The 121896-nt window shown below is 35.7% G+C and overlaps 5 protein-coding genes and 1 long non-coding RNA gene across 8 annotated transcripts; all 6 read right to left on the bottom strand.

The window, feature by feature from the left end:
- Positions 1-4489: 4489 nt before the first annotated feature.
- On the bottom strand, positions 4490-15381 carry LOC115421897 (taste receptor type 1 member 2-like). Its single transcript, XM_030137897.1, has 6 exons — positions 15200-15381; positions 12753-13047; positions 10120-10845; positions 9357-9563; positions 8965-9085; positions 4490-5576 (listed from the first exon to the last, which is right to left on the bottom strand). Exons 1-6 carry the CDS (start codon positions 15379-15381, stop codon positions 4645-4647), a joined length of 2463 nt encoding a protein of 820 aa, XP_029993757.1. The 3' UTR covers positions 4490-4644.
- Positions 15382-21815: 6434 nt separating this feature from the next.
- Positions 21816-33267, bottom strand: LOC115422114 (taste receptor type 1 member 2-like). Its single transcript, XM_030138188.1, has 6 exons — positions 33086-33267; positions 30693-30987; positions 26957-27682; positions 25496-25702; positions 25096-25216; positions 21816-22747 (listed from the first exon to the last, which is right to left on the bottom strand). Exons 1-6 carry the CDS (start codon positions 33265-33267, stop codon positions 21816-21818), a joined length of 2463 nt encoding a protein of 820 aa, XP_029994048.1.
- Positions 33268-40936: 7669 nt separating this feature from the next.
- Positions 40937-52812, bottom strand: LOC115422113 (taste receptor type 1 member 2-like). Its single transcript, XM_030138187.1, has 6 exons — positions 52631-52812; positions 50001-50295; positions 47680-48405; positions 45720-45926; positions 45325-45445; positions 40937-41868 (listed from the first exon to the last, which is right to left on the bottom strand). Exons 1-6 carry the CDS (start codon positions 52810-52812, stop codon positions 40937-40939), a joined length of 2463 nt encoding a protein of 820 aa, XP_029994047.1.
- Positions 52813-53992: 1180 nt separating this feature from the next.
- Positions 53993-72255, bottom strand: LOC115422669 (uncharacterized). Its single transcript, XR_003935865.1, has 3 exons — positions 72243-72255; positions 69302-69308; positions 53993-54101 (listed from the first exon to the last, which is right to left on the bottom strand). It is a non-coding gene; the product is annotated as an uncharacterized LOC115422669 (long non-coding RNA).
- Positions 60755-69994, bottom strand: rer1 (retention in endoplasmic reticulum sorting receptor 1). 3 transcript variants are annotated; one of them, XR_003935864.1, is made up of 8 exons: positions 69903-69994; positions 67892-67973; positions 66791-66895; positions 65767-65863; positions 64836-64914; positions 63445-63580; positions 61956-63226; positions 60755-61916 (listed from the first exon to the last, which is right to left on the bottom strand). XR_003935864.1 is itself a non-coding variant. In XM_030139122.1 (8 exons), the coding sequence occupies exons 2-8, from the start codon at positions 67970-67972 to the stop codon at positions 61261-61263; spliced, it is 564 nt and encodes a 187-aa protein (XP_029994982.1). In that variant the 5' UTR covers position 67973; positions 69903-69994; the 3' UTR covers positions 60755-61260. The 3 variants fall into 3 exon arrangements, 2 of the variants coding, with proteins under 2 accessions (XP_029994982.1, XP_029994980.1); XM_030139122.1 differs by having other exon boundaries at positions 60755-61271; positions 63172-63226; XM_030139120.1 differs by having other exon boundaries at positions 60755-63226.
- A 1065-nt stretch (positions 72256-73320) lies between the features above and the next one.
- tp73 (tumor protein p73) lies at positions 73321-118554 on the bottom strand. The gene is made up of 12 exons (XM_030139119.1): positions 118247-118554; positions 114450-114698; positions 90272-90458; positions 89384-89499; positions 87570-87679; positions 87293-87435; positions 87023-87111; positions 84694-84821; positions 81894-82048; positions 81651-81783; positions 76103-76196; positions 73321-74746 (listed from the first exon to the last, which is right to left on the bottom strand). The coding sequence occupies exons 1-12, from the start codon at positions 118265-118267 to the stop codon at positions 74345-74347; spliced, it is 1827 nt and encodes a 608-aa protein (XP_029994979.1). The 5' UTR covers positions 118268-118554; the 3' UTR covers positions 73321-74344.
- Between the last annotated feature and the right edge of the window lie 3342 nt (positions 118555-121896).

The raw sequence follows: 121896 nt of genomic DNA, 5'->3' as shown, positions 1-121896 counted from the left end.
AAACGGCAGCTGTCTCTTAAGGTTTTAACTCAGTGTTTATTTTGTACTATGATAAACTTAGTGCAACTCGAATTCTGCCCGATCTCCGACTTTAACTTTGACTCTGTGTGACTGTTACTCGACAAAGCTACACTACATACAGTTGTGAAAAAAATTATTAGACCACCTTTGTTTTCTTCAATTTCTTGTTCATTTTAATGCCTGGTACAAGTAAAGGTACATTTGTTTGGACAAATATAATGATAACAACAAAAATAGCTCATAACAGTTTAATTTCAGAGCTTATATATACCCATTTTCCATGGTTTTCTTGATCATAATCAAAATCGCTTCAGTTCTTACATCACTATCTATGGCATTGTACTGACAAAAACAGTGCTTTTAGGCATTCCATGTTTTCTTTTCTGTCTGTTTTAGTCACATGATACACACAGGAGTTAGTACTTGATTGCATAATCATTGTTTTTGATGAGTTTTGATTGTCTAATAATTTTTTCCGCAACTGTATACACCTGCCCCCTTAATTTAATGTCAGCAAAACAAACAAAAAAAAGTAAAATATTACAATGGCTTTACCAGGTTTGTTTTTGATGACTTTTGATGGTCTAATAATTTTTTCTGTGACTGTATGCTAGAAACATTTACAGTGTCATTATGTGGTTTTTACCCGCAGCCCTCCAGGGTATTGTCATTGGTTCATTATCTGTATGTCCGTCTGTATGTGCAAAAACGTTGGCGTGCACTGAAGGGAAAGAGTTTTTAAGTGCGGGCATGTTATGTTTAGTTTGGTGTTGCTTTTACTTTGTATGACTGCATTGATAAACAGAATTAACACAGTGAAAATGAATCCCATCACTTTTCACCTGCTGGTATCACTAATGAAACAACCACCTTATTCTGCATCTTTCACATGTTAAATATTTATTTATTTATTTTTAATATTTTTAACTACACACTATTTATTCAGAGTTGCTGACACACTTTTGTCATGACCCACCTGAAGTTCTGTTGTGATAGCATGTGTTGGATCGACACTTTATGTTTGCCTTTAATTTATCTGTATATAATGAAATGGATAAATAATATACAGTTGCAGAGTTTCTGCCAGTATCAGCAAATCTAATTTAAATGTTTTTAATGCCCTTTTAATGCCACTTTAAACAAATTTAATGCCCATATCCAACTGCAGATACAGTTTTATATATAGTTTTATAACAGTTTACCGTCGACAGGCTTTAACCAGGTTCTGAATAGTTCCTCCTCCAATCACCCATTTTTCAGACATTTGCTAATTGTAGGAGCTATTTGTCTGTTTAGTTTTTTGTTTAAAGTTAACTTTTTTGTTTACTAATTTAGTTTTTTTTTTTTTTTGCTAATTGTTTATTTTGATTTGTTTGTTTTTTGTTTGTTTAATATTTCGAATATATATATTTTTTATTTTCATGGTTATTGCTTTCATTCTTTCGTATTTAGCACCTTTTGTTTTGTGTTTTCTTATTGGTTTAGACTGTGGGTACCTGGGTATAAATAGGCAGCACCAAGTTCGACCAGCATGCACCTGGGTAGGCCTATGGTTTTTTACCAGACAACCAGATAACCAGTCATTCACAGACAGACAGACAGGATGAGCAGGAGAGACAGCACAAAAGGCTTTGGTTGTTGTTTGCCTGCAAAATCCTAAAAATAAACGACTTGAAATATATCTATGGTATAGATATTGTATTTTTGACTGCGTAAACCACAAACCCATGGTGCATCTAGTGGTTATTTGAGTTATGTTAGAGTCTTAATTTCAGTCACCTTTAAATTGATTTAATTTTGATGACAATTAGCCACTACAACAGTAAAAAACCTGTCCTTGGACCTAAAGGCGGACTCAAGTGAAGACATTACATGTGGATCATTGATGATGCATGCACAGATTGCAGCATAAAGATTGTTTGATTCATCGCCTTTGTTCTTTGGATGCTGCCAGTAGAAGAGTTGCCTTGCCCACTACACACAGACACTTACCTTCCTCTTCGATGACAGTGATATGTAACACAAATGCTAATGCTGTAAAGGAAAACGGCCAAACGACTGGAGTTTGTTGATAGCAATCCGTGTTGCAAATGAAGCGGAGATTAATAAAAGGCTGGATTAATGAGTAGTACGTTTACTAGTGGATTTACCACGCAGCAAAGTGAGTAAAAATCAAATGGGTGTTGGATTACGATTGTTTCTGCTGCACAGTGCTTCCCTTTTTGTCTGTGGACCTTGTATTAAAAACATCAATGAGCTGTTTACAGTGTTTAAAATAAACAAACAAACAAACGCAAAAATGTCTGGAGTTTCAACATCTTAATCAGTCCCAGTTTCCACCAAACAAAGTCTTAAATTCACACCCAAAGGCCTGAGCTTTCACATAAAAACATGCCAAGAAAAAAGGAGTGCAAAATGCAAACAAGCAAAATGACTATTGGAGGATTTGAGCATTTTAATGCAATCAAATGACAAAACCAATTGTGTGAAATCCCTTCTCGCCACATTCATTCAATGTTATCAAAGCGCAAATGTTCTGCACAATGATTTCACAAAATTGTCGTCACCCCCAGATGAACTTAAAAGACAAAATAAATATTTTGCAAATAAAATGACTACTTTCTGTGGATTTTCTGATCATGTCAAATGCTGGTTATGTGACGTAAATCATCCTTATGTGCTGCCAAGCACAAACAATAATGAGGATCAAAATGTTGATGATATAAATCCAGAGGACAGTGTCTCAAATGTATTCATAGGGTTTGGAATCTTAGTTGTAAGGCCAATACGATATGCATCTCGATACAGCATCTCCGATCCAATATATTAAAGATACAGGTGTGGCATGTCACAAGGCGATGCAATACAATTCACAACCAAATCATGATACAGAGCGATTAAAGACATTCTGATTCAACACATTCATTCTGGTAAAAAAAAAAATATATGCAGCACAATTGAATGAGCTGATTATTTATTTATCAAATAAGACCATGACTTTTCCCAAAGTGTCTTTAGTTCAGTTTCAGAACACGTGCCTCTCATTCAGTCAGGTGAAAAAGTTAGGACTTTTTTTCCAAAGTCGTTTCTCTGCATGTTTCTAACACTCAACTTCTTGCTCCCTCACTGAATCCATTTGTAATGTATTGTATTTGTAATGTAGGTAAAACAGGAAAAGGTTTTGTCACTTTAAGAGACACCTGTGCAAGGTATTCGGGGATGCGCTGTTAGATATGTATGTGACTGTTTAAGGAAGTATCTGTGGTATGTACTGCAGTATTCAGTACAGCTGATCTAGTTAAAGTACCCGTTCATAAACTACATGTGGTCACCTCCTTCTATGTCTGTCACATTTACATACAGACATTACAGTATTCATCCGCAGCACTCGTGCCCAGTGCATGGGCGGAACTCAGACTGTCGTGTGCAGTGTACACATCCGTGAATCTGTGGCGCACGTTAACATGGGTCTGAAAGAAAAAAAAACTTTATTCGAATAAAGAGAAAGACTTTTAAATGCAAGTAAAAATATATTCAATTGAATGGATCGATTTTTATTGATACAAACATTCAATAAAAGATGCTTTGTGATATCATTCCAAACTTTTCATTCACTTGCAGTTTCTCCACCGGTGCACTCAGATCGTGCACGTACATGTCAGCATATCGATACGTATTGATTAATCCTCCCATCCCTGTGTGATGGTGTGAGGTACACCTCACACCATTAAAGTGGCAAGTGAATGCACATGCTGCCCATCTGCTTCAAGGAGTGATATGATGCGCAGTGCTCTTATTTATTTGAGATACTGCCACCTGCCTATCTGCTATATTTTTGTGCTGAACAACACACAGATACACTGATTGTACATCTTTATTGAAAACTTTTTACTATTGTTTAACATGTGAATTAGCGGAAGAAAAAAAAAACAGCAAATAACCCAATTGAAGGAACCTAAATGGAGTTTATTGATTAAAAAATCACTTCATAAGCATACAGTGATTTCCATAAATGTGTCACAGTTCTCTACAGAGTTGATATTTTACTGCATCTGTAAATGTATTTATATTTTACATCTACAATAATGCACTCAGCTTTTCTGAATACTTGCACATACATGGCATTTCATTACACACACATATATAGTTATAGTATATAAGTAATATAGTAGTTATAGATGAGGTGATTATTGTTATACTTCATTTGCTTTGGCCACTCATGCCATGTTTCCACTACATGGAACTGCCTCGACTCCACTCTGGTACCAGATACTATTCCTGGAGACCGTTTCCATTACAGGATACTACTGACTTTAGAGTACCTGGTCGTCATAGTGAAGGTAGAAATGGTCGAGAGATCAATGAGGGAATGGGTATGACTATCTTGATGACCCCACCACCACCACCACCACCACCACTATTACTACCTGATCAGACTGACCAGACAATTTGAAGTAGGGGCCAAAGGCACAACAGGCACACAAGGATGGCTTTTTCGAGGCTTAGGAGATTGTTGAGAGATCGGGCCACTTTTTTATCGCTCAATGGTCACCCAATAATCTCCGTGCAATGTAAAGGGGCCCTTAGAGTTTTAACTCTAAAAAAGCCTAATGATCTTTTTCGTTAATAGCTAATTGCTTTGGTATAACTCAGAATGAGGTCTTGAAAGTACTGCTGTGTATTTTTCTGAGGTTGGTAAATGATAATATAGACTTTTGGCATGAAATACCAGACCAGAAAGGAGTAGAGGCTGCAGAGCACTGCCAGAGCATTCAGAGTCTGGATGTGTTTTCCGCTGTAAACAAAGAAGATGGTGGCAAAAACGACCCAGGTGAGAATCAGCAGGAGCAGACAGAAGGTTATCGATTTGGCCTCATTGTAGTTTTTAGGAAGGTCTTTGCCCATGTAGGAGAAAATAAAGCAAAGTAAGCACAACAATGAAAGAAACAGAAGAGAAAAAGAGGACATCTTTAGACTCACATCACAGTCAAGCACGAGTTTATCAGAGTACCAGGATGTTATACTGTAAGCCTTTGGAGGTGCAAAAGAATACACAAAAACAATTAGAAGTAACTGAATAAGAAATACCGCAGTAATGAACAACCATTGTCCATTATATTTGATCCACAAACTGTGGATTCCAGGGTATTTGGCGGCTATTTTGAAGATGAAAACAATCTGAAAAGATCGCACAACAAAACAAGCCACGCAGACGGTGTAAAACAGAAGAAACGGCACATACCTCAAGACACAAAAAGAATCAGTTGGCTCACCAAAATAGAAGAACACACTAATGCTACACAGAATGAGGCAAGTTAAAATGAGGAAACACATCGGTCCTCCAGCTGATTTGACAACTGGTGTGTTGTAGTTGATGGCAAAGAGCACAGACACAGCTACTGTGAATCCAACGAAGGCCCAGGTCCCAATCATGACGAATATAGCTGCTGTTTCTGTGAAATGGACGTACTCCTCAACTTGACGATTACATTTTGTGCTTCCTTCTGAAGACCATTCTGTCTTATCGTTACATTTGATGCAAAGGTATGGATCCACTGTAATTCGCACACACACACACACACACACACATAGAAAGGTGGTGAAAAACAGTAACGATTAGGGATGGGAATCTTTTACTATCTCACAATTCGATTTGATTACAATTTTTGGGGCTACAAAACGATTTTCGATTCAAAACGATTTGATTCATAATGATTTCTGCTTCAATCTCTTGAGGACTTGCAGCTGACGTCACTGGTCTTGTGATTGTTGTTTACACCGCCATATTGGTAGGCACGCTATCTGGATCCAGAAAATCAGAACTGTTGCTTTATATCGTGTTTTCCTTTGGACTCGTGTTTGCGTGTTTTGTTATTTGCAAATATGTCTGCTTGTGATAAAGGCACCATAGATGAGTTTCAATGTTTACTAACAACAGTGATGCACGGGCAACTCAGAGACAAAAACACAAGTGCCAGCTACCAGCTGGCTCACATCAGCCACGTACACCTCCAGGCTCTCCCCCGGAACTCGTGAACGAGCCGATATGTTAGCTCTAAAATGGTCCATTAACTGTCTCTGTCCAAAAGCCGATCCCATCTTCTCTTTCATGGCCGCATAATTTGACTTGACCACATGGGGAAGGCTGTCCCATAGTAGAAAAGCAGACTTGCAAAGACGGGTGGGGAGTATTCCCACCAGCTCCCCACTGAACTCAGCGGTGTCTCCCGCTGTAGCTCCGACTGCCACTTCCAGCATAGGCATAGGGAGCAGGTAGATCCACAATCACTCTCTCTCTATAGGGTGATAGGCCAGGGGAAGCCCTCCTGGTTGGTTTAAAGGGGTCTTCATTACCGTACCACATGATGACAATTCTTTTTTTTCCACGCCGCTAAGCGTAACAGGCACGCAGGCTAACTATACTGAGAAGCTACACTAACCACGGTAATAACTACAAACAGCGGTTGGCAGAACAGAACCACCGCTGCCACCAATGGAACCAAGTGGTCTTTCTGCCTAACTTATATTTGGTGAAAGCTAAGTAATAAACGGCACACAGGAGTTTAGTAGGTCCATCATTTAACACGTACGATCCAAGGAAAGCTTGCCTACCAATATGACATCATACACAGAAAACCATGTGATCATGTGACGTTTGTGCGAAACCTCAATAGGTGTGCAAAGGATCTTCATGATCTACTCCAGTCTGATTTGCAAACAGAATGACAAATGCAGACATTAAAATGTATATTTCATATGTATTAAGTTTTAAACATTTATCCATGCTTGGCAGGGAGTTTGGTGAGGCACAGCAGTGTGCGTTGCTTTTCCGCTGGTGTCTGACTCTGCACCATGTCCTCAAACTCTGGGTGATGCAGCTGACAGACTGATCTCATGAAATCCTGTTGTATGTGACGCCAGTTTATTGCATGTAACGTGCTATACGTAAGCATTTTCATCTTACTTAACGCCATTTGATGGCGTGTCAGTGCGCTGGCCGCTAATTGCTAATGGCGCTGATTGCTAACCCTAACTGCTAATTGTGCTAATCGCTAACCGCTAACTGTACATCTTCCATTAGTTTCCTTTTTGTTTTGGTGCTTACCAAACCAGTTCCAGAACCGGCTGCGTGATGACGTCAGGACGTCCTGCGTACAAAATGGAGACTGACTGGCAGTGGATTTGTTTTATTTTTTTAAATGGATTTTGGGACATTTTAAATCGATTCTGAATCATAGTAAATGAGAATCGCGATTTGTATATGAATCGATTTTTAGGCACACCCCTAGTAACCATTTATAGCTTTAGATAAAATTTTGAATCCTTTTTGCACAAAACAAGGTGTATGTGGTTCCTTAACCCATAAAGACCCAGTGCTACTTTTGTGTCCCTTTCCAAGTTAATTTTTATCTATATGTAGCTTTTAAGTGAATTATTACCATTTATCATAATATTGTCCTCTGTATTTTGGATTTTTTTTTGTCATTGAAAATCAGGTATTTTTCTCAGAGATTACATTTCAGGGTTATTCCAAAAAAGAGAAAACTTGACAGAAAGGGACTTTTTCTGTATAATCTATCATTAACAGAACATAAACCCAGTGTCTCCATCCACTGTCATTGATCCAACTCCATGGATTTTACTGGTGAATCAATGTTGTAGAAGATGAAAGTGTTTCCACATTCACTACGAAGCCTCATAGAACAGCTAACTAGCACTTATGACGAAATCTTTTCTGTCTTAGGGACCAAGAATTGGTAATATTTTCTTACTTTTGGAAAAATGTTGTTTGTTATTAGCAAAATTTACTTAAAATATGAAAAAGTAATTAGTTACCATGAAGGAAAATGGTTTTTGACACCATTTTACTATTAAATTTTTTAGATAACCTTAGAGATTAAATGTGCTAAATCTTACATTCTTTAACCTTTGTATGGTGTTTGGGTCTGTGGGACCTGTTTAAATGTTTTAGTAAATGAAAAATGATGAGTAATTATTTTTAAATGACTTTTTTCCTCTCATATCTTGATTATATTACATTTTATTAAAAAAAACAAACTAAAAACGAGTAGCACCACTTTAATTCATAAATGCGATCTAGCAAAGGCAAAAGGCAAATATTAAACACATATGCTTTTAATGTTGCTTGTAATTGGGATGAAGTAAACATCTGTTGAGTATTTTAACATAAAATTGTTTGATTATGTTGAATTAAAAACCCACAAATGCAGCAGGACCACCACACCCACAAACACTGACTGAATAACAAAAATCTGAACACCACACAAGGTTTAAACAGATGAATTGGGGGAAAAATTAAAAAAGGGCTGGTAAACTGATGTTTTTTCAGTGTAGATAATAATATCTTATTACATACACAGTATATATATATATATATATATATATATATATATATATATATATATATATATGTACATTTATACAATAGATTTATAAATATTCCACTGGAAAGAACTTGAAGAGTGAGTGTTTTATAGACAGTGTTTTGAAGTAGAACTGTAGCTATGAGACAAACATTCCTTTTTCTCATTAATTCTCACAATTTCATATTTTGACCCATGACTGTATTTTGGAAACTACAGCCAACCAGCATTTTTGACTTAATTTTTTCTGTATTAGTGATTGAAACCTGTTAAAGTTTAACTCCTCCTTATTCTGGAGGCATTTTACTTGTAAACCAGAGTTATTACTGTTGCATTATACAGTTTGATTAGTTTTCCCCTGTAAGTCACTTTGGAAAAAAGCATCTGCCAAATGCATAAACATATGGGGTGTATTGTCATCTGGGAAGTAACTAAGTCTTTGTTTGGGTGGAATCTGCAACTTCTGTGACTAAATATCACACATAGAATATTCAGCCACTACCAAACAGGAATATGAAAATAGTCTGGTTGAGCTGGTTTTACTGGTTTTCTAATTTACCTGTGGTGTTGACATACGTTCCCTCTGGACAGATTTCACATTTGAAACAGCATTTATGGGGCCCATCTGTTTTTTTTTTGTATCCTTCATCACACGGTATAGAACACAGTGAAGATGGCGCCTGTGAAGGAAAACCATCCATTCGAAAATCAAATTCAAGAAAGATAAAACAGTGGAGAGTTGAGGCATAAATAGAAACTTTATTCGTAGGTTTTTGTGAAATAAATCTGAAAATACTATAACGAACCAGCACCTCTTTATTTCTTGCCTTTCAACTTTCCTAAACGCAAAGATGACTTAAAATACTCAGTATTAGACTTGGGAAAACAAGTAAAAGTAAAAGTCTTGATTTACTGCCACATTCTTTTAAATAAGCAAAAAAAAATACTTACAGGTTTATTTTCATACCACTGGATTTTGCTGTCGTTGACGAAGAAGTCGAACAGTGGATCAAATTTATAAAAGCCAACTTCCTCTGCATCACCACTTTGGTTCCAGAAAACAATTGAAAAATATCCGGATAGGGGGTCTCCGTTGTCATCAAACTGAATACTGTGGTTTAAAAGGGTGAATTTGGACTCCTTCAGTTCTTTCAGGATCTGATGCAGACACACAATATTCAGATTAGCATCATTTACTTGTTCACAGGATCAGGATCAACTTTATTGTCCCATACAGGAAATTTATATTGGACAACAGTGCTATTCACACTCGGACACATACAATAACAAAACGCATTGAGTCACAAAACCCTAAGGGAGTGATATTTAGCTTTTTTAAATGGAATTCTGCATGTTAAAACATTTCCCTGTGGTCTACATAAATTGTAAACACTAAGCTTGGGTCTGAATAAGATAATTTTCACTCGTTCCATTGGCAGATTTTTTTTTTTGCTGGAGTTAAGCAAGAAAAAAAATCTTGAATTCAGCAAAAAAAAATCTTCCAATGGAACAAGTGAAAATTATCCTGGTAAGATTTCTTGAAATAAGACTTTCAAGATCTATTGTCTAAAAATAAGTTCTTATTTTTCACTGAAAAGTTACTCTTTAGGTGATTATGTCTTATGTCTGGGCCGCATGTTTGAGACCCCTGGTTTACATTTGCTTTGGATTCAGACTCCAGTTTCACAAAGTCTTAAATCAGCTGCATACTCACCACATGTGGGTACGGTGTAATATTTCGATTACATTCGCCACTTCCACACTGCAGCGTGTTGTGCAGGGCGTGAGCGATGGCATAAATGGCCGAATAAACCGCAAAAGAGAAAGATGACTCCGCATTGGTGATGTTTTCTGGTCTGAGGCCGCTGCAGTTGCAAACCTGATTACAAAGCTTCTGTTGTTCCTCATTGTTGTTGTCACTTTGGCCTTTTGATGAATAGATAAAGTCCTTAAAACCAGGTATGGTTATTTTTGGTTCAGAAACCCCGAGTACAGTTCCTATATTTTTGATTCCTTTCAGCTTGGGAAGCCTCTTGTTTAAGGCCCAGGCGTCCACTGCTATCCACACCTTGTTTGTGACATTCTGTTCTATTGCTGACATGATGAGCGCCTCAGCCGTCCATTCAGGAGCATAAACAATAATGATATTTATCTGCTGCGTCTCTAACTGTTTGAAGATGGGGGTGTAATTCGTTTTTTCATCCAGCCCTCTGGTATATGCCAGGCAGATGTCTGTATCTTCAATCATCTCCATGAACACATCCCGGCCGTCGTTGCCATAATCATCATTAATGTTAAGGAAAGCAACCCATCGCCAGTTAAAGTGCACTAACATCTTATATATACTCTCTATGACGTCTTTATTGGGGTGCATCGTTCGTAGAAAAGAAGGGAAATTCTGTTTTCTTGAAAAAATAGAACTAGATGCTCCATAACTGACCTGTAAATAGAGATGATTAGATTTTTAGATTAGATTTCGTGATTTATTCTGAACATGAAATGAAATTTAACATACATGTGAACAAACAAAACATAAATAATACTACAAATATCAACAATCATAACAATCTTAGACAGAAGAACAGCACATTTACATGCTCGAAAAAAGCGGTGGGAAGAAATGCAATTTATTTAATCCCACCCCCTCTCCATAAAATATTATTAATAATATATATCTCCCTCTTCCTTTTTCTCTTTTATATTTACCTCCACTTGGAGGTATTGTGATCACTTTGCGTTGTGCGTTTGCGTGTTTGTTTGTTTGTTTGTTTGTTAGCAAGATAGCTCAAAAAGTTATGAACAGATGTTCATGAAATTTTCAGGAAATGTTGATACTGGCACAAGGAAGAAATTATTAAATTTTGGTGGTGATCGGGGAGGGGTCTTGGCGGAGGTCTGTGCTCTCAGAGGGCTTTTCTTGTTATATATCTATTCTATCGAAGCGATTAGCTACCATAATGTAAATTAAAATGCATTTGAAGAAATGCTTTTTCATTTTAAAAATATGGCTGTATTATTTGAGTCATAAATAAAATTATTAATAAATTTTCCAATCTGCATTCTTACATCAATATCTATGGTATTGTACTGCCAAAAACAGTGCTTTTAGGCATTCCTTGTTTTCTTTTCTGTCTGTTCTAGTCACATGATACATACAGGAGTTACTACTTGATTACATAACCATTGTTTTGATGACTTTTGATGGTCTAATATTTTTTTCCGTGATTGTAGATGGGAGTACAGAGACATAAATTCAACTTCCAGATTTCGGTTTGGGGAAGAACATCAAAGAGACCAGAGATGTCTCACACCTGTGGCCATAAATTTTACACAACAAAAGAACCTGAAAAGTGAATGTATTGTAATGTACAGACACTGTTTTGAGGTAGATCTGTAGCTCTAAGACAAATATTCCTTTAAAAAAACACATTCTCTCATTAAGTCTCAGATTTTCGTATTTTGACCCAGGACTGTATCTTAGAAATTGCAACAAACTAGCACTATTACTGACTCAAAATTGGCAAAGTTTAACTCCGTTTATTCTGGATCATTTTACTTGTAGAGCAGAGTAGTTCAAGGTCCCTTAAATGTGTGATATTTTGCTTTTTTAAAATGAAATTATGCATTTCAAAACATTTCCCTGTGGTCTACATAAACTGTACATGCTATTCTTGGGTCTGAATTCTTCATTAATGAAACCCTACAGGTCCATCAAATTAAGCAGGAATTAAAACAGGCTGTAAAATAGGTTGAACAGGTTGGAAAGAATAACCTTTCCTGTAAATTTGAAGATGGATTTTTTTGTGCAACACGGGGAGGGATGGGTGAAATATGTGAAGCCTTTGAGATCATAGTTTGCTGAGATGACTGCATGAATATGAACCCAAAATCCTCCGAAGGAAATATGTTTTCGTGTTTTTATTTACCTTTACATTGATTCTTTTCTTTGAGATCCTGTATGCCAAGACGATGATGTGAGCAACTGTAAATGTTTTTTTGTTTGTTTGTTTTTTTACGCCCACTCTCTGGATGTGTATAGTTTGTGCATTTGTCTGATTTTTCAATGTGTGAGAAAAATCTAAATTCTTTCAATAAAAAGAGAATTAAATAAATAAATAAATAAATCAGGTGTTAGAAATCCACTCAATTTTTGCCAAAATGAATATAAAGACAGCTTTGCAGCACCTGGAGGGTTCAAATTCAAACTTCATGAACTATTAGGGTCCAAATACTCAAATAAATGAACCAAAGACTAATAAAAGTGGGTTTAGCTAAATATGACCCCTTTAAATGAAAAGATGGTTTTTATATTTCTAAAAACAAACAAACAAAAAAAAGTAAATTTACCATGGGAATGAGATCCATCATGAATAGCGGCGCCACGGTCCGTGACCCTTGACTTGTGAAAGTACCAACCACTGCGATCACTTCAGACATTGTGGACAGATTGTCGTACGGTCGGACTGAGCTGTTGACTGAGATGAGGCTGAAAATACCCGGGAAACTGTGCGAGTCAGAGCAGTGGTCAAATATGTCGTAGCCAAGAGAAACATTTGGCAGGAGGTCGGTGGAGTTATTGATTTCCTCTACTGCGAATCTCATCACCTGAAACCTCCGATAACTCGACAGCAGAAATTCTTGGCTGTGAAAAAATAAAGGTCAGTAAGAGTGTATTTTTGTCATTTCTAGTCCAAATATCTCATCACATTTAAAATAAGACATAATCTTCTGAAGAGTAACTTTTCAGTGAGACATAAGAACTTATTTTTAGACCATAGATCGGTAACACTTTATAATAAGTACACACTATAAAACATTAGTTAAGCATTAATAAATACTGAATTTATCATTTATAAAGGATATTTCTGACATGAATAATCATCAGTATATGGTTTATAAGCACAGTTATAAATGTTTTACTCATCATTAATAAGTACATTAGTTAGGCATTAATAAATACTTAATTTATGATTTATAAAGCATATTTCTGACATGAATACTCAGTAGTATATGGTTTATAAGCCCAGTTATAAATGTTTTGCTCATCATTAATAAGCTCATCTACAATATGCTTATTGATTGTATTTCCATTCTTTATAAATTATGGATTCAGCATTTAAAAATTTAGTATTGCATCACTTACAAATCAGTTATGACACGCATTTATGCTTGCACATACAGTATTCAGACATGTACTAATGGTTAGTGAATATGTTTGTAGGTATTTTATGAGTTAGTATTTTATACTAACTCACACATTTCTTTTTCAATAGATGTCCTATAAACAGTTCTTAATACAGGAATCCATTATTTCAGGTAGTTATAAAGCACTTACTACTCATTAATTAAGTATATGGTGTGAGCTCATCTAAAGTGTGCACTATCTATGCCATCTAAAGCATTTACAAATGAGATTTAAAGGTTGGCAATGCCTAAAGACTCAAAAGTTTCAGTTATTCTAACAAAGGACATACACAGCACATGGGATGAAACGGCATTAATATTTATCATAACTTCTCATAAGGGTAAACATGGCTCAATAAAAACTCGCCAACACCAACAGCAGATCACAGAGGTTTCAAGTACTAAATACAAAAAGTACTAAGTAAATACTTAAAAAAAAATATTTTTCATTATCAAAAAATAAAGTCAGAAAATCTGTCAGTGTCATAATTCAATATAATTCTAAACCTCAATCGGACAAATATAATGATAACAAAAATAGCTCATAATAGTTGAATTTCAGAGCTGATATCTATCCATTTTCCATGGTTTTCTTGATAATATAGCATTGTACTGACAAAAACAGTGCTTTTAGGCATTCCATGTTTTCTTTTCTGTCTGTTTTAGTCACATGATACACACAGGAGTTACTACCTGATTACATAACCATTGTTTTGATGACTTTTGATGGTCTAATAATTTTTTCTGCGACTGTACTTCTATTAACCCTTTAACCCCTGATATGTCTGTGTCGAGCGTTCTGAACGTATGATTTATTTTACATACTCCTAAACATGCAACCATTAGTTCAATAGGACAAATTTGAAAACATGCTAAGAGGATAAACCTTGTTTTTTTATAGACATCTGAGCATGCTCAGTATACGCCCTGCTGCCTGTGGAATGGGGGGTAAAACACAGAGTAATGAGTGAGACTGACTCATTATAAAAATATAGATGGTTTGGGCTTTTTTTTTTTTTTTTTTTTTTTTTTTTTTTTTTACACCATTTTCCTTGTGGGTTTTTTTTTGTTTTTGTTTTTTGATTTTTTACTGTGTTTTAGTAAGTTTTGACCGTGTAACTGCTTATTGGAGTTCAACCAGGTGTCAAAAAGCAGCTGAACTAATTCAGAAAAAAAACAGCCCCTAAACAAAAACTACTGGGCTAAAATTCAAGTATTTGTTCTAGTTCAGTGTGTTCCAGTTCACACTTCATGTTCAACATCCTACATCTCTTACTGACGTACATTCTGAGGGCATTATTTAGTAAAAACCTGTCAAACTTCTATTCCTCTCTTTGTCTTTTTCTGTTATTCCACTCTATTTTGACCCTAAAACCCACAGTAAAACAAAACCACTGAAGAAAAGGAACATGAGCACATACTTACAGCAGCTTTTATGACACTGAAACAGATGCAGATTTACAGCAGTACGTACAATAATGTCTCAGGGGTTAAAGGTTAACTCCAAGTTTCAGTAGAATCAATGCTAAAAAATATAACCAATTCATCATTATTTGCTGTTTTTTTTTTTTTTTTTTTTTTTTTTTTTTTGTTAACCTAACTGTACTCACCTGGAGCATTCAATAGCTTCTGGTCTCCCATAAGAAACACGGTTACCATCATGATGAACATTAAAAAGTCCTCCCACCATATAATCTCCTTTCAGATGGAACTCAGAGGGCAGGACGGTGTATCCAGTCACTGTTTGCAAAAGACACTCCAGCAGACACAGGAGCGCCAGTGAACATTTCATTTTTGTTGTTTATGTCAACCAAGTCTAAAGTAAAAAGCTTCTGTCTGTAAAATTTGAAAAGACACATGAGACCAAGAACCCAGACATCCTTCCTTACAGCCTGAAGTGTCACAAATGCATCTGCGGCTGGATGGACATTTACAAATGAATATGCAAAACTGCTGCTGCACTGATACTTGGTGACGTATACACACGGTAAAAAAATCTAGTTAAGAGAATGGAAACAAAGTTCCATGTAGATTTTTAACTACACATACCTGTCCAACTTTAACATAATTTAATATACACACTTACATTTCACTATTAAATAAGTTCAAACATTTGACAAGATTTAGATAAGTACCTCTTTATTCAGGTTTTTAATTTACTAAAGCTTTAGGTTAACATTTTTTTTTAAAAACATTTTTATACATTGTAATTAGCTTTCCAATTTCATTCTCCTCCATAATAAGTGTTTTGCTTGTCTTTTATGTATTTGTGAATTTGCTCTCCACTGTCACAAAAATACAAATATTTTACATTAAATACAGTAAAAATAAGTACATTTTGTGTAAAAATATTTTTAAAGTGTATAAATGAATGTAATACACTGAAATGAAATTCCAAATTGAAATCGATTTTCTTTTCTTAAATAAAACCTATACTGATCAGAGTATCAGTAGAAGCTTATATTTATCAAATAGTTAAAACAAATGAGGTCAAATATAAATATAAATATAAATAATAATATAATAATATAATAATAATATAAATATAAATATTTCTTACTGTTTGATAATTAAAGTCTACATATTATTGTGGTTTTTCCTATTGTAATTGCCTAACGTTTAATCTATATATTATTTCAATGTTTACGTTGGCTAAATATTTGTTAAATCTTACCTTGTGATTTTTTGACAGTCAATTCAGATCAGTCTGACTTTTTACAGCTCAAAGAATGTGACAAATTAAAGGAAAAATGGGGGTAAATGAAGGAAAAAAAAAACAAAAAAAAATGTGCACTACATGGTGTGACTGAGTAAGAAACTGAGAGATCCAGTGACCTGGGTTCAAATAGTTTCAAACTGTGGCTGAAAGTGCATGTGATAACTGAGACGCTTGTGTATTGGTGTGATTTGTGAAGAAAAACACCTCAGTCCTCATCAGGTCAATAAGAATGTCAGCACAGAACTGATCAGATTTTTCATGATTATACTTAATTTCACTTCATTTATTTTGTTCATGTTTGTGCATTTCATCTGCAGACATTCAGTAATCATCAGGTGAACAAACATTTACACAGCCATGCTCAAAAAGGAGCAGTATGAAGAAAATCTTATATTTCCTGGCCCCTTCTAACTAATAATAACCTTAAATGTTTGCGACGCTCAAATAGCTATAAAGTCAGACAAACCAAATAAAATACATCCAATGATAATACAAAATTAATACAAAACCAAGTGCAAAACTATATGTCCAGGAATTACAAAAACAAACAAAGCATAGGTAAATGTATACCTGATGAAATGATGCAAAACAATTGCGATACCATATCACAAAAAGCAAATAAATATGTCACAAGATGCAAAACAAATATGAAACAAAATGTAAAAACTTAGAACTGTTCATATAATCTCACTGTTCTTTCTTTACACACTTTTTTCAGTTGGAATATGTTTTTACAGTCCTCCAGCTCATTAAAGAGAATTCCAGAGTTTAACTCCCACCGCTGATATATACATCTGCTTCAAAGTTGTCCGTGCACACTGGTGCTTGCTTGGTTTTATACAGAGGGATAGTGGAGAGAGAGAGCAAGCAGTATTTTTCATCTGTGGGGTCACATGAAATTTCTAGTAATTGATAAAAATAAAGAAAAAAACTTACTAATAAAAAAATATATGGTGAGTTGACAGAGACAATCCCAATCCATAAAAGACATGACAAACTCTGAAACTGAAGCACTGTAGTACTGTTTATCTGTCAAATGTTCATTGTGGTCAGTTTCAGATGCTGCAGCTCTTTCATAATTCATAGTTTGAATTATTGATTGTTCAGTATTAATTGCCAGCCTTGTAAATCCAAGCTGGACTGACTGTATATATCCTGACCAAGGAAAATAAAATCCTCACTTTGTGCAGTAATCTACACCTGGCTTTTCTGCCTCCGTCCATAATAATATACATTATATAGACTAAATATTGTCTAAAATTAACGCTTATTTGCAACATAGTATAGCAAACTATTACATGACAAAAAACAAATTAATTTTAGCAAAAAAAAAAGTCTGTTTTGAATGTCTGGGGTTGCCAGAAATTTGTGATGTTAAAATGGGGTCAAGGTTAAAAAAAAAAAAAAAGGTTGGAAACCACTGTTGTAGAGGAAGATACAACACAAACACACAGACAGTTTAATGGCACAGAAACCACAGCTACAGGTTTGCAGAGAACTGGATAAAACTGATGTGTTAGAGGTAGAACATGTTCTGAATGTACTTTCAATAATCCAGTACTTACCATAACATCATAATACTCTGTAATTGGTCTGAATTTGAAGGATGGATTCTATGTGTGATGATCCTGTGTAGTTCAGTAAACATTTGTTACTATTTGTTTATGACTTTACAACATTAAACCCAAGTCACGTTAACTTGATAAAGGTTCCCTCAGGCCGCAACCACCTTGTTCTGAAGAACAGTCCGCCAACTTATTTGCATGATTTTCTTTTGACTGGCGCCTGCCAGAGGACAACAACTGACAAATAGGATGGTACTCAGACTGTAAAAGCCTGGTTAGGAACAGATCCTACTTCTGCTGCGAAGCAAGGACATTGTTTTTTCAAATATACAGTCACGGAAAAGCGTGTTTTCTTCAATTTCTTGTTCATTTTAATGCCCCAACCTATTTTTGTTCATATAAAAATGGTCTACCAAGGAAAAAATGGCAGTTGTTTCTTGAGATTTCAACCCAGTGTTTATTTTGTACTATGATAAACCCTTAGTGCAACTCGATTTCTGCCTGATCTCCGACTTTAACTTTGACTCTGTGTGACTGTTATGAAAGCTCCACTACATACAGTTGTGGAAAAAAATATTAGACCACCCTTGTTTTCTTCAATTTCTTGTTCATTTTAATGCCTGGTACAACTAATGGTACATTTGTTTGGACAAATATAATGATGACAACCAGTGGCGGACCGTGCATTTGACACCTAGGCCTTCAGTAGTGCTCCGTCTGAATCAATCCACCCCTAAATTACTATTTTATGGTTATAAAAACCGTCTTATTATGCAGAAATGCAGTATAAAGAGCCGTTGCATCACAGATAGATAAGTTGTGTAGCCACAATAAATGCCTTTACTGAATAAACAAACCCGGGGTGCACAAGTCTCCTTCTACTGCAGCTACAGCTGCGACACACATAAAGCCTCAGTCACAAATGCCGTTACGAACCAAAGCAGTACGAAACCCCCTGTTGCACTAACGAATGCCTTATGAACTACGTAAGAACAATGCACAACGTTTGTGGATCAGGAGGTCTTTTCCAGGACCCACATGTGACCACAAGTAGAACACATTACGGTGTTATTAGGGGTCCCATCCGACATTCACACGAACGAACGCACAGACAGGTGGATGTAAGGTACAGTGCAGCAGCAGCAGCACGACATTTGTGGACTTTTGGCGTTCTTAGAGGGGTCGAATAAAAACTGTCAAGACGGAGTGAATGGGTGGTCTACAAACTCACGGTGCAGAACATATAAAGAATAAAGTCTTTTATTAACAGAAAAATAAACTTGAAACAAATCTGCAGAGATAATGCACAGTCCACTGGGACGAGGATCAGGGTGATGGATGTGCGTGTTGGACGGTTAATGTTTTTAACGTTCACTTCTCTCTGTTATTCATGTGTGTCTTTGTTTTATTCTTATACCTTCTACTTAAAATTTCTTCATTTGATGTCTTACTATGACTCCTAATTTCTAACAGTACAGGTCTGTTTGTGTGCAGTAGTGTGTGATTTCAGCACCACGGACAGCACACGATCCCAAACACAGAAAACACACATTCACAAAAGGTTTAATGTAAAAACAGGTTAACATAGTTAAATGTCCGAAAATAGCATCAATTATCACCAAAGTATGCGTGGACATCTGTAATGCTGGGATAGGCTCCAGTGCCTCCGCGACCGTCTGGAGGATAAAGCGGTTCGTTTCTCTGCATGTTTCTAACACTCAGCTTCTTGCTTCCTCACTGAATCCATTTGTAATGTATTGTATTTGTAATGTAGGTAATACAGAGCAAGGTTCTATCACTTTAAGAGACACCTGTGCAAGGTATTCTGGGATGTGTTGTTAGATATGCATGTGACTGTTTAAGGAAGTATCTGTGGTATGTACTGCAGTATTCAGTACATCTGATCTAGTAAAAGTACCCGTTCATACACCACATGTGGTCACCTCCTTCTATGTCTGTCACATTCACATACAGACATTACAGTATTCATCCGCGGCACTCGTGCCCAGTGCACACATCCGTGAATCTGTGGCACATGTTAACGTGGGTCTGAAGACAAGAAAAAAATTATCCAAATAAAGAGAAAGACTTTTAAATGCAAGTAAAAAGACATTCAACTGAACGGATCAAATTTTATCGATACAAACATTCAATAACCGATGCATCGCGATATCATTTCAAACTTTTCATTCACTCGCAGTTTCTCTACCGGTGCACTCGGATCCTGCATGAACGTGTCGGGTTATCAATATGTATCGGATAATCCTCCCATCCCTATGAGGTACACCTCACACCATTAAAGTGGCTAGTGAATGCACATGCTGCCCATCTGCTTCAAGGAGTGATATGATGCGCAGTGCTCTTATTTATTTGAGATACTGTCACCCACCTATCTGCTATATTTTTGTGCTGAACAACACACAGATACACTGATTGTACATCTTTATTGAAAACTTTTTACTATTGTTTAACATGTGAATGAGTGAAAGAAAAAACAAATAACCCAGTTGAAGTAACCTAAATGGAGTTTATTGATTAAAAAAATCACTTCATAAGCATACAATGATTTCCATAAATGTGTCACAGTTCTCTACAGAGCTGATATTTTACTGCATCTGTAAATTGATGTATTTATATTTTACATGTACAATAATGCACTCAGCTTTTCTGAATACTTGCACATACATGGCATTTCATTACACACACATATATAGTTATAGTATATAAGTAATATAGCAGTTGTAGATGAGGTGATTATTGTTATACTTCATTTGCTTTGGCTACTCATGCCATGTTTCCACTACATGGAACCGCCTCGACTCAACTCGACTCTGGTACCAGATACTATTCCTGGAGACCGTTTCCATTACAGGATACTACTGACTTTAGAGTACCTGGTCGTCATAGTGATGCGGCACGTTACTTTTGTGTCGTCTGCTCAGAGAGTTGCTGATAAACTCGCTCGTTGCGTGTTGTCTCGTCAAGCTTGTGCTGAATTTTTACATCAGCCACCAAAGACTGAATCTCCTTCAAGTCTGCAGTTTTCACATGTCACCTTTTAGTATTTGTTCCCCAGTCTTGGAACCTTGGCGGAGGTGATACCAAAAAACTAGTACCGGGTACCAGGTCCTTTTTTGTAATGGAAATGCAATAAGGCTGAGTCTAGTCGAGTCGAGCCGATACCACATAGTGGAAATGTGGCATTAGTCAATGTAAGAGGAAAACTGGATTTGTGGTTGAGTCAGGAAATGGAAACAGAGCCTTTGAATGCTGAAATGTCAAACAACAATATGAAAAGTAGACATTATATAGTATATATGCTCATGATACTAATGATCACATTATTCATAAAACGATATACCAGAAACCCTCTTTACACAGGGGTGGCGATCATTGAGAGATCATTGAGCGATGAAAAAATGGCCAGATCTCTCAACGATTGTCAGTGAACACCCAGCGATCACCAAGATCTCTCTATGATCTTCCAGTTTTCTTCAAAGTTTTGACTTGGTCCAAAACAGTCTTTCAACGACAGAAGCGATGGAAACGATCTCTCAACAAATGTCCAAGGTGCTCTCAAGGAACCTTCAAAAATCTCATCGATCTCCCAATGATCCCTCAGCAATCTTTCAATGAACGCCAAATTTTTCCACCCCGAAGGTAGAGATGGCTGAGAGATCAGTGAGAGAATGGGTATGACTATCTTGATGACCCCCCCACCACCTCCACTACTACCTGATCCAACTGACCAGACAATTTGAAGTAGAGGCCAAAGGCACAACGGACATACAAGGATCACACAAGGATGGCTTTTTCGAGGCTTAGGAGATGATTGAGAGATCGGACCAGTTTCTTATCGCTCAGTGGTCACCCAACGATCTCCATGCAATGTAAAGGGGCCCTTAGAGTTTTAACTCTAAAAAAGCCTAATGATCTTTTTTGTTAATAGGTAATTGCTTTGCTATAATTCAGAATGAGGTCTTGAAAGTACTGCTGTGTGTTTTTCTGAGGTTGGTAAATGATAATATAGACTTTTGGCATGAAATACCAGACCAGAAAGGAGTAGAGGCTGCAGAGCACTGCCAGAGCATTCAGAGTCTGGATGTGTTTTCCGCTGTAAACAAAGAAGATGGTGGCAAAAACGACCCAGGTGAGAATCAGCAGGAGCAGACAGAAGGTTATTGATTTGGCCTCGTTGTAGTTTTTAGGAAGGTCTTTGCCCATGTAGGAGAAAATAAAGCAAAGTAAGCACAACAATGAAAGAAACACAAGAGAAACAGAGGACTTGTTTAGACTCACATGACAGTCAAGCACGAGTTTATCAAAGTACCCGGATGTTATACTGTAAGCCTTTGGAGGTGCAAAAGAATACACAAAAACAATTAGAAGTAACTGAATAAGAAATACCGCTGTAATGAACAACCATTGTCCATTATATTTGACCCACAAACTGTGGAATTTAGGGTATTTGGCGGCTATTTTGAAGATGAAAACAATCTGAAAAGATCGCACAACAAAACAAGCCACGCAGACGGTGTAAAACAGAAGAAACGGCACATACCTCAAGACACAAAAAGAATCAGTTGGCACACCAAAATAGAAGAACACACTAATACTACACAGAATGAGGCAGCTTAAAATGAGGAAACACATCGGTCCTCCAGCTGATTTGACAACTGGTGTGTTGTAGTTGATGGCAAAGAGCACAGACACAGCTACTGTGAATCCAATGAAGGCCCAGGTCCCAATCATGACGAATATAGCTGCTGTTTCTGTGAAATGGACGTACTCCTCAACTCGATGATTACATTTTGTGCTTCCTTCTGAAGACCATTCTGTCTTGTCGTTACATTTGATACAAAGGTACGGATCCTCTGTAACACACACACACACACACACACACACACACACAGAAAGGTGGTGAAAAACAGTAACGTTTATGGGTGGGAATCTTTTACTATCTTACAATTCGATTTGATTACGATTACGATTTTTGGGGCTACAAAACGATTTTTGATTCAAAATGATTTGACTCATAATAATTTCTGCTTCAATCTGTAGGTGTGCAAAGGATCTTCATGATCTACTCCAGTCTGATTTGCAAGACAGAATGACAAATGCAGACATTAAAATGTCTTTTTCATATTTATTAAGTTTTAAACATTTGTCCATGCTTGGCAGGGAATTTGGTGAGGCACAGCAGTGTGTGTTGGTTTTCCACTGGTGGCTGACTCTGCACCATGTCCTTAAACTCTGGGTGATGCAGCTGACAGAATGATCTCATGAAATCCCGTTGTATATGACGGCAGTTTATTGTATTTGACGTACTATACGTAAGCATTTTCATCCTTACGTGTCTTACTTAATGCCATTTGATGGCGTGTCGGTGCACTAACTGCTAACTGCTAATGGCGCTAATCGCTAACCCTAGCCGCTAATTGTGCTAACCGCTAACCCTAACTCTTTCATTAGTTTCCTTTTTGTTTTGGTGCTTACCAAACTGGTTCCAGAACCGGCTGCATGATGACGTCAGGACGTCCTGCGTACAAAACGGATGCAGACTGGCGGTGGATTTGTTTTATTTTTTCAAATGGATTTTGGGACATTTTAAATCGATTCTGAATCATAGTAAATGAGAATCGCAATTTTTATATGAATCGATTTTTAGGCACACCCCTCGTAACCATTTATAGCTTTAGATAAAGTTTTGAATCCTTTTTGCACAAAACAAGGTGTCTGTGGTTCCTTAACCCATAAAGACCCAGTGCAACTTTTGTGTCCCTTTCCAAATTCATTTTTATTTGTATGTAGCCTTTCTGAAGTGAATTATTACCATTTATCATAATAGTATCCTCTGTATTTTGGATTTTTTTTTTCATTGAAAATCAGGTATTTTTCTGAGAGATTACATTTCAGGGTTACCATTCCAACAAACGAGAGAATTTGACAAAAAGGGACTTTTTCAGTCAAATCTATCATTAACAGAACATAAACCCAGTGTGTCCATCCACTGTCATTGATCCAACTCCATGGGTTTTACTGGTGAATCAATGTTGTAGAAGATGACACTGTTTCCACATTCACTACGGAGCCTCATAGAACAGCTACTGATGACAAAATCTTTTCTGTCTTAGGAACCAAGAATTTGTAATGTTTTCTTACTTTTGGAAAAATGTTGTTTGTTATTAGCAAAATTTACTTAAAATGTGAAAAACTAATTTACTTACCATGCAGAAAAATGGTTTTTGACACTGTTTTACTATTAAATTTTTTTTAGATAACCTTAGAGATTAAATGTGCTAAATCTTACATTCTTTAACCCTGATGTTTGGGTCTGTGGGACCTGTTTAAATGTTTTATTAAACGAAAAATGATGAGTAATTATTTTTTAAATAAATTTTTTCCTCTCATATCTTGATTATATTACATTTTATTAAAAAAACAAACTAAAAATGAGTAGCACTTTAATTCATAAATGCGAGCAAAGGCAAAAGACAAATATTAAACACATATGCTTTTTATGTTGCTTGTAATTGGGAAGAAGTAAACATCTGTTGAGTACTTTAACATAAAATTGTTTGATTATGTTGAATTAAAAACCCACAAATGCAGCAGGACCACCACACCCACAAACACTGGCTGAATAACAAAAATCTGAACACCACACAAGGGTTTAACAGATTAACTGGGGGAAAAAATGATGAAAATGCTGGTAAACTGATGTTTTTTCAGTGTATATAATAATGTCTTATTACATACACAATATATATATTGGTTTATATACATTTATACAATAGATTTATAAATATTCCACTTGAAAAAACTTGAAAAGTGAGTGTTTTATAGACAGTGTTTTGAAGTAGAACTGTAGCTATGAGACAAACATTCCTTTTTTCTCATTAATTCTCACAATTTCATATTTTGACCCATGACTGTATTTGGAAACTACAGCCAACCAGCATTTTTGACTTAATTTTTTGTATTAGTGATTGAAACCTGTTAAAGTTTCACTCCTCCTTATTCTGGTGGCATTTGACTTGTAAACCAGAGTTATTACTGTTGCATTATGGGGTGTATTGTCATCTGGGAAGTAACTAAGTCTTTGTTTGGGTGGAATCTGCAACTTCTGTGACTAAATATCACACATAGAATATTCAGCCACTACCAAACAGGAATATGAAAATAGTCTGGTTGAGCTGGTTTTACTGGTTTTCTAATTTACCTGTGGTGTTGACATACGTTCCCTCTGGACAGATTTCACATTTGAAACAGCATTTATGGGGCCCATCTGTTTTTTTTTTGTATCCTTCATCACACGGTATAGAACACAGGGAAGAAGGCACCTGTGAAAGAAAACCATCCATGAGAAAATCAAATTCAAGAAAGATAAAACAGTGGAGAGTTGAGGCAGAAATAGAAACTTTATTCGTAGGTTTTTGTGAAATAAATCTGAAAATACTATAACGAACCAGCACCTCTTTATTTCTTGCCTTTCAACTTTCCTAAACGCAAAGATGACTTAAAATAGTCAGTATTAGACTTGGGAAAACAAGTAAAAAAGAAAAAATAAAAGTCTTGATTTACTGCCACATTCTTTTAAATAAGCAAAAAAAAATACTTACAGGTTTATTTTCATACCACTGGATTTTGCTGTTGTTGACGAAGAAGTCGCACAGTGGATCAAATTTGTAAAAGCCAACTTCCTCTGCATCACCACTTTGGTTCCAGAAAACAAAAGAAAAATATCCAAATGTGGGGTCTCCGTTGTCATCAAACTGAATACTATGGTTTAAAAGGGTGAAGTTGGACTTCTTCAGTTCTTTCAGGATCTGATGCAGACACACAATATTCAGATTAGCATCATTTACTTGTTCACGGGATCAGGATCAACTTGATTGTCCCATACAGGAAATTTATATTGGACAACAGTGCTATTCACACTCAGACACATACAATAACAAAACACACTAAGTCACAAAAGATTGAAGGAGTGATATTTAGCTTTTTTAAATGGAATTCTGCATGTTAAAACATTTCCCTGTTGTCTACATAAACTGTAAACACTAAGCTTAGGTGTGAATAAGATCATTTTCACTTGCTCCGTTGTTGTTAAAAATATTCTAATGAGGAATGGAGCTTCCTTTTTAGTCCACGGCTCCGTTTACATCAGGGGTCTCAAACTCATTTTCTTTCAGGGGCCACATTCAGCCCAATTTGCTCCCAAGTGGGCCAGACCAGTAAAATAATAGCATCATAACCTATAAATAATGACAAATCCAAATTTTTGTCTTTGTTTTAGCGCAAAAACCCCCATTAAAATATGAAAATACTTACTGTTATAAACTATCCAAACAAATAAGATGTGAATTACCTAAAAAAACCTGACATTTCTTAAGAAAAATAAGTGCAATTTTAACAATATTATGCCTCAACTTATCATTTCTAAGAAAATTGATAGAATTGTGCTTAATTTTCTTTAGACATTTCAGGTTGTTCATATTTGTTCATGTTATTCAGCTTTTATTATTACAGGATAGTTTGTAAATGTAAATATATTCATAATTTATGTTATTTTTTGCACTAAAACGAAGACAAAAATTTGAAGTTGTCATTATTTATAGGCATAGTGTAATTTTTTTTCACATCAAACCGAGAAGAAAATATGGAGTCATTATTTTTTGTAGGTTATTACCTCCGCCAGGAGGTATTGTGATCACTTTGCTTTGTGTTTGCGTGTTTGTTTGATTTTAGCAGGATAACTAGCAGGTGGTGATCCGGGGTGGGGGGGCACGGGGGCCCACTGATCTGCCTTGGCGGAAGTCTGTGCACTCCTAGTGCTTTTCTTGTTATTTTTATTATTTTACTTGAGATCATATCAATCTGTCTGTGGAACCTGAACTAAAATGAGTTCGACAGCCTTGACAGTGGAATTTTTACACTTTGCAAATTCATCCCATGGGCCAGATTGGAATCTTTGGCAGGCCGCATTTGGCCCCCAGGCCGCATGTTTGAGACCCCTGGTTTACATTTTATTTGGATTCAGACTCCAGTTTCACAAAGTCTTAAATCAGCCGCATACTCACCACATGTGGGTACGGTGTAATATTTCGATTACATTCGCCACTTCCACACTGCAGTGTGTTGTGCAGGGCGTGAGCGATGGCATAAATGGCCGAATAAACTGCAAAAGAGAAAGAAGACTCCGCACTGGTGATGTTTTCTGGTCTGAGGCCGCTGCAGTTGCAAACCTGATTACAAAGCTTCTGTTGTTCCTCATTGTTGTTGTCACTTTGGCCTTTTGACGAATAGATAAAGTCATTAAAACCAGGTATGGTTATTTTTGGTTCAGAAACCCCGAGTACAGTTCCTATATTTTTGATTCCTTTCAGCTTGGGAAGCCTCTTGTTTAAGGCCCAGGCGTCCCCTGCTATCCACACCTTGTTTGTGACGTTCTGTTCTATTGCTGACATGATGAGGTCCTCAGCCGTCCATTCAGGAGCATAAACAATAATGATATTTATCTGCTGCGTCTCTAACTGTTTGAAGATGGGGGTGTAATTCGTTTTTTCATCCAGCCCTCTGGTATATGCCAGGCAGATGTCTGTACCTTCAATCATCTCTATGAACACATCCCGGCCGTCGTTGCCATAATCATCATTAATGTTAAGGAAAGCAACCCATCGCCAGTTAAAGTGCACTAACATCTTATATATACTCTCTATGACGTCTTTATTGGGGTGCATCATTCGTAGAAAAGAAGGGAAATTCTGTTTTCTTGAAAAAATAGAACTAGATGCTCCATAACTGACCTGTGAATAGAGATGATTAGATTTTTAGATTAGATTTCGTGATTTATTCTGAACATGAAATGAAATTTAACATACATGTGAACAAGCAAAACATAAATAATACTACAAATATCAACAATCATAACAATCTTCGACAGAAGAACAGCACATTTACATGCTCGAAAAAAGGGGTGGGAAGAAATGCAATTTATTTAATCCCACCCCCTCTCCATAAAATATTATTAATAATATATATCTCCCTCTTCCTTTTTCTCTTTGATATTTACCTCCACCAGGAGGTATTGTGATCACTTTGCTCTTTGCGTTTGCGTGTTTGTTTGTTTGTTTGTTAGCAACATAACTCAAAAAGTTATGAACAGATGTTCATGAAATTTTCAGGAAATGTTGATACTGGCACAAGGAAGAAATGATTACATTTTGGTGGTGATGGGGGGGGACACAGATCTGTCTTGGCGGAGGTCTGCACTCTGAGAGCTTTTCTTGTTATATATATGTTCTACGGAAGCAATTAGCTACCATAATCTAAATTAAAATGCATTTGAAGAAATGCTTTTTCATTTTAAAAATATGGCTGCATTATTTGAGTCATAAATAAAATTATTAATAAATCTTCCAATCTGCATTCTTACATCAATATCTATGGTATTGTACTGCCAAAAACAGTGCTTTTAGGCATTCCTTGTTTTCTTTTCTGTCTGTTTTAGTCACGTGATGCACACACGAGTTAGTACTTGATTACATAACCACTGTTTTGATGACTTTTGATGGTCTAATATTTTTTTCCGCAGCTGTAAATGGGAGTACAGAGACATAAATTCAACTTCCAGATTTCGGTTTGGGGAAGAATGTCAAACAGACCAGAGATGTCTCACACCTGTGGCCATAAATTTTACACAACAAAAGAACCTGAAAAGTGAATGTATTGTAATGTACAGACACTGTTTTGAGGTAGATCTGTAGCTCTAAGACAAATATTCCTTTTTAATAAAACACATTCTCGCAATAATTCTCAGATTTTCATATTTTGACCAAAGACTGCATCTTAGAAATTACAACCAACTAGCACTATTAGCGACTCAAATTTGGCAAAGTTTAACTACTTTTATTTTGGATCATTTTACTTGTAGAGCAGAGTAGTTCAAGGTCCCTTGAAGGAGTGATATTTTGCTTTTTTAAAATGAAACTATGCATTTTACAACATTTCCCTGTGGTCTACATAAACTGTAAATGCTATGCTTGGGTCTGAATTCTTCATTAATTAAACTCCACAGGCCCAACAAATTAAGCAGGAATTAAAACAGGTTGTAAAATAGGTTGGAAAGAATAACCTTTCCTATAAATTTGAAGATAGATTTTTTTGTGCAGCACTGGGAGGGATGGGTGTGATGTGTGAAGCCTTTGAGATCTGAATTTGCTGAGATGACTGCGTGAATATGAACCCAAAATCCTCTGAAGGAAATATGTTTTTGTGTTTTTATCTTTATTTATACATTAATTCTTTACTTTAAGATCCTGTATGCCAAGACAATGATGAGCAACTGTAAATGTTTTTGTTTGTTTGTTTATTTTACACCCACTCTCTACGTGTGTACAGGATGGGGAAGCAAAATTTACAATGAACATTTAATTGTTTTTTCTCAGCAGGCACTACGTCAATTGTTTTGAAACCAAACATATATTGATGTCATAATCATACCTAACACTATTATCCATACCTTTTCAGAAACTTTTGCCCATATGAGAAATCAGGAAAGCAAACGTCAAAGAGTGTGTGATTTGCTGAATGCACTCGTCACACCAAAGGAGATTTCAAAAATAGTTGGAGTGTCCATAAAGACTGTTTATAATGGAAAGAAGAGAATGACTATGAGCAAAACTATTACGAGAAAGTCTGGAAGTGGAGGAAACAACAAAAAACGTACCAAAGCTTTTATTAAAGCTCTGAAATCCAAAATCCTAAAGGATCCAACCAAATCCATGAGAAAAATGGCAATTGAACTTGAGGTAGACAACAAGAGCGTTAGAAATGCAGTAAAATATGATTTGAAGTTAAAATCTTACACAAGAACACCAAAACAGTTGTTGACAACAGCAACAAATCCAACTTCAGCAATTTTTGGGAGTCATGTTTATGGCCGCCTTCTAGCCCAGATCTAAACCCTCTGGATTCTGCTATTTGGGGCGTTTTAGAACATGCTACCAATAGAACGTCACACAGCAATGTCGACTTTCTTAAAGATACTGTTAAAGAAGAATGGGAGAAGTTGTCACCCGAATATTTGAGGAACACTTGTGTAAGTTTCAGGAAGCGTGTGAAGGCAGTTGTTGAGAAAGAAGGAGGACACATAGAATAAAAACATTTTCTATTATATAAATTTTCTTGTGGCAAATAAATTCTCATGACTTTCAATAAACTAATTGATCATACGAGGGCCGTTCAATAAGTTCATGGCCTCACCCAGAACAGAACAACACAGACTGATAATTTATATTTTATTTTTCAACATAATCTCCATTTACAGCAATGCACTTGGTCCATCGATGTTCAAGCATCACTATCCCATCACGAAAGAATGTAACATCCTGTATTATAACAACCAGTATTTCTGGGTGAGGCCATGAACTTATTGAACAGCCCTCGTACACTGTCTTTCAATCCCTGCCTCAAAATATTGTAAATTTTGCTTCCCCACCCTGTATAATTTGTGTATTTGTCTGATTTTTCAATGTGTGAGAAAAATCTAAATTCTTTCAATAAAAAGAGAATTAAATAAATAAATAAATAAATCGGGTTGTAGAAATCCACTCGATTTTTGCCAAAATGAATATAAAGATAGCTTTGCAGCACCTGGAGGGTTCAAATTCAAACTTTATGAACTATTAGGGTCCAAATACACAAATAAATGAACCAAAGACTAATAAAAGTGGGTTTAGCTAAATATGACCCCTTTAAATGAAAAGATGGTTTTTATATTTCTAAAAACAAACAAACATCAACAAGTAAATTTACCATGGGAATGAGATCCATCATGAATAGCGGTGCCACAGTTCGTGACCCTGGACTTGTAAAAGTACCAACCACTGCGATCACTTCAGACATTCTGGACAGATTGTCGTACGGTCGGATTGAGCTGTTGACTGAGATGAAGCTTAAAATACCCGGGAAACTGTGCGAGTCAGAGCAGTGGTCAAATATGTCGTAGCCAAGAGAAACATTTGGCAGGAGGTCGGTGGAGTTATTGATTTCCTCTACTGCGAATCTCATCAACTGAAACCTCCGATAACTTGACAGCAGAAATTCTTGGCTGTGAAAAAATAAAGGTCAGTAAGAGTGTATTTTTGTCATTTCTAGTCCAAATATCTCATCACATTTAAAATAAGACATAATCTTCTAAAGAGTAACTTTTCAGTGAGACATAAGAACTTATTTTTAGACCATAGATCGGTAACACTTTATAGTAAGTACACACTATAAAACATTAGTTAAGCATTAATAAATACTGAATTTATGATTTATAAAGCATATTTCTGACATGAATACTCATCAGTGTATGGTTTATAAGCACAGTTATAAATGTTTTACTCATCATTAATAAGCTCATCTACAATATGCTTATTGATTGTATTTCCATACTTTACAAAGTATGGACTCAGCATTTAAAAATTTAGTATTGCATCACTTACAAATCAGTTATGACACGCATTTATGCTTGCACTTACAGTATTCAGACATGTACTAATGGTTAGTGAATATGTTTGTAGGTATTTTATACTAACTCACACATTTCTTTTTCAATAGATGTCCTATAAACAGTTCTTAATACAGGAATCCATTATTTCAGGTAGTTATAAAGCACTTACTACTCATTAATTAAGTATATGGTGTGAGCTCATCTAAAGTGTGCACTATCTATGCCATCTAAAGCATTTACAAATGAGATTTAAAGGTTGGCAATGCCTAAAGACTCACAAAAGTTTCAGTTATTCTAACAAAGGACATACACAGCACATGGGATGATCAAACAAACAGCATTAATATTTATCGTAACTTCTCATAAGGGTAAACATGGCTCAATAAAAACTCGCCAACACCAACAGCAGATCACAGAGGTTTCAAGTACTAAATACAAAAAGTACTAAGTAAGTAAAAATTGTACTTAAAAAAAACAAAATTTTTCATTATCAAAAAATAAAGTCAGAAAATCTGTCAGTGTCATAATTCAATATAATTCTAAACCTCAATCGGACAAATATATTGATAACAACAAAAATAGCTCATAATAGTTGAATTTCAGAGCTGATATCTATCCATTTTCCATGGTTTTCTTGATAATAACCAAAATCACTTCAGTTCTTACATCAATATCTATGGCATTGTACTGACAAAAACAGTGCTTTTAGGCATTCCATGTTTTCTTTTCTGTCTGTTTTAGTCACATGATACACACAGGAGTTACTACCTGATTACATAACCATTGTTTTTGATGACTTTTGATGGTCTAATAATTTTTTCCACGACTGTATTTCTATTAACCTTTTAACCCTTGACATGTCTGTGTCGAGCGTTCTGAATGTATGATTTATTTTACATATTCCTAAACATACAGCCATTTGTTCAACAGGACAAATTTGAAAACATGCTGAGAGAATAAACCTTGTTTTTTTCATAGACATCTGAGCACGCTCAGTAGACGCCCTGCTGCCTGTGGAATGGGGGGTAAAACACAGAGTAATGAGTGAGACTGACTCATTATAAAAATAGATGGTTTGGGCTTTTTTTTTTTTTTTTGCACCATTTTCCTTGTGTTTTTGTTTTGTTTTTATTACATTTGTTTGCAGTGTTGTGATGATTTTCCTTTTTCTTTTTTTTTTTTTTTATACTGTGTTTTACCAAGTTTTGACCGTATAACTGCTTATTGGAGTTCAACCAGGTGACAAAAAGTCAAAAAGCAGCTGAACTAATTTAGAAAAAAACAAAAAACACAACAGCCCCAAAACAAAAACTACTGGGCTAAAATTCAAATATTTGTTCTAGTTCAGTGTGTTCCAGTTCACACTTCATGTTCAACATCCTACATCTCTTACTGATGTACATTCTGAGTGCATTATTTAGTAAAAACCTGTCGAACTTCTATTCCTCTCTTTGTCTTTTTCTATTATTCCACCCTATTTTGACCCTAAAACACACACTAAAACAAAACCATTGAAGAAAAGGAACATGAGTACATACTCACAGCAGCTTTTATGACACTGAAACAGAGGCAAATTTACAGCAGTAGGTTTACATCTCAGGGGTTAAAGGTTAACTCCAAGTTTCAGTAGAATCAGTGCTAAAAATATGACCTATTCATCTTATTCGCTGTTTTTTTTTTTTTTTTTTTTTTTTTACGTAACTGTACTCACCTGGAGCATTCAATAGCTTCTGGTCTCACATAATGAACAGGGTTACCATCATGATGAACATTAAAAAGTCCTCCCACCATATAATCTCCTTTCAGATGGAACTCAGAGGGTGGGACGGTGCATCCAGTCACTGTTTGCAAAACAGACTCCAGCAGACACAGGAGCGCCAGTGAACATTTCATTTTTGTTGTTAATGTCAACCAAAGTCTAAAGTAAAAAGCTTCTGTCCGTAAAATCTGAAAAGTCACATGAGACCAAGAACCCAGACATCCTTCCTTACAGCCTGAAGTGTCACAAATGCATCTACGGCTGGATGGAAATTTACAAATGAATATGCAAAACTGCTGCTGCACGGATACTTAGTGACGTATACACACGCTAAGAAATCTAGTTAAGATAATAGAAACAAAGTAACATGTTAATTTTTAACTACACATACCTGTCCAACTTTAATATAATTTAGTATACACACATTTCACTATTAAATAAGTTCAAACATTTGACAAAATTTTAGATAAGCACCTCTTTATTCAGGTTTTTAATTTACTAAAGCTTTAGGTTAACATTTATTTAAACATTTTCATACATTTTAATTAGTTTTCCAAGCAATTTCAATCTCCTTCATAATATGAAGTGTTTTGCGTGTCTTTTATTTGTGAATTTGCTCTCCACTGTAACAAAAATAAAAAATATTTTACATTATATACAGTAAAAATGTGTACATTCTGTTTAAAAATATTTTTTAAAGTGTATAAATGAATGTAATACACTGAAATGAAATTCCAAATTTAGATCTTTTTTTTTTCTAAAATAAAACCTATACTGATCAGAGTATTGATAAAATCTTATATTTATCAAATAGTTAAAACAAATGAGGTCAAATATAACATTTTCTTACTGTTTGATTATTAATGTCTATACATTAGTATGGTTTTTCCTGTTCTAATTGCCTAACGTTTTATCTATACATTATTTCAACGTTTACGTTGACTAAATGTGTGTTAAATCTTACCTTTTTTTTTTGTTGACGGTCAATTCAGTTCAGTCTGACCTTTTACAGCTCAAAGAATGTGACAAATTAAATGAAAAATGGGAGTAAACGAAGGAAAAAAACAAACAAACACAATGTGCACTACCTGGTATGACTGAGTAAGAAACTGAGAGATCCAGTGACCTGGGTTCAATGTAAGGAAACAGCAAATAGTTTCAAACTGTGGCTGAAAGTGCACGTGATAACAGAGATGCTTGTGTATTGGTGTGATTTGCGAAGAAAAACACCTCACTCCTCATCAGGTCAATAAGAATGTCAGCTCAGAACTGATCAGATATTCCACAATTATATTTCATTTCACTTCATTTATTTTGTTCATGTTTGTGCATTTCATCTGCAGACATTCAGTAATCATCAGGTGAACAAACATTTACACAGCCATGCTCAAAAAGGAGCAGTATGAAGAAAATCTTATATTTCCTGGCCCCTTCTAAATAGTAATAGCCTTAATGGTTAGCAGTACACAACTAGCTGTAAAGTCAGACAAACCAAATAAAATACACCCAAAGATATTACAGAATGAATACAAATGAATACAAAACCAAGTGCAAAACTACATGTCCAGGAAGTGCAAAACAAACAAAGCATAGGTAAATGTATACCTGACGAAATGATGCAAAACAATTGCGATACCATATCACAAAAGGCAAATAAATGTCACAAGATGCAAAACAAATATGAAACAAAATGTACAAACTTATAACTGTTCATATAATCTCATTTTTCTTTTTTTTTCATTTTTCATTTTTTTCAGTTGGAATATGTTTTTACAGTCCTTCAGCTCATTAAAGAGAATTCCAGAGTTTAACTCTCACCACTGATATACACATCTGCTTCAAAGTTGTCCATGCACACAGGTGCTTGCTTGCTTATATACAGAGGGATAGTAGAGAGAGAGAGAGAGAGAGAGAGAGCAGTATTTTTCATCTGTGGGGTCACATGAAATTTCTAGTAATTGATAAAAATAAAGAAAAAAACTCACTAATAAAAAATATATGGTAAATTGACATTGACAATCCCAATCCATAAAAGACATGACAAACTCTGAAACTGAAGCACTGTAGTACTGTTTATCTTTCAAATGTTCATTGTGGTCAGTTTCAGATGCTGCAGCTCTTTCATAATTCATAATTTGAGTTATTGTTTGTTCAGTATTAATTGTCAGCCTTGTAAATCCAAGCTGGACTGACTGTACATATCCTGACCAAGGAAAATAAAAGTCTCACTTTGTGCAGTAATCTACACCTGGGTTTTCTGCCTCCATCCATAATAATATACATTATATAGACTAAATGTTGTCTAAAATTGACGCTTAATTGCAACATAGTATAGCAAACAATTACATGACAAAAAACTAATTAATTTTAGCAAAAAAAAAGGCTCTGTTTTGAATGTCTGGGGTCGCCAGAAATTTGTGACGTTAAAATGGGGTCATGAGTTAAAAAAAAAAGGTTGGAAACCACTGTTATAGAGGAAGATACAACACAAACACACAGACAGTTTAATGGCACAGAAACCACAGCTACAGGTTTGCAGAGAACTGGATAAAACTGATGTGTTAGAGGTAGAATATGTTCTGAATGTACTTTCAATAATCCATTACTTACTATAACATCATAATACTCTGTAATTGGTCTGAATTTGAAGGATGGATTCTATGTGTGATGATCCTGTGTAGTTCAGTAAACATTTGTTACTATTTTTTTTATGACTTTACAACATTAAACCCAAGTCACGTTAACTTGATAAAGGTTCCCTCAAGCCACAAACACCTTGTTCTGAAGAACAGTCCGCCAACTTATTTGCATGATTTTCTTTTGACTGGCGCCTGCCAGAGGACAACAACTGACCAATAAGATGGTACTCAGACTGTAAAAGCCTGGTTAGGAACAGATCCTGCTTCTGCTGCAAAGCAAGGACATTGTTTTTTCAAATATACAGCCATGGAAAAGCGTGTTTTCTTCAATTTCTTGTTCATTTTAATGCCCCAACCTATTTTTGTTCATATAAAAATGGTCTACCAAGGAAAAAATGGCTGTTGTTTCTTGAGATTTCAACCCAGTGTTTATTTTGTACTATAATAAACTCTTAGTGCAACTCGATTTCTGCCCGATCTCCAACTTTAACTTTGACTCTGTGTGATTGTTATGAAAGCTCCACTACATACAGTTGTGGAAAAAAAATATTAGACCACCCTTGATTTCTTCAATTTCTTGTTCATTTTAATGCCTGGTACAACTAATGGTACATTTGTTTGGACAAATATAATGATGACAACCAGTGGCGGACCGTGCATTTCACACCTAGACCTTCAGTAGTGCTCCGTCTGAATCAATCCACCCCTAAATTACTATTTTATGGTTATAAAAACCATCTTATTATGCAGAAATGCAGTATAAAGAGCCATTGCATCACAGATAGATAAGTCGTGTAGCCACAATAAATGCCTTTACTGAATAAACAAACCCGGGGTGCACAAGTCTCCTTCTACTGCAGCTACAGCTGCGACACACATAAAGCCTCAGTCACAAATGCCGTTACGAACCAAAGCAGTAGAAACCCCCTGTTGCACTAACGAATGCCTTATGAACTACGTAAGAACAATGCACAACGTTTGTGGATCAGGAGGTCTTTTCCAGGACCCACATGTGACCACAAGTAGAACACATTACGGTGTTATTAGGGGTCCCATCCGACATTCACACGAACGAACGCACAGACAGGTGGATGTAAGGTACAGTGCAGCAGCAGCAGCACGACATTTGTGGACTTTTGGCGTTCTTAGAGGGGTCGAATAAAAACTGTCAAGACGGAGTGAATGGGTGGTCTACAAACTCACGGTGCAGAACATATAAAGAATAAAGTCTTTTATTAACAGAAAAATAAACTTGAAACAAATCTGCAGTAGGGCTGCACGATTAATCGATTTTAAATCGAAATCGGATTTTTTAATTAGGACAATTTTTAAAAAAAGGAAATCGTAAAATCGATTTCATCTCTCTCATGCCTCCGGGTCGCGCGCCTCCGCGTGCCCGCGGGCTACCGTAGGCTCTTCCCGTGACAGCGGTCTGTCACTGAAGTCCGTGTAATGACCGGTCGTTAAATCTGTTCGTGAACCCGCAGTACTTATACCAATATAAGCCGTGGCTTCACGCACGGATCCCGCAATTGAAATATAACTGCAAGCGGATCACTCATCTTCCGTTGTACCGGATCCGTACCGTACTGTCTTCTTCCGAACCGGGTCCGGGTCTCGGGGTCATCAGCCTCAGCAGAGGAGCCCAGACAGCCCTGTGCCCACACACATCCACCAGCTCCAGGGATAGAATCCCTCCAGTGTGTCCTGGGTCGGTCTATTCCACGCACGGATCCCCCAGTTTAAATAGAACCGCATGGGGATCACTCATATTAACCTGGTCCACGCACACACGCACGCACGACTGATGCCTGTCACTGACTGACACTGGTATCACTTCTGTGGGCCAGATACCCAGAAAAGAAAGAAAAAAAAAAACTTAAAAAAAAATAAATAAATAATTTAGTCCTCTTACTTGCTAAATTTTTCATTCACAAATGTAAGTTCTGTAACACAAAACCAAATATTATTTATGTTTTGTAAGATGTTGAAATTTATTTAAAGCTGTTAGATAAATGTGGAAACAAAAAGGTTGTAACAACTATCGGTATTTGCTCTGATTTGGACATTTTCTTATAGTGTATTCCCCCTGACAAACTTATGTTATTTTCTTGTTGTATACATTGTTTGTGTACTCTACTTCATTTCAAAGATTTAATGAAGAGAAAAAACAAAACAAAACTGTAGGTTCATCACGTGATCCCATCACAGCTTTGAGGTCAGAGCAGTGGCTTGCACTGTGGGCTGCTCACGAAAACGACATGTTGACTGCTGTTGCCTTTTCTAGTTATACCCAAAAATCGAAATCGAAAATCGAGTTTAGAGGAAAAAATCGGGATTTTTTTTTTTGCCAAAATTGTGCAGCCCTAATCTGCAGAGATAATGCACAGTCCACTGGGACGAGGATCAGGGTGATGGATGTGCGTGTTGGACAGTTAATGTTTTTAACGTTCACTTCTCTCTGTTATTCATGTGTGTCTTTGTTTTATTCTTATACCTTCTACTTAAAATTTCTTCATTTGATGTCTTACTATGACTCCTAATTTCTAACAGTACAGGTCTGTTTGTGTGCAGTAGTGTGTGATTTCAGCACCACGGACAGCACACGATCCCAAACACAGAAAACACACATTCACAAAAGGTTTAATGTAAAAACAGGTTAACATAGTTAAATGTCCGAAAATAGCATCAATTATCACCAAAGTATGCGTGGACATCTGTAATGCTGGGACAGGCTCCAGTGCCTCCGCGACCGTCTGGAGGATAAAGCGGTTCGTTTCTCTGCATGTTTCTAACACTCAACTTCTTGCTTCCTCGCTGAATCCATTTGTAATGTATTGTATTTGTAATGTAGGTAATACAGAACAAGGTTCTGTCACTTTAAGAGACACCTGTGCAAGGTATTCTGGGATGTGTTGTTAGATATGTATGTGACTGTTTAAGGAAGTATCTGTGGTATGTACTGCAGTATTCAGTACATCTGATCTAGTAAAAGTACCCGTTCATACACCACATGTGGTCACCTCCTTCTATGTCTGTCACATTCACATACAGACATTACAGTATTCATCCGCGGCACTCGTGCCCAGTGCACACATCCGTGAATCTGTGGCGCATGTTAACGTGGGTCTGAAGACAAGAAAAACTTTATCCGAATAAAGAGAAAGACTTTTAAATGCAAGTAAAAATATATTCAATTGAACGGATCAAATTTTATCAATACAAACATCCAATAACCGATGCATCGCGATATCATTTCAAACTTTTCATTCACTCGCAGTTTCTCTACCGGTGCACTCGGATCCTGCATGAATGTGTCGGCGTATCAATATGTATCGGATACTCCTCCCATCCCTATGAGGTACACCTCACACCAATAAAGTGGCTAGTGAATGCACATGCTGCCCATCTGCTTCAAGGAGTGATGTGATGTGCAGTGCTCTTATTTATTTGAGATACTGTCACCCACCTATCTGCTATATTTTTGTGCTGAACAACACACAGATACACTGATTGTACATCTTTATTGAAAACTTTTTACTATTGTTTAACATGTGAATGAGTGAAAGAAAAAAACAAACAAATAACCCAGTTGAAGTAACCTAAATGGAGTTTATTGATTACAAAATCACTTCATAAGCATACAATGATTTCCATAAATGTGTCACAGTTCTCTACAGAGCTGATATTTTACTGCATCTGTAAATTGATGTATTTATATTTTACATGTACAATAATGCACTCAGCTTTTCTGAATACTTGCACATACATGGCATTTCATTACACACACATATATAGTTATAGTATATAAGTAATAAAGCATTTATAAATGAGGTGATTATTGTTACACTTCATTTGCTTTGGCTACTCATGCCATGTTTCCACTACATGGAACTGCCTTGGCTCGACTCGACTCTGGTACCAGATACTATTCCTGGAGACCGTTTCCATTACAGGATACTACTGACTTTAGAGTACCTGGTCGTCATAGTGATGCAGCGTGTTACTTTTGTGTGATCTGCTCAGAGAGTTGCTGATAAACTCGCTCGTTGCGTGTTGTCTCGTCAAGCTTGTGCTAATTTTTTACATCGGCCACCAAAGACTGAATCTCCTTGACCGACCATGGTGTAGTTTTGCAGGCTATCATCATGTGGATTAACCTACCGCAATATTTAGTGTCAACTTCCGCATCTGTTTTTTGTAAAACGGTGGGTCACAGAGAAAACTCTCTGACCAATCTTTGGTCTGCAGTGTTCACATGTCACCTTTTAGTATTTGTTCCCCAGTCTTGGAACCTTGGCGGAGGTGATACCAAAAAACTAGTACCGGGTACCAGGTCCTTTTTCGTAATGGAAACGCAATAAGGTTGAGTCTAGTCGAGTCGAGCCGATACCACATGGTGGAAATGTGGCATTAGTCAATGTAAGAGGAAAGCTGGATTTGTGGTTGAGTCAGGAAATGGAAACAGAGCCTTTGAACACTGAAATGTCAAACAACAATATGAAAAGTAGACATTATATAGTATATATGCTCATGATACTAGTGATCACATTATTCATAAAACGATATACCTGAAACCTTCTTTACACAGGGGTGGCGATCATTGAGAGATCATTGAGCGATGAAAAAATGGCCAGATCTCTCAACGATCTGTCAGTGAACACCCAGCGATCACCAAGATCTCTCAATGATTTTCCAGTTTTCTCCACGGTCGCCTCAAAGTTTTGACTTGGTCCAAAACAGTCTTTCAACGACAGAAGCGATGGAAACGATCTCTCAACAAATGCCCAAGGTGCTCTCAATTAACCTTGAACAATCTCATCGATCCCCCAATGATCCCTCAGCAGTCTTTCAATGAATGCCAAATTTTGCCGCCCCGAAGGTAGAGAAGGTTGAGAGATCAATGAGGGAATGGGTATGACTATCTTGATGACCCCCCCACCACCACCACTACTACCTGATCCGACTGACCAGACAATTTGAAGTAGAGGCCAAAGGCACAACAGGCATACAAGGATCACACAAGGATGGCTTTTTCAAGGCTTAGGAGATCATTGAGAGATCGGACCAGTTTCTTATCGCTCAGTGGTCACCCAACGATCTCCATGCAATGTAAAGGGGCCCTTAGAGTTTTAACTCTAAAAAAGCCTAATGATCTTTTTTGTTAATAGGTTATTGCTTTGGTATAACTCAGAATGAGGTCTTGAAAGTACTGCTGTGTGTTTTTCTGAGGTTGGTAAATGATAATATAGACTTTTGGCATGAAATACCAGACCAGAAAGGAGTAGAGGCTGCAGAGCACTGCCAGAGCATTCAGAGTCTGGATGTGTTTTCCGCTGTAAACAAAGAAGACGGTGGCAAAAACGACCCAGGTGAGAATCAGCAGGAGCAGACAGAAGGTTATCGATTTGGCCTCGTTGTAGTTTTTAGGAAGGTCTTTGCCCATGTAGGAGAAAATAAAGCAAAGTAAGCACAACAATGAAAGAAACACAAGAGAAACAGAGGACTTGTTTAGACTCACATGACAGTCAAGCACGAGTTTATCAAAGTACCCGGACGTTATACTGTAAGCCTTTGGAGGTGCAAAAGAATACACAAAAACAACTAGAAGTAACTGAATAAGAAATACTGCTGTAATGAACAACCATTGTCCATTATATTTGACCCACAAACTGTGGAATTTAGGGTATTTGGCGGCTATTTTGAAGATGAAAACAATCTGAAAAGATCGCACAACAAAACAAGCCACGCAGACGGTGTAAAACAGAAGAAACGGCACATACCTCAAGACACAAAAAGAATCAGTTGGCACACCAAAATAGAAGAACACACTAATACTACACAGAATGAGGCAGCTTAAAATGAGGAAACACATCGGTCCTCCTGCTGATTTGACAACTGGTGTGTTGTAGTTGATGGCAAAGAGCACAGTCACAGCTACTGTGAATCCAATGAAGGCCCAGGTCCCAATCATGACGAATATAGCTGCTGTTTCTGTGAACTGGACGTACTCCTCAACTCGACGATTACATGATGTGCTTCCTTCTGAAGACCATTCTGTCTTGTCGTTACATTTGATGCAAAGGTATGGATCCGCTGTAACAGACACACACACACACACACACACACACACACACACACACACACACACATAGAAATGTGGTGAAAAACAATAATGATTAGGGGTGGGAATCTTTTACTATTTCACGATTTGATTCGATTACGATTTTTGAGGCTATGATTCGATTCAAAACGATTTTCAATTCAAAACGATTTGACTCATAATAATTTCTGCTTCAATCTATAGGTGTGCAAAGGATCTTCATGATCTACTCCAGTCTGATTTGCAAGACAGAATGGCAAATGCAGACATTAAAATGTCTTTTTCATATTTATTAAGTTTTCAACATTTATCCATGCTTGGCAGGGAGTTTGGTGAGGCACAGCAGTGTGTGTTGGTTTTCCACTGGTGGCTGACTCTGCACCATGTCCTTAAACTCTGGGTGATGCAGCTGACAGACTGATCTCATGAAATCCCGTTGAATGGGACGCCAGTTTATTGCATTTGACGTGCTATATGTAAGCATTTTCATCCTTACGTGTCTTACTTAACGCCATTTGATGGTGTGTCAGTGCACTAGCCATTAATTGCTAATGGCGCTGATTGCCAACCCTAACTGCTAATCGTGCTAGCCCCTAATTGCTAACCGCTAACCCTACCTCCTCCATTAGTTTCCTTTTTGTTTTGGTGCTTACCAAACCAGTTCCAGAACCAGCTGCGTGATGACGTCAGGATGTCCTGCGTGTAAAACGGAGGTAGACTGGCAGTGGATGTGTTTTATTTTTGCAACTCGATTTTGGGACATTTTAAATCGATTCTGAATCATAGTAAATGAGAATCACGATTTTTATATGAATCGATTTTTAGGCACACCCCTAGTAACCATTTATAGCTTTAGATAAAGTTTTGAATCCTTTTTGCACAAAACAAGGTGTATGTGGTTCCTTAACCCATAAAGACCCAGTGCAACTTTTGTGTCCCTTTCCAAGTTAATTTTTATCTGTATGTAGCCTTTCTGAAGTGAATTATTACCATTTATCATAATATTATCCTCTGTATTTTGGATTTTTTTTTTTTTTTTTCATTGAAAATCAGGTATTTTTCTGAGAGATTACATCTCAGGGTTACCATTCCAAACAAAAGAGAGAATTTGACAAAAAGGGACTTTTTCAGTCAAATCTATCATTAACTGAACATAAACCCAGTGTCTCCATCCACGGTCATTGATCCAACTCCATGGGTTTTACTGGTGAATCAATGTTGTAGAAGATGACAGTGTTTCCACATTCACTATGGAGCCTCATAGAACAGCTAACTTGCACTTATGACAAAATCTTTCTGTCTTAGAGACCAAGAATTTGTAATGTTTACTTACTTTTGGAAAAATGTTGTTATTAGCAAAATTTACTTAAAATATGAAAAACTAATTTAGTTACCATGCAGAAAAATGGTTTTTGACATTGTTTTACTATTGAATTTTTTAGATAACCTTAGAGATTAAATGTGCTAAATCTTACATTCTTTAACCCTGGTGTTTGGGTCTATGGGACCTGTTTAAATGTTTTATTAAACAAAAAATGATGATTAATTATTTTTTAATGAATTTTTTCCTCTCATATCTTGATTATATTACATTTTATTTTAAAACAAACAAAAACAAATTAAAAACGAGTAGCACTTTAATTCATAAATGTGATCTAGCAAAGGCAAATATTAAACACACATGCTTTTTATGTTGCTTGTAATTGGGATGAAGTAAACATCTGCTGAGTATTTTAACATAAAATTGTTTGATTGTTATTAAATTAAAAACCCACAAAAGCAGCAGGACCACCAAACCCACAAACACTGGCTGAATAACAAAAATCTGAACACCACACAAGGTTTAAACAGATGAATTGGGGGAAAAAATGACAAAAGTGCTGGTAAACTGATGTTTTTTCAGTGTATATGATAATGTCTTATTACATACACAGTGTGTATGTGTATATATATATATATATATATATATATATATATATATATATATATATATATGTGTGTGTGTGTGTGTGTGTATATATATGTATATATGTATATTTATGTATATGTGTGTGTGTGTATGTATATGTATATGTGTATATATATAGGTTTATGTACATTTATACAATAGATTTATAAATATTTCACTGGAAAAAACTTGAAAAGTGAGTATTTTATAGACAGTATTTTGAAGTAGAACTGTAGTTATGAGACAAACTTTACTTTTTTCTCATTAATTCTCACAATTTCATATTTTGACCCATGACTGTATTTTGGAAACTACAGCCAACCAACATTTTTGACTTAATTTTTTTGTATTAGTGATTGAAACCTGGTAAAGTTTCACTCCTCCTTATTCTGGAGGCATTTGACTTGTAAACTAGAGTTATTACCGTTGCATTATGGGGTGTATCGTCATCTAGGCAGGCAAGGCAAGGCAAGGTAGGTTTATTTATATAGCACATTTCATGTACAAGACAGTTCAAAGTGCTTTACATAAAACATTAAAAGCATTACAGCAGAAGTATAGGAATGAGAAAAACAAACAAAAAGTCAGATAAATAGATAAAACAGATAAAACAGACAAGCAGATAAAACAGATAAAAACTTTTAGCTTAAAAGGAACAGTGCAGATCTGAACTGATGAATAAAAACTATTTAAATGCAGCTGAGAACAGATGGGTCTTTAACCTGGATTTAAATAAACTGAGTGTTTCAGCTGATCTGAGGCTTTCTGGGAGTTTGTTCCAGACATGTGGAGCATAGAAGCTGAATGCAGCTTCTCCGTGTTTGGTTGTGACTCTGGGAACTGACAGCAGACCAGATCCAGATGACCTGAGGGGTCTGGTGGGTTCATACTGGGTCAGGAGGTCACTGATGTATTTTGGTCCTAAACCACTCAGAGCTTTATAGACCAGCAACAGAACTTGAAAGTCTATCCTCTGACGGACAGGCAGCCAGTGTAAGGACCTCAGAGTTGGACTAATGTGGTCCGCTTTTCTGGTCCTGGTGAGGACTCTAGCAGCAGAGTTCTGAATGAGCTGCAGTTGTCTAATGGATTTTTTAGGTAGACCTGTAAAGACACTGTTGCAATAATCAAGCCGACTGAAGTTTTTCCAGGTCCTGCTGAGACATCAGATCTTTTATCCTTCAGATGTTCTTAAGGTGATAGTAGGCTGATTTTGTGACTGCCTTGGTGTGTTTTTCAAAATTTAGGTCTGAGTCCATCACTATACCCAGATTTCTGGCATAGTTGGTGGTTTTTAGGTCTGTAGATTGAAGCTCTGTGGTGACCTGCAGTCGTTTCTCTAGGAAGTAAGTAAGTAAGTATCTAGAAAGTAACTAAGTCTTTGTTTGGGTGGAATCTGCAACTTCTGTCACTAAATATCTCACACAGAATATTCAGCCACTGCCAAACAGGAATATGAAAATAGTCTGGTTGAGCTGGTTTTACTGGTTTTCTAATTTACCTGTGGTGTTGACATGTGTTCCCTCTGGACAGATTTCACATTTGAAACAGCATTTATGAGGCCCATCTGTTTTTTTTTTGTATCCTTCATCACACGGTATAGAACACAGTGAAGAAGGCATCTGTGAAAGAAAACCATCCATTAGAAAATCATATTCAAGAAAGATAAAACAGTGGAGAGTTGAGGCAGAAATAGAAACTTTATAGGTTTTGTGAAATAAATCTGAAAATACCATAACGAACCAGCACCTCTTTATTTCTTGCCTTTCAACTTTCCTAAACGCAAAGATGACTTAAAATACTCAGTATTAGACTTGGGAAAACAAGTAAAAAAAGAAAAAGTAAAAGTCTTGATTTACTGCCACATTCTTTTAAATAAGCAAAAAAAATACTTACAGGTTTATTTTCATACCACTGGATTTTGCTGTCGTTGATGACGAAGTCGCACAGTGGATCAGATTTATAAAAGCCAACTTCCTCTGCATCACCACTTTGGTTCCAGAAAACAATAGAAAAATATCCAAATGTGGGGTCTCCGTTGTCATCAAACTGAATACTATGGTTTAAAAGGGTGAAGTTGGACTTCTTCAGTTCTTTCAGGATCTGATGCAGACACACAATATTCAGATTAGCATCATTTACTTGTTCACAGGATCAGGATCAACTTTGTTGTCCCATACAGGAAATTTATATTTGACAACAGTGCTATTCACACTCGGACACATACAATAACAAAACACACTCAGTCACAAAACCCTAAAGGAGTGATAGTTTGCTTTTTTAAATGGAATTCTGCATGTTAAAACATTTCCCTGTGGTCTACATAAACTGTAAACACTAAGCTTCGGTCTGAATAAGATAATTTTCACCCGTTTCATTGGCAGACTTTTTTTTTTTTTTTTTTTTTTTTTTGCTTGAATTAAGCAAAAAAAAAATAAAAAATCTTGAATTCAGCAAAAAATCTGCCAATGGAACAAGTGAAAATTTTCCTGGTAAGATTTCTTGAAATAAGATTTTCAAGATCTATTGTCAGAAAATAGGTTCTTATTTTTCACTGAAAAGTGACTCTTTAGGTGATTATGTCTTATTTTAAGTATGATGAGATATTTTTTATATATATTATATTAGTATTACATTATATATATTTTATATAGATGGAGTGGAATAATAATAATAATAATAATAATAATAATAATAATAATAAAAATGACTAGAAATGAGAAAAATACACTTGCTAAGGTTTTGATTTTTGCAGTGTTCAAGCACTGCATTATAAAAAGCATGCTTGACCTTAGAGCTTGTACAGAACAGTCTGAACCTATGAAGAAAATGCAGTCTTTGAGCCAGTTTTGCACACAGAAAGTTGACATGTTCATCCCATTTCAGAGATATATCCATGAAGATGCCCAGGTACTGATGTGAACTAACCTGCTCTGTAATAGTACTGTTGCCCATTACCACTGGGTTGTGTACAACCACATGCCCCTGTTCGTTGTTGTTAAAAAATATTCTAATGAGGAACGGAGCTTCCTTTTTAGTCCACGGCTCCGTTTACATCAGGGGTCTCAAACTCATTTTTTTTCAGGGGCCACATTCAGCCCAATTTGATCCCAAGTGGGCCAGACCAGTAAAATAATAGCATCATAACCTATAAATAATGACAAATCCAAATTTTTGTCTTTGTTTTAGTTCAAAAAAACCCCATTAAATTATGAAAATACTTACTGTTATAAACTATCCAAACAAACAAGATGTGAATTACCTAAAAAAAAAACCTGACATCTCTTAAGAAAAATAAATACAATTTTAACAATATTATGCCTCTACGTATCATTTCCACATGTGCATCATGGATCGGATCTATAAAGACACTAAACACTTAATAACAGGCAGAAAATTGTTAAAATTGTGCTTAATTTTCTTTAGACATTTCAGGTTGTTCATATTTGTTCAGGTTATTCAGATTTTATTGTTACAGTATAGTTTGTAAATGTAAATATTTTCATAATTTATGTAATTTTTTGCCCTAAAACAAAGACAAAAATTTGAAGTGGTCATTATTTATAGGCATAGTGTAGTATTTTTTTCACATCAAACCAAGAAGAAAATATGGAGTCATTATTTTTTGTAGTTTATTATGGTATTATTTTACTTGAGATCATATCAATCTGTATGTGGAACCTGAACCAAAATGAATTCAACAGCCAGACAGTGGAATTTTTACACTTTGCAAATTCATCCCACAGGCCGGATTGGAACCTTTAGCCCCCGGGCCGCATGTTTGAGACCCCTGGTTTACATTTTATTTGGATTCAGACCCCAGTTTCACGAAGTCTTAAATCAGCTGCATACTCACCACATGTGGGTACGGTGTAATTTTTCGATTACATTCGCCACTTCCACACTGGAGTGTGTTGTGCAGGGCGTGAGCGATGGCGTAAATGGCCGAATAAACCGCAAAAGAGAAAGATGACTCCGCATTGGTGATGTTTTCTGGTCTGAGGCCGCTGCAGTTGCAAACCTGATTACAAAGCTTCTGTTGTTCCTCATTGTTGTTGTCACTTTGGCCTTTTGACGAATAGATAAAGTCATTAAAACCAGGTAAGTCTATTGGTGGTTCAGAAACCCCGAGTACAGTTCCTATATTTTTGATTCCTTTCAGCTTGGGAAGCCTCTTGTTTAAGGCCCAGGTTTCCACTGCTAGCCACACCTTGTTTGTGACGTTCTGTTCTATTGCTGACATGATGACCGCCTCAGCTGTCCATTCAGGAGCAAAAACAATAATGACATTTATCTGCTGCATCTCTAACTGTTTGAAGATGGGGGTGTAATTCGTTTTTTCATCCAGCCCTCTGGTATATGCCAGGCAGATGTCTGTATCTTCAATCATCTCTATGAACACATCCCGGCCGTCATTGCCATAATCATCATTAATGTTAAGGAAAGCAACCCATCGCCAGTTAAAGTGCACTAACATCTTATATATAATCTTTACGACGTCTTTATTGGGGTGCAACGTTCGTAGAAAAGAAGGGAAATTCTGTTTTCTTGAAAACATAGAACTAGATGCTCCATAACTGACCTGTAAATAGAGATGATTAGATTTAGTAATTTATTCTGAACAAGGAATGAAATTTAACATACATGCAAACAAGCAAAACATAAATAATATTACAAATATCAACAATCATAACAATCTTAGACAGAAGAAAAGCACAGTAATTCCATTTACATGCTTGAAAAAAGAGGTTGGAAGAAATGCAACTTTTTTAATCCCACCCCCTCTCCATAAAATATTATTAATATATATCTCCCGCTTCCTTTTACTCTTTTATATTTATATATCTATTCTATGGAAGCAATTAGCTACCATAATCTAAATTAAAATGCATTTGAAGAAATGCTTTTTCATTTTAAGAATATGGCTTCATTATTTGAGTCATAAATAAAATTAATAAATTATCCAATCTGCATTCTTACATCAGTATCTGTGGTATTGTACTGCCAAAAACAGTGCTTTTAGGCATTCCTTGTTTTCTTTCTGTCTGTTTTAGTCACATGATACACATAGGAGTTAGTACTTGATTGCATAACCACTGTTTTTGATGACTTTTGATGGTCTAATATTTTTTTCCGTGATTGTAAATGGGAGTACAGAAACATAAATTCAACTTCCAGATTTCGGTTTGGGGAAGAACGTCAGAGACCAGAGATGTCTCACACCTGTGGTCATAAATTTTACACAACAAAAGAACCTGAAAAGTGAATGTATTGTAATGTACAGACACTGTTTTGAGGTAGATCTGCAGCTCTAAGACAAATATTCCTTTTTAATAAAACTCATTCTCTCAATAATTCTCAGATTTTCATATTTTGACCAAAGACTATATCTTAGAAATTACTACCAACTAGCACTATTAGTGACTCTAATTTGGATGGATATGGAATTATGCATTTTACAACATTTCCCTGTGGTCTACATAAACTGTAAATGTTATGCTTGGGTCTGAATTCTTCATTAATTCAACTCTACTGGCCCATCAAATTAAGCAGGAATTAAAACAGGTTGAACAGGTTGGAAAGACTAAGCTTTACTTTAAATTTGAAGATGGATTTTTTTTGTGCAGCACTGGGAGGGATGGGTGAGATATGTGAAGCCTTTGAGATCTGAGTTTGCTGAGATGACTGCATGAATATGAACCCAAAATCCTCTGAAAGAAATATGTTTTTGTTTTTATTTATCTTTATTTATACATTGATTCTATACTTTAAGATCTTGTATGCCAAGAATATGATGAGCAGCTGTAAATGTTTTTGTTTGTTTGTTTTACGCCCACTCTCTGGATGTGTATAGTTTGTGTATTTGTCTGATTTTTCAATGTGTGAAAAAAAATCTAAATTATTTCAATAAAAAGAGAATTAATTAAATAAATAAATAAATCAGGTTGTAGAAATCCACTCATTTTTTTCCCAAAATAAATATAAAGATAGCTTTGCAGCACCTGGAGGGTTCAACTTCAAACTTTATGAACTATTAGGGTCCAAATACACAAATAAATGAACCAAAGACTAATAAAAGTGGGTTTAGCCAAATATGACCCCTTTAAATGAAAAGATGGTTTTTATATTTCTAAAAACAAACAAACAAACAAACAAACAAAAAGCAAGTAAATTTACCATGGGAATGAGATCCATCATGAATAGCGGTGCCACAGTCCGTGACCCTGGACTTGTAAAAGTACCAACCACTGCGATCACTTCAGACATTCTGGACAGATTGTCGTACGGTCGGATTGAGCTGTTGACTGAGATGAAGCTTAAAATACCCGGGAAACTGTGCGAGTCAGAGCAGTGGTCAAATATGTCGTAGCCAAGAGAAACATTTGGCAGGAGGTCGGTGGAGTTATTGATTTCCTCTACTGCAAATCTCATCAACTGAAACCTCCGATAACTTGACAGCAGAAATTCTTGGCTGTGAATAAAAAAAGGTCAATAAGAGTGTATTTTTGTCATTTCTTGTCCAAATATCTCATCACATTTAAAATAAGACATAATCACCTAAAGAGTAACTTTTCAGTGAGATATAAGAACTTATTTTTAGACAATAGATCTTAAAAATCTCATTTCAAGAAATCTTACCAAGAGAATTTTCACTTGTTCCATTGGCAGATTTTTTGCTTAATTCAAGATTTTTTTGCTTAATTCAAATGAGAAAAATACACTTGGTAAGATTTAGATTTTTTCCAGTGTGTTTGAACCAGTAATTATCATATCATTCTTGAGGCACAAACATAGATGTAGTATTGAAACAGGAGGCAGCAAAAGAGCAAGGACAGGTAACTTGAAAAGTAAGACACATTAAGTACAATCACGGAAAAAATGATTAGACCACCCTTGTTTTCTTCAATTCCCTGTTCACTTTAATGCCTGGTACAACTAAAGGTACATTTGTTTGGACAAATATAATGATAACAAAAATAGCTCACAATAGTTTAATTTCAGAGTTGGTATCTATCCATTTTACATGTTTTCTTGATAATAACCAAAATCACTTCAGTTCTTACATCAATATCTATGGCATTGTACTGACAAAAACAGTGCTTTTAGGCATTCCATGTTTTCTTTTCTGTCCGTTTTAGTCACATGATACACACAGGAGTTACTGCTTGATTACATAACCATTGTTTTTGATGACTTCTGATGGTCTAATAATTTTTTCCGCAACTGTACTTCTATTAACCCTTCAACCCCTGACGAGTTTGTGTTTATGTTTATGCATTTGGCAGACGCTTTTTTCCAAAGCGACTTACAGGGGAAAACCAATTAAATCACTCAGTCAATCAAATTTTATTTAGATTGCGCCAGATTGCAACAAAAAAGTTATCTCATGACACTTTATATATAGAGTTGGTCAAAAACCAGACTCTAAGCCAATTTACAGAAACCCAACAGAATCTGTGTCTGTGGTGAGGGGTCTGAATGTATGATTTATTTTAAATATTCCTAAACATACAACCATTTGTTCAACAGGACAAATTTGAAAACATGCTGAGAGAATAAACCTTGTTTTTTTCATAGACATCTGAGCATGCTCAGTAGATGCCCTGCTGCCTGTGGAATGGGGGAAAAAACACAGAGTAATGAGTGAGACTGACTCACTATAAAAAGAAATGGATTGGGCTTTTTTTTCCTTCCTTTTTTTTAACTCCATTTTCCTTATGGTTTTTTGTTTGTTTGTTTTACTGTTTGAAGTGTTGCGGTGATTTTCCTTTTTTTTTTTTTTTTTTTTACTACGTTTTACCAAGTTTTGACCGTGTAACTGCTTTTTGGAGTTCAACCAGGTGTCAAAAATCAGCTGAACTAATTTAGAAAAAAACAAAAAACAAAACAGCCCCTGTCGTGGAGGTGTAAACGACAAAGAAATTTGTGGAGAATGGATTGGTTGGCAGTCAGGCCTTCCTTTATTGTGCACAAGTGAGAAACTGACAAACGAAGCTTCGCCCTCTGTCAGAAGTCAGTTCTGACCTGTCCTGGAAGTCAGTCTAACTTATAGTAACCTGCGCTAAGCTTAAATGTGATTGGTTAATATGATGTATGACGCTGTTGCTAAGCAGAAGAAAGAAAATAAGATACAAAAAGAAAGAATGCAAGACCTTGAAGTTGTTCTGGGAAGTTTTAGGGAGTTGGGTTATGCTGTATCTTGTGGTATCATTAGAGACAAAGTAGCTTAGAAAACATTCAGAATTTAGAAACTGACTGAGAGCAAACATTCCTATCTAGGCCTGTGGTTAGAAAGAGAATGAAAACTGAAGAGCTATCATAGGTGTCTTATAAACTAATAGAAGACTTATGGTCAGTATTAAAATCAATATTAACAGCCCCAAAACAAAAACTACTGGGCTAAAATTCAAATATTTGTTCTAGTTCAGTGTGTTCCAGTTCACACTTCATGTTCAACATCCTACATCTCTTACTGATGTACATTCTGAGTGCATTATTTAGTAAAAACCTGTCAAACTTCAATTCCTCTCGTTTTTCTTTTTGTTATTCCACCCTATTTTGACCCTAAAACCCACAGTAAAACAAATCCACTGAAGAAAAGGAACATGAGTACATACTCACAGCAGCTTTTATGACACTGAAACAGAGGCAAATTTACAGCAGTAAGTTTACCTGCAATAATGTCTCAGGGGTTAAAGGTTAACTCAGTTTCAGTTTCAATTTCAGTTGAATCAATGCTAAAAAATATAACCCATTCATCATTATTTGCTGCTTTTTTTTTTTTTTTTTTACCTAACTTAACTCACCTGGAGCATTCAATAGCTTCTGGTCTCCCATAAGGAACAGGGTTACCATCATGATGAACATTAAAAAGTCCTCCCACCATATAATCTCCTTTCAGATGGAACTCAGAGGGCAGGACGGTGTATCCAGTCACTGTTTGCAAAAGAGACTCTAGCAGACACAGGAGTGCCAGTGAACATTTCATTTTTGTTGTTAATGTCAACCAAAGTCTAAAGTAAAAAGCTTCTGTCCGTAAAATCTGAAAAGTCACATGAGACCAAGAACCCAGACATCCTTCCTTCCAGCCTGAAGTGTCGCAAATGCATCTACGGCTGGATGGAAATTTACAAATGAATATGCAAAACTGCTGCTGCACGGATACTTAGTGACGTATACACACGCTAAGAAATCTAGTTAAGAGAATGGAAACAAAGTAACATGTAGATTTTTAACTACACATACCTGTCCAACTTTAACATAATTTAATATACACACTTACATTTCACTATTAAATAAGTTCAAACATTTGACAAGATTTAGATAAACACCTCTTTGTTCAGGTTTTTAATTTACTAAAGCTTTAGGTTAACATTTATTTAAACATTTTCATACATTGTAATTAGTTTTCCAAGCAATTTCAATCTACTCCATAATATTAAGTGTTTTGCTTGTCTTTTATTTATTTGTGAATTTGCTCTCCACTGTCACAAAAATAAAAATATGTTACATTAAATACAGTAAAAATTAGTACGTTCTGTTTAAAAATATTTTTTAAAGTGTATAAATGAATGTAATACACTGAAATGAAATTTCCAATTGAAATCAATTTTCTTAAATAAAATCTAATACTGATCAAAGTATCAGTAGAAGCTTATATTTATCAAATAGTTACAACAAATGAGGTCAAATATAACATTTTCTTACTGTTTGATAATTAAAGTCTACATATTAGTATGGTTTTTCCTGTTCTAATTGCCTAACGTTTTATCTATACATTATTTCAACATTTACGTTGACTAAATGTGTGTTAAATCTTACCTTTTTTTTTGTTGACGGTCAATTCAGTTCAGTCTGACCTTTTACAGCTCAAAGAATGTGACAAATTAAAGGAAAAATGGGAGTAAACGAAGGAAAAAAAACCAAACACAATGTGCACTACCTGGTATGACTGAGTAAGAAACTGAGAGATCCAGTGACCTGGGTTCAATGTAAGGAAACAGCAAATAGTTTCAAACTGTGGCTGAAAGTGCACGTGATAACAGAGATGCTTGTGTATTGGTGTGATTTGCGAAGAAAAACACCTCACTCCTCATCAGGTCAATAAGAATGTCAGCTCAGAACTGATCAGATATTCCACAATTATATTTCATTTCACTTCATTTATTTTGTTCATGTTTGTGCATTTCATCTGCAGACATTCAGTAATCATCAGGTGAACAAACATTTACACAGCCATGCTCAAAAAGGAGCAGTATGAAGAAAATCTTATATTTCCTGGCCCCTTCTAAATAGTAATAGCCTTAATGGTTAGCAGTACACAACTAGCTATAAAATCATACTGTATAAAGTCAGACAAACCAAACAAAATACATCCAAAGATAATACAAAATGAATACAAAACCAAGTGCAAAACTATATGTCCAGGAAGTACAAAACAAACAAAGCATAGGTAAATGTATACCTGACGAAATGATGCCAAACAATTGTGATACCATATCACAAAAAGCAAATAAATATGTCACAAGATGCAAAACAAATACGAAACAAAATGTAAAAACTTATAACTGTTAATATAATCTCATTTTTCTTTCTTTATACACTTTTTTCAGTTGGAATATGTTTTTACAGTCCTTCAGCTCATTAAAGAGAATTCCAGAGTTTAACTCCCACCACTGATATACACATCTGCTTCAAAGTTGTCCGTGCGCACTGGTGCTTGCTTGCTTATATACAGAGGGATAGTGGAGAGAGAGAGAGCGAGCAGTATTTTTCATCTGTGGGGTCACCTGAAATTTCTAGTAATTGCTAAAAATAAAGAAAAAAAACTCACTAATAAAAAATATATGGTAAATTGACATTGACAATCCCAATCCATAAAAGACATGACAAACTCTGAAACTGAAGCACCGCGGTACTGTTTATCTTTCAAATGTTCATTGTGGTCAGTTTCAGATGCTGCAGCTCTTTCATAATTCATAGTTTTGAGTTCTTGTTTGTTCAGTATTAATTGTCAGCCTTGTAAATCCAAGCTGGACTGACTGTATATATCCTGACCAAGGAAAATAAAAGTCTCACTTTATGCAGTAATCTACACCTGGGTTTTCTGCCTCCGTCCATAATAATATACATTATATAGACTAAATGTCATCTAAAATTAACATTTATTTCCAACATAGTATAGAAAACTATTACATGACCAAAAACAAATTAATTTTAGCCAAAAAAAAAAAAAAGGCTCCATTTTGAATGTCTGGGGTCACCAGAAATTTGCGATGTTAAAATGGGGTCATGAGTAAAAAAGGTTGGAAACCTCTGTTATAGAGGAAGATACAACACAAACACACATTAGACAGTTTAATGGCACAGAAACCACAGCTATAGGTTTGCAGAGAACTGGATAAAACTGATGTGTTAGAGGTAGAACGTTCTGAATGTACTTTCAATAATCCATTACTTACTATAACATCATAATACTCTGTAATTGGTCTGAATTTGAAGGATGGATTCTATGTGTGATGATCCTGTGTAGTTCAGTAAACATTTGTTACTATTTGTTTATGACTTTACAACATTAAACCCAAGTCACGTTAACTTGATAAAGGTTCCCTCAAGCCACAAACACCTTGTTCTGAAGAACAGTCCGCCAACTTATTTGCATGATTTTCTTTTGACTGGCGCCTGCCAGAGGACAACTGACAAATAAGATGGTACTCAGACTGTAAAAGCCTGGTTAGTAACAGATCCTACTTCTGCTGCAAAGCAAGGACATTGTTTTTTCAAATACACAGTCACGGAAAAGCTTGTTTTCCTCAATTTCTTGTTCATTTTAATGCCCCAACCTATTTTTGTTCATATAAAAATGGTCTACCAAGGAAAAAACAGCAGTTGTCTTTGCAGATTTCAACTTAGTGTTTATTTTGTACTATAATTAACTCTTAATGCAACTTGATTTCTGCCCGGTCTCCGACTTTAACTTTGACTCTGTATGACTGTTACTCGATGAAGGTACACTTCATACAATTGTAGAAAAAAATTATTAGACCACCTTTGTTTTCTTCAATTTCTTGTTTATTTTAATGCCTGGTACAAGTAAAGGTACATTTGTTTGGACAAATATAATGATAACAACAAAAATAGCTCATAACAGTTTCATTTCAGAGCTTATATCTATCCATTTTCCATGGTTTTCTTGATCATAACCAAAATCACTTCAGTTCTTACATCAATATCTATGGCACTGTACTGACAAAAAATGCTTTTAGGCATTCCATGTTTTCTTTTCTGTCTGTTTTAGTCACATGATACACACAGGAGTTAGTACTTAATTGCATAACTGTTGTTTTTGATGACTTTTGATGGTCTGATCATTTTTTCCATGACTGTATACTCCTGCTCCCTTAATTTAATATCAGCAAAACAAAAACCAAAAAAAAAGTAAAATATTACAGTGACTTTACCAGGTTTGTATTTGATGACTTTTGGTGGTCTAGTAATTTTTTTCGACGAATGTATGCTGGGAACATTTACAGTGTTGTAATGTGGTTTTTACCCTCAGCCCTCGAGGGTATTGTCATCAGTTCATCATCTGTATGTCTGTCTGTATGTGCAAAAACTTTGGTGTGCGCTGAAGACAGAGTTTTTTTTAAGTGCGGGCATGTTATGTTTAAATTAGTGTTGCTTTTACTTTGTATGACTGCACTGATAAACAGAATTAACACAGTGAAAATGAATCAACTCAAAGTCCATATTTATACTCTTGAGTCTGAATCATAAACTTATCTCATCACTTTTCAGCTGCTGGTATCACGTTAAGTATTGTTTTTTTTTTAAAATCTTTTTAACTACACACTTACAATGAGTCACTATAATGATAATGAACAATAATGAATCACCCCACATTCAGAATGAGGTGCTGACACACTTTTGTGTTGGATCGACACTTTATGTTGGTTTTGCCTTTAATTTGTCTGTATATCATGAAATGGATTATAAATAATATACAGCAGCAATGTTTCTGCAGGTATCAGAAAATCTAATTGAATGCTTTTTAATGCCACTTTAAACAAATTTAATGCCCATGTCCAACTGCAGATACAGTTTTATATATAGTTTTATGACAGTTTACCGTCGACAGGCTTTAACCAGGTCCTGAATAGTTCCTCCTCCAATCACTTCTGCTGAAACTTGCATTTTCCCATTTTTCCAACATTTGCTAATATTCCTTCCACTCTTCCACTCACAGCACGTTGCATTCCAAGCATCTGGTGTTGTGACTTTTTCATGTATTGGCCATAAACAATAGTCAATTAAAGGGTTCCACATGTCAATCATCACACTATATGTATGATCAATATTATTAAAAGTTTATATAATCAAAATAAATCATGAATAACAATGTTTTTTTTTCCCATCAAGTGTATTTAATTTTTTAATGCCTCTGGACATCCATTTAAGATCTTAATTTTCACAAAATCTATTTAATGACTTTTAATGCTTTTTAATGAAACCCTGAGTTGTTTAAATCTCTTGGAGATGTTTTCTTTGTTAAAACTTGGAGTTTAAAATACTTTATTAGTTTCCTCTACATATGTTTAACCCTCAGAGACCAAGAAATGTTTCTGTGGTACTACTTATACTAGTTGATTTAGTGTTTTGAAAGTATTTGTGTAATCAGGTGTAAAACATAACCTCAGTTTCATCCAGTTAATTTCAAGTCACAATTTTCATGAAAAAAAATCATGTGTCAAAATGTAATACTGGTTTTATTTTGTAACTGACAAATCCTATTCCACATTTTTTTCTAATTTAGAAAATTTAATGCAGATGTTTTAGACTCCCAAATTACTTACTGTGCGCTTTAATTTGCTGCCTTTCTGAAGCAAATCGGAGTCATTCATTGGCTCAAAGTAGGAAATTATGATGAATCAGCTGTGAACAATGTTAAGGTTTAAGGACATCTACTATGAAGCCTCTATATGCTTCTATGAAACTGGGTTCATTTAGGTACCTGGCACTTTGAAATTTAGACGCATTTCCCCCCGGATGTACCTAATGATGACCTCAGATAAATGCAAAAAAATTATACTCTTGTTCTGAGCCATCCCAAAATTAGTGATTTTTTTAATCAAATATTGGGGCTAAAAATAGGACCAACATTGGGACAGGAAGACAACCTAGATGTCAGTGCATTTGACCTAGAAAACATGTCTGGAAATGGTCTTACATACCGTTATAAAGACACTATGATAAATTTGATGATCCTAGTGGTTTTTCTCATCCAGACGTGGGTTTTTCATGAATCGCAATCTCATTCCAGGTTTCACGTGTAACCCATCGTGTCCATTGGAGTTAGATGTAGAAGCTGCCCATTTAAACACAAATAAATCGCAAGTGATTTTGCAACAGTGGTCATTTTTGTGAAACACTCTGCCTTGCATAATTAGTTCAATTCCCAAAATGTACCTGTGAAAGAATAAAAAGATATTTGAAAAATATATAATTTTCATGTCCTTTTTACCGTGTTACATGCAGATTCTTGTATAAAAAAATATAAAATGTGTTTTACCTGAAAATTTGTTTTATCTTAGTAAATATTCATTTTTTAAAAATAGACCCAAAGTGCTTCCAAACGTGATTCATAACATTAGTCTACATCAAGGTTATTATCGTTAAGGAAAACTAACGAAATGACGAAAACTAGAATTGTAAAAACATTTTCGTCAACTGAAATAAATAAAAACTATAATTAAAAGAAAAAAATAATAACTAACTAAAACTGTATTGTGTGTTTACAAAACAAAAACATATAAAAATTCTGGATAAAATTCCCTTTGTTTTCGTCTTTGTCAATGTCGGCTTGATATAAAATCGATTTATTTCCTTCAAGCAATTTTAGCCACTGGTACCATATGATATTTAACGGTCCGTCACTTCTTGTCACTTGTTGTTTAGTCATCTTCTCGTCCCCACTCTACCTGGAAACATGTCAAAAGTCAAAACTAAATAAAACTAAACTGTAATGAAAAATCCAAAACTATTATAACCTTGGTCTACATCTGGTTTGAATTTTTAGCCCCTGTCCTGTTTTTGAAAGCACCCATATCCAAATAAGAGCTATTAAGTATTACTGAAAAACCAATGAAATCCACCTTACTGTTTTAATACATATGTGTGCATCACTGATGAAAAAATGGCCACTTAAGCCACAGTTTATCATTTAAGTCTGGGAGGATTAAAACACTTTTGAAACGAAATGAAGGCATAAAAATGACTGCTTATTTTGATGATGCACATTAGTTGATATCACTTTAAAGGGGTCATATTTTGCTAAACTCACTTTTATTAGTCTTTGGTTCATATATTTGTGTATTTGGACCCTAAAGTTTATAAAGTTTGGATTTGAACCCTCCAGGTGCTGCAAAGCTATCTTTATATTAATTCCGGAAAAAAATCAAGTGGATTTCTACAGCCTGTTTTAATTCCTGCTTAATTTGTTATGTTTTATAACTAGTTACATCACAACATTTGCATATATATAAGGTCAAGACTTCTGACGAACATTTCTACAAGTACGACATAACTGTTTATCAGCAGCAGTGGTTGTAGGAAGGTCATTCTATCCCAAATCAACCAGATTTCAGAAAGTGCCCCGCATGACCCCCTTAGAAAATTCTGAAAAAATTCACACTTGTTCACCTACCAGATAAACGAACACATCCAAATTTTTAATGTCGTATCTGTAATAGTTTAGGAGATACAGCCCTTTGAAAATTACTGTTTTTTCTTTTTTTTTAATTTTGCAAATTTTGCTTTTCAGCCAACTTTGAGGAGCTATATCTCCTTAGGTATTCAAGCCACACTGCTGAAACTTACTGTCTGGACTGAAATCCCCCTGAAAAGGCCATATTTTGCATCAAAATAATTGCAGGTGCCTTCATGTTTGGTCCATGAGGCCTTGAAATCAGGTGAAAAGGCTAATTCTTCAAAATGTCCTCTCTCTTCGGGCCATAATGGATGAATGTAGAGACCTCATTTTTTTTTGCATGGATTCTTATGGTCAAGATGCAACAATATACTGCAAAAAGACTACGGTACATTTCAATGAAAAGTGTTGCTGTGAGGCAATGAATAAAATGGGTCGATTTCAATTGTCAGTTGATCCAATTTCACCAGGGCTGGCCAGCATCATAAAAATTCTGGGAAATCTTAGCTATATTTATGTCATCGACCCTGGTGAATTTGGGTCAACTGACCAGCTCCATCCAATTTCCGAGAAGTCTCTACTACAGGCATCAACCTGAGCCAGTTCTAGGAAATCTATAATTATTCTATCTGAACCATCATGCAGTTCCACACCCTAGTTTAAATATCTCAAGTATTATCATAACTTGTGCAATCATCAATGCCATTATACTGTTAAAAATGCCATTTACACCTACATTTGTATACAATTTGAAGAAAATAGTCATGCAGTAAAAAAAAAAAATTAAAAATAGAAGCAGTTCTATCCCAAAGCTAAAATTTGGTGCACAACATCTTCAAACATATATCAAGACATGGTAAAAATTTCAACATTTTCATTAACTGGCCACATGGTAATTTGGGTGCTCAAATAAAGAGTATTTTGTGAAAAATTGAAATCAACCCATTTTATTCATTGCCTCACAGCAACACTTTTCTGGTGTCATTAATCAGAAATATTGTTGAAGATGGACCTGTAGAGTTGAATTAATGAAGAATTCAGACCCAAGCATAGCATTTACAATTTATGTAGACCACAGGGAAATGTTTGAAAATGCAGAATTCCATTTAAAAAAGCAAAATATCACTCCTTTAATATGTAAACCTTTTAACTGGGTTCTATATATTGCTTTTACTTAACTCTCCTTCATGAGTCTCTAAAGAAATACGAAGCTCAGACATCTATGTACTGTTTGAAGGGACACAGCCTCTTTAATAGCATTTGGAGTGAAAAAATTACACTTAAGTTATTAAAATCAAGTTTTTCTTTAAGTGTAGCACAAGAAAACAACAACATGCAATCCATGAGAAACATATTTAATTCAACAAATCTCTATCCGAATTAAGTTCAGCTTGTAACAGTTTCAGCTGAAATGGATTTAAACACTTGGAAACAGTATGATGGTTGGAGGAAAAACAAAAATAATCTCAAGAAAAAAAAATTATATTTTAAAATATATATATATACACATATCCTCCGGACAACTGTATGAAAACATGAACTTTTTACAGGAAAAAAAAAAAAGTGATCCCTTACTACAGTGCTGATCAAAATTTAGTAATGACAGAAAATCCCCAGCATATTGATAAAAATGGAAGGAAAAAAAAAAATCAAAAGGGTTATAGAAAAGGAGGTGTGATCGCCACCCACTTCATCCATTTGTTATAATAAAAGCTCTCAATCTCAGTTTTCTTATGTTTCCTCTGCAAAAGAAAGAGAACAACAGTTTGCTTGGAATGACTATATTTACCATAGCTCTTTTAAAGAAAACACAGAATATAAAGGAGTACAACAGCTAGTCTACACAAATCAAATGGACCCCAGGCTTTGAAACACAGATGGGCGAAGGTTTCAAAGAGAAAAGGTCTTGGGGATAAACATTGCTTGACTGTTACATCAGATTTCGGTATGGATTTGATTTAAATACTGGTAGTGCGTTCTAGATGCGCAGTTTTGAAACGTTATCCGTATAATGGTGTAAAAATCTGAGGTAAAGCAAATTCATTGACTTGCCATTTCAAGCAAAATGCCCCCGTATGTGATCAACAGAATTAGTTTGAAGGGGTGCTCACGGACACAGTATCCCATCTGTTAAACTCTACTACATGTGCAAAAATGGGGAGAAAAAAAAAAAAAAAAAAAGCAGATTTAAAGGCAGACTAAAGGGGTCAGAAAACTGAATGGGTTGGTGTTAGTGACACTTGACTTGAATTACGCGTTTAGTCAATGTGGTGGGGGGCTGTAATGTTCGTATACACTGTTCAGTCAAAAAAAAAAAAAAAATACTCCAACGATGGCTTTACTAAGCAAATAGGTAAATAATTACCACAGTGATTAACAGGTTTCAGCTGCAGCAAGACATTTAACTCACACTGATGCATTTCTACTGCAGGCTTCTCATTTCTTAAACACTAGCCAGCGTAAATACTGAACAAATGCCAGGTTTCATCAGGCTTAAATTGTAAAAGGGTGATTCAGGGAGCATGAGGTGTCATTTTCACACATGGAAATAAGTCCAGACCTGAATCCAAATGAGAATCTTTGTGCCGGAGAAGACCTGATGCTGCAGTCTAACTCCATCCCCCCATACAAGACACCAAAAATTAACTCGACTATGGATGTAAATAAATGTTATGGTACTTATTGTGCCATTGCATAAACATAAGATACCAAAGTGAATGCGTCTTATATTCAAAACTAAACTACAAAACGAACTACTGCGCATGAAACTTTTTTTTTTTTTTTGACCGGACAGTGTATAATGTTTGTACGTAAAGTATAGCTTTGCATTAGTCGGCATTTAAACCCAATGTCAATTAAAAAGTGCTGTCTCAAATGTATGTAATGTGATCAACGCATATTCAAGTGAAATGTGACTATTATCTACAGGGAGGTTGTTTAGTACAGAGGTCAACTAGCTGGGACACTTGTAAGCCAGAGCAACAGCACACTTTTATCACAAAAAAATTCAATCATTCAATTTGAAGTTCCATCCTACACCTAATCGTGTTATTTTGCTACGAACACTATTGACTTTAAATATATAGTTTGTTACAAATGAGCATGTACCAATATATTAATCAAAAGTTGGCAGATTTATTTCACTTGGGACACAGATGTACTGGAATCATTGTTGAAAAGGAAGAAAAAAAAAAAAAAAAAAAGAAACATTTCACTGCAAATTTAAGTGTGATTCCTTCTCGGTGACTCCATACTTACCCCATGGGGTTAAAAAGGCAAAGGGCAGCACTGAGTCTCAATTACTAACGAACGAATGTAGATGAGTCCTAAAATGAGGATCGAGGTCCTCAAAAGAATCTCCCCTACCCTTCAATAGTCGAAGGCAATGTTTCAAGACTAATTCGATCCAGGTTTCTCATATCCTCAACCAACAATGTCAACCATGGATCAAAATTTTTATTTATTTATTTTTTTTCATGTAATGCTGTCATATCACTGCCCCTTTTAGAAAAAAAAGAAAAAAAAACAAAACACTCTAATCCTTCACTTCCCACTATCTGTGTGTGATCGTTTTCAAATGAGGAAGGAGAAAAGGAAGTGTGAATTTTTAACTAGCAAAAGTTTTCCCTGTGTCTTCCTTGCCTTTGTATGTCCTCTTCCCATGTGTGAAAGGTAGGTATCTGTACTTGACCATATGCTAAAAAGGGGGAAAAAAAAGAAAATTAGCCCAAAAATAACCTGACAAAGTAGCATAATGATTACACTGCAAATGCGGGAAAACATTTAAATATTATCATAATCATATAATACTCTATTACTGATATGTTAGCCAACTCTTATTCTGTCTTTTCACGTCTTAAAAAACAGTTTGCATTAAACTGTAACAGCAATATTTCAGTCATCAAATAGTTTTACCTTGATCTGCCTCTTCATGGTGATGCAGAAGAGCATGATGAAGTACATTACAAGTATAGGCCAGAACACTGGCACGTTGAAGGCATCAAAAAATGTACAAATCATGGCGATGACGATGCCTTTTGTTGCTGAATGCCTGTCAAGAAAAGTAAAATAACTTATGTAAAAAAAAAAAAAACAAGTGACACAGAAGTACACGTTATGATACGTAGTTACGGAAAAATTATTAGACCATCAAAAGTCATAAAAAACAATGGTTATGCAATCAAGTACTAACTCCTGTGTGTATCATGTGACTAAAACAGACAGAAAAGAAAACATGGAATGTCTAAAAGCCCTGTTTTTGTCAGTACAATGCCATAGATATTGATGTAAGAACTGAAGTGATTTTGGTTATTATCAAGAAAACCATGGAAAATGTCTAGATATCAGCTCTGAAATTAAACTATTATGAGCAATTTTTGTTATCATTATATTTGTCCAAACAAATGTACCTTAAGTTGTACCAGGCATTAAAATGAACAAGAAACTGAAAAAAAACAAAACAAGGGTGGTCAAATATTTTTTTCCACTATTCTAACTTCAGTTTCAGGGCTGATAGGGGAAGGTAGAATTAGAAGGCAATGATGTCAAATAATTCCACAGTGTAAAATGAAGTGACAAACTAGCCTGAGAGCCAATTTGACAGGGAAATGTAGACTAAAAAAAGAAAAAAAACAGAACAAAAAAAACAGGAAGTTTTAATCCATCTGTTGTGACCGCTCTTTGTCTTCAGTTTCAATCCAAATTGCATCTTGCTGAAAAGAAAGTAAACTGTCTCCTATCTCTTCCTGATTTAGTACACAGATAAGACACATAGTTTGCATAAACACACAACAGTCTACAAAAGATGTCACACGACATGTTCAAATGAGAACAAAGTATGTACATTGTCACCAAGCATTTTTGTTTATGTTAAAACATTAACCTCAATGTACAAATGAGCTGTGCATGACTTCACACTGGACCACACATGTAAATCAAAAGTTCATCATATGTAAGCAGAAGGGCACACACATCCCTCATGCAGCCAATCCATACTATTCGCTCCTCGAAATTATTAGTAACACACACACAAACCACATATACCAACCCATTACCTACTGTTTAATTTAAATTTGTTGTAATATGCCATTTTTTTTACCTAGCTGTTACCATTCTAAGCACTAAGTTAGCTCGGGTATCTCCAGCCTCAGAAACAAGTCAGATAAAATAGATGTGCAGCAGAATTCTAGCAGGCCTCATGAAAATGGGTGCAGTAGTTTTTGTACAATCATGCTGACAGAGCGAGAAATGTGACCACATAACCTCCTTGGTAGGGGTCATAACTCTGGTTCCGGAAGGAAACTCACCAGAATTTGAATTCGGGCAACCTTCTGATGAACGGGCGGAACTCCTCATTCTGCTTCGTAGGAAGGGACGGCCCTTCATCTGTGAGTGAGACAGGTTACTCAGTGATGAGTTGGTTACTGGGAAGGTGTGACTTTAAGAGCCAAAGCAAACCCAAACTAAAACATACAGCAATGGACAAATGTTTTCGGACACCCTTAAAATTTTACACAATCTCAAATAATGTCATGAACTATTTTTTTGTGTCAAACCATGTGGCTGCATCAGACAGACAAAAACAAAACACTTTTTTTTTTTTTGTTATTGTTAACAAGAAAAGATAACAAAAACTAAATTCTTGACAGTTTCAACATGTCATGTTCTGGATGTGTTTCATTATGTTGCTGAAACATCATGCATCATGTGCATCATGTGACCACGTGGGTTTGGAGATACAATTCAAGTTCAATGACTTCAGAGTGATTCTTAATACAATATGTGACAAATGCATAGGGTGTCCAAAAACTTTTCTCCACCACTGTAGAACGAATAGCAAAACCACTAGAGAATTAGTATTTTCTGCTTAAAATACTTTTTTATAACAGAATATTTAACACATATCCTAATGCATTATGAAGATTTACATGTTTGAATTCAAGACAGCCACTTTGGAGCTAACTAGTTGTGTTTTTTTCTGTATTAAAATCACCCTGGAATTGTTTAGTACCAATTTGCATCATATATCTTCAACTTCAGACAATTGTATTTGTTTGTATAGTGTGAGTGAATGATGAGTCAATCTTATGTATAAGATTATTACATAAACTAAGTCTTCTTTCATAATAATGGATGCATGCCAAGTGACGTGTGAAGAACCTAAATGGCACATGAAGCCACCTCCAAAGACACGACTGCATCACAACACACTGATCTGACAGAATTAAGTCCACTTGCCTTCGTCAAGCAGTGACGGATCCACTTTTGGCGATAGGAAAGCAATGAACAGGTTGAGATGGTAGATTCCCAAAGCATATGTTACTATATACCAACCCTGAAAAGAACCAAAGTACTGTTAATATCACGGCAACTTGGTTAGGCAATATATTCTGGAAGAGCATCTGTGTCAGTTAATGCTCATAGATTATATAAAACAATAAGAGCAGTACATTGAAAATACAACAAAAAACTATCAGTCAAAAAAAAACAAATAAGTATTAAACATGATTTGCCCTACCATATTAAAAGTGCAATTACTGTGATATAACGTGCAATAATCTGTTTACATTTCAGTCATTTCTCCTCCTCTTCCATTATGACTTATTTATCATCATTATCATTTGCACTTTGCTCTGTTTTCTTTTTTTTTTTCCAATATGTGTGTGCTCTATTTTCTTTTTTTCTTCTATTTAAATGTGTATATTCTATTTACATGTTTATTTCACTATCGACCCTGTGGATCATACTTTCATTCATCACACCAATGTTGAATGACAATAAAGTATCTTGAGTAAATACAACGCACTGTGCAGTTTTGGTAGATAAGACATGGCTGCACAAGTGGAAAACTTAAGAACTGAGATGCAGGTTAAAGGTTTAATGAGAAATTTTATCAGTGTGTCCAAATGGTGCTGGTTCACTTCACTAAAGGAATTATCATCTCTCCCCATGAGCAGTGAAATGGCTGGTTTTACAGGTTTGTTTTTTATTTGCTGAGGTGAGCTGCAGGTAAATTCACATATTCAAAATATGACTGCAAAACCACTTTACTTTCTTTTTTTTTTTGTTGGACTGATCAGATGACAATATAATATTAGAGTTTCAACATTTCTGTAGCTTAAGTATGTATGTATTGTTCTACAAAATTGACAAAAGTGGAGGGAAAGCTTGCCACATTGCACATATCTTGATTTTGTTTTTTCACTGTTTACACCAACGATTTTTCTTAAGGGAACAGCAATACAAACAGAAAAGAACCCACCTGTAGTATGTACACTCTGATCATGTAGATCCCAGTAAGTATTAAGGTAGCTGCCCATCTCACTGCAGCGAAAGGCGTCGACTTGTCTAGCCATGACTGATAGACCTGTTGGCAAAAAACGCACAAAAGATACACAATGAATGTGTATTAAAAGTTAAAGCAAAATCAGAAATTTAACTCTGGAGTTTTCTTTAACTTTGAGGTGACACTAAGAGAAATTAACAGTAAATTCTTCATCATTAGCACATCAATAAGCAGTACTTATAACAAAGAAGTGAAGGGCAATAGGACTGTCTTGACCATTAACCATTTTAATCAACAATTTAAATGTCACAGAGAGAATTTCTTACACTTCATTTTTTCTGTTCATTTTACGTCACTCGTTTGGTATAAACACAACTATAATTTATTTACAGTACTCTTATTGAAGAAAAGCCATTCATAGGCATTGAATACATCGCTAAAATTGCATTTATATTAACTTCTGCTATCAGGAATTACAAATAACTGGTACGTAAAAAAACTTAAGTTTACTGTTTTTGTGTGATAGTAATGGATATGCATTTAGTTCTCAGTCTTATTATTAAAACACCTCAAGAAAATATATGCAGAGTGATTAAAACCCCCCCACATGCAATAGGGAAAAAGTATTACTTAATGTGACCTTATGGACTTAGGACTGTTTTCTTAAGTAATATTGTGGTGTATTATACCACGCTTCCATCAAAGCTTCTCAGACTTCTTTGTTAGTCCTTTTATAGACTCCTATATATTGCAATTGTGCATATCTTGATACAGAGCCTGAGAAATGTATATGTATGGTCGTTATAACTGTGTCAAAACAACAAATCCATTTTTTTAAACTACTGTGTAACTGAAATGTACAAAGAAATCACTTATCATGAATTTTACAAATACAAGTCCTTTGAAATTATGTCATTTGAAGAGCACCAGACAAACAGCTACAGATAGAGAGGGAAAATGAAAATAAGAAAACAAAAAAAAACCCAAAACATATTAAGTTCTTGTAATAGTACCACAAACAGGCCCATATGAAGGCCTGGTCATGCCACAAAATAAAAATGTAATGTGATACATTACCTGTCCAATCCGTGTAAAGAAGGCAGCGATTACAGAGGGTTTCCCATGGATTGAATCCCCAACACTGTCTCCTTCTGACATTCTGTTAGTATATATAAAACAAAACAATAATCAGCAAGAGAAATATGACAATGCAGATGTGGCTGAAACTTATCATTTTCTACATATGACAACCACTTCCACTTTTTGGGTTTGCTGGCTCATGCAACAAATTTCAGCCAGGTTTGTAAGACACAGCTGTAGAGTACGTACGTACAACACAAACATTTAATCTTTCACCTCAAGTGTTGTTTACTATGAGTAATGTTAAGAAAATAGTAACTGGGATGAAATACAAATATTCTTTAATGTTGTATTCCAGATCATTTTAGTCATTCACTTAAAAATCTAATAAATTAAATTGATTTCAGATATTGCATTGGGGTTTTATGGTTTTAAAATAGTTTGATGTAATGCTTAATCAAGACATAGGCTAAAGGTGCCTGTTGTTACATGATTATAGATAGTTTGGACCATAGATTATGTTACATTAATAGAATGTGTTTGTATTAAACATCCAACTGCAGATAAGAGTACTCCTGATAAGCATCCCAGGACCTTAATATAATCCTGTGAAAGATAACACAGCGATGAAGGGTTGGATGTTTCAGTCTTTCTTCATAAATACAGAAGATGTGCACTCAGTTCTAGCTAAACTGTGCTTGTGTTTTGCTCAAGATATTTAACATGTGACATGGTAATATACACTGTGACAAAAGGAAAATGGGTATTTGATATATCGTTGTCTTGCAAATCACATTCTATGCCACTGTGTTTAGTGATCTGTGTTCTTCCACGCAGAAACAAGGACATTTGCATGAAGGCAACAAGGACAAACATGGAAAACATAGACATAACAGTATTTCTTAACAGGAAGCGTTTCTATGCAATTTTCCAAATAAAAGAGTGAAATAATCAATGTGATCGAGTTCACTGTGGCTCTTTCAGATAATTTGTTGATTGAATCTGCAGAACAATTCACTACCGTCACCGTGATATAGAGTTCCAAGTACCTACAAATACAGTTTGTTCTTTCAAAGTAGAAACCGGCGATGATACGGTTTCATTTTCTAATACACGTAGCACCCTTAAAAGATCTACTCACTTCTGATTACTGATCTACTGATTTATCCATTTCTAGACTGCTGTATGCCAATCGGTAAGTTATTAAATGATCTAAGGGATAAACAACTTCATCGTACTTCTGTACTAATTACCTACATCGCTGTAAAATTTGAAACGTTAAGTGAAAGACGAGCAAAACCATACGAAACTGTTCCTGGATATAACACTAGCTTACGTTAACCGGATAACTAGCTAGCAGGCTAAGGCTGACCGGTAGGAAGCTAACACGTTATATCAGTAATGAACCCATTTTCTGTGAAACCTATGAAATGGACACAATCCACACAGATAATACTATAACTTTTACTATCATTTTGTCCGTAATTTAACACAAAAGTCATTCATGTTGGCATACAAATTAACCCTGGAAATAGCTAACTAGCATGTAAATGTACGTTACCCTTTGGCCCAAATTACCTGATGCCTGGGTTATGTAGTCTCAATACAGATTCGGTTAACCCCTAACTGTCTTAAAATAAGAATATGGCACTACTTTTCCCACAAACCTCAGCGTAGCGGGAATTTACGCATAAACAACAAGATGTAGTTTTTGACCAGTTCGCTCCCTGCTAAGGCTGCGATATAGCGCGGAAACTTCGAACTACAAGTCCCAGCGAGGAGTTCAAATATGTGACAACTCACTTCCGGAGATTCGGTACTACGTTGGCAACCGCTCCAGGGCTAGCCAGCTAACCCAGCTGAAAATCACACCATTTTAAGTAGTCGCATCCGATTATATTGAACAGTACAAACGTTTTGAAATACTTTCTATGTATAAGTCGCTGTCTGTGTGTAGTGTGCGTCTATTTACAGTTACAGCCAAATTCATCAATGACAGTGTGCTTACCTGATACGGCCGCTGTGTCACTACCCGGCTCTACCTAGCTAGCTAAACTAGCCCCCTCTCGTGCAAACTGGTGAGAACACGTCAGTGTTTCCGCACAGAGTCGAACAGCGTCAGGCCGAATAGTCGATACCAGAGCAGGATACATCGATCAAAATGCACAGAAGGTTCACCTAAGTTGTAGAAACTGATTAGAATAAATTTTGTTTTCTTGATTATACTGAATTCTGTTCAGTTAATTGCTGTTTACAGAAATTTAGGATTTGGAGTATGTGTTTTACTCAGTCATCACACATAATACAGGGTGGGGAAGCAAAATTTACAATGGACATTTAGTTGTTTTTTCTCAGCAGGCACTACGTCAATTGTTTTGAAACCAAACATATATTGATGTCATAATCATACCTAACACTATTATCCATACCTTTTCAGGAACTTTTGTCCATATGAGTAATCAGGAAAGCAAACGTCAAAGAGTGTGTGATTTGCTGAATGCACTCGTCACACCAAAGGAGATTTCAAAAATAGTTGGAGTGTCCATAAAGACTGTTTCTAATGGAAAGAAGAGAATGACTATGAGCAAAACTATTAGGAGAAAGTCTGGAAGATACTATTAAAGAAGAATGGGAGAAGTTGTCAACCGAATATTTGAGAAACACTTGGGCAAGTTTCAGGAAGCGTGTGAAGGCAGTTATTGAGAAAGAAGGAGGACACATAGAATAAAAACATTTTCTATTATGTCAATTTTCTTGTGGCAAATAAATTCTCATGACTTTCAATAAACTAATAGGTCATATACTGTCTTTCAATCCCTGCCTCAAAATATTGTAAATTTTGCTTCCCCACCCTGTACAATAAATAAACAAATAATAAACAGTATAAACAGTGTTCATATTGTTGTACAATAAACAGAACCTGTTATGGGTGCTTATGGGATATATAGCAGCCTATGTTCTAATCATTCCCACCAGTAATGCTTAACATATATTTGTAAATCTTTTAAAGTAAAAAGTGAATGAAGTGTTTTGAAATCTATATTAACATTGTTCAATACTTCAATCCACACAATAGAAATACTCATATTGACCTAATTCGTTCATCAGTTGTTTTTTTGTATGTGTACATAGTCTGGTAGGGATTCTTATTTGGCCCTGACCATTGTGTGCATTGTTTTCTGCTTTCATGTGAGTGTGTGAAAATTCAAATAGTGTACAAATGTGACCATATTAACCAGCTCTATTACTATTATATTATAATATAGGTGGAAGTTCAGCATGAAGGTAGTTCTGTATCATGTATTAATATAAGTTGAATCTTTAATTTGATTAGTATAAAGACGTATAGTGGATATGTCACAAAAGGATAGCCATTGCTCTGCCTATGGCTCTCACTCAGGGTGCAACTTTACACATTACAAAAATGCAGAAAAAAAATAAATAAAAAGGCCAATAAGCATTGCCATACACATATTAAGTCAAAACTAATACTAACACAACAACCCTGCTGAATTCTTGCACATAAAAATAACACATTTACAACAAAATACCCACTACCCATAATGCACTGCGGCAAACATGCCACAATATGTAATAAAAACTATTGACGTCACAGTAATTCTAATGTTTGACTCATCACTCATTGTGGACCTAAGACATAATTTTTCTGGAGAACACAAAAATTTCTCTAACAATTAAAAGTTATAAACACAATTCTTCTAAAACATGTAATGTTTATATGTGAGTTTTTTCTGTTATCCAAGTGATGAAAACATGATCAATACCAATATGTCAATATGAGTAAACAGGCATATTTATTTTTAACTTCTATTATCTCTGTTTCAGTAATAATGTAGACCTTGGTGTATAAATTAAGCCAATTCTTACAAATATGTGGCTGATGTTAGAGAAAATATTAGCAAATAAATTATGAAGACAGAAAAATCATTGTATAACAGGAATAACCTATGGAGTACTATATTTATTAATGTTTCTGTTTTCATCCTCACTGTGTATTCTGATTGATAAATTCAAGATAAATTGAAGATACAGAGTTTTATTGACATTTACCTTTACTTTGTGTTTCATCAAATGTTACCCAGAAGTCTTTTCAGTGAACCTTTACTACAAACCCACATTTTTTTAGACTTTAATAAAATGACAAACTGGAGACAGACGTGTTTATGTCCATGATTTATAAGAAAAAACACTGAATCTCAAAAACTATTGAACATTGAAAAACAATAATTACACTGGTACACCTGTTAATAGTCTTTACAAAACATAACAAAAAAAACTAACTGTGAATATCAAAACAAATCACAATTACTATTTACACTGTTATAACACATAATACTGATCATAAGCACAAATAATCCTGAATTTATTTATTGTAAAGCAGTAAAGTGCTCTTTCTTTGACCAGTTGGTGGTAGGTGAATGAAAGTGTGGGCCTTTAAAACATGGCTGCAAGACTAGTCCGAATTAGTGTCGAGATACAAGCACGAGTACTTCCTACAAACAAAATTGACACAATAACTAGAATTGCACCGTGGATAATCATGCAGAGTGGTAATCTAAAGGAAAATCTTGGAATGTTGCTATTAAATATCCACAGACGAGTGCCATGAAGTACAGATCAGGTACACAGCTAACTATCACCAATATGCCAGGACCTCGCCCTGCAAGGTTTTCCACAATACACAGAGAAGGACCAAAATGCTACTGTCTTATCTGGTACCTCAGTGAACTACATGTCCTTCTGTATGTATTATTTACACAATTCCAATTATATCCCTGCTGTTACAACATAATACTGTTTTCTGACATTTTGCTTTTCAATGATTTAGCAAATTATTTCTGTCTGAGGCTATATTCAGACTGCAGGCAAATGTGGCCCATATCCTTCTGAGACCTAGGAAAGTGAAAATTTTTTGCTTTTTTACATTAAGCAATTGTCTTGATTGGAAACTGCGTAATGCAACATTTTTTTCAGATACATTTTAAAAATTTATTCTTATTTATTTATTTAATGGAATGTCCTTTGCAATGGACAGCATTTTTTAAGTAAAACTGTCAAACTTTTGTCCCCTACAGAGGACAAAAATAATTGCTGGGTCTCAGGAGGACATGTGACCTGTATCCAATCTGTTAAAGACAGTTTGAACGGCACAAATCCAATTTTTATTCAAATCTGACCCATGCCACTTTCATATGTGGTCCTAAATCTGATACATATCCGATATTTTACAATGCGACTTCAGTCTGATCGGCCAGGTCGCATTTATCCGATCTTCACTGAAATACGACTAATGTCACAATTCTGCATCCCAGGAGTGTTACTTCCGTAAACACAGTGTGTTCCTGCATGGTCACGTATTATGTCAGGACCTCTTTTGCGCATGTGGGTCACTTCAGGGTCGCATTCAGTTCATACTCAAAACTGATAGAAATCGCATTTAATGTGCAATATGAATGAAGACCCAAAAAAATCCGATTTCACCAAAAAAACCCGACCTGCTGTCTGAACATAGCCTAAGAATAAACAGTCTCTACAGTTTTGGAGACAAATATAATAAATGCATTACATTTCGTCCATTACATATAGACTTCACTTTCGATGTCTATTGATACCCCAAACCCATATAACATTTTTAACAATGTAATCATAAGGGCAAACTGAATTTGAAGTCATCATGTTATCATTACCATTGAAAACATTTGAATCATCTTGGTGTCGGTGTGAGTTTGATTTACCCTTTAAATCTATACATTTGGTTCATACATGAGATACAGTGTTCTTATTCTAAATACCCCTATTTAACCATGTATCTAGTCAGAAACATTTACAAAACACAGTATATACATTTGTACAGGTGAAGAAAAAATAAATAAGTCAGTTGAGAACATAATAATCGTGTATAAATGCAAAGTGGCGACTAGCAGTGGTGAAATGGTCGAATTCCTCGAATGAGAAATGTGCAATGAAGCAAATGCTGAATGTTAAACACAAATATAGTGTATGTATGTAAGTGGATGGGGCTCTAAAAGTAAAGTTTGTCATTTATTATTGCACAGTGAAAACAAATAACATCCCATTCTCCAAAATAAAAAAATAACTGAAAAAATAATGAACAACAATAATAAACATGTATCAGTGTCAAGGTAAGAAGTATAATCCTGACCATGTGTGTTATTCGCACAGAAGGATTTGATTTGTCGACTTGAGATGTTTGTTCGTTCGTTTCTGTTCAAAGTGGATCAAGTTTTCAAGCACAACATAAAGTCTGGAGAAGAAAATGGATTAACACTCTGTCAATGCATTAAATTACAAGTGGAATTTGAGCTTTGACTGAGATATGACACCAACGCCACGTTAAACACCGTGTCCACATGACTTTTTTTTCCCTCTGTGAATCGACTGCTTTTGGCAAAAACCATCTTTTCAGGCTCAGTGAACGTCACTGTCCATGAACTCCTCTTTGATGGAGTGCTTGCTACGTGACACCTTGCAGTCGGGCATGTCAAACCCAAAGTCAGCCCACTCGTCGGCAGCTGTCGCCATCCCGGACGCTCCGACGACACCGGGCCTGTTGGGTATGGTGATGGTGTGGCGGACGCGGAAGTGCACCGCCTCCATGACCCGCTGGCGTTGCAGCTCCCCACTGCTGGCGCCAATGGCTGCCATAGCGGTGGCGGCCATATTGCTGCTGGAGCGAAGGAGCTGCTGGCCGTGGTAGTCGTGGTGATGAGCAGAGGGAGGCATCGGGAGGGGGGTGCCTTGTTTCATGTCCTGCAGACCTCGCCAGATGGCAAGGCGGGACTGTTCAGGTATCTTCAGGGCACCTAAATCCTAGTGAGGGAAAGAAAACAGGAAAAAGTACTAAATGATAGGGGTCTAAAAAGTTGACAGTAAATATCACTGAAAGTAATGAAAACAAGTGGCACCAGGCACAACAAACCCCACCCCTCGCACATATTTCACCCATTATAAGTAAATGGGAAGATTTTAAAAATTCATAAAAAATCTGAACTTTGACCTACTCTTCCCAAAATGTATTGAGATCTATTCTGGGTCACTGGCAATCTATGAAGTCTATTTGGTATGAATTCAACCAATAGTTTTGCTGCTACAGACATGTGAAATTTTGCCCATTATAAGTAAACGGGGGAAAAAAGATTTTAAAAATTCATAAAAAACTGAAACTTTGACCTACTTTTCCCAAAATGTAATGAGATGTATTCTTTATTTCTGTTGATATGCAGACATCGCCACACGCATAGACATGATGACATCAGCTGGACTGATGCCAAAATAAGCTACAATGCGTGAGAGGGGTGGGGTTTGTTGTGCCTGGCGCTACTTGTTTACTTATTTTTTGTAATGCGCTGTATACAAAATTCAATTCAACTTTATTTATAGAGCACATTTCATCCACAAGGCAGGCTCAAAGTGCTTCACAACAGGTATATAACATAAAATATGGATATGAAAACAAACAACAGTCAAATAAACAGTAGAGGAAGGGAATGGATTAACGTCCCTGGCATCCCCTGTCCTTACCAAGGTTATAATAGTTTTGGATTTTTCATTATAGTTTAGTTTTATTCAGTTTTGACTTTTTTTTCCCTCTAATTCAGTTAGTTTTAATTCGTTTTTAGAGCAGGTTTGCTAGTTTTTATTAGTTTTAATTTTTTTCTAAATGTTTAGTTTTAGTATTAATTTTAGTTTTGTTGTATCTTTTATCTTCTTCGCTGTCATTTTCAAATAAATCCCAGACAGGACTCTGCTTTCTCCCAACTTTAGTCTCCATGTTTCCAGGTAGAATGGGGACAAGACGACGACTCTAAACGACAAGTGACGGACCGTGAAGTGTTGTATGGTGCCAGCAGCTGAAATAGCTAGAGCGAAATAAATTGCTTTCGTATCAATCCGACATTGACAAAGACAAAAACGAAAGGGAATTTTATCCATAATTTTTATACGTTTTAGTTAGTTTTGTAAGCACACAATACTGTTTCAGTTAGTTATCATTTTTTTCTTTTAATTATAGTTTTTATTTATTTCAGTTGACGAAAATGTTTTTTCAATTCTAGTTTTTCGTCATTTCGTTAGTTTTTATTAACGATAATAACCTTGGTCCTTAGACCCTGTTGTAATAAGTATCTACCTGGTGCATTTGTGAGTGTACAGGGGTGGGGCAGTTACCTCCATAGAGAGGGTCTGGAGATGGTAGATAGTCTGGAAGCCTTGGGAGGTGAAGTACTCAATGAAGTTCTGACATCCAAGACTGGTTAGAAAACTGTATGGGAAGAAAAGCAGGGCTGCTTAGAGTGTAGTTAGATTACAGCTACAAAGCCAAAAAGTAGGAAGAAAACACACACGACAACAAATGAGGGAATAGATTGTGTTTCAGTTGTTTATCCTGTCCTACTAATGAGTTCACAGTTTATTTTAAGGAAAAAAAATGAGTAGAAAATCACCACAGGTTTATATTTTAGCTGGTATTACTGTATCACATATTCAGCTTCAAATCTATATTAACTGTAGACACATAACAAGCCTCAAATGTGCAGAATCTTGTCAGTTGTAGTTGAAATAAACCCCTTAATATAGTCATGCATTTATATTAATGATTCATAAGGCCATACTTGCTTTTGATGAAAAACCTTTATTATTAATACATGAAATATTTAAGTTTTGGCAACATACAGCAATATCAAAAGAGAAGCTAACTGTACAATTTAACTGTACAATAAAAATAACAATCTAGAAAAAAAAAAGAAGTTCACAAAATCCGATGTATCAAAAGTATTAAAATGGAAAAGTATTAAGCGACACATAGAAGGAAACATTTTAACTTGACTTTTACAACTTAGTCAATGGAAAACTACTTTAAAAACGGTTGCTGTAGCGCATTGAAAAGAGTTACACAAAAGACAGTGTGATGTTAAAAGTAACTGTATGTCAAACGTTTAAGTGACACACCTTCTGGCAGCCACAGTGAATGTCTACACTCATGACACAGTAGTCGCTTTTCCATTGGACATCTGCGCAAAACTTTACCCATATTTACTAAATGTCGAAAAAACAGAAGTGCGTAATGTTGATTTTTCCATTAAATCACAAATGTGATGATTTGTTTATTTATTATCGCGAGATGACACGAGAAGTCATTCCATAAACATGGCAACAAACGTAAATATGGTGTTGATTTACAGATATATTCATTATTATTATATATTACCCCTCTATCTCGTACTAAATTAAAAAATGATTGGGTTTCCTGGTGTGTCCACACATACTGCGACATGTTTCTTCTTCTTCTTCGCTTGTTGTAACGTACGTCAAAATCCGTTTTTTTAATTCACCTGACTCTAGTTGCGGAAAAAGGTCTTTCCATTGCAGTTTTGCGTGATATACCTTTTGCGCTATGCCCGAAAAACCACCTTTTGCCAGCGAAAAATTAGACTTTTGGTGAAACTGTCGTTTTTCCATTAGGTAAGTTTTTATGCGCACGTTATATTTGCCAAATTTGAGGGTCAATGAAAAAGCGACTAGTGACTGTCAAAGCAGGGTTAGTGATTTAATGACATAATAAAATAATATGATATAATGTTTAATTTACATGATTAACCCATAAAGACCCAGTGTTACTTTTGTGGTAGTTCCTAAATAATTTTTTTTTCTTTTTTTTACTTTTCGTAAGTGATTTATCACCATTTATTCTAATGTTATGTTCAGTACTTGTGCATTCTTAAGTGAAAATCAGGTATTTTCTTATATTTAATTTACTGATTATGATGTTCATAAAAGCTCAAATTAAAGAGAAGAGTTATTCTATCAAAAACAGAGAAAATGTACGAAAATGTGACTTTTTCAGTGAAATATATCATTAACTGAACATAAAACAAGCATCTCCATTCACTGTCATTGATTCAAGTCCATGGGTTTTACTGGTGAGTCAATGTTGTAGAAGATGACAATGTTTCCATGGTAACTACAGAGCCTCTGAACATCCAAATGGGTCATATCTGATGACCATGAAAAGATGACAAACTGCATTTTACACCAATTATTTACATGTATTGATAGGATTAATGGATGAACAGTTATTTAACTTTTTATATCAGTAAATGATTTTGGTCTCCAGTGTATGTTTGGATCTTTATGGGTTAATGTGCGTTGCATTTGTCCTGCCCTTGACAAATTGTACCTGCATAGACAGTTATACCACTGTTTTTTTCCAGAAGAACAAACACACGTCTGCTAAAACATGGCTGTATAGACTTAATCCCGTAACACAACTTTTAAAGGTATATAACTTTTTTCCAGTGTAGTTCATTTGTTGATAGAGTTTATTCTCCAGTGGACCCTCATTATGGCATCATTTGAGATGCAGATGCAAAGCGTATACACAGAAGCTGAAATTACATTAACCCATAAAGACCCAGTGCTACTTATGTGGAAATTCCAAAATAGTTTTTTCAATATATTTAACTTTTCTTATGTGATTTTTCACCATTTACTATAATATTATCCTTTGTATTTTGTGTTTTTACAGAAAAAATCAGGTATTTTCCTCTATTTAATTCACTGATCATGTAGATGTTCATAAAAGATGTTCAGATTAAAATGGAGGGTTATTGTATCAGAAACAGAAAACTGAAAAAAAAGTTACTTTTTCAGCAAATCTCTCATTAACTGAACATAAAACAAGCATCTCCATCCACTGTCACTGACCCAACTCAATGGGTTTTACTGGTGAATCAATGTTGTAGACGATGACGGCGTTTCTACGGTAACTATGGAGCCTCTGAACATCCAAATAGGTCATATCTGATGACCTTGAAAAGATGATAAACTGTATTTTACACCAATTATTTACTTGTATTGATAAGATTAGTGGATCAACAGGTATTAAACATTTTAGATCAGTAGATGGTTTTGCTCGTCAGGGGCCGTTTGGGTCTTTATGGGTTAAACCAACTGTGGACTCTTCCGTTGAATTAGTGCAAACTGCTATCTGGCAACCAAAAAGCACATTTTAAAGGCATCTATAATCTTATAATCATCTTAAACCCTATTTGTACAGGACCAGTATTACCTCTGGACTTAATATTTAATGACTATGGTAGTTGTTTGTGATTTTAATCCCATGCCAATTGGCAATGTTGTTAATTTGTAAAGTAAAAATTTCACTGCAAATGACCCTCATCTCAGCAAATTTTAAGGTCCTGTGAAAATATCAGTCTGCAATAAATCAACATCTGTGTAATTTGGTGGGATCTGCTCTATGCATGTATTTGGTTAGTTTCCTGGTTGAGGATAATAAAGGCAGCTTGGGTGATGATTTAAAAGTGTTTTAGGTGGAAATTCAGGACGCTTGTCGTGATATAGCAAGGATGATCGCTGAAAGAGTGAACTTAAATCCTCGGCTTCTGAAAAGATGTTGAGCTGCACACGCAAACATGACTGTAAGGAGCATTTTTCTGTTTTTTAACAGTTCTCTCTAAGTGGTGAACCTGTATTTGACATCAAAACTGGGGAATAATGTCAGTAAATTCAAGTAAAAAACAAACTTGGCAAGACATGGGGCTTAATTTCAACCACATTGTCCAATATTGACTGATTTAGGCTATATTCAGTGCAATGCTTTTTAACATTGGATTTGTACTGTTTTTTTATACTTTTATCACATATGTTATTTTGTGCATTATTTATTTATGGATTTTTTAAAATATATTTTTGTACTGACTATTTTATTCTGTCAGTATGTGTTTCATCAGTGTGTTTTTTTAGAGACCACTGCAACGTAATTTTTTTTTTTTTTACTTTACATCTATGATGGAAATGTTTAAAGGGATCATATTTTGCTAAACCCACTTTTATTAGTCTTTGGTTCATTTATTTGTGTATTTGGACCCTAATAGTTCATACAGTTTGAATTTGAACCCTCCAGGTGCTGCAAAACTATATTTATATTCATTTTGGCAAATATCTACAACCTATTTTAATTCCTGCTTAATTTGATATGTCTATAACTAGTTAAGTCACGACATTTGCACATATAAGGTTAAGACTTCCGACGAACATTTCTCCGAGTACAACATAATTGTTTGTCAGCAGCAGCGGTCGTAGTAAAAACTGAAAATATGTCCAAACTTGGAGCCGATTCCCTAAAATGTTCAGTTGTTGGTTGCATTAACGAACATAAGTAGCTGAACAGGACAGAGCAGTACGATCAACAACCTGGAAGGGGTGGGGCCTGAAGTGGCTCATTTGCATTTAAAGGGCCAGCATGCAAAACAACCTTTCTGGTGTCATTACTCAGAAATAAGGTTGAAGATGGACCTGTGGAGTTGAATTAATGAAGAATTCAGACCCAAGCAGAGCATTTGCAGTTTATGTAGACCACAGGGAAATGTTTTAAAGTACATGATTTCATTAAAAAAAGTGAAAATCACTTCTTTAAATGGCCAATAAAGAATCTGAATCTCCAAACCACCAGAGGTTGTATTAGTCCAGTGCAAATAGGGATTTAAATATTACTTGTATTATCTACTATTAGCATGACTATGTCAGTAATGAAAACTGAATCTTTCAATCTCATTGCTTGACATGTTTCAATAGCGACAAGGACAAAATGCATTTTCTGCAATATCAACCAAAAAAGACAGCTGAATTACAGGAAAGAGTTGTTTGGTAGTGATATTAAAAACTGTGTTACGGTTAGAATTTTGCACATTTTACTACAAAAATGACGGGAAACAGCTCAGTCAGGCGTAAAAAATGGAACTGAGCTGTGGCTAAAATCACTATGGAAAATTACTGTTTCGTTAGTCACATTAGGAGACTTTCAGGCTTTAGTAGTACCTATTTTCAATCTTACCTCTAACTGTCTCATCTAGTAATGCTGTATTTGGGTGTGATTTGCAGTCAGGTCAGGTCAACTTTTTGTTTTGTTTTTTTACATACAGTCGCAGAAAAAATTATTAGACCGCCCTTGTTTTCTTCAATTTCTTGTTCATTTTAATGCCTGATACAAGTAAAGGTTCATTTTTTTTTGGACAAATATAAATAGCTCATAAGAGTTTAATTTCAGAGCTGATATCTATCCATTTTCCATGTTTTTCTTCATAATAACCAAATCACTTCAGTTCTTACATCAATATCTATGTCATTGTACTGACAAGAACAGTGCTTTTAGACATTCCATGTTTTCTTTTCTGTCTGTTTCAGTCTCATGATACACACAGGACTTAGTACTTGATTGCATAACCATTGTTTTTGATGACTTTTGGTGGTCTAATAATTTTTTCTGCGACTGTATACGGCTTCGAGAAAACAGAAAATGCATGTATTTTTTAACATCAGTCACTCTTTTTACAAACATTGACATGCAAAAATGATTTCCGTATTATTTTCATAAGTTGCAGTGTAAAAGTTTAGGGTTCTCTTATTATAATTTCTCTATAATATTACTTATTTGGATGCTGGTGTGCTTTTTAAAACTGTTGTTTGGTTGCAGGACAGCAGTTTGTACTGGTTCAGTAGAATGGCCCATCTATAACATCTACACATATTTTACTACAAAAAGGAAACAAGAAACATATTTGTGCAAAAAAAGGCCAAAAAGATGCACATTTTTGGCATCACATGGCACCGATTTTATTTCTAACCCATCAAGTGCATGTGATTGTCTGCTGGGCTTTTACTGGAGGATAAAAAGGAGTGTCATTGGAGGGTGAGGTACCTGACGAGGCTGGGGTCAGGGTTATACGGAGGGGGCGGGCTGCAGTGGGAAGCAGACACTATAGTCTGACTGCTGTGGCCACCGTTCATGTCACCATTGGTTTGCATGTGGTGGCTGTTGAGCATGTTGTGACCTGCAGGAAAGGAGGCGATAAATGATGAGCACGAGCATTAAAACACCGACATGGAGGGTGTGATAAAGGCAGAAGGTCTGAGCTACTTAACATCTGGACGTTCAACTCACCCATATGTGCTATGGTGGTGGGGGCAGCGGGGGTCTGCAGGGGCTGCTGCCCCACCAGCTGGTTGACTGAGGGCGGTTTGCCGAGGCTGCCGTGACCGTGAAGCTTGTTCATGTTGGACAGCGGAGAATAAGGGGAGGGGGAGGCGATGCTGCTCCTAAAGAAACAGAAGAGAACAGTAAAGGTGCAAGTTAGTGTTTAGAGTATTTAAGTGTTTTTGAGCTTTTACATTCAGTCTGTGCATTTTTATTTTTTTCAACCCAGTCTCATGGAAATTAAGTTACTGTATCATGAATAGGAATGGGAATCAATAAGAATTTAACAATTCCGAGTCCATTATCGATTTTGCTTATCGATTTGATCCCTTATCGATTCTCATTGGGTCAGGGAATAAAAGAGTACAAACGGGTGTGTTTGCATTAACTGTGTTATATTTCCATCTCTACACAGAAAATATAACATGCACAGTATGTACAAATAATAATAACAGATGATGCCCTGTTTGGGGGGGCGTACAGTGAAAGTGAAACTAAAGACATTTTACTAATTCTTCTATTGCTGCATTTCTACTACATGGAACTGGTTCGACTAGGCCCGTCTCCCGTTGTTGTGCACCTCATTTCCTTTCCCCTACCTTCAGAAACTTGTATTTGGGGGGGTACGATATTTGTTGCCTGCACCGTAACCAGAACTGGGCCTGGATGACGGCCTGGTGTTCACTCTGCCGCTAGATTCACAAACGCCGCTAAGTAGCGTATCAAATGAATCACATGCTGTGGACAAATGTTTGAATATATTGGAGCGATTCCACCCTTTTGAAGAAATGGAAGCTTTGACAGTGTTACAAGTGGACCTGGTGTCGTCTTTTTGGACTGTTTCTGCCTCAACACCACGTTGGCTACAGTCTGACCAAAACAATGCAGCGTACACGTGATGTCATCGTGCATGCGCAACGAAGGTGGAATCGATAAGCAGAATTGTTAAGCAGTCAAGCAAACGATTCCAAGGAATTGAGCTACTGGGATCCGGTTCTCAAAAAGAACTGGTTCTCGATTCCCATCCCTAGTCATGAAAACCAAATGTGTTTTGTTGTAAATTAACCCATAAAGACCCAAACAGCTGCTGACGACCAAAACCATCTACGGATCTAAACTGTTTAATACCTGTTGATTCACTAATTCTATGAGTATATGTAAATTGGTGTAAAATACAGTTTGCCATCTTTTTATGGTCATCAGATATGAGCCATTTGGACATTCAGAGGCTCTGTAGTTACCGTGGAAACACCGTCATATTCTACAACATTGATTCACCAGTAAAACCCATGGAGTTGGATCAATAACAGTGAATGGAGACATTTGATGTATGTTCAGTTATTGATAGATTCGCTGAAAAAAAGTCACTTTGTTTCAGTTTTCTCTGTTTTTGATATAATAACATTCAACTTTACACTGAACTTTTATGAACATCTACATGATCAGTGAATTAAATACAGGAAAATACCTACTTTTCCTGGTTCCTGCAGGTTACTACAAGTTAAATTTAAAACTTTTGAAGACCTTTTTAAGACTTCTTAGAATAGAATATGATGCCCATTTCACAGCCTATTTCACGGCCACACTGGCAAAAATTAGTGATTTCTAGGATTTAAGACAATGTATTTATTTACTCCAACACCTTGATTTCCAAGTCATTTTTCACCAGGTGCTACAAAGTTAGCGATGATTGGTTCCTCATTTCAATATAAATTGTCGAGTTTAACCAGTGGAATTGAGTCGACTAATGTTACTTTCTTTGCAGCCTGGACATTTAAACACAATCCAACCAACAAGTTTATGGCAACACAACTTAAGACCTACATTATCAAACTGAATACCTTTAAAAGAGTTTTTTAAGGTATTAAATGCAGATTGGTGAATTCAAGATTTTTGAGACTGTTTAAAACCCTGCAGTCTTAAGAACCCTGTTTTCACTAAAAAGGTGGAAAACAAAGGAGACATTATTACAATAAATGGTGATAAATCACTTAAGAAATGTTAAATATAGACAAAAATTAACTTGGGAAGTGCCACAACAGTAGCACTGGGCCTTTATGGGTTAAACCAATGCCTTGATTTTGTTGCAAAAAATGTCTTCTATCATTCAGATTCCCTCTTTTTACAATGCATTCTTAGTATTGTTTTAGTCTTAATGTCTTTGTTAGAGGAAACATGTTAAGGGTTATGAAAACTGAAGGAGGAATCAGGAAAAGATCATAGTTTGGGTCAAATATGAAAACATATATTGTCAGATGTTTAATCAAATCCTTGCAGACTTTTATTTTGTTTTTGTAAGTGAAGCCTTGTAGTTTTTCCTAAACCTAAGTGCTGGTAAAATCTAAGAGCAAATCATTAATAACACTTACTGTTGTATTGAAAATTTACTTTTAAATCTATTTTCTATGTCTATGAACAATTTACATTTAAGTTAATCTACAGCCACTTTTAGCTGCCTGGGAATTATATAAATGAACAACATTTAACTTTTCACCATTTGTTGAAATAAAACATATTAAAGTTGTCGTGACATTTATAACAAAACCTATTTCTATTCATAATTTGAGGGGAGATGCGTTTTCATTTTATGCAATTTATTTTGGTGTAAAACTTGTTTATTAAGTGAGTACTTGTGTGTTCTTGTTTCGGAAGAGGAGATGGATATTGGATGTGTGTATTAGACAGGATAAGGTAAATCCAGTCATACGTTTCCATACTGTGTGTGTGTGTGTGTGTGTGTGTGTGTGTGTGTGTGGAAGGGACTCACGGTCTCTGCAGCAGCTGTTGTTGCGTTTGCTGTCGGTACGAGTCCACCAGCTGCTGTGGCACCAGCTCCATCAGCTCCAGGCTGTCTTTAATCTTCAGCAGCAGCTCAAAGTTCTCCCGACCCCGAACCTACTCACAACAAACAGAGCGAGCATTTAATCAGTAACGCATTTGTTTTCAAAGATTAGAATAAACTGATCAATGCACAGGATGCACATCAGTGTAACCCATAAAGACCCAAACATCCACCGGCGACCAAAACCATCTACTGATCTAAACTGTGTAATACCTGTTGATCCACTAATCCTATCAATACATGTAAATAATTGGTGTTAAATGCACTTTGTCATCAGATGTGACCCATTTCAGAGGCTCTGTAGTTACCATGGAAACATCATCATCTTCTACAACATTGATTCACCAGTAAAACCCATGGAGTCGGATCAATGACAGTGGATGGACACACTAGTTTTTATGTTCAGTTAATGATATTTTTGCTGAAAACGTCACTGTTTTCTTCAGTTTTCTCTGTTTCTGATATAATTACCTTCAACTTTAATCTGAGCTTTAATGAACAAAGTAAGTTAAATGTAGGAAAATGCCTGAGTTTCACTGAAAAATTGCAAAAATAAAGGAAATATCAGGGGAGACGCTTGTTTTTCTGTTCAGTTAATGATATATGTATTTTACTGTAAAAGTCACATTTTCTTACATTTACTCTGTTTTTGATATAATAACTCATAACTTTAATTTGAGCTTTTATGGACATCAGCCATAATCAGTAAATTAAATATAGGAAAATACCTGATTTTCACTGAAGAGTACAAAATACTGAACATAACATCACAATAAATGGTGATAAATCATTTAAAAAAGGTTAAATATAGAGAAGAAAAATTTAGTAGCACTGGGTCTTTATGGGTTAATAACACATTTATACTGTTTATAAAGTCATTCATGGTCTGACTCCAGATTAAAACATTTTACACCTAAAAGCTCAGTAAGATCATTAAAAACATTTAGAACCTTCTAGTTCTTCCACCAACAAGACCTAAAACCAAGGGTCCCTGTGTGTTTTCAATGATGGCCCCTTAGCATTAGAGCAACTTTTAACTAGACTAAAATGGTCTACACATAGAAATTAAAACTACAAGACCTAAACCATCACGACTGACCAAAAGCATCTACTAATACAAAACATTTAATAACTTTTTAACCATTAATCTTATCAATACATTGAAATAAATCAGATAAAATGCAGTTTTGAAACTTTTCAGCAGCGTCACATGTATATTTTTTGGATGTTCAGAGGCTCCGTAGTGAAAGTGGAGACAAAGACCTCATCTAAAACTGTTATTCATTAATAAAAAAAATATGTAGTTTTAAAACTGACAGTGGTTTAGACACTTGTTTTTATTTTCTGTTGATATATTTCAACTAGCACATTGACCTGTGGTTTCCTTTACGTTCTTTACTTTCTTGGTAAATTCTACCGGCATTTTCAGTTGAATAACCTCTGTTTCTGCACATGAAATCTGAAACCATGGCAACGTGGTCCTATTGTTTATCTGTTGCTAGGTAACCTACTTCTATGCTGATTCTATGATTCTGGGCATAGCAACATGATTTGTAGGGCTACTGTATTACAAAATTACTAATATCTCCCAAAATATTGGTCCTATCAGCTTGCTGTTTTCGCTAGTCTCTTCATTGACCAAAAATACATAAATATGCTAAATTGCAGTAGTTGGCTCTTTCCGGACTTTGTGTGATGCCCAAGACACACAGAATCCACTTCCCTTTATAATAAAGATGTTTGTTGAGTTTTCTTTCTTTTAATGTAATAACCTTTGAAATGACTCTCAGCTTTTACAAACATTTACATTGTCAGTAAATTAAATAATGGAAAAATACCTGCTTCCCCTGAAAAATGATGAAGATAAAATAATAAATGGTGATAAATTGCTTAGATGTAGAGAAAGGTTACCATAAAAATGACTCTAAAGGTTAACACATGTTTTTTTTTTTTTATATTGTTTTAATGTTTTATTTGATTAAATGACATTTTTGCTGTATCAAAATTAATTGTGCTTGTTTTGTTGCATCATTTCTATAGTTTATTTAGTATATATTACATTTTGCACCTTTAAATTTGAGCATTCATTCTAAAACTTACAGTGCTTTTATTGTCTGGGGTGAAATGGTACATAACTTTTAACATAAAAAGTACTTTTCTTGAGCGGTATATATAAATAAATACACACCTGGGTGATTACCTTATGTACAATTTATGGAAAAAAACAAACATGTTTTGTTCTTGGAGTTCTTACAGGAATATAGTAAATCTCCTCGTCTCCATGGCGCCGCTTCCTCATGTTTATATTTGGACTGGGAATATTTGGCGGGCTCTGCTTGAAGTCTGGGAACGACAGAAACAGGCATAAACAACCAGTTACATTTGACATAATCTAATTTATTTGAAGCATTAGCATGTCTTATAATATCTAATAAAAAAATAATATATGCAATAGTGATGAGTAGAAGACAGACATCCAAAAAGTGAAACAGGAATCCAGAGTTAAATAACCGTTTCAACTCACTACGCTTGTTGGCGCTGCCGTTTTTGGCAACGCTTTCATTGAGAGCCTGTTGTTCCCTGAAGTGGTCCTCGTCTGCTTTCCGATCACGGCCTGGACATGCACATATTCTACCTTCAAATGATCTTCTGCCCAACACTTGACCACTGCAGAGGAGATAGTAGGACGTTCACATTTTTAGTCTGGACATGCAGTTTATCCTTCAGAATGTTACACTGTTCTGACACACACAGTCCAACATTAACCTGATAGAGGTTCCTACATGTATGATTTGACTTACTCCCTCGTTTCCAAAGTGATGATGATGAGGATCGGTCGTCTGTTCATGCCGCCTACGCAGCTGCTGTTGCACATGAAGTTATAGAGGATGGTGGTAAACTCAGTCCCCACCTGAAACAAACGGCAACAGATCCCAATTATTAGATTTTGGTTTGGATTCACCCATAAAGACCCAGTGCTACTTTTGTGGCACTTCCCAAATGAATTTTTCTCCATGTGTAACTTTTCATAAGTGATTTATCACCATTTATTACAATGTTTTCCTCTGTATTTTGTGTTGTTTTTTTTCAGTGAAAATCATGTATTTTCATATATGGGTGCTTCTATGAAACTGGGTTCATTTTGGTACCTGGCACTTTTGCAGCTTTTTAGACCCAATAATAAAAGAGAAATTTAGACATATTTTCCCCCAGGATGTAACTAATGATGACCTCAGATAAATGCAAAAAAGATTATACTCTTACTCTGAACCATCCCAAAATTAATGAATTTTTAATTAAATATTGGGGCCAAAAATAGAACCAAAATTTGTACATGAAAAGCTACCTAAGTGTCAGTGCATTTGACCTGGAAAACATGTCTTGAAATGGTCTTATATACCGCTATAAATAAAGACACTATGTTAAATTTAAAGATCCTAGTGGTTTTTCTAATCCAGACATGCAGGTTTTTCATGAATTGGCAGTATCATTCAGGTTTCGTGTGTAACCCATCGTGTCCACTGGAATTACATGTGGAACATGCCCAGTTAAAGACAAATAAATCGCGAGTGATTTTGCAACCGTGGTCATTTTTGTGAAACACTCTGCCTTGCATAATTAGTTCGATTCTCAAAACTGTCATAGTTTAGTCATAACTGTGAATCCATGAATAGCAACTTAGCAAAGATAATAACATAACATCATATAATAACTTTATAAACTCCATTCTTTTCCTTTAGAGCTGTGTCCAGTGGTGAAAACAGCCTCGTAAGTCCAGTAGGCCATCAGTGTAAATATAGCACATATTTCTACAGCTCTTTTTTCTCAATAGTCTAATTTTAGGTCCTTTTTTAAAGTGTTTAAAAGTAGAAATACTACATATAGCCTTTCTAAATGTCAAAAATGAGAATACTCATTATGCAGAATGACCTTTCCCAGGTTTATGTTCTCACCGAAGAGAGCCTTTTTTTGTTATAGATTGTCAATTTGCAGCTGAATTTGCATACTTTAAATACTCCTGCGTGCATTTGTTGTATAGTATATGGTACAAAATCATATCATTTGAGCATGTTGTTTGTTTTTGTGTAACAGGTAACTAAAGCTGTCAGACAAAAGCAGTAGAGCAGACACTAAATAAGGTACAGGATGTCAAAACTCTACTTAAATCCTTATATTCTACCTCCTACCTCTGCTTTTGCCATCTGCTGCCTGTCATCTGCCTGTTTTTTCCTTTTTTGACTGTCCAACCACCAGAGAGCAGTGTTGTTGTACAAGCTTGTATTTTTCATTAACTTCTTCAGGTGTAATAACTTGATAGTTTATCACTCCTGTGCTTGTTTGTACATGTCCATCCTTTATTTTAAAATGTGCTTAGTATGAAGCACCTCAGTAAAATGTGTTTGTTCATCTGAATATGAACACAGATAACACTTTGGCTACATTTGCAAATTATACTCAAAGAGGCCAAACTCTATTTGTAATGTAGATGACAGATATTTGTTCAATGAGTTCAGTCAGTCAGGATTAAGCTCATCAGGGTGTTTGATGGTAGAAGTACATGTGCTGTATAGTGTTTGGTTTTAAAAAGCTAAGAACATGTTGATGACCCACTAACCTGTGGAGCCTCATAGGGTACAAACACACTCTGTCGACCTGTGACTGGATCGTCCACATACTGACAAAGGTTATTTCCCTCCACTCGGATTAAATGACTGGCTGGGGCTGCTTGACCTGAGGGTAAAATAGATTGAAGATGGGTGAAGAAGATGTAACAGCATCACACATACTGGACGATAGACATTTTTGTAAAATAACCCTTTAAAAATGACAATCTCTCTGACGCGGCATTTTGTACTTGACAGCATTCAAATTATTGTAACTCCTGAACTGTCTGCATTATCCACAAAATTCAAACAGCATCAGAAAGCTGAGATCCCGAGCTTTCCATCACTATATAACACTTTATGGTAGCAATGTGGGACTCTATTACAAGTAGAGAGATTTCCACACAGGAGAAAAAAAATGCCTGGAAATAACAAAAAATATGAAGCCATAATATGGATACTGAATGTTCAAGACTAGAAAGTATGTTTGAGGAGATGTAAAATAGTTGAAAGTTTATTTCTGCAATCTCAAAAAGTTTCCTTATGGACATTTACAGTTGTTTCTAAAAAAAATAAATGTGCTAAAAACTCAAATCTGTTTATTCCTTTTTTACTAAAACACATTGTTTTAAGCATTTATTATTTATAATAATAATAATAATAATAATAATTAATGACCAGATATTGAAAGTTAAGTTCTTCCTGAAAACAAAGGTGCAAAAGAATTGGCAAAAAAGACACTTATGACACTTTTATTGTAAAGAAAACATAAAGACACCTAGGCGGCCTGTTATAATGGCAGTCTTAAAAGGGTTAAATGCTAGAAGAAAAATTATTTTGAAGCTAAATAGTCACTCCTCAATCTTTTATTGTTGAGAGAATGGACTAGTCGGTCTTACCATCGTTGAAGTCTCGTCCCAGTTCGTGATTTGGGCAGCGTTTGACCACTTCCGTAACGTGCTCCGCCTTCTTGTAGACGGGCATCGCCCTGATGATGCTGCCATGCGGAGGGGTTGAGGACAGCTTGATCTGGATCGGACATGTCTTGGCAATTTGACAGTAAAGCTTCTTGAGCAAGGGGGAATACTGGATGAGAGAGGAACATACAGAACCGGATTAATAAATTCAAAAACTACAGATTTTTGTGTGTGCATTTTACTTGTAAGTGACTTGCCCAAAGCATGTTTTAGTATGAAAAAAGATGGGTTTATTAACTGATCCTATGATAGACTTCTCTTTTTCTTTTATTTGAAGTTTTACTTTGCAATTAATGTAATTAACCCTATAATGCCAAACATATCATATTTGATACATGAGTTTTGAAGCCCTCTACTTGATCACTGTGATATTTTTTTCTTGAAAAACCTGATGTATACTTAGGTGCACTGATACAAGCTTATGTTGCCCCACGACCACTCTGCTCGTCTGGGGAACGTTGTCTGGTGGTCCCGAAACCTTGTACAAGACAATCCAGGCTCTTTTCACAGGTCATTCCACGTTGGTGGAACGTTCCACCAAGCACTACCAGAACAGAGGTGTCCCTGCCTATCTTCAAGAAGCTCCTGAAGACCCAGCTCTTCTGAGAGCACCTCCTGTCCTAGCCCTTTCAGACATTGCATTTTAAATATATTAATAAGGTTTTTCCCAGGATTATCACAGATTTTCCCAGGATTATCTCTGGACCTGCTGCTGAGGTCCTGCCTCTCTCCTGCCTTCATCGTCATCACTCACTTATCCTCAACTGCATCCATGTGTCTCCCCCTACTCCCCCCTTCTCCCCCTCTCCCCCAGTCTCTATCTCTATCACTCTCTCTTTTTCTCTTTCTTTACCCTCTCTCTTTAACCCCAACTGGTCAAGGCAGACGGCCATCCTCCAGGAGTCTGGGTCTGCTCCAGGTTTCTGCTGTTAAAGGGAAGTTTTTCCTCGCCACTGTCACCAGTCACAAGTGTTTGCTCCTGGAGGATTCTGTTGGGTTTCTGTAAATTGGCTTAGAGTCTGGTTTTGACCAACTCTATATATAAAGTGTCATGAGATAGCTTCTGTTGTGATCTGGCGCTATATAAATAAAATTTGATTGATTGAATGATTTGATTGGTTTTCCCCTGTAAGTCGCTTTGGAAAAAAGCGTCTGCCAAATGCATAAATGTAAATGTAAATTAGATACATGCAATACACAGATAATCCACTAGGGGGGAGGAATTCATTCACTAGAGGCCTTTACAGTGACACCAATTTTGAAAAGGAATTACCAATTTGTTAGACATGTTTGTGTTATCACCTCCGCCAAGGAACGGTGGAGATTATGTTTTCATCAAGGTTTGTTTGTTTGTCTGTCTGTCTCATATTTATGTTTTTGTTTGTTCAAAAATAATAATATTTCAGCATTGAGACCCGATGTATCAAATATGATGCAAAACAGAAATTCATACATGGAAAATGATATTTAAAAAGAAAAAAAATGGGGGTTGTTCAGAAAGACCAATAAAGGCTCCGGTTTCAAAGAACTGGAATTTTCTGTCAATAATTTAATGGTTCAGGCTTTACAGGGTTAAGAATTACACAACAATAGGGAATAATATATACAAATAAACAATATTTAATGTGATTTAAGGGTTGTAAATAAACACTTCCACATGCAGCCCTAAATCAGATAAAAGTCTGAGTATTTTTGCAGTATGACCTCAGTCTGAACGCCAATATCTGAACGTTCAGGACTGTGACCAGTTCACATTAGAATCTGATATTTGCTGCATTGAAAAAAATAGTGTGAACAGCCAAACAAAAAGGCAATAAATCCAAACTGAGGGGTAGAGCTGGAAGTGTGCATGTAGCCCACGCCTAATTTAGATAAATGGAGACGTTGAAATAATATCAGTGGAGAAGAAAATAGTTGTGGAGATGGCAACAGACATGCAGGGTAATGTATAAAACACCAAACAGAAGTGCAGACAGTAAAGTATTTTGTAGAATAGAACACACAGTAGGAGATTAAAGGGATAAATTATGATAGGAGAACACAGGGATACACTGCAATTATCACCTAAAATCATGGCTGGAGAGCAAATTGTATATTTGAGGAAAGAAGGAGGGTACTAATAGAAAGGGAAAGGGAAAAGTGATAACTGTAAACCAGTCAGCAGTAAATTATATTCCATGTTGTAAAAGTAATTACTGTGTTATTAGAAGGAATAAATGATTATTATCCAGCAGACTGGGTTTGGGAGAGTAACGCGCTGCAGCAGCTGGTGGAGGACACAGCAAGTTTCAAAAGGACAGACTAAATGAACCAGAAAAGGATGGAAAATGCAAAACTTTATTATTCTTGTATTTTAGTCTATCATTTTGCTTTTTTTATTCTTCTGTTTTAATTGCACAGCTGTTTTATGTCTTTAATGTATTCTTGTATTTTTCTTTTATTTTGGTTTTTCCCCTGTGAGTCGCTTTGGAAAAAAGCATCTGCCAAATGCATAAATGTAAATGTAAATGTATACTCTTTCAGACTGGGTTTCTAAAGTGTCTTAGTTCACAATAGTTTATACACATACACATAGGTATATATATCTGTATATATATATATCTGCATGTGCATCTGTGTGTGTATGATTGGCAGCTGAGATGCATCCAAAGACACCGGGACAAGAGATGAAAAGTCTTAACATGCCCCGACACAATCACAAATTCTCCAAAATCTTCCCTGGAGAAATCAAACAGGGACCTTTCAGGAAAAACTGACGAGACGGTCGTCCTGTGTGGACTTGCTTCATGAGACCTGAATATAAACGCAACACTTGCTATATTGAAGAAATGCACCCTAAATCTGCAAAGAGTACTTTTCTTCCATTTTTTTTTTTTTTTTTTTTTTTTTTTAGTCAGTAGTAATTTGTAGATGACTGTAGAAAGCAGCAGGGAAAAATGGATGGATCACTCAAGCTTTATTTCCAGCTTTTATTTTAAAATATATTATAAAATTAAGTACTGTTCATGAACACTTGAATGTGAATATTTACCCAAGTATTTACATTCACCCTTCCCTACTTGTACCTTCCCCAAACTCACTAAAGTTACACCTCTTCTACCTTTTTCATCTCATTTTAAAAGATAAGATTGGATATTGTCTAAATTATCAGTTATAATTAAATAATTGTTTTATGTTTGAGCTCTCAGACAAAGATCACGTCTGGGAAAGAGTCCTTCGTACGCTGCCATTTGTTTGGATTCCTTGTTGTGACACCGTTACTAAGCCCCTTATAACCACACTCACACTGCAAACTCTCTCACACAAACACACACCCTCGAGGGCAATGAAAATACCTGCGCATAACATTACCTTTTTTCCCACCTAGCTTGGCCTGACAAGTCTCAACAGCCCGTCCATACCATGAATAAATAATTTTCTAAGATGCAACAGCCAGACAGTCTTCTTATTTACAGACGTGGGGACTTTTTCTTTTTCATGCTATTATTAGTTGAAAGCTAATATTTCAGTTTGCTCCCATGTAATTGTAAAAATGTGATTTTTAAAGAGAAAAGAGGTAAATTTTTATGATCTTACGATAGAGAAATGTTGCTAAAGAGCATTCAATATAGTAGTTTTTGTATTTGTGTGCAAGAATACCTGTGATTTAACCCATAAAAACCCAGTGCTGCTTGTGTGTCTGTTCCCAAAAATTTTTTTTTTCTCTATATTTAACATTTATGAAGTGATTTGTCACCATTTATTACAACATAATCCTCTGTATTTTGTATTTTCCAGTAAAAATCAGCTATTTTCTAATATTTAAAATACTGATTATATAGATGCTCATTAAAGCTCAGATTAAAGTTGAGGGTTATTGTATAAAAAAAAAGAGAAAACTGAAAAAAAAAAAACTGACATTTTGATCAAAATATATCATTAAATGTATCTTATTTTTCTTTTTGCATTTGACAGTTAACTTTAAGTCATTTCGAAAAGGTTTTATAAGTTATTTTATAGTGTATTATAGATATTTCATTTTAACTGCAAACATATAAATGGTAAATGAAATTGGTAAATCGCTAACGTTTGCAAAAGCTATCAAGGTGCACTTAAAAATAAAATATCTCCAGAAAAAAATGCAACAACTTTCTGTAAAAACTAACATTATAGCTTATATTTTGTTAAACTTTGATAAAGCTGTCATTACTAGTTTAACCCATAAAGACCCAGTGCTACTTTTGTGGTAAATCCCATTTCTCCCAAATTTCTCTGCAGAATTCACATTTTTTAAGTGATTTATCATCATTTATTTTAATATTATCTTTGGTATTTTACATTTTCACACTGGAAATCAGGTATTTTCCTGTATTTAATTCACTGATCATGTAGATATTCATTAAAGCTCTGAATAAAGTTGAGGATTATTACATCAGAAACAGACAAAACTGAAGAAAAAGTGACTTTCTCAGCAAATCTATCATTAACTGAACATAAAACAAGTGTGTCCATCCACTGTCATTGATCCAACTCCATGAGTTTTACTGGTGAATCAATGTTGTAGAAGATGACTTTGTTTCCATGGCAACTACGGAGTCTCTGAACATCCAAATGGGTCATATCTGATGACCATGAAAAGATGACAAACTGTATTTTACACCAATTATTTACATGTATTGATAGAATTAGTGGATCAGCAGTTATTAAATATTTTAGTTTCTTGGTTTTGGTCGCGGGTCAAGGTTTGGGTCTTTATGGGTTAATATAATAAAATATTTCCAGAGAAAATGCAACAACTTTCTGTAAAAACTAACATTAATGCTTATATTTTGTTAAACTTTGACAGGTTGTTATTATTAGTTTAACCCATAAAGACCCAGAGCTACTTTTGTGGTAATTCTCAAATAAATTTCTCTCCACATTTCACATTTTTTTAGGTGATTTATCATCATTTATTATAATATTATCTTTGGTATTTTGCATTTTCTCACTGGAAATCAGGTATTTTCCATTTATTAAATTTACTGATCATGTAGATGTTCATTAAAGCTCTGATTAAAGTTGAGGGTTATATCAGAAACTGATAGAAAAAGTGATTTCCTTAGCAAATCTATCATTAACTGAACATAAAACAAGTGTCTCCATCTACTGTCTACTGTTATTGATCCAACTCTATGGGTTTTACTGGTGAATCAGTGTTGTAGAAGATGACGGTGCTTCCACGGTTATTACAGAGCCTCTGAACGTCCAAATGGGTCATATCTGATGACCATGAAAAGATGACGAACTGCATTTAACATCAATTATTTACGTGTATTGATGCAATTAGTGGATCACCAGTTACTAAATATTTTAGTTCAGTTGATGGTTTTGGTCGCAGGTCGAGGTTTGGGCCTTTATGGGTTAATATGATAAAACTAATCACACTAGTTTCTGAACGTAGACAAACCCCTGATCTAAGCTACTGTGCATGTTACATTTTGTTGATATGTATTTGGGGTTTTGTAGCTCACAAACCCAAGAAAAACATCTATTGATCAGTTGTGGGAACAGTTAAGATCTGCGGCTTGATAATTTTGTTTCTGAACAACTCCAAGTGTAAAAGTCAGAAATAATTTCTGTTTTTGCTTCTAGGGTGCCACAAGAAATGTCTCAACTTGTCCAGAACACACCGGCGTGCACACTCACACATGCACACACAGGGTTCAGCTCCATGTATCATTGTCAGAGGCGAGGTACAACATTTATAAAGGAAGACGACTGATCTGATATGAATCTTCCTGTACAGACAAGAGATGCTGAGTGAAGGATTCATCCGAGGACACAGAAAAGAGCGAAAAAGAAAAGGAGACGAAGGACATAAAGATGATGGAAGAACAATCACTACTAACAGAGAGATTATTTACTCTGCCAGTCAAGTGGAAAATCTTTAAGAACAGGTAGTTTCACAAGGGAAGAAGACATAAAAGCAGGTTTACACATGGATTAGAGGGTGAAAATGTTAGGAAGCCCTTTAAATTTAATGTGGAGCCGACACAGACGGTAACTGGTTTGAGCTCAATCCTGATAAATGTACGTTTGAGATATTAATGTATAAAGACCCAAATTAAAACCATCTACTGATATAAAATGTTTAATAACTGCTGATCCACTAATTCTATCAATCCACGTAAATAATTGGTGTAAAATACAGTTTATCATCTTTTCATGGTCATCACATATGACCCATTTGGACGTTCAGAGGCTCCGTAGTTACCATGGAAACACCGTCATCTTCGACAACATTGATTCACCAGTAAAACCCATGGAGTTGGATCAATGACAGTGGATGGACACACTTGTTTTATGTTCAGTTAATGATAGATTTGCTGAGAAAGTCACTTTTTCTATCAGTTTCTGATATAACCCTCAACTTTGATCAGAGCTTTAATGAACATGTACATGATCAGTAAATTAAATATAAGAAAATATATGATTTTCACTGAAAAAAATGCAAAATACAGAGGATAATATAATAATAAATGGTGATAAATCACTTTAAAAAGGTTAAATCTGACAATTTTTTTTGGGAACTACCGCAAAAGGAGCACTGGGTCTTTATGGGTTAAACTAATAATAACAACCTGCCAAAGTTCAACAAAATATAAGCATTAATGTTAGTTTTTACAGAAAGTTGTTGCATTTTTTCTGGAAATATTTTATTTTTGAGTGCACCTTGATAACTTATGCAAACGTTAGCGATTTGCCAATATGTTTTTACTGATGATACGCTATTTGGAACCAGTATATGTTTGCAGTTAAAATTAAATATCTATAATACACTATAATATAACTCTTATCATAAAACCTTCATGACATGCCTTTAAGTTCACTGTCAAATGAAATAAGAAAACTGCAGTTTAAATGTTTTTCAACAATATTTTTGTCAGTTTTAACACTGAGCTGGATGGATTAGAAGTCACTAGTACTTAAGTCAATGTTCTTTTCTCAAGGGGTATTGCTTTTGGCTCAGTTTGTTTGTTTGTTAACACTCTAGCAGCAAAACTATTGGTTGAATTCATACCAAATTCGGTTTATATATCGCCAGTGACCCAGAAAAGATATCATTACATTTTGGGAAAAGTATATCAAAGTTTCAATTTTTAATGAATTTTTTTAAATCTTTTTTTTCCCAATTTACTTGTAATAGGAAAAATTTCACATGTCTGTAGCAGCAAAGCTATTATTTGAATTCATACCAAATTTGGTTTATAGATTGCCAGTGACCCAGAATAGATCTCATTACATTTTGGGAACAGTACGTCAAAGTTAAAATTTTTTATGAATTTTTTAAATCTTCCCATTTACTTATAATGGGTGAAATATGTGTGAGGGGCGGGGTTTGTTGTGCCTGGCACCACTTATTCAGTAATACTAATGATACCAATGATGTGCTATTCAGGTAGTGCTATGAACTGGACATTTCTTAAGACAGTAGCGCATTTTTAAAGTCAAATATTTTCTTAGTAAAAATACAGATATTGATGTAAAAATCCTTAAAATCAGGTCTTGTATATAGTCAGCCATCTTGTAATCGGTCTATGGAACGGAAACTAGAGTGATATACCATAACTCGTACCTCATCTCATCATAAACTTCGTATCATACCCAATATTTTCCTCATTTACAGTATGCCTTTACAACTTTTCCAATTGTTGATATCAAAATTTAACATAAAAAATCCAAACTCTGGCGCCTAAAGGGTTAAATGATGAATCACATAAGGATTGATATACTCTTCCATCATTTGGTCCCTCCATCCACTTACTCATCCACACCTCTCTGCTCGGTGGACCAGTGGAGACAGGTCCTGACAGGCTTCTGGAGACAGAGTGATAATTGCCAGACTGTCATCCACATACACGCAAAAACTTGCCCACCGCAAATCTGCTTAACTGTCCAAATATCGAATACATTTACACACATACGCAGCTGCACAGACACAAACAAACACACACACACACACACACACACACACGGAGAGACATCCATGCAGTTTGCATTGGCTTTTCTGTTCAGTCTGTAATTGTGTGTGAATTTCCCACAGTGTCTTTGATGTGAGGGTAATTACTGTTTGTTAGACTTTGGGAAATTAAGGAGAGATGTAATTGCTTCATTTTGTCTGCTCTGCTTTGGACACTTCAAACTCAAGAAATCAAGAGAAAAATATCAGTTGAAAATGCACTCCTTGTTCCTGTAGCTCTGTCCTTTTTTGTCCGAAAGAAGCATTTAAAGATGAGACGATATGGAAAAGTGAAGCTCAAACATGACGGTAGATGGGTTGCGGAGGCTGCCATGTTGTTTTATTGGTAGAGAGGCATAAAACGGTGACTGTTTTAATTAGGGATGCTCCGATACCGATACGAGTATCGGGCATCGGCTCCGATACTCAGTGTGTGTACTCGTACTCGTAAAAGTAATCCGATACAACTTCACCGATACCACTTACGGCCATGTGACATTCACAGTTCAGTGCAGCAGGTACGAGGAGGAGGAATAATGTGTGGGGAGTCTGAAGAGTGTGGAGATTTTTCAAAATAAATGATGGTGATAAAAGTAACGCTGACTGCAAGTAACGTTAAAGACACAGACAGATACGGATGCAGCGTTCTGTCCGTCCTCTGCGTACATTCCATCCATTTTCCAGGCGCTGGCGGATGCGTAAACAGACAGAGTCAGACACCGGGAGTACGGAGCGGTGCAGCTGCAGTATTAGTATCACATTAGTGTTGCCTCTGTCATTTCCATGTTTGTTATTACTGACTTTCTTCTTCTTCTTCTCAAAAAACTTTACTCTTCTTCGTGGTATTTGTCTGGTATGGTTAATTCAGAGCGGCGCCCCCTGCTGGATTAATCGAGAAACGTTCATTCCAACAGATTAAATGTCAGTAGCAGCACTTTTTTCCAGTCAGACTAATGACAACGACAATAAAGCACATTTACAAAAGGAACTAACAACTGGAATGGGATTATTAAGTACTTGTATCGGTACTCAGTATCGGCAAGTACTCAAATGTAAGTACTCGTACTTGTACTCGGTCTGGAAAAAAGTGGTATCAGTGCATCCCTAGTTTTAATACACTTTTCCTCATCAAATTTTTAAATCTCCTCTTAAAACCCACCTGTTCCCCTTGGCCTTTTAACACTCGTGCAATGTTGACATTTTGCTTCTGTTTTTATATTTTAACTTGTTTTATTTGATTTGATTTTAATGTTTTTAATGGTTTTATTAGTTTGTAGTGTGCTTTTATTCTTCTGTACAGCACTTTGGTCCACTATAAATAAAGTTGGATTGGATAAAATTGGAATAATTATATTTTCAGACACTTTCCTAGTTGAACTAAGGCTACGTTCAGACTGCAGCCTAATGTGGCCCAAATCCGATTTTTTGCCGCTATTTGACCTGTATCTGACCTGTTAAAGACAGTCTGAACAGCACAAATCCGATTTTTTTTTCAAATCCGACCCAGGCCACTTTCATATGTGGTTCTAAATCCGATACATATTGGATATTTTGCAATGCGACATCAGTCTGAATGGCCAAGTCGCATTTATCCCACCTTTACGTCACTGAAATGCCAGTACAGCCCAACTGCAACATGCTTGAGAACAGATATAGGTCACCGGAGATGAGCGTCTTGTTGTGAGAGTGTTATGGAGAGGCGGTCACAGATATACAGTATTTAAAGGTTCTTCTTGTCATTTAAAAATTCTGAATGAAGTCTGTGTCAGTGAAGCCGCTAACATCACTATCCCACCACTCCTGACTCCGCCTCCAAATACTCCGTTGTACTGACGTAGCAGCCATTGCACCACAAAAGGCCACAGCAAAAAACCTTTCTTTTTTACTTCAAAGTTTGAGATGAAAGAAAGAAAGAAAGAAAGAAAATTTTGAGCGCTGGCCCTTTAATGCAAATGAACTACTTCAGGCCCCACCCCCTCCAGGTTGTTGTCTGTGCTGCTCTGTCCCATTCAACCAACAACTGAACATTTTAGGTAATCGGTTCCAAGTTTGGACATATTTCCAGTTTTTACTACAACCGCTGCTGCTGACAAACAATTATGTCGTACTTGGAGAAATGTTCGTCGGAAGTCTTAACCTTATATGAGCAAATGTCGTGACGTAACTGTTATAGACGTAACTGTTATAGATGTCGCAAATTAAGCAGCAATTAAAACGGGTTGTAGAAATCCACTCAAAATAGAGTGGATTTCTATAACCCGTTTTAATGCCAAAATGAATTTAAAGATAGCTTTGCAGCACCTGGAGGGTTCAAATTCAAACTTTAAGAACTATTAAGGTCCAAATACACAAATAAATGAACCAAAGACTAACAAAAGCGGGTTTAGCAAAATACAACCCCTTTAAATGCTAATAGAGAAACAATTTTGAAGCTATATAATAACTCCTGAATCAGTTATTGTCGAGCGAATGGACTAGTCGGTCTTATGATTGTTGAAGTCTTGTCCCAGTTTGTGACTGGGACAAAAGTCTAATAAAAGTGGGTTTAGCAAAAAACGACCCCTTTAAGACTTTTTTAGACCCTGTACTGATTATGTTGCCTGTAAAATCCAATTGTACCAAAAGTCTCCTCAGGTAAGTTTTCACAGATCTGATGCTCAGGTGGAAGGATGACGACAATGCGGCCAAGGATGATGCGTGAGGAAAAAGGAAGGGGGTCGAGCATTGTGCAGGGCGTGTTGAGACCTGCGTCCTAACGGAGAGAGGCTAATAGCTGGGAAGAGCAGCTTCTGACAAGCCGCCGCACCGTGCATGCTGGAGCCTGCACACCCACCGCGTCACACCCCCTCCCACCCCCCAGCCCCGACACATACTGTACATGCTCACACACACACACACACGTAAACACATAATGTCTGAGTGTATGGAAAGAGGTCTTATTATTTGACAAGGAGGAGGTGTTAGATCTTATTTCCAGTCACGGTGACGCTCGCCTCCTTCGAAGACGAGGAGTCATCTTTAAGGGCCAAGAATTCCTGATGAAACAGGAGGGGGAATTTAGGATTATCGACAGGCTTACCACGGGTCTGGGTGATTTAGTGTGTGGAAACGCAGTAACACAGCCATTCCTGAACTCAAAAATACTGTGAAATGTAAGCATCCTCTGCAGCCCACGCACACCTTTAAACACAAGCCTGATCAACACCAGACTAATCTAAAGTATGTCATCATATGTTTTTTATTTTACAAACTGAACAACTTCTGTGCAAGAACTTTTGACAAATCTGTTTGTTTCATAGCTCTTTCCCTGCTACTGATAAAGCGCAACATCAATTACAACTTCCTGTTAAAGGTAAGAAATTCTGATAAATGAAGAACACAAGTTGCTTTTCCATTGACCCTCAAATTGCGCAGCTATAACTTGCATATAAAAAGTTGCCAAAACTAATTTTTCGATAAACGTTTTCGTGCTGGTAAGAGGTGGTTTTTTGGGGGTCGTGAAATTGGTTTATTGTACAAAACTGCAATGGAAAGACCTTTTTTTGCAACTAGAATAATGTGAACAAAAATAAAAAAACAGATGTTGACAGATGTTGCAACAAACGAAAAAGAGGAGTTTTAAAACAAACATGCCATGGTATGTGTGGACACACCAGGAAACCGAATCTTTTTTTATTAAGTTTGGAATAGAGGGGTAATATATAATAATAAAGAATATATCTGTAAATCAATAAAATATTTATGTTCGTTGCCATCTTTACAGAATGACTTCTCGTGTCATCTCGGAATAATAAATAAACAAATCACCGCATTTGTGATTTAATGGAAAAACCGACATTACATCTGTTTTTTTTGACATTCAGTAAATATCAGTAAAGTTTTGCACAGATGTCCAATGGAAAAGCCACTAGTGATGTCCTTTTTTTTTAGTAGTTTGATTGTTTTATTTATAATAATCTTGGCCAAGACTCCTTTGTAAAAGAGGTTCTTAATCTCAATGGGATATATCCTGGTAAAATAAAGGTTCAATTAAAAAAAAAAAAAAAAATTAAAAAGGGTCAAAACACAGTAATGTCCCATCAGAGAGCGAACTTTAATTGATTGCCATTCCAACATATATTTCAATATTAAGTGCTTCCTTATTTTGGATAATCCCTTATGGTCCACCTAAAACAAAAATGGAATTAAAAGTAAAAATATAGGTCATTTAACGAAACTAATCTGTCAAATTGTCTCTAAAATGTCCCATCAGAGAGATTTTGAATACCGTGTTTTGACCCAAAATTATAACAATAATAAAAATAAAACATTTTATTTGAAAGATCCTTAAAGGTCCAGTGTGTATGATTTAAGGGGCTTTAGGTGAAATCACACATAAATGGAAAACAACATTCATATTCTGCCTTTATTAGTCGTCTTCTTCATTTTATGGCGGTGTTACCATCTCCTACCGTACCCTCAATGATATTACTGTAGGTACGTCCCCATCACCTACAGAACTGTCATTGAGGGTCGTTAGAGTTAACATCTCCTTGACCAAAAAGCCTAAAACAGACAAAACAAACACTGGCTTGAATGAAGGACGTTTTGTGATTTTAGCGGTCATCACATTGGAAGGTGAGGGAAGGTGAAAGCTTTGTAGTCTGTAATTTCACCGCTAAATATTACACACTGAACCTTTATTCATAAATATATTACGATGTTTGCAATGCGAAGTATGAATTTTACGAGAAAAGCCTCAATGTAAATGACCTTCTACATCTACGAGGGCTGTTCAATAAGTTCATGGCCTCACCCAGAACAGAACAACACAGACTGATAATTTATATTTTATTTTTCAAAATAATCTCCATTTACAGCAATGCACTTGGTCCATCGATGTTCGAGCATCACTATCCCATCACGAAAGAATGTAACATCCTGTATTATAACAACCGGTATTTCTGGGTGAGGCCATGAACTTATTGAACAGCCCTCGTACAGTAGTGGCTTTTCCTTTGGACATCTGTGCAAAACTTTACCGATACTTACTAAATGTCGAAAAAACAGAAGTGCGTAATGTCGTTTTTAACCATTAAATCACAAATGCGATGATTTTTTTATTTATTATCGGAAGATGACATGAGAAGTCATTCCGTAAACATGACGACGAACATAAATATCACGTTGATTTACAGATATATTCATTATTATTATATATTACCCCTTTATCCCGTGCTAAATTAAAAAATGATTCAGTTTCTTGGTGTGTCTTTTAAAACTCTTCTTCGCTTGTTGCAACATCCGTCAACATTTTTTTTATTCACGTGCTAGTTGCGGAAAAAGGTCTTTCTATTGCAATTTTGTGTGATATACCAATTTCGCTATGCCCGAAAAACCACCTCTTGCCAGCGCAAAAACTTTTAATCAAACAAATTGTTGTTTTTCCATTAGGCAAATTTTTATTCACAAGTTATATTTACGCAGTTTGAGGGTCAATGGAAAAGCGACTAGTGACTTAACAGGTCATCAGTGGGTCATGGCTCACATTTTGGGAATTTCTGCAGTTAAAGATGAGTAATAAGCTATTTTCTTGTCTTCCATGCGTCCCACTTTTCATCTCCTTTGGCATGCGAAGTAGACGTAGACTGGGGAGTAGCTACAAACATTCTCAGGAGTCCTGTCCATCATATCATTGACAGCCTCAGAAGAGGGGATTTAACACGAAATGCTTGGTGTGACGAGACACTACCATCCCCGTAATCTCCCAAAACACGGCGTGCCACCCGCTTTTTTAGTGTGAAGTGGAGGGGTGGGGACGGAGGATGGCGGGATTACTGATTATAGTCAATATACCCCTATGGCATTTGGCATTCCCCACTGCCTCAGGCTACAAGAAATCCACCAGAGAGCCAAAGCCTGTTAACTCCTTCATCCCAAACAAAGTGACTCAGGCTGGTTGACATAGTTATCTTTTCTCAAGCGTGTTCAAACAGAGACCGGCGTGAATTTTGCATGAAACACACCCATGTGCATGCATGTCATAAACACAAATGAACCCTCATGCGGCCTGGTGCATTAGGAGAAACTTATTTATGTACTGCAACGGTGCTCAAAAACTAGCTCTATTTGGTTTAGGTTTTATATATTTATTTATTTATTTATTACGTCCGCCAAGTGAAACGGCAGAGGTTATGTTTTCATCGGGGTTTGTCTGTTTTGTTTTTCATGAAATTTTCAGGAAATGTTGATATTGGCACAAGGAACAAATGATAAAATTTTGGTGATGATCGGGGGGGGGGGGGGGGGGGGGGGCGCAATAAAAAATTGGGAACAGTTTCACAAAAGTAATAAAGTCTCTTTATGTCCTCCAATGACACACTAAGGCTGACATTTTGAATTTTGGAGTATTTCTATGACTGGCCTATAAAGGGTTAATATAAGATGAGTCATTAGTCGCTTTTCCATTGACCCTCAAATTGCGCAAATATAACTTGTGCGTAAAAATTTACCTAATGGAAAAATAACAATTTCACCAAAAGTCTCATTTTTTGATTAAAAGTTTTTGTGCTAGTAAGAGGGGGTTTTTCGGGCGTAGTGCAAATGATATATCACACAAAACTGCAATGGAAAGACTTTTTTTCGCAACTGGAATCAGGTGTATTAAAAAACGGATGTTGATGGACGTTACAACAAGCGAAGAAGAAGAAGAAACATGTCGCAGTATGTGTGGACACACCAGGAAACCCAATCATTTTTTAAATTTAGTACGAGATTGAGGGGTAATATATAATAATAATGAATATATCTGTAAATCAACGCCATATTTACGTTCGTCGCCATGTCTATGGAATGACTTCTCGTGTCATCTTGCGATAATAAATAAACAAATCATCGCATTTGTGATTTAATGGAAAAACCAACATTACGCACTTGTGTTTTTTCGACATTTCATAAATATCGGTAGAGTTTTGCGCAGATGTCCAATGGAAAAGCGACTGTTGTTTTACACTATAATGTTGAAATGATATACAGTGGTGTGCAAAAATATTACAACACTTGTCAAATCTTAATAAACTGGTGGCTTATTTGTTCCCAGAGCCTGAATTTCACTTTTTTTTGGCATCGCGAAAGGTAAAGGCAAAGGTACTGAGAATATTTCACCTAGAAATTTATCAGTCCAGTCCTTTTGTTGTTTTTTTTTTTTTACATTTTACTCTAATATTTAGTGTGACCCCCCTTGGCAACAATCTAAGGAAGGCGGGGGGGGGGGGGGGGGCAGATCTGCCTTGGCGGAAGTCTGCGCTCTCCAAGTGCTTTTCTAGTTCATTTATTTTTATCTTTATTTAATCAGGAAGTCCCACTGAGATCAGAAATCTCTTGTGCAAAGGAAGACCTGGCCAAGGTAGCATCCATACAAAGTCCAAACAATACAAAACACATACATGATACACAATGAACAATAAAACACAAGAACAACTATTCAACCATAATGGCATCAAGAAAAACAGTGACATTCCTCCTTCACTGCATTCTCCATGATATTTTTAAAATCATTTCCAGAAATGAATGTTTGTAGCTTAACAGTTTTTTGAAGATTATTCCACGACTATGGTGCACGGTAGGAAAATACTGTTTTTCCAAAGTCTGTCAGAACTCAGGAACAGTCAAAAACAACCACATGGAGGAACGTAGATAAACTCAAGAACCTTTCAGCTGTTTACATTTACATTACATTAGTTCATGATTTTCCCATTTCAAGGGATTTTTAACAATAGCATATTTATCTCAGAGAATTGATAGTTTATTTGTCGTCTTGTAGCAGATTAGCATCAGCCGACAGCGGTGATAGCAACAAATGTACGAACATCTAAGTGAAAATATCTTGGTACGAGACAAAAATGTCACTAGAGATCACACAAAAAATGTACATTCTCTTAATAGTTTGATCAGCCTCAGGTACATTTTGGTGTGAAAGAGGTGATTAAAATTGAGGTTGCGTACCGTAAAAAGAGAATTAAACTATCTAATTGCAGTCCCCTCTTTATTATGACCTCTAGTCACATTGTAGGTATGTAAAATACCACTTAGACTCCTCTTCTTAAGCCAGTCTTAAAGTCAGGTATGCAAGATAAAAGATAAAAGATAAAAAAGCTTTACAATAAGGCCGTAAAGATGAGAGCAGTTGTCTGGGTTTTCTTTTTTTTTTTTTTTTTTCTTATTCTAATCCCGTCTGTTTAATGGCACTAGAATAATGATCTGAATAATCACTGGTTTCCTCACAATCTTTTTTTTTTCTAACCTCATCATCTGTATTTTACATTGTGTGGCCATCAAACATTTCTTTGTTTCTTGTGTCTCAGTGGAAAAAAAAAAAAAAAAAAAACTAAAATGCTCAGACAGGTGGATTTAAGCTGTCTTTGTTTATTAAATTATCATAATTGTCCAAAGCTCATAAGAAGAGATTATTTGGTTGCAACAGAGGAAAATGGGTGTGCATGGTTCTGTAGTACAAGTAAAGACACTGAACCATGAGGTGCGTTTGAAAAAATTTATTTTGTGCGTGTACTGAATGTGATTTTATGTATCTTCCAAACTGGAGGATGAGTGTGGTGAGAGAATTTAGAAATGTTCGTTTTAAAGGCAGAAGAGCTCATTTAATTTAGAAACAGTAGCAGTTAACCCTTAGGGGTCTGAGCCTATTTTGGCCGTCATTCTGACTACTCCATCTTCAGCAAGTCATTATATACACACAAACACACACACACACACACACACTTATACACACAATCCTCTGCCCCCCACACACACCCCATTTATATTAATACTTTAAACAGTATACAATGACTGCAATACACACACCTCCAAACACAACCACACATGCAAGTACAGCTCAAATATGCAGCTTGTTTTTGTGTTATTATTTTTTTCCCTCTTTTTCTCTGTTTAAAGTTGTCTAGTTTTGTCAGTGGGGATCTCTTTTAGTATGTCTATCCTGTTAAATGGAGAATTATTATTAACCCTTAGGGATCTGAGCCTATTTTGGCCATTTTTCAGTACTTTTGATTTTGCCTTTATATACTATATAAAGAAATGTTTACTATACCCATGTTTGGGTTTTGTTTTTTTTTTTCAGCACAACTTCATCTATCTCATCTGTCTATTTAATTTTTTCACTTTAACCTACTATATCAACACAAAAGGCCAAAAAACACACCAAAAATCTAAAATCTGATTTGAAAAATGTGTATAATTTATTGCATAAATAACACAGAGATGCTTAACGAACTTTTTCAAAGACTTTAAAAGTGAAAATTGGTTCCAAATATTAGGTATATAAAATCAAAATTGTAATAAATTAAAACTATACTCAAATATTGGACATAGAAGCATATCTTTACAGAGGCATTTTCTCTGGTTTTCTCCCCCCACCCACGGTCCTCCCGGTTTTTGCATCTGGTTCAGGTGGGGGTCATCCTCACCCTTACCTATAATGCTAATGCAGTCTGTGGATTAGAATCTGCAGATTTATCCAGTTTTTTTCCATTTTGAAAAATGACAAAAAATTACGAAGATATGGTCAGAAATATAATGCCCCCCCCACCTCATTTTCATACTTTTCTTCATGCTTGTTTGCTCCACTTTCAAACCATCATATCTCTGGTTGTATTTACTCTATCAACATCAAATAAAAAAGTGGGAGAGTGTTTCAAGTTCGCACATTTGAATGCAATTGTCCCCAGTGGTCTACGTGACCGACTTCCGACACTACGACATGTTGAAAATGTCATGTGTTTGAGTCACTGGGCTGTGACTGTGGACACCTGAGGGTTAAACATATAGTATGCAATGGCTGACAGTCGATGTTGACTTAAAGGGGTCATATTTTGCTAAACCCACTTTTATTAGTCTATGGTTCATTTATTAGTGTATTTGGACCCTAATAGTTCATAAAGTTTGAATTTGAACCCTCCAGGTGCTGCAAAGCTATCTTTATATTCATTTTAGCAAAAATCGAGTGGATCTCTACAACCTGTTTTAATTCCTGCTTAATTTGTTATGTCTATAACTAGTTACATCACGACATTTGCACATATAAGGTCAAAACTTCCGACGAACATTTCTATGAATACGACATAATTGTTTGTCAGCAGCAGTGGTTGTAGTCCATACTGAAAATATGTCAAAACTTGGAGCCAATTACCTAAAATGTTCATCTGTTGGTTGTATTAATGAATACAAGTGGTTGAACGCGACAGAAAGCACAGTCAACAACCTGAAGGGGGTGGGGCGTGAAGTGGCTCATGTGCATTTAAAGGGCCAGCGCTCAAAATGACCTTTCTGGTGTCGTTACTCAGAAATAGGGTTGAAGATGGACCTGTGGAGTTGAATTAACCCTTGTATAGTGTTTGGGTCTGTGGGACCCGTTTTCATTTTTTATTCAAAGAAAAATGATGAGTAATTTTTTTTTTTATGAATTTTTTCCTCTCATATCTTGATTACAATACATTTTATTAAAAAAAACTAAAAACAAGTAGCACTTTAATTCATAAATGTAATCTAGCAAAGGCAAATGTTAAACATATATGCTTTTTATGTTGCTTGTAACTGGGCTGAAGTAAACATCTGTGCGTATTTTAACATAACATTGTTTGATTATGTTGAATCATAAACCTACAACACCCATAAACACTGGCTGAATAACAAAAATCTGAACAGCACATAAGGGTTAATGAAGAATTCAGACCCAAGCATAGCATTTACAGTTTATGTAGACCACAGGGAAATGTTTTAAAATGCATAATTCCATATAAAAAAGCAAAATATCACTCCTTTAATGATGTAAAGTAGAGTGGGATCATGGGAGTTGTTGTTTCCACTACAGTTGCTGCTTAAAGGTAGAAATCATGTTTACAGATGAGGCAATGCATTTATGTTTTATATGCATTATGTTTAATGACATACACAACCAGAGAAAAAAAAAGTCCCCTTCTGAATTTAACTATGCAATTAGATCAAATCCTTGTATTGGATAATTACTGTTGTGATTAATAAGTTTCAGGGAGTCACTTCTCATTTCTTAAACAACCACTAGTTTGATAAAGAGCATAAATACTGGATTGTGTTTCAGTGGAAAAAGCTCCAGACTGACCCTAGTTCAGAGTGAAGAGAGGTGGATGAAGTGATTACCCATCATGCATAGGGCCTGTAGTACGAGCCTATGGAGGCAGTGTTATGTCTGGAGTTGCTTCAGTTGTTCAGATCTGGGATAAACAACATTACGTGTCCAAAACTTAAGGAAACTGCCATTGCATAATGCCACAGCAAATGGACCATGTAATCAAAGCTAAAGCCCTTAAACACTCCCTGTTAGGTCATTTTACGTCATTTCGCTCAAATGAATTTGCCACATCTACAGTTGAATGTTAGCATTTATAAAGGGTATTTGATGCCAGTGAAAAGCGACCAAATAAGGTGATATATTGAATATACTGTATGTACGAATGTATCTGAATATGAACAATGTTGGAAATGTTTGAGGTAATGTAGTCAATTAACCCTTTATCGGGCAAGTGACTATTTTTGGTAATTTCCACACACATTACAAGACAGTGACAGCTAGGGTTGCCAACTACTTGAAAAAAACATAACGGACACCTAATTGGCAGAGCCGGCCAACCCAATTACCTGATGAATTTATTTTGCCTTTTTTGTGTGTGTGAAAAAGTGTGTCCCTTTTCAGCTCAATACGGGACATGTACTTTTGTTTCTAAATACGAAACAATTCCTTTTTTCAAGGGACAGTTGGCAACCCTAGTAGCAGCAGCAGTTCCAGTGAGGACAGTGAGTCACCAATCTCAGGTCCAATGTGGTCTCCAGGGTCTGTAAGGTCCACCTCTGCACGAACAGTGAGTGCACCTGCTTTGTTAGGTACCATAAAGTAATGGTACTAATGTAAGGAATGATGTTCAAAGGGAGAATGTGAATGTGGACAGGGGTCTGGATCAGTACTGATGTTGGTCTATTGTTCTAAAAATGTTGTTCTAAGGTTCTAAAATACATGTTCCTTTCACCTTACATGTGTTTTTGTTGTATTTTTCATGTATACTTCTTGGATTTTTTTTATTTTTTTTTGGCCACTTATGTGCAAGGAACCAAATATGGTAACTTCACTGACCTCGATTTTCTATATGACAATAAAAAATTGGGAACAATTTCACAAAAGTAATAAAGTCTTTTTATGTCCTCCAATGACACACTAACACACACGACATTTTGAATTTTGAAGTATTGCTATGAGTGGCCTATAAAGGGTTAATATAAGCTGAGTCAATAGTCGCTTTTCCACTGACTCTCAAATTGCGCAAAGATAACTTGCGCATAAAAATTTACCTAATGGAAAAAACGACAGTTTCGCCAAAAGTCTCATTTTTCGATTAAAAGTTTTTATGCTGGCAAGAGTGGGTTTTTCAGGCGTAGCACAAATGGTATATCATGCAAAACGGCAATGGAAAGACCTTTTTTCGCAACTAGAGTCAGGTGAATTAAGAAAATGGATGTTGACGTACATTACAACAAGTAAAGAAGAAGAAACATGTTGCAGTATGTGTGGACACACCAGGAAACCCAATCATTACCTCCGCCAAGGAAGTTACGTTTTTGTCGGTGTTGGTTTGTCTGTCTGTCTGTTTGTTTGTCTGTCCGTGTGCAAGATAACTCAAAAAGTTATGGATGGATTTGGATGAAAATTTCAGGAAATGTTGATATTGGCACAAGGAATAAATAATTAAATTTTGGTGGTGATCGGGGTTGGGGGGTTTATGGGGGCCACTGATCTGCCTTGGCGGAGGTATAGAATCTCTGAGTGCTTCTAGTTTTTTAATTTAGTGTGAGATAGAGGGGTAATACATAATAATAATGAATATATCTGTAAATCAACACCATATTTACATTCGTCGCCATGTTTATGGAATGACTTCTCGTGTCATCTTGCGATACTTAATAAACAAATCATCGCATTTGTGATTTAATGGAAAAACCTACATTACACACTTCTGTTTTTTCTACATTTAGTAAATATCGGTAAAGTTTTGCGCAGATGTCCAATGGAAAAGCGACTATTGTTTTACACTGTAATGTTGAAAAGATACACAGTAGTGTGCAAAAACATTACAACACTTGTCAAATCTTAAAAAAACGGGTGGCTTATTTTTTTCCCAGAGCCTGAATTTCACTTTTTTTTTGCCATTGCAAAAGGTAAAAGTAAAGGTACTGAGAATATTTTGTCCTAAAAATTTATCAGTCCAGAGCTTTTTTTTTTTTTATATATATTTTACTCTAAAATTTAGTGTGGCCCCCCTTGGCAACAATCTAAGGAAACTGTGGAATGAGCTTCTGAGAGTGTGGAATGACATTGGGATTGAAACTCTCAGAAAATACATTGACACAATGCCAGACAAATGTGCTGCTGTGATTGTTCCCAAGGGGGGGCTCACTAAATATTAGAGTAAAATGTAAAAAAAAAAAAAAAAAAAAAGGACTGGACTGATAAATTTGTAGGTGAAATATTCTTAGTACTTTTGCCTTTACTTTTTTCAGTGGCAAAAAAGTGAAATTCAGGCTCTGGGAACAAATCAACCACCAGTTTCTTAAGATTTGACAAGTGTTGTAATATTTTTGCACACCACTGTAGATAGTATTAAACAAAGTGTAAGTTAAAAGAGGTTTTTGCATAAGCTCATAAATTGCAGTTACTTTTCAGACAAAACATCTAAGTGATTTCTATGTGTTTTCCTTGCTTTCTGTAAATCTAGTTCTCTGAGAAACACCTGAGTGGATGGAAGTGAGCTACAGGAGATGATAGACAGATTTGAGAGGAGAATAGGATGAGTGTTTAGGCGCCAGAGGTGACAGCTGTGAGTGTGTGTTAAGACCAGAGAACGAAAGAGAGAGCGGAAGAAAAGGAGCAGGTCAAAGACCAGCGCTCTAACGTCCAGAGGGGGATCTTCTTACATCACTGAGTAAAGGAGTCCACCACGCATGGTTACTCCGAACAAACACAGCGACAGAGGAGCCCCGCAGTCAATCACAGGCCTCACATAAAGACCCCGGCCCACACTCACACTCACACATAAACACCCGGATTGAAGGAAGCGCCGTTTGTCTCTTGTTTCTCTTGTTTCAGAGAGGTCAACTGTGTGACAGTCGGAGGTAACACCTTTCCAGAAGGGGTCTTCTCATCAGGTCATGACAAATTACATAGCTCCCATTTCACCTGTCTGTCGCCACCATCACATCACAAGGTAGTTTTTTATTTGCGTCTCAATGTGTGTGTTTGTGCGTAGTGCTCTTACAGTAACTCTCAAACTTTCTACAATCTGTAACTTCCGGCGTTTGCAGCTACTGCTACTGTGTGTTCGCCGCTGATGCATGTAATGGAAACGATGATGATGGTTGGAAAGTGTGTGGAAAGTTTCTATTAGAGGAGCTAAAATGTCAAAAGTAATATTAACAACTAAAACAACTGGTATTCGAGCTGTACGGCAGCGAACAGGAAGGCGCTCCAAAGGGTCATCACCATGGCCCAGAAGACCACCAGTTGCCCCCTTCCTTCCCAGGAGGACCTCTACAGTTCCCACTGTCTCAGGGGGGCACGGAATATCATCAGAGATGCAACCCACCTTGGCTTTCCACTTTTTGAACTTTTACCTTCTGGCAGACGTTTCCGAACACTAAAAGCCAGCACAAACTGTCTAAAAAACAGTTTTTATCCCAGGGCCATAATTGCACTGAATACTGCTGGACATTAATTAATTGTATGGAATGCTGAATGTTGTCCAGAGTATATAATGATGTTTTATCTGTCTTTTATACTTCTAGTAACACTCTTTTTTTATGCTGCTTTTTAGGTATTTATGCCATCAGCGTTTTCCTTTTATATTTTAGTTTTTATACTCTTTTATATACATTATTTATACTTATTTTATGGCGCCTAGGATGATTGCACTTTTTAATTTCGTTGTACCTGTACAATGACAATAAAGACATTCCATTCCATTTCCATTCTAAAAAACAAAAATAAATTAGGTCTAGTTGCCTTGATTACAACCTGGATACTATTAAACAATCAAAACCGAAGAAATATCATATTATTTGCCCTCAGCACTCAAAGACCTAAACAGCCAAATTGTTTAATTACTTTGGAGTCATTAAACCTATCAATACTTTGAAATAATTCAGGTAAAATACAGTTTCTCAGTGTTTCATTAGCATCATGTCTTTTTTTGGACATTCAGAGCCTTCACAGTAGCTTGACGAAAGAAATTTTTGAAATGTAAAAAAAATAAAATAAAAATGAACAGCACTTGTAAATGCTTATTTTTATGTTAATGATAAATTTTGCTGAAAAATTAACCTTTTTTTGACTTTACTTTGTTCTGACATAATAACCTTTGAATTAACTAATACTTTTATGAACCTCTATATGATCAATAAATTAAATAAACCTGAAAATACACGATTTTCACTGAAAAATGCAAAATGCAAAGGATAATATTAGTATACATGGTGATAAATCCCTTAGGAAAAGTTACATATGGAGGAAAAAAAAAAAGTTCTAGGTCTTTAAGGGTTAAACCAAATCTGATAGTAGTCATCAGTCACTGTCAGAGCCCAGTTCTGCTGATACTGATACTCACAGGTAACTGATTAATTGTTTTACTTGTAGTTTCTAATGAGTCTCAGAAACAAAAAATTACTTTGGAAGTCTTGGAAGAGTCAAACAATGTTTCTGGATGATAGATTGAGAGCTTTAATTGTCCGTTCCCTTGCATTCATGACGCTAAATTTGATGACAAGAGATAAGTAGACAACAAGATGAATCACTGAATGATCTACTACTTTCTCCTGTAGGTAACACGCCTGCACATGCACTGACTTGAAGGAAAGCGTGGGTACAAGAGAGTGTGAAGAGTGTCTTTGTGCATGTGCTTTTTTTTTATGTGAAAGACTGTTATTCGGAAGGCAGAGACCGACAGAGTGAAAGTTGAAGAAGAAAAAAACAACAACAAAAAAAACACCCACTTCTGCACACACAGACACACACTACATGCCAAAACCAAAAAAAGTGTGTGTACTCACGGTCCATGTGGCAGACTTGGCAGTGCTGGACTGCTGAAAGGACACCTGGAAGGCATGCGGTCCGGGGTAGTCGGTATTGGAGGGGATGGCCGGGGCAGGCGACAGGCCCTCGAAGGTGGAGTTGGGCTGGGAATAGGGCGAGGGGGTGGGCACGGCCGACGAGGAGGCGTTCTCGGAGCTGTAGGGGCTGGCGGACGTCGCTCGGCTCCCCAGGCTCTCCATGCTGCTGCTCAGCAAGTTGTACTGGGACTGGGGAGAGAGGGAATAGAGGGAAGAGGATGAGGGACGCCAAGAGGGAGGGAGGGAGGGAGGGAGGGAGGGAGGGAGGAGAGACATGGAGGGAGGACACAGGTAGAGGTGCAGGAGAGATAGGGGCTAGGGAGGCTTTAACGGAGGTCAGATTACACTGAAGGAAGGTAGAGCTGTGGGCTAAAGGGTCCAGAACCGTGTGTGTGTGTGTGTAGGTGTGTGTGTGTGTGTGTGTGTGTAAAGGTGGTCATGGTGGATGCTGGCCACTTTTGTCTTGTTTTTGACTGAAATTATATGGTTAAACTTTTGTGTGTGCACTATTTGCTGGGAAATACAGAAAAGAAAAGATCTCAAAACACACTGTTGCCCATAAAGTTTGAATAATTTAGTTTTCAGACACTCTTTTTATTCCAATTTCTACACATCAGTAATCACTTCTGATCAGGTACAATGATGGTTAATTATATAAAATGGTTATTTTTCTGTTTTCTGTCTTTATGCCTGTATGTGTTGTCCTACAGGTATTATATTTCTTTATATTTAACAATGCACACATGTATTCTCTACATTAAATATGCTTACAACTAAATAAAATATAAAATAATAAGCAGTAAAGGAGACAGTAGATGGGCTATAGACTTCCATGCAATGTACGCTGTAGCTCATAAAGTTTGAATAATTTAGTTTTCAGACACTTTTTTATTCCAATGCCTACACATCAGTAATCACTTTTAACCAGGTACAATGATGGTTAATTATATAAAATGGTTATTTTTCTGTTTTCTATCTTTATGTCTGTATGTGTTGTCCTACAGGTATTATATTTCTTTATATATGACAATGCACACATATCTTCTCCACATTAAATATGCTTGCAACTAAATAAAAAATAAAATCATGGGTAGTAAAGGAGACCGTATCTGTATGTATAGATAGGCTGTAGACTTCCATATTATATACACTGTAGCTCATAAAGTTTGAATAATTTAGTTTTCAGACACTCTTTTTATTCCAATTTCTATACATCGGTAATCACTTTTGACCAGGTACAATGATAGTTTGGTATATAAAATGGTTATTTTTCTGTTTTCTATCTTTTTACCTATATATGTTGTTCTTGAAAACCTAATCTGGTCCTACAGATATTATATTTCTTTGTATATAACAATACACACATGTATTTTCTACATTAAGTATGCTTACAACTAAATAAAATGTAAAATAATGGGTAGTAAAGAACACAGTAGACGATAGACTTCCATGCCATGTAGACTGTTGCCAATAAAGTTAGAATAATTTAGTTTTCAGACACTCTTTTTATTCCAATTTCTATAAATCGGTAATCACTTTTGACCAGCTACAATGATAGTTAGGTATATAAAATGGTTATGTTTCTGTTTTCTATCTTTATGCCTGGATTCTTGGAAACCTCATCCGGTCCAACAGATATTATATTTCTTTATATATAACAATACACACATGTATTCTCTACATTAAATACGCTTACAACTAAATAAAATATAAAATGATGGGTACTAAAGGAGACAGTACCTGTGTATATATAGATAGGCTGTAAACTTCCATGCTATATACACTGTAGCTCATAAATTTGGAATAATTTAGTTTTCAGACACTCTTTTTATTCCAATTTCTACACATCAGTAATCACTTTTGACCAGGTACAATGATAGTTAATTATATAAAATGGTCATTTTTCTGTTTTTTATTTTTATGCCTAGATGTGTTGGTCTTGAAAACCTCACCTGGTCCTACAGATATTATATGTCTTCATATATAACAATGCACACGTCTATTTTCTACATTAAATACGCTTGCAACTAAATAAAATATAAAATAATGGGTACTAATTGAGACAGTAGATGGGCTATAGACTTCCATACTATGTACACTGTAGCTCATAAAGTTGGAATAATTTAGTTTTCAGACACTCTTTTTATTCCAATTTCTACACATTGGTAATCACTTTTGACCAGCTACAATGATAGTTAGGTATATAAAATAGTTATTTTTCTGTTTTCTATTTTTATGCCTGTATTGTGTTGTTCTTGGAAACCTCATCTGGTCCAACAGATATTATATTTCTTTATATATAACAATGCACACATGTATTCTCTATATTAAATATGCTTGCAACTAAATAAAATATAAAATAATGGGTACTAAATGAAACAATATGTATATATAGATAGGTTATAGACTTCCATGCTATGTATACTGTAGCTCATAAAGTTGGAATAATTTAGTTTTCAGACACATTCTGCTTTTTATTCCTATTTATACTTATTTAATCCCTTTTGACCATGTAGATTGATTGCATACTGAGTCGTAGTTCCATTTTATTTCTAAAGTATAAATCCCATTGTCCCAATCATCTCATGGGCAACAGTGTATTTTTGTCTGAATACTGGGAGATGCAATATATACGTCTCAAACTGTTCAATTCTGTGGGTTCATTTTACACTTGTAAGCCCAAAATATACAACTTTACTGTCAGTAAAACATGACAGATAAACTCCTGAACTTAGAATGGAGCAAATGAACACTTTTGATGCCAACAGAATTGAACAAATCACTATAAACAGACTTAAAACACTCAGCAGCCTAGCAATATTAATGCTACAAACAACCCATGATGCAATGCTCTCTATAAAATACCATAGTTTTGCTGGAAGTTGCCCTGTTTGTCATATCTCTACAGTTGCAGCCAAAAGTATTTTCTTACACATGCATTTTCTAAATTTCAATAAATCACATTTAAACTCAGTGGGAAAACTTTTGTCTATGATATGCATGACAGGGAGAGGCAAGAAAAGTAAAAGCAGCTCCACATCCACAGTTTATTCATTTACTACATTCCTCACAGTGATAGATTGAGTATATTTGATATATTGCCCAGCTCTAATGTGAACATGTGTGTGTGTGTCAGTGTGTGTGCAGTCAGATCCACCACAGTAGCCTCCTTGGGGCTACATAAGTTGTAAAACACAGGCTTAATCTGCGCTTTGGCTAATTGCCTGCCATTCCCCTCTTGTCCTCTCTGCTGTGTTGGAGAGGAGGGAAGATTTGTTTCACTGAGGTGTGTGTAGTGACACACCTGTCAAAGTGAACGCTCTGTGAGGCCCATGTATGCTGCGCTTATGTGCGTACTCACAACAGAAGCTGCTGGAAAAGGAAAACTGCTTTGTGTCGGTTGTATTTTTCACTGATTTTTATACAATTTGTCAATTTCAACAAAAACACAAACAGTAATGTGTGGTTAACCAGGTTACTATCTTCTGCTATATTAATCAACATTGGTTAATTACTTTCTAAGCTCATACACATTTCAAAATCCAATATTAACTTTGAAAAAACAGAAATAATCCAGAGCTCAAAATTTGACAAAATCACAGACTCATCGCTCACAGTTTCATTCAACGCACGTGTTTCAATTATCTGACAATGACGACACTGAAGTAAGCAAAGCATTACACACACACAAACACAACTGCTGCCATGGGAGCAAAAAAAAACAACTGAATATTTACCTTCTTTTTCACGTAGTACATCCTCTACTGCTTTGGTCTCATATGTACACTCTTCAGTCAGTAACGTCCAAACACAGAAAAGCAAAGAGAGTCTAGGACCATGGCTTAACCCAGGAGTTTAAGAGAGGCGTGCATCAGTGGACACACACACACACACACACACATGCACACACAACACACACACACACACACAAAGTCAGACACTTACACGGTGCTGACGGGAAAAAGTGAGGACTGGTGTGGAGAGAGAGAAACGATAGACTGAGACGAGGGGAGAGAAGAACAGAGGGAAAGAGGGATGGGAACCCAAAAAATGGTACGACGTTCTAATTATGGCATGCCCGGACATAGACGGCAATGCCGGGGCGCATGTACACACATGCTCCAAAACACCTTGTGAAGGCCTGCACTAAGTAAACACTGTCTGGTCTGACAGAGAGAGAGAAAGAGCGTGAGAGAGAAAGAGAGAGAGAAAGAAAGAGATAGGCAAGAAGGAAAACACATGAAAGAACAAGGGTTCAAGGGTCAGACCCCCACAAAGCCAGTATAGCATATCAGCACAGCATTAAATCAGCAGCAATCAGCATGTTTAAACATTAGTAATGAGTCATTTAATGTCATTTAGTTATAGTTTCTGGTTGGTATTCTTTATGCTTATTTGTGGCATTTTCAGTTTCTATGCCTAAACACTGCAAAAATCAAACTCTTACCAAGTGTATTTTTCTCATTTCTAGTCCAAATATCTCATCACACTTAAAATAAGACATAATCACCTAAAGAGTAACTTTTTTTTGGACTTAATTTAAGATTTTTTTTTTTTTTTTTTGGCTTAATTCAAGCAAAAAAATCTGTAATGGAACAAGTGAAAATGATCTCGGTAAGATTTCTTGAAATAATATTTTCAAGATCTGTTGTCTAAAAATCAGTTCTTATATCTCTCTGAAAAGTTACTCTTTAGGTGATTATGTCTGATTTTAAGTGTGATGAGATATTTTGTATCAGTAATATCAATATATCTGCAATGGAAAAAATCCAAATCCTACCAAGTGTATTTTTCTCATTTGTAGTCAAAATATCTCATCATACTTAAAATAAGACATAATCACCTAAAGAGTAACTTTTTTTTTTTTGGCTTAATTCAAGATTTTTTTCAAGCAAAAAAATCTGCCAACAGAACAAGTGAAAATGATCTTGGTAAGATTTCTTGAAATAAGATTTTCAAGATCTATTGTCTAAAAATCAGTTCTTATATCTCTCTGAAAAGTTGCTCTTTAAGTGATTATGTCTTATTTTAAGTGTGATGAGATATTTTGACAAGAAATGAGAAAAATACACTTGGTAAGATTTTGATTTTTCTCAGTGTAGTCAGTATTGTGCATATTTGATACCAAGGACGCAGCAATTTATTGTATTTTCTTTGAAATGTTATTAGATATATTGATATTTCTGATACTTATCCAGTCTAAAAGAGCCATTCCTTCCACACTCTTATATCATAGAAAACAGATCTGGAAAATCTTATTTAAAGAAATCTTACCAAGATAATTTTCACTTCTTCCATTGGCAGATTTTTTTATTTATTTTTTTTTAACTTAAATTAAGCAAAAAAAAAAAATAAAAATCTTGAATTAAGTACGAAAAATCTGCCAATGGAACAAGTGAAAATTATCTTGGTAAGATTTCTTGAAATAATATTTCCAAGATCTATTGTCTAAAATAAAAGGTCTTATATCTCACTGAAAAGTTACTCTTTAGGTGATTATGTCTTATTTTAAGTGTGATGAGATATTTGGACAAAAAATGAGAAAAATACACTTGGTAAGATTTAGATTTTTTCCAGTGCAACTTTATGGACAACAGTCTATAGCAATGCAAAAAGGAAATAACCTATTTATATGTATCCTCTACTTCATTAACCACTATTCTTATTTAGTTGTAAGTATATTTAATACAGACAATGTGTGTGTTCATATAAATACATTTAAATATAATGTCTGTGGGGCCAGTTTAGGTTTTAACAACACATATACACTGCAAAAATCTAAAAAATCTAAATTTTACCAAGTGTATTTTTCTCATTTCTTGTCCAAATGTCTCATCACACTTAAAATAAGACATAATCACCTGAAGAGTAACTTTTCAGTCAGATATAAGAACTTATTTTTTGACAATAGAGCTGGAAAATCTTATTTAAAGAAATCTTACCAAGATAATTTTCACTTGTTCCATTGGCAGATTTTTTTTGTTTGAATTAAGCCCAAAAAAAAGTTACTCTTTAGGTGATTATGTTTTATTTTAAGTGCGATGAGATATTTTGACTAGAAATGATAAAAATAGGCTCCACTTGGTAAGATTTGAATTTTTCCAGTGTGGGATAATTTTGTTTTCAGACAAATTCCTCTTTTTATTCCTGTTTATACACATCAGTAATCATTTGGACAGTGGACATTTTTGCAACTCCATGTGAAATAGGTTCATAAAAAATGTTCAATTGCATTGTTTTTTTTTTTCATGCCTAAAAAGGAATAAAAACACTCAGGAAAAAAAATCTTAAGGTTCTCATAATTCATGCATGAAAGGGTTAAGGAAAACATGCTATGAATCAGCTGATCTTAAAGCATTAAGAACAGTTTTTTTTGTCATTATTCATTGCCATTGTTTTATTTTCGTACTTGTGTATAAATAACACACTTTACATTCATGCATTTCATCCAAGTGAGTGTCAGTTGATCTACGGGGGCACCTGTCTTTTTATTACTTTTATTCATATAATTTTTCATTGTTTTTAACTTTGTACTCTCTTTTATGTATTTTTATGCCGAGCTCTCACAACTTGTTTTCCAATGCAGTTTTTCTACAAATGGAAAATAAACTGATTCTGATTCTGTTTCACAACTCCAGCTGTTGCCAAGACGACAATCCTCCCCCACTGGAAAGCCAGAGATCAATTAAATATTACTCATTACTACTGGTCAGTATTCACAAACAAAGTCACTACTGCTTCACCTGTACTTGCATTTCATAACCTGTTTTCCGTATTTCTGACCCCTTCGTTCTGACCACTCCATCTTCAGTAAGTCATTATATCCTCCTGAGACCCAGCAATGCATTTTTGTCCTCTGTAGTGGACAAAAGTTTCACAGCTTTATAAAAAAAAAAAAAAAAAAGTCCACTGCAAAGGACATTTCATTAAATAGAAATAGAGAAATGAATCTGAAAAACTGTGGCATCATACGGTCTCCAATCAAGGCAATTATGTAATGTAAAAAAACCCAATCTTTTACTTACTGGGTCTCAGGAGGATATACACACACACTCACACACATTCACACTCTTATACACCCAATCTTCTGCTTTATATTAATGCTTTACACAGTATACCAATACACACACCTCCAAACACAACCACACATGCAAGTACAGCTCAATTATGCAGCTTGTTTTTGTGTTATTTTGTTTAATTTAATTTTTTTCCCCCTCTTTTTCTCTGTTTAAAGTTGTCTAGTTTTGTCAGTGGGGATCTGTTTTAGTATGTCTATCCTGTTAAATGAAGAATTATTATTAACCCTTAGTGGTCTGAGTTTTTTTTGGCCATTTTATATACAATATAAAGAAATGTTTACTATACACATGTTTGTTTGTTTGTTTGT

Source organism: Sphaeramia orbicularis, chromosome 7 (assembly GCF_902148855.1).
Source record: "Sphaeramia orbicularis chromosome 7, fSphaOr1.1, whole genome shotgun sequence".
Classification (NCBI taxonomy): Eukaryota; Metazoa; Chordata; class Actinopteri; order Kurtiformes; family Apogonidae; genus Sphaeramia; species Sphaeramia orbicularis.
This window is presented reverse-complemented; position numbering and strand designations above follow the sequence as displayed.

Excerpts from the sequence above, each read along its gene's own strand:
- LOC115421897 (XM_030137897.1), bottom strand. The coding sequence starts at position 15,381 with ATGAAATGTTCACTGGCGCTCCTGTGTCTGCTGGAGTGTCTTTTGCAA. Across the intron at positions 10,846-12,752 it reads TGATGGATCTCATTCCCATG|GTCAGTTATGGAGCATCTAG; the intron begins GTAAATTTACTT and ends CTCTATTTACAG. Across the intron at positions 5,577-8,964 it reads AACGTATGTCAACACCACAG|TGGATCCATACCTTTGCATC; the intron begins GTAAATTAGAAA and ends TGCGAATTACAG.
- LOC115422114 (XM_030138188.1), bottom strand. The coding sequence starts at position 33,267 with ATGAAATGTTCACTGGCGCTCCTGTGTCTGCTGGAGTCTGTTTTGCAA. Across the intron at positions 27,683-30,692 it reads TGATGGATCTCATTCCCATG|GTCAGTTATGGAGCATCTAG; the intron begins GTAAATTTACTT and ends CTCTATTCACAG. Across the intron at positions 25,703-26,956 it reads TTACACCGTACCCACATGTG|ATCCTGAAAGAACTGAAGAA; the intron begins GTGAGTATGCGG and ends TGTCTGCATCAG.
- LOC115422113 (XM_030138187.1), bottom strand. The coding sequence starts at position 52,812 with ATGAAATGTTCACTGGCACTCCTGTGTCTGCTAGAGTCTCTTTTGCAA. Across the intron at positions 45,927-47,679 it reads TTACACCGTACCCACATGTG|ATCCTGAAAGAACTGAAGAA; the intron begins GTGAGTATGCAG and ends TGTCTGCATCAG. Across the intron at positions 45,446-45,719 it reads AGTGGTATGAAAATAAACCT|ATGCCTTCTTCACTGTGTTC; the intron begins GTAAGTATTTTT and ends TTTCTTTCACAG.
- rer1 (XM_030139120.1), bottom strand. The coding sequence starts at position 67,972 with ATGTCAGAAGGAGACAGTGTTGGGGATTCAATCCATGGGAAACCCTCT. Across the intron at positions 66,896-67,891 it reads TCTTTACACGGATTGGACAG|GTCTATCAGTCATGGCTAGA; the intron begins GTAATGTATCAC and ends TTTTGCCAACAG. Across the intron at positions 65,864-66,790 it reads TCAGAGTGTACATACTACAG|GGTTGGTATATAGTAACATA; the intron begins GTGGGTTCTTTT and ends GGTTCTTTTCAG.
- tp73 (XM_030139119.1), bottom strand. The coding sequence starts at position 118,267 with ATGTACTACGTGAAAAAGAAG. Across the intron at positions 90,459-114,449 it reads CCAAGTCTGCCACATGGACC|TATTCCCCCTTGCTCAAGAA; the intron begins GTGAGTACACAC and ends TCTCTCATCCAG. Across the intron at positions 84,822-87,022 it reads AGGAGATTTACTATATTCCT|GTTCGGGGTCGGGAGAACTT; the intron begins GTAAGAACTCCA and ends TGTTGTGAGTAG.